At 48.5% G+C, this 130,658-nt stretch overlaps 4 protein-coding genes across 4 annotated transcripts in view; 1 reads left to right on the top strand and 3 right to left on the bottom strand.

Moving 5' to 3' along the window:
* Positions 1 to 19,860: 19,860 nt before the first annotated feature.
* On the bottom strand, positions 19,861 to 33,087 carry PUSL1 (pseudouridine synthase like 1). The gene is made up of 8 exons (XM_063317661.1): positions 32,980 to 33,087; positions 31,155 to 31,212; positions 28,152 to 28,339; positions 26,155 to 26,304; positions 24,770 to 24,943; positions 21,752 to 21,806; positions 20,182 to 20,440; positions 19,861 to 19,880 (listed from the first exon to the last, which is right to left on the bottom strand). Exons 1-8 carry the CDS (start codon positions 33,036 to 33,038, stop codon positions 19,861 to 19,863), a joined length of 963 nt encoding a protein of 320 aa, XP_063173731.1. The 5' UTR covers positions 33,039 to 33,087.
* Positions 33,088 to 36,807: 3,720 nt separating this feature from the next.
* ACAP3 (ArfGAP with coiled-coil, ankyrin repeat and PH domains 3) lies at positions 36,808 to 113,751 on the top strand. The gene is made up of 26 exons (XM_063317412.1): positions 36,808 to 36,972; positions 65,713 to 65,770; positions 68,001 to 68,120; positions 70,203 to 70,256; positions 77,189 to 77,247; positions 78,251 to 78,434; positions 80,077 to 80,121; positions 80,537 to 80,632; positions 81,579 to 81,653; positions 83,022 to 83,033; positions 91,632 to 91,744; positions 92,453 to 92,504; positions 93,067 to 93,167; positions 94,354 to 94,465; positions 94,739 to 94,947; positions 95,112 to 95,181; positions 95,754 to 95,848; positions 96,236 to 96,450; positions 97,271 to 97,369; positions 97,709 to 97,810; positions 98,830 to 98,922; positions 99,224 to 99,444; positions 99,881 to 99,990; positions 100,552 to 100,662; positions 100,967 to 101,028; positions 112,199 to 113,751. Exons 1-26 carry the CDS (start codon positions 36,926 to 36,928, stop codon positions 112,303 to 112,305), a joined length of 2,622 nt encoding a protein of 873 aa, XP_063173482.1. The 5' UTR covers positions 36,808 to 36,925; the 3' UTR covers positions 112,306 to 113,751.
* An 880-nt stretch (positions 113,752 to 114,631) lies between these two features.
* On the bottom strand, positions 114,632 to 118,851 carry LOC134507167 (phospholipase A2 homolog otoconin-22-like). Its single transcript, XM_063317660.1, has 4 exons — positions 118,812 to 118,851; positions 118,260 to 118,404; positions 115,433 to 115,539; positions 114,632 to 114,931 (listed from the first exon to the last, which is right to left on the bottom strand). Exons 1-4 carry the CDS (start codon positions 118,849 to 118,851, stop codon positions 114,786 to 114,788), a joined length of 438 nt encoding a protein of 145 aa, XP_063173730.1. The 3' UTR covers positions 114,632 to 114,785.
* A 10,700-nt stretch (positions 118,852 to 129,551) lies between these two features.
* SCNN1D (sodium channel epithelial 1 subunit delta) overlaps positions 129,552 to 130,658 on the bottom strand; it is a 12,590-nt gene continuing 11,483 nt past the window's right edge. Inside the window, exons 10-12 of the mRNA XM_063317659.1 lie at positions 130,409 to 130,467; positions 130,069 to 130,144; positions 129,552 to 129,965 (exon numbers count right to left, since the gene is read on the bottom strand). Of these exons, the coding sequence (XP_063173729.1) occupies positions 129,552 to 129,965; positions 130,069 to 130,144; positions 130,409 to 130,467 (549 nt within the window). The remainder of the gene's footprint in view (positions 129,966 to 130,068; positions 130,145 to 130,408; positions 130,468 to 130,658) is intronic.

Genomic DNA, 130,658 nt, shown 5'->3' with positions numbered 1-130,658 from the left:
GGGGAAGGGGGCCTGGCAGGAAGATTGGGGGGGCAAGCGGGCCAGCCGGTTGGAGGGGCCGGACGTAAAGCCAAGGGTCTCGCTTGGCAAGGGCTCTCCGACCGGCTGGCCTGCCTGCCCCCCCAATCTTGCCAGCGCCTGCCTTTCTCTGCCTCACCTTGGCCACCTCCACCATCTTTGGCCTCAAGGGGGGCCCAAGGGGGGGTAGGGAGAGGCTGGCCTTGGGTGGCCCCCAGGGGTCTGCCAGGGGCAGGAATGGCCCCTCCCATCTTCCCAGGGCCTTCCTCTTCCCCCCCCCCCATCTCCCCAGGAGGGCTGCTGGTGGTGGCAGCTGAGTCGGGGTGGGGAAGGGAAGGCGCTGGGAGGGGGCTAGAAGCAGGCTGGCGAGGCAGTCCCTGCCAAATTCCTGCTGCTCCTTTTCCCCAGGCCCCCTTATGCCAGGCTTGTGGGCAGGGGCATTGGCAAGGAAGGGAATGGGAGGTCCTGGCATTGAGGGCAGGGGGACGGGCAGGCCAGGCAGAGGTGCCTCCCTCGAAAACTTGGGTGGGGGCGCTCTGACCTGCCCGTCCCTCCGCTTCTCTCTGGCCCAGGATTTGTTTCCCAACCTTGGAGGCTTGAAGATGTGGGGACTTAGTTGGAGTCCACACACCTTAGAAGCTGCCACGGTTGAGCAACGCTGCTTGGATCTTCCTTTCCCTCCTTCGCCTTTGCCACCAGCGGTCTCCCTGCAAGCGTGGCTTCCCTGCTCCCTTTCCCCAGCCCCCTTGGTGCCAGGCTTGCGGGGAGACCCTTGGTGGCAAAGGCGAAGGAGGGAAAGGAAGATCCAAGCAGCGTTTCTCAACCTTGGCAACTTCTGAGGTACGTGTGGACCTCAACTCCTAGCTGAAGTCCACCCATCCTCAAGCTGCCAAGGTTGGGAAACCCTGGACCAAAGAGGGGTAGAGGGACGGGCAGGTCAGAGTGCCCCCACCCAAGTTTCCAAGGCAGGCACCTCTGCCTGGCCTGCCCGTCCCCCCACCCCTGGCTTCAATGCCAGGGCCTCCCATTCCCTTCTTCGCCGATGCCCCTGCCCACAAGCCTGGCATAAGGGGGGCTGGGGAAAGGGAGCAACAGTTGTTTGGCAAGGACCGCCTCGCCAGCCTGCCTCTGTCCCCCTCTCAGCGCCTTCCCTTCCCCACCCTGACTCAACCACCACCAGCAGCCCTCCTGGGAGATGGGGGGGAGGGAGGCCCTGGGGAGATGGGAGTGGCCACTCTAGCCCCTGGCAGACCTGTGGGGGGGTCCACCCAGGGCTGGCCTCTCCCAACCAGGGCTGCCCTTGAAGCCAAAGATGGTGGAGGTGGCCAAGGGGAGGGAGGGAGAGGCACAGGCAGGGGGGAAAGAAAAACTCACACAGCAAGAAACCTTTAATGTTTTTTATTGAAATTCAAGAGAACAAGCAGTACACCCCCCCTCCTCCCAGGGTTCCTCTCCCCTGACCCCCCCCCCCCTTGGGCCAGGCTTGAAGCCATGGGCCTTGGCAGGGGGAGGCCCAGGGAGGATGGGGGTGGGGGCAGGTGGGCTGCTGGGAGGTGCCACTTGGAAGGGCCAAGTGGAACCCCCCAGCAGCCCACTTGCCCCACCCCATCCTCCCTGGGCCTCCCCCAGCCCCCACCAAGGCCCTTGGCTTCAAGCCTGGCCTAGGTTGGGGGGAGGGGGTCCCCCCAAAAGACATTGGGAGTGGCCAAGGGAGGCCCAGGGAGGATGGGGACAGGGCAGAAGGGCCAGCTTCCAGCAGCCCACCTGCCCCCACCCCATCTTGCCTGGACCTTTCCCAGCCCCTGCCAAGGCCCTTGGCTTCAACCATGGGATGAAGGCAGGCTGGAGGGAGGCTCTGGCAAGACCAGGGCAGCGGCGGCGGCGGCTGCTGCTGGGGGCTTGGATGCCCCCAAGCCTCCCTCTGCCAGCCTCCCTTTATGCCAGGGTTGGCTCCTTGGCTGCCTTCCCACCAGCCCACCATGCACAGCACCTTCTCTGTGCATCCCTTGCTATAAGGAGTGGCGCACAACATGCACAGGGCTTGAAATGAAGCGCAAAGCGCCTGCAGGACTCAGCAGCCACACGAGGCCCCCATTTCAACCTCTGAGTTGCACCCCTAGTTATAAGCAAGGCAGGAACCTCAAAACCCGGGGATTCTTCCCCCCCCCCATTGCTTTCTGCACTGGGAAAAAATGGGGGTGGGTCTTCCATTACCCACAGTAAATCCAAGTGCAGCCCTAACAGCAGTTTCTCAGCCTTGGCAACCTGAAGGGGTGTGGAAGCAGAGTCTGCTCTTGAGGTTGCCAGGGTCGAGGCACACTTGGCCATGCTACATGCCCTTGGACCTAAGGTGCACCCACTTGTGATTCCCAGAATCCTGCAGCCCATCACTGGGAACTTACAATCCACGCTGGCCAGGGGCATCCAGGCTCCATGCCTCTGAGTTGGATGGACTTCCATTCCCAGAACTCTTAATGTGCAGGAGCGTTCTGGGAGCAGCCGCCCACATCTCCAGAGCGCACAGGGGCCTGATGCCTCCCAGAGGGATGGATTTCATTCCCCAGAATTCTCCAGCCCCATTGCTAGCAATTCCGGGGGCCCAGGTTCATTTGGAAGCTCCATGCTGACCTTAAGTTCCCAGAATACAGAAACGGGCTGGAGAATTGTTCACCCACTACCTAGATGGGCTGACTTCAGTCCCCAAAATTCTTAAAGGTGGACTAGAGAAATCTGGAAACGGGGGTTCTCCCATCCAGATACAGGCATTCAGGGTTCTGCTCCCTCCAGGGTGGCAGACTTCATTCCCAGAGCCCATGACACAATTCTAGGAGTGGAGGACCACCACCCAGTGAGCGTAGCGGGTGAACTTCAATTTCCGTAACTCACCATCAAGAATGCTGGGAACTGAAGTCCTCTGTTATGCACAGAATTTCATTGCCTTCAAATTGGACTTCTGCTCCCACAGCTTTTAATGTGCTGGAGTGTGCTGGAAATTGAGTGGCGGCCATCTGGTGGTCTCTGGGGGGGTGGGGGGCAACCTCAATTCCTGACTCTCAGCCCACCATTCCAAAGAATTCTGGGAGCTAAAACCCATCCCTCTGGAAGTAGCCTCTTCCAATGAGTGGACCACAGCTCCCAGAATTCTGGGAATTGAGTGGCAACTATCTAGTGCTCTGGGGGGGCTCAATTCCCATGATTCTCCACCTATTGCTCAGAATTCTGGGAACTGAAATCCATCCCTCTGGAGGTCACATCTTCCAATGGGTGGATTAGTTCCCAGGATTCTGAAATGTGCTGCTGATTTCTGGGAATTGAGTGGCAGCCACCTAGTGCCTTCTACATGGGAGAACTTCAATTCCCAGAATTTTCGAGAGAGATTAACTTGGAAAATTCTGAGCATTGAAGTCTGCCCATCTAAAAGCCACTTGGCTTAATGAAAGCAGAGTTCACATCCACCCACGTTTGGCACCTACCTGGGGTTGATAGGCATTTGTGACCTTCCAGGTCAGTGTTCCTCAACCGTGGTGACTTGGAAGACGTGTGGACAGTTCAACTCCCAGAATCCCCCAGGCAGCATGGGAGTTGAACTGTCTGCACGTCTTCCAGGTCACCACGGTTGGGAACGCTGCTCTAGGCTCTTCTGACACCTCAACTCTGTCCCAGCACCTGAAGCTTCCACTTGGGCCACCCGAGGCTCCCAGACAAGATAAACGGTCTTCGCCCAGGGCACAGGGGCCCACAATGGCTGTTGCACCCACCCGCCACTCCCCACAGCTTAAAGCTAGGGAAGCCACCATTTGGGATTCACGGGACCCAAAGGCTTCCGCCAAGGGCTCTCTGGGTTTCAGCCCCATTCCCACAAGCCACAAAACGTGGCTGTCCTAGCCAGGCTTAAGACCTAAGGACCTCTCGGGGATCTGCAATGCCCCCCTCCACCTGACTCGCAAACTGCAGAAACTCAGCCTGACACGTTTGGGACTAAATCAAGACCAAAACTGTTAAGGTTTGCAGGCTCCTCAACAGCTAGCTCTGATCTGCTGGGCGACCTCAAACCACAAGCCGGCGGGTCTCGGTTCCTGGTGGGCCCAGCGTAGTGCCAAGAGACGCGGCCGTGGATCACAACACGGTGAAAGCCGCAGGGGACAACGGTGCTCCCTCGGGATCCGGCCGTTTTGCCCGCTGCGGTTTCAGCGCACCGGGATCCACGCGTGAGAAATAAATCCACACGGCAGGCTGTTTTTACAAGCCATTTCCGCCAGCGAGACAGAACGAACCCGCACAAGTTTCCCCATCCCCTTCAAACAAGTCTTCCGCGCGTACAGAAATAAAAATGGACAACTGCAAGAATGGGGGGGGGGGAATTCAAAGCAAGCATCGCGTTGCCCTGGAGATGCAGTCCAACTGTTCTTGCTGCGGGCTCCAAAAAAATACAAAATATTTTTCATCTGAGGGGCTTGCAAGAAAACAGAGAAGTCCTTCAAAAAAAATAAAGCGTTTATGCAGTAACCGCAGTGGGAAATTGTCTTCATCTCTGAATCTTCAGTGCCAGGGGTGGGGCTGTAGTCCAGGAGGGGAAGAGGGAGCACTGCTGGCTGGGTTTTGTTCTGAGATTGTTTTAAAAAAACCCACAAATTCAAAGGCAGCAGCTCTTACAGCTACAGCAGTCTTTTTACTGCTCCCCTGCCCGATCCCAAATTTTATGGCGTGTCTCCCCAAGCGCATAAACGCCGCTCCAGGGCCAGCTTGAACAATGCAGCCCCCTCCTCGGCACCCCCACGGGGAACAGCTGTCCGATCATCCCCCCCAGCCCGTCCATCAGTCCCTGTCGGAGAAGGCCAAGCCTTCCACCACATCCTCTCCTCCTCGTGCCAGCTGTTGCAGCTCTGCCCGAGACAGTGGTTTTCGGCCCCGGCCTCCAGGCACGGCCCTTTCGCCCCCTGGGGAGGGAAGAGGAGGCATAAATCCCCTTATCGAGAAGAGGAAGGAACAGAAAAGGCAGCTGGGGGCTGTTTAATCACCAGCGCTAATTAATTGATCAGCACCTCCACATCTGCAGACAGGGAGAGGCTGCAGGACAGAAGAACATCTGGGTGGGGGACGGGGGAAGAAAGCCTGGGTGGTCTAAATCTTAATTTCCCATTTTCTTTTGGGCGACAACCCTGTAAGGGAGGCTTCCCAGAGACACACCCTAGAAATGAGGGGGCGAAGGACACCACCTCAACTGTTTGGAGGCAATTAAGAACAGGGATGGGCTGTTCCAACCTAGGATGAGACAGGACCATTTTCCCGACCCAACATGAACACAGCCATCTCCAGGCTGTGTAGGTAGTTTGGACACCCACCCACCCACCACCAGGGATGAGGGCCATGGGGGGACCCCACCCCGCAGGAGCTCCACCTGCTCTACCCCAGCCTGATTCCAGGCAGGAATGTTTCTCCCACCTTAGGAGCATGGAAATTCAGGGCTGCCCACCAACAAAACGAGGGTCTTGCCAGTGACATTTGCACCAGATTGCAGTCCCTCCAGGTTCAGGATTTTGCTCTAAAAAGCTCGTTTTTTAGGGCCAACCGGAAAACAAAGCAGGGAAAAGGGAAACCAGAACGGCCGCTCTGAACGAGGTGTTGAGTGAGGCTGCTGCAGCAGCCCCCCCACCCCGCTTCAACATTTTGGCAGCCCCAGAGAGAAATCATTTTGAGAGCTGGCACGCAAACACGCCAAAGGGTGCCAGCCGTTGTCTGCTCTGACCTCTGCTGCCGGTCTATTCTGGGCAACGGCACGGAGGCTGGCACGCCAAGCCTCTGCCATCTGCTACCGAGAATTGGGCACCGCGCCGGCTTCTCTTCGCTGCAGAGCCGGGGGACAAATGGTGGGGAAGGAGGGGTAGCTGGGCGGGTTCTGTTCCTGCCGCACAGCTAAAGAGCAGAATTTGAGCCCTTGAGAGTTGCTTTCTGCAAAGGCCAAACTCTGAATAAATGAGAAAGGCAGGACAAAGACAGGGTTACCCAAAGATATTCTCCTGGAGGGTTATTTTGGCTGGGGGGGTGAGGATATTCAGAGAGAGACCCCCTGCGCCTCTCCAACCGGCCTCGATCCTGCTTCAAGGTCTCCACTGACCCCTTCTGAGCCCCCGGGGGGCTTCGGCAGCTGGGTCCCTGCTCCAGGCCAGAGAGGTGGAGCTGGGGGATTCTCCAACCAAGCGCATGGCCTCCCCCTCCCAGGTCCCAGCCGTCCCTCCAAGGCAATTCGCCACCCAGATGGCGTCCAGGGACCTCTGCGTGGTTGGCAGAGTGTAAGCTGTGCTGGCAGAGAGCAGGAAAATGAAGTGTGGAGTTGCCACGCCCGGCCAGCTAAGACTGGAGGGGTGGGGGTTCTGGTTTGCTTTTCCTGATCCAGGGCAACAGCTCGAGAGAGAGGAGCGTGGCCCAAAGGTTTAAGGAAGGCATGGAGAAGTTGCTTCCAAGGGACAGCAGCTCCCTCTTCCCTGCAGCGGGGCAGGGGCTGAAAGCCACACGTGTCCAGCTGCGAGCACAGAAGAGATGCACAGGACGAATTCCCCAGCTGGGGTCCTCCAGCTGCTAGAGGAAGGAAGACACGAGCTGGGGAAGGTCTCAACCTGAGTGCAGAAAGAGCCTCCCCCTTCCCAGTCTTGCATCAACCCCAACCACGTTGGGCAAAACTATCAGCGGGCCGCGGGAGCTCCGCAGCGGATGGCCAGATCCCCCTTTGCCGCACGCGCAGAACTGCAAGGAAGGCCTCGGACGCTTTACCATCTGGATCGCTCGAGTTCTCCTCCTCCTCCTCCTCGCTGTCGACTTCGTACTCCCCTTCCTCTTCCTCGCTGCTGCTCACGGGAGCACCGTCTTCAGCCCCCTTCTTGCCTTTCGCTGCAGCCAGAAAACAGAACAGGGACGGGTGAGAAAGACGGGCCCCCGGTGCGTCCACGGAGAAGACCGCCCCAAATGTAAAACGGCCCTTCTGCAAGCGAGACATTTTAAAAAACCAGGCACGTGCACCACCCAAGGGGCTTGACGGAAGAAAACAAGCTTTTCCCCCCTGGACTTTTGATCAAGAGAAAAGGCACGCTGGTCCCTTGAACGTTAACAGCTCAAAACGAAGTGAGGGGTTACAGTACATTACAGCCCGAGGCGTGCTTACAAGGCAGTTTCCAGAGGAGAATTGGGGGTGGAATGGAAGGGGACGCCGCTCCCCGAACAGATTTTTATTTTGAGACCAGAAAAGGCAGGAAATTGTGGTGGTGATGGCAACACGTCTACACCCAGCGAGAAAGCTGGATCTGCAAGTAATAAAGCAGTAATTGCCGCGGACTGATCAATCAGACCTCCCCCCGCCCCACCACACTCCCCCCGACAAAGAATTAGCACCTCTCTGCTGCAGGGCCAGCGAGGTGGGCCGGGGAACAAGAACTGGGTTCAACTGGCTGGGGGATGCTGGGCGTTGAAGTCCACCCATCTCAAAGTTGCCAAGGTTGAGCAACACTGGCCTGGATGCTCGTTTTGCCCTATTTTTAAAAACTGGGGGGAAACAGCACCTTGGATCAAGTCCCACCTTTCCAAAGACGGGGAAAAATCAAACGCCAAGATGCAGGGGGCTATTTATTAAACTTTTCTGCTCTTCTTCCAAGCAATCCATCTCCCACCCGCCTTTTCAACATTAACCCCTCATTTTGATTTATTCATGGCAATTTCGAGCCCATTCTTTTTGCAGAAGTAAACTCAGTAAGAGGAGTTTTGAGGGGACGTGAGATGGCAAGTCGCTGGCTGCCATCTCTTTGCCTCCAAGGTAAATATATAAGGGGGTGCGGAGGGCAGCCGCCTTGCCAGCCAGTGATGCCAAGTCGGTCCACCCCCCATCCCTTCTGTCCACGCCTTCACCAATTCAGATGAAGGAATAAGCTCCTCGTTCCACTTCAAACCACAGGGAGAGGCTGGGGCCTTGCACCGCTTATTTAAAAATACGCTAAGACCTTTCAGAATTCCGTTTTTGAAACTGGGTCTCAAGGGACAGCAGGGATTGAGGAAGGCCTCAGGCATGTCCAGGGGAAGTGAAATTAAATGAAAACTCTCAGGGATGCATTTATGGGAGAAAAGCACTTGCATTTTAAGTCACTGTAACCTTGCATCCCCAGTTAGAACAGGGGGGGCAAACCACCCCCCAATAGCAATTCCAGGCCAACAGCTGCTTTTTATACCCCTCTGCAGACCCCTCCCCAGGCGCACAATGCAGAAACGCCAGTTACAAGCCCCCAGGGGAGATCTGGAGCTAATCCTCGGCTGATTGCACCATCTATCCTCCCCGGCTGCCCCCTTCCTTGCCCCACTGACATTTGGGGAGGGGGGCAGGAGTGGCTAATCGCTCCAGAAAAGGAACACGCCCAACCTGCCCAGCACCACCACCCCCTGCAAATCCACTGTGTGCACGCAAGATCAAGCTTGCTCATAACCGAGGGCCCCTCCTGCGCCAAGAAATCCACCCCATCAAGCTGCATTGGTGCCAGTCTGCTTCTGGGTCCAATTCAAGGTGTTGGTTATCACCTTTAAAGCCCTAAATGACATGGGGCCAGGCTACCTGAGGGACCGCCTCTTCCCTGTTACATCGACCCACCCAATCTGATCATGCAGAGAAAGCGTGCTGTGGACTCCGTTGGTAAGAATTCTTTCTGTCTGGCGGGGTTCAGGAGGTGGAACATCCTGCCCCCAGAGGTGAGGCTAGCCCCATCGCTCCTGGCCTTCCGGAGGAATCTGAAGACCAGGCTCTGCCACTGGGCTTGGGGAGGGGAGTCACCATGTTTGGGGATGGCTAGTGCCCTAGAGTGTTCATCGCATACAAAGACTGACTTAGATCATCTGCCATTTGGAGTCTATTTTTATTTATAATTATTGCTGACTTGTATTTGTATTTTTATATATTGTATTTTTATTGTTTTATTATTTTCCTGTAAACCACCCAGAGTCCCTCTGGTGGGAGGAGATGGGCGGTGACAAATTCGATAGATGAAGAACGGCTGTGAGCTGCTGCTAATTAACAGAAAATTAATTTCTGAGCTATTAACGGCTTATTTTCCACTCATCTGCGCACAGGCAAGGAAGCAAAGCGATAGCATAAATAGGGAATGTGCCGTGCCAAACAGGGAAGAGCTGTGCCACCAGGCTAAACACAATCTGGGTTATCGAGGGGCAAACACAGGCTCCAAAATTGGGGAGCCTATGACCTTTTCTTGCCCTAACCCCATATCGGGGTATTTTTCCTGCAGCCAAGAGGTTGCCCCACTTCCTTAGCAAAACACCCCCTCCCACACACACACCCCATCTGGAATTTTAAGTTTCAGGATGAATGTCACCTCTGGGATCCCACATCCCAAACCTCTGGCCCTCTGCACCAGCTCAGGCCCTTGTGCACCTAAGCCAACATTGTCTAATCTCCGTGCAAGATGTCTTTCTACTCCCCAGGACCCTGACCCTTTCTGCAGCTTTCTGAATGCAAGGGCAGGCAGCCTCCGACCACAGACTCATGAAGGGCTGCGACAGGCATTCTCCGTTAATTGCAACTTGGTACAGAAGGGAAGACTTCCAGATGGAACAGCGCCTTCTGTTCCCCCACCAAGGGAGCCTCATCTGCCCCAGAAGCGTCACACCCACCTAGAGAGCTTCCCTCCCAGGAAAACCCATCTTGGCTGGGTTGGCAGCTTCCTTCACCCCCAAAAGGGGTGGGGAGCCAACATCAGCGGCCCATCGAGGCGCATTCTACCAACCAAAAGAGCATTGGGAAAATTTCAAGGAAGAACAAACTCCATCTGCTTATCCTACAAGAAATGTCCAAATTCCCCTGGGAAGCTCACAAAAAGGGAAAAAGACATCCTTTTTGCTTGTTATCCACCCCGATATACCATCTCTGACTGTGGAGGTTCCACGGGACAACTGCTACTGACAGACCATCCGGACTGGTCCCTGGGGCTGCAGAGCTCCTCCCCTCCTCTAAAGAGGCCTTTGCTGATTAAATGTGCAAATTTTCCTTTATTACTTGGTTCAGCCTGCATATAATTTCCGTTAGGGGCCACAGCTGGAAAGCACCAAGCTGGAAGAAATGTGTCCTACTCTGTGTGAGAAGAATGGTCTGCTCTTACCCTCTGCTCATCTAGGAGCTTCAGTCAGCTCCCAAACTGAGATTCTAGGCACACAGTTTAATAGCCACCAGAAATAAATCTATATATCCATCCAAGTCACGGAAACTCACCTTTTCGCTGGTCTCAAATTACACCCTGGTTTCTTTTTGCTGTCAACCTTTGAAGGCAGCTTTCTACCCTCATCTTCCCCAGAATCTGGAGCATCTTCCACCGAATCCTCAGCCACGTCGGAATCAAATCCAGAGGTTAAAAACTCATCCACACTCAAGTCACCCAGTTTTTTGCACCTGAAAAGGCAAGGCAAACAGAAATAAAGGAGGTTTTTTAAAAACAAGACATCTTTTATTTTAACTGCTCTAATTTAGAAAGGCCAGAGTGTTATTACGATAGCCTAGTCTAGCTGCTTCCCCATCTAGCGAGTACAGGTAATTCTCATTTAGTGACCACAATTGGGACTGGCAATTTGGTTGTTAAGCAAAGCAGTCGCTACATGAAACCACAACTGTACTTATGATCTTAGTTCAGCTTTCCTTTGCTTTACAGACCTCCTGTACAGACCTTCATCAGTATTGTAACTGCAAACAGTCGCTAAATGAGGATTACCCATATGCTGGACCCTCATCTCCAACTTTGCTAGTGAAGTTAACACTATTTGCACTGCTGCTTTAAATCCTGTAAATGAGAAAATCTCAGAGGCAAACAGAACAAATCAGAGCTCCCCGAGGAGCTCCAAGTAAATTTCAGGGTTTAACATTCTTTTAATTCTTGATTTTTGAAGAAAAAGAGCAACAGTTTAAAAAATTATTAAAACCATCCAAAAGAAATGAGCAATAATTGCAGATGCCAAAGCATAGTATAAAAAGTAGCAATTAGTGGGGGGGAAGAAGAAGAGGAGGCTACTAGAAAGCCTTTACCTATATTTTTTTCTCTTTTTTCCCTTTTGTTTTGCCTTAATTTTTTTAATGACCCAATTTCCACTTCAACCTTTGCTGTAGCGTGAAGTTTATTTTATGCATGTGCATGTATTCCTTTCCTTTTTCTTTGCTTTTGCTTTGTTTGTCTTGCTAAATAAAAATAGCTTTTTACAAAGAAAAAATAGATCTTACAAGTCTGAAATAGTCAGGAAAGGAACTAAATAATGGGAAAGTGGGTGAGAAAAAAGGGAACCCAGACAGGGAGCAAAAGGGATCCCTCACTCCTTGGGGCCCCAAAATAAACAATACTAATATATATATATATATTTTACATAAAAAGTAGTTTTCTATGGCCATCCATCTCACAACAACAACTCTGGGAGGCTGATACAACAGAAAACTCCAAATATTATGCCAACACAACAAACACACTGTCACAATTTAAGGCTCTGTTAATAGTTTTGCTTTAATTGTATGCCATGCAGAGTCAGATCCATGAGATGGGCGGCTATATAAATCTGATAAATATAATAAATATAATATAAACATAAAAAAATATAACAGAGGGCAAAAACCCACCAACAAATCCTGTACTACTTCATAATTTCTAAGGAGTTATCCACAAGTCATAAACTATTTGCAGCAATGCATTAGGAGGGAGGCATTGTTACTGACACGCTTCTACGGCGTTTCCAATCCCATTTAACCGCCCGGAGTCCCAGCGGGGGCTAAATAAACAAACATAAATTAAACAAACCCATCAGGGTTTACTCCTCTCAAAGGCCTCTCCATTCACTTCAGAAGAAACTGCAAGGGACCCGCCCCCAATTAAGCCCCACCTGTGGGGTTCAGGTGGAAAACCTCCAGGTGTCGCTCGTTTCCCTGATTACTCCTCCCAAGAGAGTTTTGTTTTTCTGTAAGAATTTTAGTACGCTTGAGACAAAGATAAAAACTACAAAAAAGCAAAAAAATTCAAAAGAGGAACTAAAAAGCGTGAAACACAAGGAAAAAGTGGTAATATATACCTACCACTCTCAGAATTTTAAAAAGGCAACTCGACTCATTCCTCCGTCCGACACCCCCCACCCCCCGCCTAACCTTTCCAAAGAATATAATGGGGGTCGCTTAATTAATTAATTAATTAATTAATGGGCACTCTCTTCTGAGTCGCCTGGAAGATGGTTTGCGGGGCGCGTTGCGTGCAACGCCGACTGGGAAGAGGCAACGCCACGCGTCCCCGCGTTACGGGGCTCCCTGCCCGGCGCGCGCCGCCCGGCTTTGCGAGCGGCTGACCTGTCCGCGGCGGCGGCCATGCGGGCGGCGCTTCCCTCCGCAGCTGCAGCAACGTGGGAACGGGCACTTCCTCTCCCAGAATGCAACAGAGTAGCAAGGAGGGGGAGGCGCCCAGCCGAGCCGGCCGGGTTGGCTTTGAGGTTCACGGGCGGGAGCGGCAACCCGGCGCGGAGGCTGTGCGTCCCTGCAGGAGCCGGCGCCCGCGGGCGCCAGAGACGGGGAGCTGCGGGGGAGGGGGCCGCCCCAGGAGGCACCGTCTGCAACCGAGTTTGCACGTCCGAGTCTGCCTCCCTGCGGGGCCAAACCCCGTTTCGCCGCTCGTCTGAACGCACCAGGACTGCACGGCGCCCGCTTATCCCGGCAGGGCGGAGGGGCAGAGTCCTCCCCCGGGACGCCACGGCCTCCTCCCGCCCAGCGTCCGGATCCGGGGCGAAGCCGGCGGCGAATTGCGGAGCGGGCGGCGACTGGACACACAGCGGCCCGCCGGAGCGCCCCGGTCAGCTCGCCGTGTGAACGGGGGAGGGGGCGGAGCGGGGGAAAAGCCGACGCGATCTTTCTTAATATAACAACAACAACAACGGTGCTTAGAGGTGGCAGGTCTGAGGAGCGGTTTTCCTGTCCCTCCTTAAATCTCTGCAAATAGGGTTTGTATCCCCCCCCCCCCCAATACACAGCCTGGTTGCAGACACCGTGGGCCACTTCCAGATCTCTTGCGAGGGGTGGGGTGGGAGCTGTGAAGCGGGAGGTGGCGCTTTCTCGCTACCCCCCCTTCTTTATTTCTGATGGTCCCCTCTCACCCCTCCCCTCCGTCCATTCACCTCTGTGTTCGTTCCTGCCCTCTGAAAATGGGCAGGGGGGGAGAGAGAAACGGGGAGACCAAGAAATGTGATGCTTCGTAGATCGGCTTGAACGGGGGGGTGCCTTGAGGCCTCTTTGGGGCCGATACTCCGAAAGCAGAGAGAGGGACGGGATGGAACTGAACCGGTGGGGGGGGGGAGGAAAGTGCATCTAAATAAATAATGGCATCTGATGGGCTTGGGGTTTGACCTGAATTTTTACAGCTGCAGCCGCTGGCAGGAAGCGGAGTGGAGCGCAGATAGCCTTGGCGGATATCCTTTGGAGCTGGGCTTTTAAGGCGTCTCGGTGGCAGCTGAGCAGGAGGCAGGGTCACTCCTGGCCAGTTCATGCAGCAGCGCCTTTAGCTTTTCACAGTCGATTTCGGAAATCTGCCTCTTTTCTCCCCCCCCCCCCCCGCCACTTCCTACCTCTTGTCTTGCTGGGCTTAAGGCCCCTCCGCCCTGAATCCTTTGAACGCGGGAGAGGAACCAGACAGCAGAGCCCCCCAATATTGCAGCGCCATCCGGCGCTGATGTAAACGGGCGCTCTCACAACCCCAGGCAATTCCTGTTGCATCTCTGCAGGAGTTCAGGACCAGGGAGGGTTTCTGTGGTGCACCCGAAGGAGTTGCTGCTCCCTCATCCGAGAAGGGCATGTTCAGGGGTATCCTGGCTCTGAACTGGCTTTCAGTCCAACCTGCCTCTACCAGGCGGATCAGCGTGTGGCATTTCGAGTATCAAACACATCCTGGTCGAGCGGTCACGCCCAGGGCAAAGACGCTAAACGGAGCGCTTAATCTCTAGTGGTCCACCTTGGTTCTGAACCAGGGATTTGGACAACCGGGGACAATCTGTGGTGCCTTACGAGCTATAGTCTCGCATTTCTGGGCCGTTTCTGCTGGCAGATTCCCCACTTCTCCAAACAGGGTTGCCCTTGATGAACTTCAGCCACGCAGGGGGTTCAGGCAGAGGCTCCGTTCAGCACTTCAGACCTGGGAGCACCTTGGAGGTCATCCAGTCTACCCCCTCCCTCAATACTCCTAAACGATTTGATGGAGTAAGTGGCAGAAAGCACCCCAATAAAACAGGGGCCGCTGGAGAATTTCCAGGGCTGTAGCCAGCTATATTCAGAAGGGATGTTGATTCACCGATATTTATTCACCAATTTGCTTGGAATTTTCCCGTTTATTTTTGTGCAAATTAGTGGTTTATTCTGGCTTCATTTATGTTCCTTTTTCCCTGGAAGCTCACAGGGGCAAACATGGAGAATCTCTTGTTTTCACCCCAGCCCTGTCATGTTCCCAAAGTCACCCAGCTCAGCTACAGGGCTAGGGGGAGGCTCCAGCCAGAGTCTCCCCAGTCCAACACGGTTACCACTACAATATTGTGGTTTGATGGGAAGTAACTTACACCGAATTTAAATTAAGTTCATCTTAGGTTTTTGTCCAGGCCTTTCTAGGAATGGCCTCAGCAAGGCCACTTAAGGATCTTGGCCTGAAAAAAGTTGTACAACCCTGTTTTGGAGCAGTGGGAATAACAGAGAGAGAAAGGGGGGGAAAGTCTTTTCTTTACAGGGGTCTACAGTTCCAGTGTGTTTCTTCCAAGCTCCAAATGTGGTCGTATAACCAAGAACTAACCAGACAATTCCAGCTGTCTGAAGGAAGGGGAAAGAGGAGAGAGGGGTTTTTTTTCCAGCTACATTTTATACTGGCTTCACTGTCTTTCTAAAGTCTTGATGGCCTTTAGGGTAGCTGGGGACATTAAAAATCTGGAGAGGAAAAAAAGAAGTAAACTCAAGCAGGAATTTTATAGTCAACAATCCAGCTTAGCAACGGTGCAACAGGAGTCACAATTAAATCACCTTGGGGTGTGAGTTTGAGCGCTGTTTAAAACCATGGCCAAGCGGGCCTGTTCGCATGACGCAGAATATTGGGGAAAGGGCATCTGGTTTTGCTGCCAATTCCCCCCCCCCACACCCTTTGGGTCAGATTCTATCTTGCAAGCACGGGGAGACGCTGCCCCCCCTGCCCCCCCCAGGCCAGGCATGCAAATGCTGCATTGGGCTTTGATGCTGTGTCACAATCTCTGGATCAAGCGGGTGTGAGGTGGTTTTCTTAACCGTCCTTTGACACGTCGGGCAGAATCTTACAGCTGTTTTCGGAAGCTACCTGCACTGGCAGCAGATTAATCTTGGGCTTTGCGTCATGTTCTTTTTAACAACTTGGGCTATTTTTAGGTGAGCTGGAGGGCTACAAAAGCGAGAAAGCACAGGAGGAGGACCCGCTCCCTTCAAAAATGAGGTGGGAGCTTTCTCCCAGCGGGAGTTGTTGAAGAAACGCGGTGGAAAAGATCATGGCAAAACTTGGCTAATCTGAAATGGGGGGCTAGAAAGGGCAGCATATTCCCAGTGTGCCTCTGAGCATGTGTAGAGTCCATGCTCCCTCACCGGTGGCTGCAGGCTGAGCCAAGCATTTCAAGGACACGCCGGGGTGCCCCCTTTGTGGCAGTTGCCTCCTAAACTTTGATATAATTCTAAGTTTCCCATTCTTTTCTGTGCTTGGCGATATTTCAGAGGAGATGAAGGGGGCCTTAGGTGAGACAGGTCAGGTGAGGTGAGCAGGTGAGACAGTGGTATGTAAGTAGGTTAAAGAAATGGGTTCAGTACCTTGGAGAGCTCCCAAAGGCAGAGATGTTGATCTTCTGAACGAATGAATGAATCCACCCTTCTATTTCCCAGCTTAACCTTCATGGTTACATTCTGGCATAGTTGCGTCTGGCCAGGATGATCCTTGATGCCTTGAACTCCAATCAGAAGCACAGATAACTGGATGGTTACTGGGGCAATTTGGGCCTTCTTCCTAGAACAAAACACAGCAGAAAGACTCTGACAAAGGCTGGCCCGTAATCGGTCTTCTCCTAACCTAGAATTTGTGTGAATTGCTCCAGGGCGTGGGAAACCCATTTATTTAATTATATTCGATTTCTATAGCCGCCCATCTCAGCAAGTGACTCTGAGAGGCTTACAACAATAAAAACTATAAAATAATTAAACAATTACTATTACAACGGTTACAGTACAAAATAAATATACATGGCTGCCAAGTAAACAATGTAAGATGTTAATACAACCAAGGAACGGGATCATTACAACACTCAGGGCCCCAGGCCTGGGGACATAACCAGGTCTTCACAGCCTTACGAAAGGCCACCAGGTCGGGGACATCCTGATCTCTGTAGGGAGAATATTCCAGAGGGCAGGCGCTACGGCAGAGAAGGCACGCCTTCTAGTCCGTGCCAACCAACATCCCTTGGCTGACGGGACCCGCAGCTTACTCAAGCTACCAGATTGAATTGGACACCTCGCTTTTTTTCGCTGGCAGGGGTCCAGTGCCATATGCCTGCAAATGGGGAAACAGTGACTGTTTTCACCAATCCTAACATCCCCGTGGATATTTCTCTTGGGCTGCTGAAGAGATCGCTCGCCGTTGGTGGGTGTCGTGGGACTCAACACCCATTATCGTTTGGGGGGGGGAACAGACATTCACTGATGTCTTTGGCTGCATTTATGCTGTTTTTATATGACTCAGCTCTCCCTGCAACCTTTCTACTCTGGGGGCTTTGCCCTGGGCACCAGCCTTCCCCCAACGTAGTGCTTCCAAATGGTTTGGGCCAATGGGAGTTGTAATCCGACTGCCCTGGAGGCCACCAGCTTGGGGGCTTCTGTTCCTAACACATTCTCTGACTTCCGGCCCTCATCTGCCCAAAAGACCACCGCCCATTTATAAGGGGAGAGGATGCAGACAAAGCTGTATGGGTCTCACGTCAACACGGCAACTTAAAATCTTTGGGAGGGAGTGGGGAGGGGAAACTGTCCCCAAAGAGCCAGCTGGGGACAGAGTTTTGCCAGGAGGGTGTAAGCTGGGTGGGCCAGGCCAGTGATGGGTAGACAGAAGCCGAATAACAGGCAGTTTAACTGAAACTGGAGAAGCATGTCAGAGCTTTCATACTGGGGAGGCTGGATTAAGACCCCCTCCCGAGGGTGGATGTTGAGGAAGGAGGCCTGTGGCCTTGATGGAGTAACCCAGCGCTTTGGGATAAACAGGAAAAGAGATATTGGAGAGTGAGGTGCACGGAGGGAGCCCTGGAAATTAGGCTGGGCGAAGAAGCGGCACTGCCCGACAGCCACACCCCCTTCGGGCCTCCAAGGGGGCGAGGGACGTGACCTGGAGGGGGGACATCTGGGGACTGGGGGCTGGAAAGCAAGGGGGGCAGGTGGCCCACCTTTCCTTTTTCTGCCCTAGGCCCCTCACCGGCCCCAAAGAAGCCAAGGCTGTTGCATGGCACCCCGATCAACCCCCTTAGCCCGGCGTGGCTTTCCCAGCCACGACCCCCCTCCAGGAATCCAGGGAGCTCAGCAAGGGTGGAAACCATTTGGATTTTACCTTCCCTTTTCCCAGCGGAAGGGTTTTATGACAACCTGGCCTCTGAGAACACGAAGCCAGAAAAAGGAAGGCTTTCAAATAATGTTGCTTTCATTTTAAAGTTTATTTTGGCAGCCCAAAGTCTTCCTTTTGGGTAAATGCATCATTCCATAACTGGGAGGAACGCAGCGTAGCACCCCTCCCACCCCTGGTAAGATCTGCCAACACATTTGCTTTCCTACCTACAACCGTCGCCTGGCACAAAGGGGGCAAAATCTCAGCCACCCGCAAAGCGTTTGGCCTGACAAAGCGACCTGGGCTAGAGATCTGTGGCATGGAAACAGCGGCTGCCGACTCTTTCCTTCCTTTCTGTTGGGGGGAGAGAGATTTCCTGCCACGCAGCCTGCGCCCCTTGATGAAACGCGAAGGGCCCTCCTTTGCTTTTCAACAGAGCTTCCGCTTGGTTTCTTCTGAGCAAGCCCTAAAGGAATTGGGGCTGGGGGAGCACCAGCTGAGGTTCACCTGCCGGATCCACTTTCAGGACCCCCACAAAGAACACGAGACCGGGCTCCGCGTGTACAACCACCTCAAAAGGTAAGCACCCAGGGTAGAGTTTGAGCGGGGACAAGATTGGCAAGGGCCGGTGGTGATTCCAGACGATCCGCCTGACCTTGAGGACTAGAACGTTGCTTTGGCTGGAAAGAGCAAGCTCGCATTGAGGGGGACTTCCACCGAAACCTGCTTCAATATCCTGTCACTTTAAATGTCTTTAAAAGCACAAGATTTAATAAATGGGAGTTAATAAAGCAAGTGTCTTGGCGTTGTTTGGGAAGAGAACTGGTGACCCCCAGGGTCTGTAGGACCTCTATCCTGATCGTACCAGCCCCCCTCAAATAAGGCAGTGGGGAGGGAACCTAAAAGGTGGCCATGAGTCCCCGGAGGCATGAAAAGACAGCAAAATAATAATGGGGTACTTTTACCTCTGCAGGGCTGAAAAGATTCATTCTTTCGCACAACCAAAATTGTCAAGAAGCGTTTAATGGAAAAACTTGATTAAGTCTATAATACTCTGCTAAGATAGGCTATATTTTTATCATTTTGAAAGTGAGTCTGAAAAGTGCTTTGCAGACTCTAACCCACTGGGGTTGTGGCATAGGTAAAAAGCTGTCAAAGGTCCTGATTTGTAGTTTGATGGTGGTGGTGAGGGGAGCCAAGTCGATTACTAGGGGCTAGAAACTTAAATTCAGCTGAGAATGTCAAGATGGTGTTTTACAGGGTGAACTGACTAGATGAATTACCAGCAGAGCACTTAAAAGATGATGCACTTAGAGACTGCTTGCAAACAGGATGGAGAACACAGAAATGGCCAAAGAACTGGAAGATAATGTCACACTCCAGTATTGTAGAAATGTAGCACGCAAAAACGCTCACGCTGCTGAACAACGGCATTTATCTCGCATGCTGGTAAGAGAAGACTCAAGAATCGGCAATCCAGACTACAAGATCTCAAGTGCTGACGCTAGATGGGTAACAAGAGGAGTTAAAAAGGCATCCACTTTTGCTTTACTGAGGACACAAAAGTTTTTGACCATGAAGACCAGAACGAAGCATGAATATCCCTTAAAAGGGTGGTTGCTTTCAATAGGCCATCTCATCTGCTTATCAAAGAACGTCTGTGATGACCAGGGAGCAACTAAACGGTTCAAGGTTTGGAAAGGAACGTGTCCAGATTGTCACCTCCTTTATTTAACTAATATACAGAATACAACACTTGCAACGAAGTGTAATTGTTTCCCACTGTAAAAAGCAGGACCCTCAGGGAGGCCGCAGAAAGAACAACGGAGGCCTCTGACGTGTAGGAAGGAGAAAACTGTCAAGAAGACCTTGGCCCACAAGAAGCACAAATCATTCAGTCCTAGATGAAGCAAAGCCAGGCTGCTTCCTGGAAGCACTAAGAACAAAGCTGAAGCTTAGTTACTTTGGACACGATTGTCCATTTAAGCACCCCGGGATCTTGGTTAAAATCCAAATTCAAAGGCAGTTCAGAGCCCATTTCTTTCTTGCCCATCCCAAAAAGGAACAGTTTCTTGGCAGAGGTGCGATTGGCTCAAACTTCTGATTAAGCAAGTTTACTGACAAATGCCTGCAGAGCATAAGAAAATGAGATTTTTTTTTTTCCTCCTGAGCAATTACTCCAGCAATGTTTAGAAACCCCAGGCAGAAACTACAGTCCGCTTCAGTCTTCTGTCTCCAGATCTGCAAGACAGGAAGGGAAAAAGAAAAGAAACCAAGAATTGAGGCTACAGAACAGAGCAGCTAGAAGACTGAGCAGTGAATCGGTTCCAACCTCATCTCAGAGACAAGCTTAGACAAGTCGTTCCTGTCGGCCTCGGTTCCACTTCCTCCCCCACCCTAACCCTGGCAGAGCTGCTGTTGTGAGAACTGCAATGAAAGTGCATGCAAAAACGTGAAATTAAAAAAAGAAGTCAATTGTCAGTGCAGCGGCTGTTCAAGCCGGTTGTTGTATTCATGAGGACTAGAAACCTAGAAAACGTACACCCAAAGGCATTCTGGATAGCCTGCTCTCTGCTCCTGCATCCTTTAAACACCACACATTCAACCTGGTGCCCTCCTGAGGCAGCTGTCTGCTCACCGCTTTTGTAGTACTCCACGTGCTTCAGGAAGAGCCCGTCCGGGGGCGCAATGGTGTTCGGGGGGTAGGCCGTCAAGTCCCGGACCGCCAGGAGTTCTTTGATGTGATGCGGTTGTAGCCGGGACTGGCCCACAGCTACCAACGCCCCGACCATTCGCCGCACCTGGAACGAGAAGGAGAACCCACCGGTTTTCTAGGCTGTCTCAACCCACTCTTAGCAGGAACAAGATTTTTCTTAACTTTCAGCCCAAATCTGCACCGGATTCCAGCTTTCCTCCTCTTCAACGTGCTGGTCCTTCACCCCTTGGGAGAGTAATACTGTGTTTCTCTCCAGCTCAGCACCCCCAGGACCTTCCTTTTCCTCCCTTCCTGTTTGCAGCCCACAAGTAGGCTGGGAGTGCACAATGCCAGATCAAGCGACCGGTTTATGGGCCATGCTAAGCCGTGGTTTGCTTACTGGGGATTTGTGGCATAACCACCATTGTTTGGATCCCCGCCCTGCCTTAAGCTTAGCTTACGAAGCGCCACAATTTGGCCCCGAGCAAATTGAAGGTACTTTGGCTGAGGGCCAGCAAGTAGCAGTGGTGGGACGAGATGAAGCCTGTTTCAGCCATCCAGTCCCCACGAGGTGGAGAATCACTGGGCTAGGCAGAACAAATGAATCGCGCTGCAGATGATTCAGAGGCCGGGAGAGGCACACGCCTACGTCTGGGTAGCCACGAGGAGAGGAGGCGGCTTTCTCTTTTCAAAAATGAAAAGCAAAAAGGAGCAGGTGCTTTTGTTTCCCCCGCCGCCTTGCCACATGCCTGAAAATAGCACCGAGAGTGGCTGCCGCAGCGCTCTGGGGCTCGGCTGCCCCCAACTGCGGGTGGGCGGCAGGCAACGTGCCGTTTGCCTCCCTGCCTCAAAAACCTGCAGGAGGTGAGTTTCTGCGGCCGGCCGAAGTGACGTGAGGGGATGGGGTGGGCAGCCTCGCCTCCTTGCTAAAGGAAAGAGGCCCTTTTCCAAAACCCCAGGGCCCACCCCCGCTGGGTTGGAAGAAAGGTCACCGGGCCTGCTCACACCCCTCCTGCGGGGAAGGCCGAGGCCCAGCTGGGGAATTCTGGGAGTTGGAGTCCACACCTCCTCAGGAGACCAAGGTTGGGAAACATTGACCTAACCGGTGTGGCCAGCCATGCCTGGGGCCTACTGAGAGTCATCCACCCATATATTCACCATGAGTTAAGGCTCCTTTGACCGTTAAGGGAGAATTCAAGCTGCCATTCCGACATTTGCCACCAGAAGGCGCCGTTTACACTTCAAGTTCATTTTAAAAGGTCAAAATTAGAAGCTGCCTCTGAATCATAAAAAGGTAACTAGGTTGTGGACTGGATAAAAACAATTAAAGAACACAGCATGCGCAGGCCGGCAAGCAGCCTGCGTTGAATAAAACCGGAGTTCAAAATGTCTCGTTTCCAAAATTCTCTCTTCATACCTGTTTGTACAGGAAAGATCGGCTTACAAACTCTAGTTCCCAAAACTTCAAGTTGCTGGGGAAAAAAGAATGGGCAAAAAGGCAGCGTTAAAATCCACGCAGAGAGGAAGATCCTAATTCCTTTTCCGTCCTTCCCCGCAGTGCAATCAGCTATCTGCTCAGGGATTGATCTTCTGTGGGCAGAAGCTGGCTACCTCAATGCAACAGCAGAAAATAATGTGGAACTCAGCTCAAAGCCTCTGTGAAACTTGGAAGGAGAGGCTGGATCAGCATTTGGGAGATGCAAGATATCCCAAATCTTTATTTCTTTTCCCATCTATCTGTCAAGAAGGAATCCGGATTACCTCTCCAGGTCAATCTAAGGACTGGGACTTATAGGTCAAAACCGGGCAATCGGCAACCCGTTTCCTCTCCAGACAGGGCTGATGGGGAATTGTAGTTCTGCAACTTTCAAGAGCCACCGGTTTCCATGCGGAGCAAACCGTGTGAAATCGCCGTGCCGTAGTTCAGTCCTGGACCTGCTTCGCAAGCCTTTTACTAACGCAGGGGAGAGCGGCCTTTTGGCTGGAGAGCTTTCAGAAAGGTAGCTGCTACTTTCTGAAATAATCCTGATTTCTTTTTTTAGCCACGCTGATCTTTTATTTAAGCAACGGGCCAGAATGGGTGTTTCATAATGTAATTCAGGAACCTGCGGGGTTGTTCATCTCCTGCTGCAACTTAGCAACCCCCCGCCCCCCCGCAGCTCAGTCCTAACTGTCTCCCCGCTCTTCCAGCATGTCTCCCCCACAAAACAACTTGGTGGAAAATTATACTACTGACAACAAATGTGGAGGAATAGCAAGCTGTCAAGACGAAGCTCTATCACGAGGCCCTTCCATCGGGGTTATACAGAGTGGTATTTTTCACAGGCTCTAATCCGGGGCCCCAACACCAGCAATCTTGATAAAAAGTGCTCAGAGGAGCCCTTTTCAAACCAGCTGCAAGGCCTTCAGACGAACGGAGCGCTAAACCTCAGCTTGAGCCCTGCTGGCTGCAGCATCAGATGGGTGCCTGCAAAACGTTCCCACCCGAATGCACCAGCAGGACTGTCATGGGTTAAGCCACCAGTGCTAAAAAGATCCCCCCATGTACAGCAGCAGTCTATCTGGTTTGGTTGTCTTACAAGGCACACCTAGTGCAAAGCTGGCATAGCTTGGGGCCAAACATCAGAAGAAACGCTGGTTAGCTGACGAGCTCCCTGCTGACATGCTCCAGCATGCTAGATTTCCAACACAGAGGGAAGAGCAGCGTAGAACTCCCTCCCAGAACACTCTTCACCTCTCGGATTCAACAGTTATGACTCTCTTTGGGTCACACCGAAATGCCTCACTCAGCTAGCAGCTGGTCCTTCTCCCACAAGCTGGCAGGCTGAAGCAGCCTGAAGGGATGCCACAGGCCTGCCGTGGGCTTCGGACGTGAACTCAAATCCCTTCCTCCTTTTTCTCCATCTTGTTTTCAGGTTTTAAAACCCAGCCCTTGTTGTGGGCAAGATGGGGCCCAGTCTGCCAGGAAAGCCATCTGTTTAAAGTAAGACCCAACTTCTCACTCAAAAGTGTGTTGCAGTTGTATCGTTTCACGTTGCAGAAAGGAACTGCATCTGGCTCCTGCAGAGAGAAAGCTAGCAAGTCAGGAGAAGGCTCCACTCACCTTCTTCTTCCTGACAAGCTAGCTCGCGCTGTGCAGAGATCCAACCCCCTTTCATTTGTCTTTTCCAATTGCCTCGTGAGATCCCCAGTCTGCAGCTGCGTCCTTTAAAAAAGAGCCACGTGGCTTGGGTGGGGGAGAGGGCAGCCCTTGTAAAGCTCCAGGCTCCTGTTATAGGTCCGAAGCAGGGGCTGCATCACCTCTGCCCCTCTCCCTGGATGCAGCCTCTAACTTGCCCCCCCCGTTTTTATTTTTAATGGGACAGGAGAGAGAAAACAGCAAATACAAGAAGACCGACTCAGTCCGCATTCAAACACAATTAGATCAAACTGGGGAGGTTTGTGGCCCTGCCCACTCCTTACCTGCCCCTCCCACTACAAGCCCAGTCTGAAAAAAAGTCAGAAGACCCAGTTTTGGGCAACCATCCCAGTCTTTGCCTGTCTGAAGACGCGCTGTCTCCGTTGACGGACATGTTTCTAGTCCTCAGGTTTGCAATGAGGTTAGCAAATGCTTGGGCAGGTTTTTGGAGTGAAATTTCTTGAGCTTCAGCAAAATCAAAAAGCGTGGGACTTTCAGTACCATGGAGAGCTCTCGGACCCTCATTCTGCCTGTTGGTTTTTTCCCCCCAGTAGAGCCTCTTTCCATTTCATCCGGGGGATGGGGGGGAGCAGCACCAAAGTTAAATCCTTGAAAACTCCACTTTTTAGATGCAAATGGGTTAATGCCAAACAATCAAAGGAAGGTTTAATCCTTGGAGGCCCAGTAATCCAAGATTCTCCCTTTTGGTCCATTCTTAAGAATATGATATTGCCCCCCGACCAAGCTTTCTTGCTTCCTGACACCCCTCCAGATAACCCAACCTGTCACTCTTGGAGACTTGATGTTTCCAAACCGTCTCTTAAAAGTAAGCTTTTCACCACACACCCAAACCCTGGTTAACAAAAGCAACTGCTGCATTCACATGGCACATAATACCCAAAGAGAATACTTTACCACTCAGCGCGTGTTTGTCATGCCGAATCACATGCTTCCCAACCCAGTTTTCACCAGATTAGGTGCCAAGCCAACCGACGAGTAAAACTACAGCCGAGTTGTGCAGAAGGGAACCAAGAAGGAAACATTGCTACTTCCCTACCTAAATATTACAGCTCCTTCCTTGGCCCAGATCCAGGGCGGGGAAAAAAAAATTAATTCCTCTCTGCACCATCCCCAATTCACTGCTGGAACTCCTGCCTTTGACTAGCCACAAACAGGAAGAAATTATGGGGGGAAAGAGAGAGAAAGGTGCAGGATGAAGACTGACCGTTCGGGCTCGGAAGGCAGAGAGAGCCTCACCTGTCCTGGCTGTGCTCGGAGAGGAAGCCTCGGGCGGGCCTCACCTCCACCCAGTTCAGTGTCCTGATGGGGGTCCTCATGGGCGTCTCTGGGCTGGCTGAGCAGAAGGTGGAGAAGTCATGGGTGCCCAGCAGGAACGTGGCTGCTTCCTGCATGGCGGCCAGGTTCAGGTGACTAAACCAGAGGAAGAAGATCAACTGACTGATGGATCACGGGCCATCAAGTCGTTTTCGACTCCTAGAGACCACACAGATGGATTTTCTCCAAGACAATCCGTCCCTAACCTGTCCAGAGGAGGAAGCAGTGCTGCTAAAAAAAACTGCTTCAGATTGGTCTAATGCTCAGCGTATCTACACGGTCCTGCAAAGCAGGCCTAACGGTCCTCCCCCAATGTTAATTTCCTTTGGGAAACTCACCGGATTCCTGCTCTTGGGAACTGTGTGAAGGCTACGAAGAGGACCGAGGAGAAAAAGCTGACATTCCCAAGGACTGCAGGATACCGTCTCTGTCAATTTTATAATGGCGGGAAGGCCTTGCCCCTCTCCATATTTGGAAAAGCACTCTATAGGCAGGAGTTTTGACTGAAGAGCTGTTCAGAAATTCAGTCTATTTTCCACTTGTTTGTTTTTCTCTTTTACGCTGGCTGAAATGCGAGCACCTTCATTATGCAGCAGGAATAACCTAGTGCCTAGCTAAACTGGCCATCTTGAAAAAAGCTATGCAAAGTCAGATCCCGTTAGGATTCAGACAGGAGGCTACCAAGAAATCTTGGATGGGAGACCACTGAGAAAGCTGGCTCTATGGATGAAAATAGAAACTTGGAAGGAAGCAAGGGCAACATACTTCCAACTGCCAAGGAAATTACAGTCACGTTTATTAGGTCAGGTCCCGTGGACCATGGGACCCAATCCAGAAAAAAGGGCTAACTCAGTGACTGAATTAAGCAGCCAGGGCAGACCGTTGGCTCCATTGAGATGTCAGCCTGGCAAAGGCTCGGGGAGGATGAACACGCTCAGCCATCGAGGTCTGACGATTCAGAGCGAGACCCAAAGGCTTTTTCAAGCCACAGATGTAGCAACTCAAGGAGAGAAAGCAGATTGTAGACGTGTGTTCACGCATGTGTTAGCACATACTATTGCTACATAATTTATGGGTGACCTGGTTCCACTGCAGATACACGGATTGTTTTCTCAGAGCCAGCTCTGAATTACTACTTAAACCATGTTAGTCAAGATCTTGCAGGGCCAGCTGGAGAGCTGCATCCCCAATCTTGTGCTGGTGCTTCCCCGTACAACAGAAACGAGCGTTAAGGCCAAACGTGTGTGTGCAGGTGGGAGGGGAAACCAAGTGGCCAGACGCACAAGTGCAAGGTTCCACTGACTTACCCGTGCCGGTTTGCCCAGCAGAGATCCCGTTCAAAGACAGGCAGATCGGGATAGGCGGCGCAGCCTGTGGCTACCCGATACACGTACGTCCTGGCTCGGGCTGAGAAGCGGGCGTGGAAGTTGCTGGAAACCCGGCAAGCGCTCAGAACGCTTTCAGAAAGAAAAGGGGAAGAGGTGGTGATAGATTTGCTTGATTTCTCGGCAGTTCTTCCTTCAAGGTGGCTCATGGGGAGATCTCCCTTGGTTTTGTCCACCCAACCACAACCCTGTGAAGGGGGCTGGGCTGAGAGAGTGAGCGCTGGCCCAAAGCCACCCAGGGGGTTCCCAGGACTGAGGTGGACTAGAACCTGATTCTCCTCAGTCCTTATTCAGCTGGTAAAACTTCTCCTGAGGGATTCAGTTGTCGGTTTGAGCGGGTCCTCGTGGCTCTTGGTCCACCACAAGACCGACAAAGGGCCTTCTTTAGGACCTCTGAGCAGCAGGGCGGGTGGGGGAGATCGGCCTGACACTTCCTTGCGGTTATGCTTCCTAGCTGCTGTCCTAGGATCTGGGCAACACAAGCCCAAACCATCCCTGACACGCTACTCCCCAAAGGCCAGGGAAGGGGCCTGATGTCAGATCTCACCATCCCTTGTCTTGCGAAGGCTCACCGCTCTCAAGAAGACAGTGCCCCTGGCTCCACCATTTGGGGAACCAGAAGCTGGGAAATGTTAACATCTGTACTGATGCGTTGATTTAAAAAGAAAGAAATCCTGAATTTAAGGCAATTCCCCGAGACCACCATTTTAGGGTTGGAGGGGGGAACTGTCCGCCTCTATTACTATATTCTAAAATAGCCTTCCTAATTTAAAGGCAAATTATTTGAGGGAAAAATAATGAAGTCTTCTTTTGGGCATTATCAGGAAACACTTTTCCAGGCTGGGGCCAGGGGAGAAGGGAAGAAGACAGTAAGGGAGTAAGAGAATAAGGGTAAGAGCGCATCCGAGGGAAAACTCACTGTGTCGGCATCCAAATTGGGTCATGTCAAACACAACACAGATCAGGGAATAAAGCAGCTGAGGAGGGAATGACGAGAGGGGACGAATGACCCAAGCCCTTTCTATTCCCTTCACAAGGCAGGGGCTGAGCCGAGGGGAGGGAAGGGGGGGTCAATCCCACAACGGGAGGCGAGCTTTTCAAATTTCCAAATGGGCCTGTTGTTTCAAAATCTCCCACCAGAAAGCAGCAACGTCGGATGGGGCGGTGGAGGCAAAGGTTCTGTTTCACCGACGAGCCCAGTCGTCTGTGATTCAGAGTCCAGGGCGTTTTGGCAAGGCAGATGACCCCAGCGAGCGATCTGAATTTGGATGTCGAAGAGGGAACCAAGGAGAAGGAATGATGAGGGGTGTGTGGGGAGGATCAAAACCAGGTCCCTGCTGCTTGTCCAACTGACTCAAGAGCAACAGGTCTGTTGGTTCCCCTTGGCAAACACACCCGTCTCTCTGGGTCTCCGCAGATGGGAGGGCAGTGAAGACCGGAAGCTCAACTCAACAGCCGGCCAGCATTCCCCTAACCAACCGCCGGGCCCGGCTCCGGCCAGCCCAGTTTCTCTGGATGCAGCCACGACAGCCACGCTACGTGTCATCTGAGCTGCAGGGACTCCTGTTCTGCCCTTTCCTGCAAAGTGGAACCATTTCTCCCATCGCCGTGCGCATACGGGGGCGAGAGGATCCAGCTTATGTAGCATCTGAATGAGATGCAGCTTCCTGCTCCCCGTGATGCGCAGCCCACCAGGAGAGGAGGTGGGCAGGCTGGGATGGTGCCATGTTACAAGGATGCCATGACAACAGAGGGAGATTGCAATGGAAAGAGGCCTCGCTGCCTGTTCCACTCTGCCCTTACTTTCAGGGCCGCTTGGGTCTCTGGTTCAGTACCTGCTCAACCTCAGCTGCTCGGGGGAAGCACATCCTGGAACAGAAAGGGCAAAACCCACACCTCTGGGAACTTAAGGAACTCACCGGATGGGCTCCGATCTGAGATGCCTGTTGAGGACTTGAACAAGGACTTCTTCGGAGAAGGGGGGCCGCCCATCCTCCCTCTGGATGTCGAGGTGGGCGGTGTTGCAGAGGGCATGCACCCCGGCATCTGTGCGGCTGGAGGTGACAAATTTGACGGGCTCGGATGCCCTGAGGTTCTCCGCAGCCTTCTGGGGTGGGGGGAACAAGCAGACCCTCAGATACTGGGGGTTTAGACGTCTTTCGCTTTTAGAGCTTAAAAGGCTTGATGAGAAAACACGCAGGGACACCGGCACACACATCTTGGTTTATGGAGTCTGGTTGTCTGGAATCGTTTTTGACTCGCCTCAGGTGGCCAGGCGTAAAGAGGCAATTGCAAACCTTTACTGAATCTCCCTCCTCAAAGGACGTGGCAAGCTAGAGGGTCGCTGTGGAGTTCAGCTGGAAAACTTCCCGATGTTGGGGCGGGGATGGGGAGCGGGATCCTAGATAATCTTTAAGTTACAGATAACGTCCAAGAACACATTCCAAGCTGAGCAAGATTCTTTTACCTCCCCCTGCATTTGCCTCCCCCCCCCCTTTTTTTTTTTGTTTCTCCAAGAAGCTAAGCTGTCCTGGGCACCCGTCCCGCTGCCTTTGACTGCCTGGGAAGAAATTCTTGGCCCGAGCACAGACATTTGGGGGTCCAAGAAAAAGATTTTTTTTTCCTGAGGCAGAGGTCTCTTCTGGGCAGCTTTCATTGCAAAAAAAAAGGGGGGGAATAGAAAGCTGGGGGGAGTGAAAGGTCATAGCCAGGAAAATGGACCCCCCCAAAAAAAAACACATTTACAAGATGAAATCCTTAAAGCGTACAACTCAGCAGCGCCAGTTTGTTTGGGAGAGCACCAGATTTCTGAAACTGCCCTTGGGGAGAGCAGCAGGCCCAACTTTGCCGTTTTTCTCCTTTATTTCAGTAATAAAACCGCTCAGGTGGCTGTTACTTTCTCAACTGTCTACTAGCCCTTTATGGAGAGGATTCCTTGGGGATGAACAACAGCCGCGGCTGATCTCAAAACCCCCAGCAGGGTTGGGCCTGGTCCATGGCTGGGGTGGGAGATCACTGGGAAGGCCGGGCCCCTAAGCCAGAGGGAGAAGTCGAGAAACCCCAAACAGTCCAGAAGGGGGCAACGGTAAGCAGGACAGCATGGACGTGTTCCGGTAGGATGTGGTTCGGAGGGGGGCTGAACAGCTGGTGGGAGCCAGTCCCTCTTCAGTGGAAAGGGAAGAAATATTGAAGGTGGGTAGTTAGGGAGGCAACCCCGCAGGACTTTCTCGAGGAAAGGCTCTGCGCTTCCAAAGAGGCATTAGCTGAGTCAGGAAAATGGGGCCCTGCTATCTTAGGGTTTCAGGGATGGTAGCCCTGCCGTTGTACCTTGCTACATGGGCTTGTCTTTCTGGAAACAGAGGCAAGTGCCCTGCTGCAGATGTCGAGATGCCTGCATTCCTGCCTGCAGAAAGCTAGCATCTCAAGGAAAAGTCCCTGAGATTTCCCACCCACCCCTTTGATATGCTGGTTTTCTATGACTATGCTGACATGGAAGAGCACTGACTGTTTGAAATCCCTATACTTTTATTTATTTATATTTATTTATTCGATTTCTATTGGCCACATAATGAGAAGACAGGACACCCTGGAGAAGATGCTGATGCTAAGGAGAGTGGAAGGCAAAAGGAAGAGGGGCTGACCAAGGGCAAGGTGGATGGATGATATTCTAGAGGTGACGGACTCGTCCCTGGGGGAGCTGGGGGTGTTGACGACCGACAGGAAGCTCTGGCGTGGGCTGGTCCATGAAGTCACGAAGAGTCGGAAGCGACTAAACAAATAAACAACAAACAAGTGTTTCTCAACCTTAGCAACTTCAAGCTCAATGGACTTTGACTCCCAGCATCAGCATCAGGGCTGGAAACTGATTCCAGAGAAGGGGGGCTTGGCCAAAATGCCGGGAGATTCCAAGCATCCCTTGTGAGCATTGGGGGCTCTGGTCACATTGCTTTTATTCGCTTTAATGTGACATGAGCCCAAGTGAGCCAGCTTTATGGTTTGGAGTGCAATGCACTTATCCTAAGAAGAGAGGATGGCTTGTTGCCTAGCAACTGTGCATGCCTGAGGCCGCACTGCTCCGAATGAGCAAAAGGCTTTTAAGCTAATCGGTCTCCTTGCCTTGAAACTTTCTATTGCTTTGGCCCCCGCTTTTATTGTGCAAGTTAAGATGCCTCAAAGGAGGGGGATGGACGTGGCACCTTGCCGCAGAAAGGAGGCACGGGTGGATGCAACCCAGAGTCAGAGAAAATCTTGGAAGTAAAGGGCTCGATCTGGCTTCAAACTTCCAGGAAGTTTTAATTTGGAGGACTAAGGATTTGAGCGGGAGAAGATGCTGATGCTGGGGAGAGTGGAGGGCAAAAGGAAGAGGGGCCGACCAAGGGCAAGGTGGATGGATGACATTCTAGAGGGGACGGACTCGTCCCTGGGGGAGCTGGGGGTGTTGACGACCGACAGGAAGCTCTGGCGTGGGCCGGTCCCTGAAGTCCCGAAGAGTCTCAGAGACTCTGAGCAGCTTCCCAATTTGATTCCCTTTCTATACAAAAGGAATCAAATGTGGGCATATAGATTTCAGGTTAGATCATCATTGAGAAGCCTGCTTCCCTGGCATGCTGGCTTTCTATATGAAGACTCCCCCCCCCCCCTGCATGGGGAAACCAATCACCAAAACCAAAAAATTCAAACAGAGAAAAAGAATGATATGTCTATCACAGCTTTTCCTTGATATCCTCATTTGCCTTCTGCAGGAAACATATTTTTGTTTTGTCACCCTCATTATGAGATGGCTGTCGTAGCTCTGGATTTCCAGGAGTGAGCGGAGGGATGGCCCGGAGCACCCTCAGGGACCTCAGCCGCCATCTTTCACAAGGTCTCCCACAGGTTTCTCACAATCAATTTTTGTGCTGAAATCCTAACCCAGGCCTTACCTCCAGATGATTCTCCACACCAAGGGCTGGCACGCCGGGGGACAGGGCCTTCACACCACTGCAGGGGAAGCACAAAACAGTGAAGTTACTCTTTAACGACTAGGTCAAATCAACGTCTGTTTGAGCCAGCACTTTGGCTCCAACGTCCTCAAACCAGGTGCCTCGATGAGCAGTAACCCCAATCTTGGAAAGGGGTTGTTCATCACCCCATTCCTTTCAAAACTTCCCCGTTGACAGCAGCCTCTGATAGATTCCACCCATCAGCAGAGACATTCTATATGGCCTTCCTTGGTATCTAGAATTCCTCACTGATTTTTCCTGTGTACCTTTTTGGAAATCACATTGCCCCGTTTGCCCTAGCTGGCTGTCCCTCAACCACATAGCCAAGTTCCTTCATGGTCATCTCACACGCAGAGCGTCGGCACACCCAGAGGAACAAAGGCATGCCAAAACAGGGCTGGTGACTGGGGAGAGCTCTGAACCCCAGACTGCAGTGTTGTATGCCTTCCTACCTATCTCTGTGGTTGAGCAGATACATCCCCACAAAATCTACTTGTTCAGCTGCCTTAGCACTTCTGGCTGTTTCTACTATTCCAGCAGCACTTTCTGTTCCCCGGTTTCTAAGCACAATATAAACAAACATTATTATTATTCCCAATTCATGATCTGCTTTTAGTCCCTAAGTTAAAGCAAGCAAGAGTTCTGAAGGCAAGAACCAAGGGGTAGGTTAAAAAAGGAGTTTTGCTTAGGCATGAGTGGCACAGGCTTTTTGGCGAAATAATAAGAAAAAGGCCAGCAAGGTTAAAAAGCAAATGAAAATATTAAAGCGGAAGGTGCAGACACACATAAATCTGTATTAACAGCGGTCACCAGCATGCTAAATTCCTGTTCTTCCTGCCATCACTCAACCTGGCAGATTTCTCACTGCCTATGAACAGGGTTTTTCCAGTTCTGTTCTGGGGAACCCTGAGTATCTATCCCGGGCAACTGAATAGTGTGGAATTGCTTGAATCGTTCCCAGCCACCTTGGCAGATTGGCTTCCTCAGCCACTGCCACCACTCCATTTTGAACCTGAGGGGAATTCACTCCCCTGATCTGGTTTGCGCACCATCCTAAATGACAGTTTGCTAACCAAACCACAATTTTGCTGCAATTGCATGAGAATAATTAAGGCACCGCCTTTTGCAAACAGATGCCGTCGAGGTGCTTAGAAGCTTCTCCGTTCTGCTGTATGCCAACGGTGCAGCGAGGCGCACGTTTACAGAATTTTAAATTATCCTTTAAAGCGCATGCATTTCAATGCATCTTAGATGATTTGCACTTTTATGGGCAGTTTTGCCGTCCAAACAAGTCGCTCCCCCTGCTCTTGGGACATCTACTAGAGAGGGCGAATTTATTTCACCGTTTTTCCTGCCCACGCCCACATCTGAGCGGGTGAAACCTTTCCGCCGTTCGCCTTCCACAGTGGGCCAAATCAGAAGAACGTTAGACAGACCAGACGTAGGGTGTAAGCTTTACTCAGAATGCAGGAGGAGAGGAAAGTAATATTTACATGCATTTACATATGGCTCCTCGTTCGACTGATGCAAAATTCTGATTCTCAAAGGAACAGAGCAGAACGTAAGAGGAGCTGAGAATCCCACGCTTGGCACCCGGGCCAGGATTTAGGGCGCTGCTGGCGATCTCAATGAAAAACGTATTTATTGCATCTAATCCTTAGGTGACCCACGGACATAAACCGTCGCCTTCTTCGCCAAAGATCCTGCCGGAGAGACCTCTCGGCTCCAACTTCAAGGTCGTGTTTATACTCGCTGCGCGACTTACCTATATTTCGCCCCGAAGTACTGGAAGAATATTAAGTAGCGAGTTTTGGCAGGGTGCATGCCAGCTTCCCCCCCCCCCGCCACAGAGAGGCGGGAGTTGCCGGTTCAACTTGGCGGGCGCGGCTGGAAAGCCGCATCCACGGCGGTCCGTGCCCTTCGCCAGTCGCTGCCAATTACCCCGGCGCCGGTCTCACGGCCATATGGTCTTGTCCGCAAAAAGGAAGGGCCGGCCTCGCCTCCAACAGCGCCTTTTTCGCTCTAAAAAGGGATTATTGATGGAAGAAGGGAAGAAGACGCCCCGCTCGTTCTCACCCACGCCTGACCCAGGAGCGATAAAGGCCCCCTCCAGGGTGCGTCTACTACGTCGCCTCCCCTGCGCGAACACATTCGGTCGACCGTTTTAAAGCATGCCCCACGCGGGACGCTTCTCTTCGGCGTGATTATCCCCCTTCCCCTCTCTCCTGTCTCCCTGCGTCGGGAAGCGGCGAGCTGCCTCCCCCGACTGGGCGCCGTCTGCAGGCAGCTTGCCGGCCGCCTAACGCCGCTTCCAGCGAAAAGATAGGGCGCTTTCACGGGGCCCTGAGGGGCGGGGCGTCGCGCCTCGATTGCGAGCGTCGCCTCGACATGGAACGCCGGCCCGGGGCGGGCGGGGCGGAGAGTCCGCCGGAGCCTCCTGGAGGGAGCGGGGGAAAATTGCCAACCTCGAAGCGAAGCGGCCAATTTCCTTTGTGCAAACGGGCCCCGAGATCCGAGCGGGGGGGGGCCGGTCGGATCCCGGGGCCATCCTGGACTCAGGACCTCTGACCACGTGCAGAATTCTTTCCCTCCATTAGAAGCGTTCCGAAGCCGCCTTGTCTGGCGGGGGCGGGGGGAGTGTGGGTGCAAACGCAACGCTGCTGCTTATTCGTCCTCTATCGGTTCTTGAGGTAGACTCTCTTTGGAAATGGAAGTTTCACTAAAGAGTTACAGCAAGTAGCAGTCGAACGTCCATCCTTTGTGAAACAGTAGCAAAGTGATAAATATAAGGTTGGATTTGAAACAGATGCCTGTTTTCTGCATTACAGATGGAAAACCCCCTTTTGAGTGATGCCAGAGGGAGATCTATGCCTCGATCCGGAATGTATCACATTAGCCATGGTTAGTTCAGGGCTTGCTGTATTTTTTTCCTGCTAGCTACCCACCCTCCCATTCTGTGAACAGGCCAAGAATAAATGCCTTGCTGGGCCTGCCATTCTTTTTGCAGCTGGCGAGAACTCTGCTCTCAGACAGAAAAATGAAACAAATAAACAGCAGGCCTCAAGGCTTGGCAACTGTCAGCCATGAGCGCTTATGAAAAGACCACCCAATATGATACTGACCACAGAAGTCTGCCTCTGTGAAAATTCCAGCTTTTGCTTGAAAATAAACAAGCTTCTATCCATTTTGATTGCAAAGATACCTTCTGGGCACGCAAGGATGTTTTGCTGTATTCTCTGGGCTGTGTGACTTGAGTTCAGCTGTCCTAGAGGGTGCCAAGATGGGGAGACTGGTTGAAATTCCCATTCAGGCACGAAAGCTGCTGCTCGTTCAATTCCTCCTGCCTCCCTGGGTTATTGTACAGCTAAAACAGCTGCCCAGCATCTGGAAGAAAGGTCAGCGTAAAAACTTCTGCGCTTCAAATCAAGACCAGTAATAGAACTAGCGTGAGGGTGAGGTTAAAACTATATTTAAATTCATTTGCGTAATGAAGCACTCCAATTAATGCACATTTGTGTGTGTACATGTATATATTTCCTCTAGTGCAATTCATATATATATATGTATGTATGTATGAGTTCTAGTCCTGCCTTGGGCACGAAGCCAGCCAGGTGACCTTGGACCAGTCATACCCTCTCAGCCCCAGGAAGGAGGCAATGGCAAACCACTTCTGAAAAACTTGCCAAGGAAACTGCACAGACTTGTCCAGGCAGTTGCCAGGAAGTGGGCATGATTGAATGGATAATATATACACACACACACATACTCTGTATATTGTTGGGGTTTTTTGGCAAGTTTAACTTTGATTTTTACAAGGCCAGCAAAAACTTACATCTCACACAACTTCCCCCAAAGGTTGGGCTATGGTGACAAAAAGGTTGCCCAGTGTAACAACCAATTCTGTGTGTCACTTGGTGTTCAGAAAAAGGTTCCCACACTTTGGCTGAATGGGTGATGAAAAGTTAGGATTAAACACATACTGCTGTGGAGGCCTTTACCCTAGATTAATTTAACCTGATCTGGACCCAAACAGCCATTCAGAGGACAGAGTTAAGAGGTGTTGTGGCCTCAGTGTCTTATTCCCCACCCACCCCACTGCCCCTAAATTGTGAGGCCCCAAATGAGCAGGAGTTGGAGTCAAGGAAGCAGAAGTGTTGATCCCCGTTCTACAGCCAAGGCTCACCACACTACTGTGCTTCAAAGAGTGCCTATTTAGAGCCTGGGAAAACTGGTGAGTCACCCAGGTGAAGTTTGGGTGAATTTGTCAGGCAGATTCCCTATACATTTTCAGACACCCTTGCAATCATAAGGGCTAGAAACCTGGCTTGTTTGTAAATGTACACAGTCAAGGGGCTGTGTTCCATCATAAGGCACTGTCCCATGTTTTTTTCCCCCCCTGGATTGGCAAAGGAAAGGACAGAATGATCCAGGATCCTATTTAAGAGCAGATCTCCGAAATCATGGGGCTTAGACGGGACTGGCTGCCTAATGCTTTCTTCAAAGGCAGCCTCCACTCTTGTGATTTTTTTGTTTTACAGAGCTTTTCTGACCAGATTCCCGCCAGCTTTTCCATTGCAAGGCTGTTTCCAGCTGCAAATTGCAACCGAGCGAACGTGGGAAACAGCCGCCATCTCTATGGGAAACGCCTTGTTTTAAAAAGACAGGTCAAGCCATTGTAAAGGGATTTGCGAAGCAGGCTGGGGTTGGAACCAATACCTGGCCCCAAAAACTTTGGAGACGCAGCGCTTTGGCCGGGCTGAGTCCCAGGGCCTTCGCTGGGGTTACGCCAAAATAATCCATGGGAAGTGTTTTGAATCTGCAAAGCACATATAAGTGTCAAAGCTATGATCCTCCTTGATGTGTTTTAATTCCCCAGATGAGCTCTGGAGAAGAGAGGCAAAATTATTAATTTTGGCTGTCTAGTGCCCTGAACCAACTGTCTGTTGTGATTTATTTCCATGTTTATCCAAGGAGGGGGTCCCTTCTGTCCAATTTATCACACAACTCTCCGGAGAGGTAAGCTAGAAATTGGCTTGGACTTGGACCGAAAGAGCTTTGGGGTTGATCTGCTCAGTGTTAGTCTAAAGCTTAATTGAACCTCAGACTGTTAGTCTGTTTCACCTGTTGCACTAAGCCATGGCTTGCTTCAGTGTGGTTTACTGGAAACATGGCATCAAAAACCCTGGGCCTCTGTAAAGATGGTAGCTTACCCCGGGGGGGAGGGCTTAGTTGGGCAAAAGGGAGATCGGATCCCAGGGTGGTCCTCATTTCTTTGGGCCGGTCACCCTCGACCAGTTTAGGCTTGTGGGGAGGACCAGAACGCTCCTGGCTGCCATCTAGGGGCCGTGGGAATGTTTGCAGCCCGGATCAGCTCGCTCCGGCTTCGAGCGGAGGCTCACCCAGCGGGGAGGCGGGCGGGAAGGCGCTCTGGCCTCCCCGTGAGCTGCGCGGCGGCTTCCCCGGTGCGCGGCGCGGCTGGGCGTCGCTGCAGCGCGGCGGCGCCGGAGTTGGCCGACGCTCCCTGGGACGCTGACAGCTCGGCTCCGCAGCCTCCCCCCACCCGCTCTTCCAGGCGGCCAGCCGCGCGCCGAGGCGGGCGCGTGCGCGTTGCGCAGGGCGGCCCCGGACCGGCTCGCCGCAGCGTCTGGGCGCGCGGTCGGAGATGCGCCTCCCCGGCTGCTGAGCGGCGCGCGGTCCCCCCGGCGGCCAAGATGACGGTGGAATTCGAGGAGTGCATCAAGGATTCGCCCCGATTCCGGTAAGGGAGGCGCCCCCCCCCCGCCAAACCGGAGTCAGTCCGGAGGGCGCCCGGGCGGTGCGTTTTCCCTCCTCAGCCGCCTCCGGGCTGGGCTCCCGGGGTTCGCGGCGGAGGGACGGGGGGGGGGATCGACCCGGGGGCGTTGGCAGGATTTCGCGCGGGGAGGGAGGGAGACGCAGACGCCGGAGGGCGGACGGGGCTGCGGGTTGCACGCGCACCGCACACACACGCACACACGCACACGCACAGCGCGCTCGCCTATTGTTAAGATTCACCCCGCAACTCCGCCTTCGTCCGGGGCAACGTCGCGTTGGCAGCGCGAGGGGGCAAAATAAACGGGGGGTGGGTTTAAAGCACTCCCCGTTTTATTCCCTTTGGGTTCCCTAAACCTGCAAGATCAGCAGCTGGCTGCCGGGCGGGGGGAGGAGAGGAATAGAGGAAACAGCCATTAGGACCCCCCCTTCGCTACCTTCTCGGAGCAGAGAGGAAAGGGGGAGAGGGGCTGTGCAGCCAGTTAGCGCGCTCAAATCAGGGGCTGGTTTCCCTGGGGATAACGGCTCGGCTTTTTAACGCGCCTCATGAGATCTAGTAACCTGGGTGGCGTTTTGGAGGGGGGCTGGCCTGCTGGCGAGGAAGCTTGCTGCTCGCCCGGAGATGGTTTGGCCGCCGCCTGCTTGGGCTTTGCTGGGGAAGAGGAGATGCCTGTTTGTGCGTGCGTGCGTGCGCCTGGGCGTTTGGTCCCTCGCCCGGATGGACCGTGGCGGGCCTGGGGCCGCGTATCTGCAGCCTTCCTGGCCAGCTTCCTCGCCTGGCGTGAGAACCAACAGCGAAACAGGGAAATGGGTGGCGCAGAGGCATCCCTCGAAAGCCGACCTGGAAGCTGTCCAGCGGGGAGGGGAGCAGCTTGGAGCCCAACACTGCCGGGGTTCTGGTTTTTTCCCCTCTGCCCCGAGACTTGCGGTGATTTAGCAGTGGGAAGGAAAAGGCTGCTGCAATCTCCCCCCTCCCTTGGTCACATCAAGGTCGTCCGTGGCCATGCGCCTGTGCAAGATGGGTGGAGGCTGGGAGTTGTGATACAGGGATGACCCACCGCAAAGGATCTGGGAAGGGGGGGCTGGCTGGCTGGCTGCCATCGTGATGCACATGGGCTCAATGGACAGGCCAGGATGCGCTGGCTAAGCACAGGCTGGAAGGGCAGTGTTGCGCACGGAAGGGGGAGTGGGCCCTGTTCCTAAAACAAGGAGGGGGCAGAACGCAAAGGTGTGTGTCTAACGCTTGCTGGCAGATGTTTGAGCGTGCTAATGCGCGTGTGCCTGTGAGTATCAGCGCTGTATTTCTATCTATTATTTATTAGCTATTGATCGAAGCATGACGTCTGCTCCACTTTTCAGCCTGAAACGTTCCCGGAAAGGAATTAGAAGCCTTGGGCTTGCACTTGGAAAAGACGTGGCATAAGAGGATAAAAGGAGGGGGAGGGAAAAGGAAGTCCGTGGGCCAACCTCGCTGAGAAGAGAAGGAAAGGCCGTTGGGTCATAAGAGAACTGACCAGCGCTCTGTAATTTAGTGTCCCGTCCCCCCCCCCCTCATTAGTTTCCTCTAGGAAGCTGGAAAGCTGGGAAACAATCCCCTCTGTGGCATATTGTCTCTGAGCATGTGCTGATCTGAGAACCAGCCTGGGCTCATTTGATCGGTGGAGCAAGTCTGCAGAAAACCCCTTCGCATATTTTTGCTGAAGGCTACCATATCTGGGCTGCCACTGTCCAGGTGAGTTAGATGGCACCAGAAAGCTGGTCCCCCCCCCCCCCTTGCTGGCCTCTGGTGATCAGGTTTTTGCAGTCCTGATCTGATGCAAGGTGGTAAAAGAGGAAAAGTTTTTTGCTTCAGGCCCTGCCAACTGGATCGAATTTTCTTTTATCTTGGCAGTTGCTTCCTCTGCAATCTTCCAGATTTAAGATTAAATGTTAAGCAGTCTAAAAACATTTGCTTATTCAGAGTTTATATACCTCTCTGTTCCCTTTAGTACCTTAAAAAGGTACTGGATTAGGTAAGACTTGAATGCTCTAATTCCAGTGCATTGGCTTGCCCTTGATGCTGTCCATTGCCCCCAGTTCCCCCAGTGGTGACCGGCAGAATGTTTTTCACTAGTCCATCCTCTGCTTGTGCCATGTGCCCAAAGTATATGAGTTTCTAGATCAGTATCTTAAGAGGAGAGTCGGTCTTGATTTGGTCCAGGTCTGATTGTCGCTGTCCGTGGTACTCGGGGTAACCTCCTTTGGACCCAGAATTTGGCGGTGCCCCCCTTCTTTCTCTTGCCCTTTCTCTGTGCCTGGCTTTCACAGCCACACCTTACCATGTGATAATGTTTGACTCTTACAGCATTTACTGATGTCATTGAGTCCCACTTTTTAGGTAAGGTCACATGTATTTATTTGACATACTTCAATGTGGCGTGAGTTGTTCCATCCTCTGTGGATGGGCTTGGATGCCACAGCCTAGATAATACCACTACGCTTAACTTGTAGCATTTTTCCAGCAGGGCCTCTGAAAGGTGGCAGGCAGAATTCTTTCCTAGCCTTATCTGGAGATACCCAAACCTCCAGGGACTTTTTGCAAAATGAAATACTTTAAGCTCACATTTGCAGTATGGCGAAGGTTCCTGGGGGTGTGCAAATACGCGTTTCTTCCACGAGAGAATTGCTGGTTTCTCGGCTCTCGGTGTCTCCCCGAGACAGTGGTGTATTTGAGTGGCTTGGAGCCGCTGTTCTGCTTTTTTGGTCTGGAGCTGGAGGGTGAGGAGAAGAGGGGGCAAAAATTATTGGGGGGGGGGTTGCAGAGAAAAGCTGCATTATACTCTGAGGAATTTGGGATTTCTGAAAGAGAGAGTGCGCTACTATTTGCAGAATGCAGCACATCTGGTAGAATGCAACGAAACCAACTTTACACAACACACTGAGCGTGGTGTGGGTTTTCCTTTCTGGTTATTAGACGTAGCCGTGCATTGATCCTTTTCCTTTCCCCTTAATGTTCAGTTAATTGAATATTGGGTTGGGAGACGCACTTCACACGAACCCAGCAACAATAGTGGGCGATAGGCCTGGACTGGGAAGATTGCATTCTGCCAGGATTGTAGAGGCGTGTTGGTGCGCTGATGTAAGTTACAGAAATTGCTGGGCCTGATGCAACGTTCTGAGCGCTACGCGGGTGGAATCCCTTGTTCCCAGATGGCTTTCATGGAGCAGCGGGGCTGTGCGGCTGATTGCCTAAAGCCTGTTGGCCCTTGCCTGAAGCCCACCGTATTCTCCGCTGGGGAAAGGAAGTGCTTTGGCTGGGCTTTGGGCAGCAGACCTACCCAGAAACCAGAGACGCTGTTCTACCTTGACATCTGCACGTTTCTGAACTTTGCTGTGTGGTTTGCAAAACAAAGAGTCCCACGCATTAGAGAAAAGCGTGCACCACAAAATGAAAGACGAGGAGAAATCTTTGGTATGCAAAATAAGAGGGGTGCAAGGATGTGTGTATTTGGTGTCTTTGGTATGCAAAATAAGAGGGGTGCAAGGATGTGTGTATTTGAAGAGAGGCCCACGTGTAATGTCCTTTTGAATGGAAATGGGAGGCTGCAAATATACAGAGGGTGGTGAAAGAAGGGCCCAAATTTGGGCGTGGTCTTTCCATTTGAGTTGATCTTTTTTTTTCTCTTTGTGACCCCTGGCAATTTAACCTGGCAGATCGATGACGGTGCTTCAGTTCTGCTCCACAGGGAAGAGGGAGGTGGCCTGTAAACACATCCCTGGCCTTGTGCCAGAATGGTGACCTCACGGATCAGACAGCTCTTCCTCTGTGGCCGTGACCCTTTGTGGTGGGACGTCAGCGTGGAGGGTACAGGCCTGGTGTGTTTATTTAATGCATAAAGGTGGGGCTGAGCATCTTTGGGGCAGATGTTCTCTTGCTCTCTTTAAAACCCCATGGCATAAAGTGTTGGGGCTGCTTAGTAATTGGGTGGAAGATCAACAGGAAAGCTCAAGGCTTTGGGTGGCCAGGAAGTTGAGAAGACATCCCAGCAAAAGGCAGCAGGAAACTGTTGTTGTTGTTGTTAGTTGCCTTCGAGTCGTTTATGACTCATGGCGTCCCTATGTATAACAGAACAAAACTACTTACACAATATTGTCAAGAAAAGTAGAGGGATGTGCAGCCATAAAGTCACCAAGAGTTGAGCTTGGTCCAAAAGAGACTTAATATTTATTAATGTAATTGTTGCAAGCAAGGGAAGTCCGGCCAGATTCAAAACTGAAATCGTTTTTTTTTGGTTCAAGATCTGGACATCTTTCAACACGGGATTTCAGTTTTTGGATCAGATCAGGGCAAGATGTTAGATCATTGGTTCTTAAACTTTTCAAACTATGGAAGAGTGAACGGTTGTTTCCTTTGAAAAAATGTGAAATGCCTGTGGTTGTTTCTTTTTAAAAAAAAAAAACTGGGGGAGTAACCAGAATACTGAAAGAAAACATATTTTAATAATGGTCTGGTTTTTCCTAGCTTTAACACACTGATGATAAATCTCAACAGAATGAATGAGTTTGTGTGTGGCGGGGCATTTGCAAGACGAAATGCTCCATCATACACAAACTCAAATCACTGAGTTGTGATTGGTGCAGTTCATGTATCGTTTGGCCTGTTTTGATACTGATTTAAATATATTTTAAATGCGGGTTAAACCGCTGAGCTGCTGAGCTTGCCGATCGGAAGGTCGGCGGTTCGAATCCGCGTGGCGGGGTGAGCTCCCGTTGCTAGTCCCAGCTCCTGCCAACCTAGCAGTTCGAAAACATGCCAATGTGAGTCGATTAATAGGCACCGCTTCGGTAGGCAGGTAACGGTGTTCCGTTTAGTCACACCGGCCACATGACCACAGAGGAAGTGTCTACGGACAAACGCCGGCTCTTCGGCTTTGAAACGGAGATGAGCACCGCCCCCTAGAGTCGGACACGACTGGACTTACTGTCAAGGGAAACCTTTACCTTTACTAAATGTATTGTGTTTTGGATAGGTTTAGAAACTTAAAAGTTGGCTGTTTTTGTTAGCTGTTAGCTGTCCTCTGGAAAAATAGTATCCATTTGAAAATAGAACAACATAACAATGATTGCTTCCTGTGTGCCAAGTGTCTGAGAAAAGGTTCTGGGGATGCCCAACCTCCTTTTTGAATAAAAAAACAGCCTTTCGGGTGTTGCTCACTCACTTTCTCTCAGGTTTCTGGGCATGTTATTTGCGTTCCTTTTTGCCGATCTAGAAAGAGCCGTATCTGCAATGATGGAGTCTTATTTCCCTCTGCTTTGCCCACTTTGGAAATGTATTTGCAAATTTTTTGATCCTGTCCGATTTGGGCTCAACTGGGAAAGAAGACGATTTTTTAATTAGACGAAATCAAGGTTTCTCTTTAACTTTCTTGGGTTCCTGAGTGACCCTTCGCTTCCTAATACATCACTTTGAAAATAGGCCTTATTGGAGCTTTTATTTATATTATATTATATTATATTTTATATTATTTATTTGTTTGTTTTCTATCCCGCCTTAATTATTATTTTTATAAATAACTCAAGGCGGCAAACATACCTGATACTCCTTCCTCCTCCTATTTTCCTCAGAAAAACAACCCTGTGAGGTGAGCTGGGCTGAGAGAGAGGGACTGGCCCAAGGTCACCCCGCCGGCTTTCATGCCTAAGGCAGGACTAGAACTCACCGTCTCCTGGTTTCTAGCCCAGCCCCTTAACCACTAGACCAGCTTGAATGTTGCCCTTTTTTCCTCCGCTATTTATTCATCTTTTTGCTGGGTTGGAAATTTTGATTTGCGGATCTGACGCCATCTGACTGATTTGGGCTCGGAAAGGAGGGGGGATGGTTTCTTGCTGCAGAAAATCACAGGTTTTGGGGGGAAGTTTCTTTGCATCTTTTTTTAATGTTTGTTTTCTTTTCAAAATCAGGCCACACTTGAGTCAAACTGGATCTTGGTTGGATGGTTTTATCCAGAGCTATTTTCTCATGGCCAAACAGGCCATCTTCCATGATCATAGTCCCCACTGAGGGTCCTACCTCCTGCTTCTTCTCAAAAGTCCTGCTTTGGTTAGTCTTTAAGTGACTTGAGACTGTTTCTCCCCCTCAGAAGTTCAAGACTCAGGAAAAACGCCCATTGACAAATGAGGCCACTTATCATAGGCTTTTGGATGAAAGGGTGGGAGGGTGGGCCAAAGATGATGAATATCAGAGTGGGTCCCCAACGTGATGCCCTCCAGACAGGAAGGTTCGCCCAGTCCCCATTGTCATTGACCGCGGCTGGGATTTGTGGGAGGTAGAGCGTCCGATTGCTCTGCAAAGTATCTGGCTGGGGAAGGCCGGTGGGTCAAAGATAAACAAGTCAAAGTCCAGTAATGGCACATTTACAATTCAAGGCTTCCGTGCAGCATTTGAGTCTCGTTTCTCTGCAAATTGGTTTTTAAAATTTGTATTGAAATGCAAACAGCCGCTGACTTGGCTAGCAAAGGGAAGGAGGCCCAAATCCTATAAGGATGGGGCATATGATCAATATGCCATGAGTGTAAAGTAAGTTGAACATCTGTGGGGTTGGTTTGTTGGTGAATGTGGTTGCATGGCTACCTGGAGTGGAGACCTAGGTAACAACAGAGGAGTGAATGAGCATCTCTGAGGATTTGTCCCTGGGGATGATGGGGGTTGTAGTCCAGCCCATCTGGGGGAACTAGGCTGGGAGAAGCTGACTTGAAATGTTATTTTTTGGGAGGGGCATAAAATTTAATTCTGAGGGTTAATCCCAAGAAAAAAGAAAGAAGGAGAAGAACTGACATAGATCAACGTTGATCCTACCCAAGTTCTCGGCCTCGTCAGTGCAACGTGGACCTTGTAGAGGCAAGTCTGATTTCAGGAAAACAGACCTAATTACCTTGAAAGACCTGTTTGGAGTGCATTTTTTTTCCCTTCCTCATTCTGGTTCCGCTTGGTGCATTCACCCAATCGGCACTCGGGCAATCATTGTGTCGCCTGGCTAAGGAGTCCTGGCCCTGACGTCAGCCGCTGGGTGGCTTGGCTAACTCGCTGTCACCCATGACTGACTCCCCATCGCACTAAGCCACAGTTTGCTTAACTGTGGTTTGTTAAGAAGCCCACAGTGCGCCAGTCAACTGCCTCCTGCAACCTATTTAAAAAAGACACCCGGCATGTTATGTTTTGCGACTGGGATGCGCTGGGAATGACTTAGCAATTTCAGTTTTTCCAAGTACGTGTTTCCCGGGATGGCTTATGCGTCCGCCTTTAAAACAAGGAGGAAAAAAGTTGTAACTTCAAATAAAATTGAATCCCTCCCTCTCTTACAGGATTAGCTTGAAGGTGTCTTGTGAAAATCCTGGCTTCCAGAGTTATATTTTGCAGCAAATGCCCAACAAGGTCTTGTCTGGAACTATAGCTAGTTACGGGTTTTGTTGTGTTGTTTGTGTGGGCTGTTGTTTTGTTTGGGTCCCCTTTCTATAATTTGCTTCTTTCTACAAGGGTTTAATTTCCTTGACAAAGTGGTTTTTCCTACGGTATCTGCTGACCCATCTTGAATTTACCTTTAAAAAAAACTCTCTTAGTTTACTCTATATTATCTTGGTTGAGATGGACAACTTAGTGTCTTTCTTTGACTTTCACAGGGCATGCTGGGGCTTATGTAACTGTGGTCTAAGACAAGGCAGAGGGTAAAAGATTCCTGTCGCATGGCCTGAAAGCATTCCAGCTAGGAGTGAAGCTGAAATTCAGTACCTGGGTGTCCTCGGGATGAGGGGGGGGGGCGGCTTAGAAATCAATTCTTTCTCCCCAGCAAACCGTGGTAGATGCATGTAAGATTCAGTAACTTCATCTGCAAAGATCGCTAACAGCAACCTTAGGAGTAGAGTTCTCAGTGGCTTTTTAATTTTCAGTTGTGGAGCCAGGAAGCTGGGGACCCTCGATTTCCCAGGCTCCCCAGAATGATGGGTTTAAAGCCACGAAACTCATACCTTGTTAAGTCTGTGGGAGGGGGTGCTACTCCAGTCCTGGCATGAGAAGAGGGCAGTGAACTGGGCCCCTCCGATTGGCTTGCGTGCCTAAACCTCCCTTGCCACGCAGAAAGGAGCTGTGGCCGGCGGGCCCCAGGAGCCCCCTTCTATCGTGCTCGCTCTGTGGAAGTTCAGCCTCGTTGCTGGTGTTTCCCAGAAGCATTGTGATAATCCAGAGAGAACCCACATGCATCAGATGGCCCTTCTACCCAGGGTGGCCAAGAATAGCTGCCTCTGAGAAAAGGGGACAGGCTGGGGGCTTCTGTTTAGGGGTGCAGTACAACAGGGATTTAGAAAACATTGAAGGCCAGGAAGAGAGAGGCCGTGGATCTGCCAAAGCGAGCTCACGGCATCAATCCCTGCTTCTTTAGCTAGGCTGGGAAGCTCTTGCTGATCTATCTAAACAATACCGTGCTAGGCAGAAGTTACCATCTTCCTCTGTTCCTCCTTAAATCAGTTCCTTATTCAGAGTCATGAGGACTAGAACCTTAACTTTAATTTTAGAGACGTTTGTAGGGAAAACGTTTCCTTAATAGCATACCCAGAGACCCCGCCTTTATCTGTGTTGCATCAAGCTTTTAAGTACTAGTCTCCACGCTGCAAAAGGTTTTTCTGGAATTTAACCGAGTTGAGCCAGGCTCAAAAGCTAATCCCTTTCCCTCAAAACCGATTGGACGGATTTAATTCTTGGGAAGATAAACACAAAATGTGTGTGTGTGTGCGTGCGCGCGCAGGCACTGGCCAGATTTGTTCCCCTGCTTTGGATCCCATTTACAAGCCAGTCTGTTGAAAGAAAAGGATTCAGTGAGCGCAGAGGAACGAAGATGGGCAAACAACGGATTAAGGCGGGATGTCCAAATTCAAGGGTGGCGGGTTCAGGCGGAAACCATCGCTCAGCTGTTAAATAAGCACCCAGTTAGCCTAGTCTAAACAGATTTATGTAACTTGGGCTTGTAAGATAATGTCCCCAAAGAGACAGAAACAGTTTCTGTAAGGAAGGATGCTGCGTGAGCAGATTTGGTGCTAACAAATAACTGAAAAGCAAAACTGGGGGCGTAGGAACAAGAGGGCTGCTCACTGTACTTTGCAAATTGATTTAACCATTCAAACGGTAGAGGTGGAAGGGGTCCCAGAGGTCACCTAGCCTGACCCCTGTGACAGTAGGGCTGAGTTCGGCTTAGCTGCAGACCTCAGAAAAGAAGCTTGGTTAGTGTCGAACTTGGTCAAGTTTTCTCTGTGTGTCTGTACTGGTATTGCGCAAAGGCAGCCTAGGATTCTGGCTACTGTGTGAATGCAGAAAATGGGTTGATTCCCTGAGCAGGGTTGTTCTCCTGAAGCAGTCCATAACTACGCATCTCTGCACAGATGGATGCTCAAACCCGCCTCTCTCCAGGACAGCGATCAGATTTCTGCCCTGTTTGTCTTTAAAAATATATTTTCTAGAGATCTCCCAACAGCTGGGCTCGTACATTACTGTAGCCATCACCCATGGTTTGCAGAGCCAAGAGTGAACCGGGTACACAGTGCACATTTAGCCACGGTTTATTTTAGCCACGTTCAGTTGACTGCCTCGTGCATTCTAAGCTGTGGCTTGTTTACCAGCCTATTTTAGGGAATAATCTGCAGCCGGCTGTGTTCACACAACGAGGCTGACCAATCGATCCTGTCTGGATGTATATTGTGATGTGTGAACTAAACTGTTTGGATTGTTTTCCTTAACCAGTAGTGGCTCTTCAGGCCTACGGTGGGAGGCCTTTCCCCTGTTAAAATTTTGACTTTCGGAGTCGGATGGGGCTTTGGACGTCCCTTAGATAGATAGCCTTGGTGGGGCTGGTTGATGTCCCATCTGCAATCGCCTTTTGCTTTGGTCCCAGGCTGTTCTTTCCTCCCTTGCAAGCCGTATGTTGCTCACCCAAAGGGATGCATACAGTAAACAGGTCTCCCGTAAAGTACCCTGTTGGTTCCCGGGGCATCACCCAGTGCTCTGTATTTCAGGAGCCATCCGTGGAAACATCTCTGGCCAAAGCGGATACAGCACCTGCTTTGTTCTCCCTGGGAATCTCTTGCGCTGGCAGGAAGCGGGGGCCTTGCCCCTCCGTTTCGGCCGTATCCTGAGGGTGCATGAAATGGCCTTTTGTGAGAGGTTTGCTGGCTCCTGATCTCTGCTGTTCCGACCGGGCTGGCTGAATGCTAAGGCCACGGGGAAGCTGCGCTGACGGCTGGTGGGGATATATCAGCGGATTGGTCTGGGAAATGTTTCACCTGGGTATTGAGCGTGACAATCAGGCCAGGCGACACGGCCTTCCTGCTGGATAGAACCCCCAGGTTCAAAGGCAGTCTATCTCCGAGCATCAGTTGCTGGGGGCAAAGAGTAGGCAGGGCGGGTTTCTTAATCATCTGATCAGGGGCGCACATCAAGAGAGTCTTTTGAAATAGTGAGCCTTGGCCTGTCTTCTCAGATAGGCTCATTTCACCCTCCCGCTTCTTGTTATATGTTGCTTTGCACTCCTCTGCTCTTTTCCAAAAGACATCAACTCAAATAGGGCATGGCTGTTTTTGAAGAATGGTTGTGTGGTTGGAAATGTACGAGTGGATTGTCGTCTCCCGATCAACCTGTTCTTGTAAGGGGTTAGCAACCTGTGGCTCCCTTAGAATACAGACAGGTGCCATGCAGATGTGAAGGTGTTTGGAGCTGCCTATTTTTACTTAATTGGTCTCCTTTTGGTGACCTTTCCATTGGACTCTGACTGAGGAAACATTCCCAAATATCCTGCAAGGCTCTGGAGGGAAAAAAAGAGCCACAGCTGTAGCCTGAGGAGGGAGGGGCTGGAGTGCCCGCAGAAGGAGGCCTGCCCGGCCAGAAGAGGTTTGGGGTGCAGAAGATAGAAAAGCATTTAAGAGGGCTGGAAGGAGATCTTGTTAGATTTCCTATAAGGCCCTTCCTCCATTTTCCTTGTTGTCAAAGAAGTTATAGCTCAGAAGGGGGGTCCCGAATTTCCGTTCATCCTGATTTACCGCTTGTGACTTTTGAAACCAAAGCACGTGCATTTATAGAGATCCGTACATTCAGTCGTACTTACGCAGAACCCATGTCTCCATAGAATGCACTTACATCTCTTTGCATTATTCAGTCTGGCACACCTTGGAGCTGGCCCTACCCTGTAACAGAGAACTGGGAGCAAATGGCAATGCTGGGGAGGGGGGGTGTCTTAGCAGACAGCACACCCACCCTGAGAGAGCAGCCGCTGAGCGGGGAGCTGGGGTTGTGCTAAGTTGTGATGACCCCTCCACATACCACAGCATACATAAAAGCTCCCCTTGTTTCGAATGGCCTGGGAAGCCTTGGGGCTGATGTGCCTGGCAGAGGATCCCCCATTCACTTGTATTTCGCGTTGCACTGGTGGATCTCATTTTTATTTCTTTCCTCCTTTATATTTGGCTTTTAACCCACCCACCGGCCCCAAATTCCTTTTTGGCCCGCTGATCAGCCCGAGGACTTTTATCATCCGGCTGGGCTGGGGAACTTGTGCCCTGGGCTGCACACCAGATAATGGGAGCTGAGCATTTCAAAGGCAGAAGAAGAGTATGGCTGTTCAGATGCCTCCCCCAAAGCCATCATTTCCACAAAATCTTTGACAGCCCTCTAGTTTTCATGTGACTCCCCATCCATCCATACAACAACCAATTCTTTCTGTTTCGCCTGCCTGCCTCTCCTCCTTCTGTGTGTGTGTGTGTCTGTGTGCATTCCCCCCCCCCCCATATTGAACTATAATTTGTAAGTGCCTTGCAGAAAGAGACATTCTTCCTTCTCACTTTAAAAAACACAATCAGCCTTCAGGCTGATGTGCTTGTAAGTAATGCATCGTTCCTTTGGCTAGAGTGTATGTTTTTGGACTGTTCAGGTTTCCAGTCCCTAAGTTTTGGGTTGTTTGAAATCTAGTTCTAATTAGGAAGGATTTTTTGTTTGTTTGTCCCTCCTACTGCAGTTATATGGGCTCTGGGGTGGCAGTTTTACTCTAACCTCCCCCCCCCCCAATCTTTACCTTCACTAAGTGGTAGCGCTTGACCAGCTTTGGCTGATCTTGGAAACCTAAACTGGTTAGTGCATGGAAGGGAGACCATCAGTAAATCTCTGCAAAACTAGGATGTTGAAAACATTCCAGAAGAAGACAGGAACACTTCCAGGAAAACTGCACCTGAAGTTAAGGTCGACTTGAAGGGGACTTGATTTTTTTATGGGGACCGAAGAAGCAGGTCCGGAGAGTCATGGCCAAGGCTGGTTTTAGGGAGAGACTTTGAAGAGATGAGCAATGGGTGAAAGCAACAGAGGCATTTGTTAGGGACAATAAGGAAGAAAAGGAAACAGCTGGGAATGCTGGGGTTGGAGGGAAGAACTTGGAGCAGTAACAGAGGCAAGAAGAGATAGGAGGGACCAAACCCTTGAAGCTGAACCCATGGAGTTTCAGAAGAGAACTGCCCACACGGGACAGAGCCTCCCTCGAGTCCTGATGACAGGTCCCTGCAGTTTTCTTGGCAACAGGCTGAAAGGGGTTTGTCTTCTGCGGTGTTTTGTTTTTAATATCCCAGTTTGGCCGATCACCCTAGGATTTCCTAGTGGCATCCCGTTCAAGCGCTAACCAGGCCCGACGCCATCAGATTCCTTTAGACGCAGGGCACTGACCCATTTGCGGCCTGCTGGAATTCAAAGAGTTGGTCTTACGAGCGCTTAAAGAAGACCCCCGGGGTGAGGATCCTGTTGCAAGGAAGCGATTTTGGCACAGATCACGAGGGGGCTGGCTTTCCAGATCCTTTCAGTTAAATAAATAAGCAAGGGGCCACCTTGGAGTAGGTCCTGCCTCTTGGAGATATCTCATTGGGGCAGCATGTAGGATCTTCAGATGTCGATGCAAACATTTGGGCGGGTATAAATTGGGCAACAACATTCTTAGGAAAACGCATGGAAAGTTGAGATAACCATCTCCCAGAGAAAAAAACTGTCCACCTTGACCGCTTTTTGGCGTGTGCCGCCAACTCCTCAGCAAGAGAGTGCCAACAACCCATCCTAATGGGTAGGCCACCAGTTGGGCCGAAGATGCTTTGAGGTGGTCCTGCTCGCGGAAGGACCATTTGGTCTTTAAGGGAATAGGAAGGGATGAAAAACCACGAGGGGACTGAGCAATCACAGGACAGAACCAGGCTGCCACCCTGGGAGCTGTAAACATACAGGTTGCTTCCGGCAAAAAGGAAACCAAAGACGCGGGTGAGAAATGCTTCAGGCAAGATAATTGGTGATTTCTATTCCAGGATCATCTCGTGATGAATGTCAGAGTAATAATTATTATTACGGTGTTTTTATCCACACGCCGGCATGGGAATGAGCCTCAGCAAAAACAAAAAACCCTGAAAACCCATCATTACCATCTTGATGCCTCTGTGGGAAACAGGGCGCTGGGCTAGATAGGAGTTGGGGGGGAGGGACAGTTCTTGATCTGAGACCCAAGTCCTTGTCACCTGTAGTCTGCTTGCAGCTGGAGCCAGCCGCAGTTTGCCTGTTTGTTGCTGATCGTTGTGAACCTGGGTGCTTCCTTGTGGGTTTTAGTGTGTAACCGGCTTTGGGCGATGAGAGATGGATGCTCCGTTAGCCAAGCACGAGGGATTGGTAAACCAGCCATACATCTGTAGTGCTTGCGTGCAACTGAATCCTTAAGCCATCAACTTCCAGAGGCTGCACTGTTTTTCATGTCCCTGTTTGTTCAGAGCTGATGCACAGTTAGCGGGGAACAAGTTCCCCAGAATGAAAAGTCTTGGCTTGATTGCTTTCCTCTTCCCCTGAATTGTTTTTTTTTGCAAGCAGGATTAACTCTGAAAACCTTGTTGTCATCTCCCTCACTTTCTAGAGCAGTGTCTCTCAGCCTGGGCCACTTGAAGATGTCTGGACTTGCACTCCCAGAATTCCCGGCTGGCTGGGGAATTCTGGGAGGAGAAGCCCAGACATCTTCAAGTGGCCAAGGCTGAGAGACACTGTCCTAGAGCGAAGTAAGTCTATACATTACCCTTGCCTTTGCCAGATAGGTCTGGGGAAAACTCAGACGAGACCACATCTCTGGAAAGATTTCCCAAGCCTTTCCTCCTGGCTTGGGCTGGATCAAACCAAAGGCAGCCTCCAGCTGAAGCAGGTTGCTTTAAATTTGGCAGCATCTTCTCTACACTGAAAAAGGCCCTCCTTGGCTGGATATTCTTCCCCCAGGAGGCAAGTGAAGAAAATGGCTTCAGCGGAAGAGATCCATTGAGCTGAAAGTCTCCATGCGTCAGTTGGATTCAGAGGTGCAGTTCCTGCTGTCTGGCCCTGCGGTTCAGGCCCAACGCACGTTTTCTCAACTTCGACTGATCTTGGCATGCCTTAAAAGGCCCAAGTCCTATCAAGGCTGGCTTGAAATCTGCCTCCAGACTCGAGGCTTTGTATCTGAAGCCAGGAAACAGGCAGCTGAGCAGCGAATGACAGCTTTGAATGGTGAGAATAATGGCCAAGCCACTATATGGTTTATGTCCTCTCCTAGGAAGGGCCTTCAGTTGTGTTTTTCCCAGTTTCCAGGGGAAAAAATGGCAAGTGATTCCAGGGAGAAAACCAGCAGCTCAGTTCTGGCCGGGTCAAGGTTAATTTTCCCTACAGAAAAGAGGCAGATAGACAGACAGATATGGATGTGATGGTGACATGCATTTAGCAGTGAAAGGCGTCTCAACTTCAAGATGGAGATCCTTGGTTTCAAAACTGGTCCAGAAGGGACGCCATGCTCACCATGTACTGGTGAAGAAGAGGAGAACACCAGTGTCATCATTCCAGGAGTAGGCCAGGCTGGCAGAGCATCTGGAGAACATCTCCCAAAATGTCTACCTCCCAAAGATACCCATTCACCAGAAGGCAACCTGAGGAGATGCAGTCCTTCCACCTCCCAGCTGTCCCAATTTACTTGTCTTTTTACGGGGCAGGTGAGCACATTTCCAAACAAAGCCCTTAGCTGCAGCTCTTTGGTCCTCCTCCTCCTCCATATATTTTTTGGGGGTAAGGAAACAGCCATTCTTGGAATGAACGCTGGAGGTTGGCACCTTGCCCCCCTTTTAGTTCTTCCAGTTAAAGTAACCTTGAAAAATAAAAATCAAATCCGTTGGATCAGGAAGCTACTGAGTGGCAAAGGTGTCCGCAGGAACTTTGGTGACCCCAGAAACCACCTTGTTAAAATAACAACTTCGTTATGGCACCAAGTACCGCCTATCCATTGGACCACAGCTCTCATCCCGCTGGTCCTGCTGGCTAGAAACGCTGGGTATTGTAGTCCAGCAGCTCTGGAAGGTGCGTGATTTAGGGAAGGCTGTGAAAAGCCATTATGTATTGGGAGAGATGCTTTGCTCTTTCTTTTAAGGCTTGGTTAACCCCCTTCTCTCTTTTTTCTTTCCCCTTCCACTTGGTTTTCAGGTGCATTTTTTTCCAGTGTTATTTACTCCAGTCCTGGCTTGGCTTGGCTTGGTTTGAGGTTGTTTTCTTCCTCCTCCTAAGTTGACTGTGAGGGTGGATTCCCCACCCCCCTTTGGTTAGAAGTTTTAAAATAAAAATCCAGGGGTGGGGAGGGGTGGCTCCAGAGCGATGTGCATCGACAGAGGAAGAGCGATGCTTCTCCAGCGCCGCCATCCCTCTTCGGGGGAGAGAGGTGGGCTGCATGGCTTGACCCACATCTCAGACTGGGCCGCCCCCTGGCCCTTTGTTGCCCTTCTCTTCAGCTCTACTCCTTTCAGTGACCTTCCCTTGAATTTCCCAGGGTATAAATCTGATGAAATTACAGGAGGTGGAAAAAGGGAGGTTGAGGCGGGGAAGGTCTCCATGCTGATCTGGGGGGTGGGGGGGCGGTGGCTGGCCGGCTGCCCTCTTGGGAGCGAACCCTGAGCCCTGTTTTGGCAAACGGCTTTCACTCTCTTTAACCAGATAGTGACGGGATGGCCTTTGGGAAAGGTTTCTCAGCCTCCTTTGCAGGAATTTTCATAGTTCTCTTTTTTAAAAAAGCCAAGGACTTGCAAAGCCAGACTTTCACAAAAGGGACAGGACCTACAACAGAGCATTGACATGCACAGGGACTTGGTAGGGTGCCAGCCAGCCTGCCTGCCCCTTTGCAGGAGACCCCATTCCATGCCCCCCCCAAAGGGCTTTCCATTCACTCCATCTTAACAGTCAGTATCTGATGTCTCTACTGACGTTTTTAGGACTGTAAACCAATAATAATTCTACTTCTTCAAGCCTAGGGGTTTTAGTTTGCAGTAGCTGGCACTAACTGAGAATCAGGCAGCCTTTGTGATCTTGTTCACATTGTTGGAAAGAATGTTTGCTTTTTAAAAGAAAGCTTTGTTTGACCTTTGTTTTCATTGCAGTTTGCTGGTATCTATTTCTTAAAAAATTATCCACGTGGCTTTGCGGGCCTGGTAAGCAGGAGACCAATTTATAAATGTTTAAGCCCGGCTGCTTTCTCTCTCCCACTTACGTGACGACACAGCCCCCAGACCTTGCAATCTTTTTCTCCTTTTCTTCCTTTTGTTTATAATAAAGTGAATATTTCTGTGTACTTGCAAGCGAAGCGAAGTTAGACCTAGTTAGGGCTCAGATGGGAGGATTCCGGGAAATATCAGTGCTAGATGGAAAATGGTAAAAAGTGGCCAGCCACTTCCATAACGTAGAGAAAATAATTGCAAACGTCAGCTCACGTAGACACCAGGAGTCATACTGAGCTTGAATGGCTACATAAAATTAGTGTTTAAATTAAGAGGCTTAACTCAAGAGCTGAATTCAGTGCCCAAAGGGGAACGTCACCGCAAAGGGCTTTGGGGGGCTGCACCCCCGATGGAAAGTGTGAAGCCTTCCCTGGTCCCCTGTGCTGGGGGTGCTGAAAGTTTACAGCTTAAACGGAAACGGGCCCCTGGCTTGGGCTTAATTTAGGGCAGCCTCCTGTTTGCGTTTGTGGTTTCTGCTAATGAACCCGGGAAGGGCTGAGGAAGCTGGGGAGAGCGAAGGAGGGAGAGAGAGAGGGTGAGAAATTGGACAGAGAGGCTGACCTCAGGCTATTTCCCTGCCTGGGGAGAAAAAGGCTTGTTTTTTCTGGCGGGAGTGGGAGGCCGGAGCAGACGGCAACCCATCGCGATTCCGCATGACCAAGGCTGCAAGCTGGCAGAAGGTGTGGGGCACTCGGATGGGGTAGCTTTTTATCAGGGTATATATTTTGTCCTCCTTTTTGTTTAAACAGCCACCAGAAGCAGTTCTGGGCAACAGGGAGTCACTGAGGCTGCGTGTTAAGCCGTCAAGCACGCCTCTGCCTATTTGGGGGTGACTTGCCTGCATAAACAGAGCTGGCGGCTCCTTTGGCCCGCAGAGGTGGATTAAATCCTGGTTTGTTCCAACCTGGTTTGTTGAACATGCCACAGTGGGCCTCAAAACTGCAATATTTGTCAGAAGAGCAGCTGGTCTTGCCAGGAAAAAAACACTAACAGCTTCAGCATAAGATAAGTAAATGGTAGCTCCTCTTCCTGTGATTTTGCATTATGGTTTTTTCAAGCTTGCACAGCTGCCTGAGCTAATCCAAGGCCGCACAGTTGTTTCATAGCTGATCAGGATTTGAACCCAGAACCAGCCCAGCACTGATGACACTCTGCTGTGCCTCGTTTGGAGCGGTCCCTGTGGTCAGACTGCTGTGAAATCTGGAGCTGTAAATCTCGGATAGGATGCCACAGGCAAGGAAATCTCGTATAGAAAGGAGGATTGTTGGGTGCCCATTGCAGAGTACACAGCTGTTAGTGTTAAAACGTTGACAATTCAGTTCCTGTAGCAGAAGCTGGAGGGAGAGAGAGACAGAATATTGTCTGGCGAATCTTTAAAAAAAAGAAAGGAAGGAAAGGAAAAACCCTCCAGTGTTCCTCTGAAACAAAGCGATGAGCCACTCGGGTCCAGCAAGTTTGGAAAAATGAAAATAAACAGAGAGGAAGGATGAGGAGCTGCCCACTGCAAAATGCTTGCTCTGTTGAGGACGGATGATGGAGTTATGTGTAGTCAATTGTTGTGGGGTTGATGAAGTAAGGCCAGGGAACAGTCTCTGGAGTGAGTGTGCTGTGATTTGTGAGGATAGCGCTGGTCCCTGCCAAGGGAAGGCCACCTGCGACCTCTGGCTGGGAACCGCCGGCTCGGGAAGGGTTAAGGTGCTTCCGCCTCAGCCTCTCTGGGTTTCAAGCCCATGCCAGCTGCTGGCATGGTTTATGAATGAGGCTGGGCGCCACTTTTGCCAAAGAGCAGGGAGAAGGAAGTTGGCATGGAAGTGTCTCCATGCAGCTGTCAAAATCAATGGCGGGGGCTCTTTCTCCCTCTCCCCCCCCCCAGCTTGCTGCAGAAGTAAAAGAGGGATGAGGGACCTCTGCCAGAGGGAGCTGGCAAGGAACCCCGGTCACTGGAGCAAATGCCAGCTGCAAATAGCCCCAGATGAGAAAGGGAGTGGGGGGAAACATTACTTCTAGCTCAAGGGAGAGTCTCAGGCTTGCGTTCTCTTACAACAGCTCTCTGCAGCCGGTGGGCTCCAGGGAGGTTGGGCTACTGCAGGATCGCCAGCTGGCGTAGCCTGGCGGGGGGAGATGAATCTGGTCCTCCAACACGTACGTGGCACTGGATTGGGGCAGGTTGTCGAGGTTTTGTGAAGTTTTGTGTGCACGGGTGTGTGATCCCAGCCAGTCAGGGATGCTAGCCGATCCCAGCCAACTAGGAATCACGGGGCAGCACCGCCAAGCGCAGGGAGATCTAAGCAGACTGAATAATACGTATGACCAGGGGCCCTCTGCCTCCGTAAGGCTGTTTAGCACAGGGTCTAAAACGGTTTCTCAACCTCGGCAACTTGAAGATGGGTGGACTGCAACTCCCAGAATTCCTCAGCCAGCCATGGGAGTTGGTCCACCCATCTTCAAGTTGCCGAGGTTGAGAAACCCTGGTCTAGAAGACAGCCCCACAACTGTGTGGATGAGGGAAGTTACGAAGAAGGTCACTGCTCCAAAGTGTCTCATTTCTCTTGGCTTGGAAAAACTTCCCCCGTGTGACGTTTCCCGCAGAACGTCCTTTGGCTCCCCATAGGCCTTGGCATAATCTAATGAAGGGGGGATTCTGGAAAGGAAAGGAGATTTCCAGAGCGCAGCTGACTCTGTGTAAACAACTGCCCTGTTTCAAGGGAGGTGGACGGGGGATATTTTAAGAATCGCTTTGGCTGTGATGCTCCACGGGGTGATTTAGTGACAGGCCTTCTAGGGTATGATGGGCATCTAAATTGGAAGGGCACCCTGCAAGTTAATTGATTTAAAAAAATGAAAAAGAGACCGTTCTTCACTTCTCCTCTTTGGGTTCAGAACATCCCCCCACTCTCTCAGATACTAGGATGTTAAACCCACGATAAAGAGGCAGGCGCGCATGGAGCCCACACAAGACACTCCATTGAGGGTTTTGGTGGATTGCAAGATAATTGAGGGTGAGAAAATGTTAGCATGTGTTAATCTTGGTGTGCTTGTTTGTGTGTTGGGGAATGGTGCAAATCTGGCTGGTGCGGTGAGTTTGCCATCCAGTGTATGAGACCAGCCCAGAAAAGAGGTTAATCCAGTAATCAGGTTCATGTGAATGCAGTCAGTGGTTGAACCTATCAGCTATTAGCCTTGATTGCAACGAAGGATGTTTCTAAAGGTGCTTTTATACCTCTGTCTGTGCGTATGCATGGGTGCACATACACCCTTTCTCTACTGAGAAAAGAGAACTTGTCAAAGCTACCTCATCTTTTGGTGATTGTTTCAATACCGCAGTACATCCCCAAAGCTGTCTGTTTGTTCATAATATTGCAAGCAAGTTTGCACTCTGTTGGTGTTTTTTAAAAAAAATAAGAACAATCAGGATTCTCAGAAAAAGAGGATATGTCCATAAAGGCAGAGGCAATCCTTTGGACATTCAGTTTAAATATTTGTCTTAGCTTGGAATGTTTCAACCCCTGGATTTTTTTTTTTCCCTTCTCCCTAAGCCAGCTGTAATTGGGGTGGTGGTGGTGGAATAGAGTTCCCCATCTTAATTTCCTCATGTGCCAAACTGTGTCTGATCTTGGGGAGGTTCTGCTTACACGCATGGAGGGAGAGAGGGTTGTGGATTTGTGTATCTTGGCTTGAGAAAGAGAGCCACAATTAATTCTTGGTTGATCTGTTTTGTCTGCTTCGTCCTGACTTTTGTTCCCACCAGCCTGCAGGAAATTGAGTAATTCTGTTCCTCTCCGAGGTGGCTGACGGGAAATAATCCTGGGTTCGTAATAATCAGGGAGCACATGATTGCCCCATAATCAGGGAACGATTAGCTGTTTTGGGATGCGGATCTTTGGCCATTGCTGAGGACACCATGGGTGCTGCTGAGCATAGAATGTTTTTTCCCTTCATAAACAGGAGCTTGATTGGGTTATCATGGCGTAAAGGGCCTTTGCCATTGGCTTTCCCTCTTTAATGCCTCTGCCCCAAGGATATGCAGGGCTGGAAAAAGTGAGGTAAAACCTTCTGAAATGGGTAGTACGAGTGAGGCGTGCCACAAAATGTCGCAGAATGAAGTGCCCTGGTTCGCTTTGCCTGCCAGCCAGTCAGCCCTGGCCCTTTCTCACTGCACTCCATTCCAGCTTCCTTGGGCATTGCCATTTTTTCCCTCCCTTTCGCAGCCCGTCAGCTTTGCTTGGCCACTGAAGTTGCTCTGCTCTCTTTCTAGAGGGGATTCTCCCCTGCTGGAAGAGTTTTGTCCTTCAAAACCCATTGATTCGAAAGAAAGAGTCTCCAGGATGGAGGTGCAAGGGAGGAAGCGTATTGTGATGTGTGTGAGAAAATGTTCTCCTTCAAGATTGCACTCTGAGGAGAGCAGATCGGCAAAAGCTCAAGAGCCCTGGTAGAAGGTCTGAGAAATAGGGTTCACATGGGTTTTGCTGGCCTGGGCCACCTGAATGGTAAAGCCAACAGCACTAATAAAAAATTAAACAAAATGGTAATGATCCTCCAGTTTACCTAGAACGGTGTTTCTCAACCTTGGCAGCTTTAAGATGTCTGGACTTCAACTCCCAGAATTCCCCAGCCAGCATGCTGGCTGGGGAATTCTGGGAGTTGAAGTCCAGACATCTTAAAGCTGCCAAGGTTGAGAAACACTGGCAAAGGTGTTCAAATGGTTCAGGCAAACAATGATGCGTTCTCTTTGCACCCCTGCCCAATACCCCTTAGCCAAATTTTGCAGGTTTAGGTGACTTCTTTAATCTGAAACCTTGCTATCCTGCTTCTGCACGGTGTAATAGAATATATTCCAACTGCACTGAATGAAGTTTATTTCCAACTAATTCCTAATATTATGTTGCCTTTTGTGTGTTGCACTTACACACCCTAAAGTTTTGCATTTCCAAGTTGGGATAAGAGATGGCACAGCAAAAGGGTGCCTTTTTCAAATTCTTCTAAATGCAAGATTCCAGTTTCAACCACCAGCACAAACCCCACCGGTTTGGGTTCTTCCCCTCCCCCTTAGATGATTTGCAATTTTGACGGCCAGTTTTTTTACTAAAAATACACCCCTTGCTGCTGCTGGCTGCCTCAAAATCCCAACGCAACAGGCTGGGTGCCACATTTGACAGGCCACATGAAATCTAGCGCCTCTTTGAGCGATCGGAGCGGATGCCAGCTGCGGTGGCCGTCCCTGGATCCCCTGAGCATGGAGACAGTTGCCATGGAGAAGGGTTGCCATGGCGCCGTTTTCTCACAAGGGGAGAGAGAAAGAGAGAGGGATGTAAAGTAATGTTTTAAAGGTGGGGAAGACAATCTTGCAAGTGTGGGAGGTCTATTGAAGAAGGATGCTTGGGGGACCCTTGAATTTGCGTTGGCTTTCTTGAGTATCTGGGTGTGTCGATTTATCGCTGATGGACTACAGCAGTACCCTTGCCAGATCAGACCCAAATGCCGGAGTTCTGGTCTCCAGAGATAGCTTCTGTGATGCTGCTTCAAAGGCACAAATATGCTAACATGAGGGTCGATCCGTGTTCCTTGCACTCATTTGTCAGAAGGACTTATAATTTTAACTTTCTCACCAGTGGTGGGCTGTCAAGCGATGCAAAGCGCTAACTAGCTAAAGTTCAAAGCAGAATAAGTCCTGGAAAGACAAGTCTGCTTGAACATGAGCAGAAGCCGAGAGTGGAATCTGTTGGGTTTGGTGGTAAGTTTGCTGAGCCAACCCTTGGAGAATTTGGAGGGAGGATGATACACAGAAGAGAAATGTGATGATTTTATCCTATTAATCACTCTGAGGTTCTGGATTGCCTTCTGATGAGCAAGCCTGTCTGGGGAATCCGGATCCGGATCTGTAATTTAGTATAGACGTCGTTCTAGGTTGAAAATCTCTTAGAGCCTTCCCACCCATCTTCTCTTGCAGTCCTTGCCTTCCAGTGATCCATTTAAAGCACCTCCAAATGTAGCTTTGTGGCCCTTCAGATCAGCTCAGTGATCCCACAGCTCTCTCCCTGCCTGGCAGCAGAGATGATGATTTATTCTCGGCTTGGCTGGGGTTACCATCAAAAGTCCTCTGACTCCAACCAGTGGAGGTTTTCCAGAAATGAGATTTTTCTCCATTGACACGTTCTCAAGCCTGGGAGCTTGTAAGGTCTGGTCATAGTGCCATGACGACAAGGTATTATCATTTCATCGCTCAGCATCCAGCCAGGTTAGGAAAACGCTAGGGTGGCTGGTCCCTGTTATAATGAGGGTGTCAGTCAGGTGCTGGTTGGGAGCTGAGTTACGTTTGTGGTGGAACTCGGTTTTAAAACTGTTAAGGTGATCACATTGTAATGCTTTGAAGCATCCATAAGTGGGGAGGTATCATATTAGCTATTTTGCTTGATTTAATGTTTATGAAATGTACTTTTAGATGAAGCTTAGTTTTTGCCTTGTGCCCACTGACTTCGTACCTGCTGCACGTGGATCTCAGGCTGAGTGGGAGGGTCAGCCTGGAAAACAACTGTGCCCCGCTAACGAGGGCTGGGATAATGTTGTGCTTTGACCTTTTGTGAGCTGGTGGCGGGTGGGGGTGCCTTTCGAGCCACAAAATGCTACGCTTTCTTCCTTTAGCACAACGGGCTATGGAAAATTCTGCAATGCTTGCAGAATAAATTATGCAAAAGAGAAGTGCATTTAGGAAGTTGTAGAGATGACTGGTAGGATTTTTTGGCTGGCTTTGTTTGGGGCTTGGTATTCACAATGCAACCCTGATTATTTTATAGACAGAGATGTGACTGCCCCCTCCCTTCTGCGTCTGGTGATTCTTCCTTGTTGGGCAGGTGTGGGGGGAGGAGAGACATACCCCCTGTGATCCAACCAACTCTCTGTCGAGAAGGGTTGTGTTAGACATGGTTACAACTCATTACCGGTCTGTTGGCAAGATGCCACAACAGCAGAGCTCATAAAGCAACTCACCCAGCGTTAATGTGCTTGTCGCGTGCCATCCTGTGGGTGGGTGGGCAGGGAACAACGCGGCCCTTGGCAGGCCAAGAAGAAATTCACGGCCACACCCTCCTGCTTTTCCAGGCCCAAACCGTCTGGATCTTGGGATCGGTGGAATTCCGTTTTTCTTAGTTTTTCATCCGGCCGTGATGGGTTGCCGTGCTTCTGCTCTGCAAAACCACTGAAGCGTGGAGAGAGCTTTAGAGCTGGATCCGACCATCTTGGGTGAAGGCCGTGCAGGGAAGAGATTGGTGGACCAAAATCAGTCCTTCAAATTCCCAATAATTTGTTTCTTTACTTAATGTCCTTCAAAACCTAGATTCCTCTTGGGTATCTTGAGATACGTCAAACTTCCAAGGAGAAATAAGTGCAGGAACATATCGTGCAATGCCAGTATTAGAATTCTAGCATTGTCTTTGTGGTCTTCTCCTCCCCCAAAGAGCATTCCTTCCCTCTTACCTTCCTTCCTTCCTATTACAAGCATCCAGGCCTCTCTCTTCAGCACTTGCAGCCGAGATAAATCTTCGCGGAAGCATCATAGCCAAGCAGGCAGGGAGAAGATGTCCATGCAAAGCCCACGTGACTTCCAGGCCAGGAGAATAAAAATAGCGAGGAGGAATCAGCCCAGGAGAAACATGCTCGTGATTGTATTTCGGAAAGGCTAGGCCATGCCAACAAAATGGGTGGTGGGGTGGTGGGGGGGAGAAGGGTGCTGAAAAAGAAGCAGGCAGCTGGGGAATATCTCTTTTCTTTGGAGCCGGCTTCAAGAAGGATGGATCAAATGTGGCCCAGACTTGTGGCTCTTCAAATATGACTCCCTCGTGCTTAAAAGAGAAAGGCAGATGAACCCAAGTGCATGCAGGTTAAAATGCTTTTCCAGGATGGTTGATGTGCCATTTGAGCTGGACACTGTCCAGGTACCTAACTCCAGATGAGCGAAGGCTGGGCTATCTGCGTACGCTCAGAAGCTTACGACAACTAAGTATGTACTGTGAGGCTCCAGGATCAAAAATGTCCAGCCGATGGAAGTCTTCACTTCCCCTTGTAAGTTAGCATGTATTTCTGCTTGCGTTGTGGGAAGCAGAGCTTAGGGGCCAGCTGTCCTCCCTGGGACCACAGGGCTCCTTGCTCTGTTTTGGTTTCCCCAGTCCGCTATTGTTGAACGAAACCAGATCTCTCCTCTGCCTGATGTAATCCAGAACGGTGATTAACGGCTTGAAGCATTTCCTCCGTTTTTACAGTTTTTGAGATGCTTATTTGTTGAAGTTGGGCTTATATGTCTGAAAGCCAAGTTGTCTGGGTGTGAGGGTCTTTTTTTGCTTAGAGGGGAATTCTGGCACACTGTCGTGGCTCAAGCGAAGGCCTGCTGCCAACTGGGCCGCAGAAGTTGAGCGGTGACGCCTTGCGCCGTCAAGGAGAGACAGAATGTCTGACGTAGGAATAACAGGCATCCGTCTTGAAAGTGCTGCAGTGTGCCAAAGGCAATCTGGGTTTGAAGAGAACCCAAACTGGCTTCTGCTAGGCCTCAGAGAAGCCAGTCTTGGCCTACTGAGTTAGAAGACACAGCCTTCAGATGCCTGAGATGGGTCCTGGATGCATGGCAGACATCTTAGGAAGTGACCAGGAGTCTTTGTCAGAAATCAACATGAAGAGAATTGCCAACTTTTGGTTTGTGGGGTCCAGTGGCAGAGAAGACGGTGCCATAAAGCACTGTGGAAGCTTCCCCAGCTGTCAACTTCCTGGTGTGTTCAGGTGCTACTCACATAACTCAGGTGGCATGGCTGTTTTGACCTCAGTTGCCTCCTCCCCCAAATCCACTAAGACAGCAGTTTCTCTGCCTCGCGGTAGGGCTGGTCCCAATTCCTGGATTCCGGAATGCTCATTTCACATGCTATTCTTTACTGATAACATGGTTAGACAATGTTCTCAAAAGGGATGGCAACTGGTTTCTTCAAAACCTGTTCCTCTGGGCACCTGCTCACCAACCCTTGAGTTCCTGTTTGCTGTTATACTTGGCTTAAACTCTCTTGGAGGTATACTTTTTTGTTTTAAATGCAGAAGGCATCTTTTAAGCATGCCAAAGCTTGTGAGGGATAGGGAAGAGGTCACGCAAACTCAGGTGTCTCTGTCTTACTGCTGATGTTGTGACCATGAAGTGTGTGCCATTATTCTCTCTGACTCACCTTCATGAGAGCTTCCAGACGGAGTTCTCCTGCCCCTGGGCAGTTGGCTTGTCTATAGATTGTAGAGTTCGGTGCACCAATTCAGGACTGAATTCTTCTAAAGACCAGGGCCTTTCTGTTTGCTTCTGCCCGTTTCTCCCTTGCTGCGGGAAACCAGACAAATCTTTTACGAACCAGGATCCAATGCTGGAAACGTTTTAGCTGTATCAGATGGAAAATGCATTCTTCTGTACAAGGTATAATAAATCCTTTGGGGCCAATTGGGGGGTGGGGTGTTACCTTTTGAGGAATCTCTCTGTTCTGTTCTGCGTGTGTGTTGTATGACAGGGAGAGAGAGATGGGGTCACTTCTTCTAAAACTGAACTCAGATGGAGAATGCCAACAGAAATGGTACCCAGACAGGACAGATAGACCCAGAATGCTCCTCAAGATGGAACAATTGCCTAATCCAATGAGAGGCTTATGTTCCTAGCTTCCAGCTAAATCTCTCTCTCCTCTGACTGGGTTCAGAAAACAGCCTTGTTACAGATCATTATCTACAGAGTTTCACCTTCCAAGCATGAGAACATCAAACAGCTGAGAGTCCCTGAATCCTAGTTTACTCCTGTCCAACCATCTTCGGTGGGATGGATGAAAGTTCTGGACCCACCACAGATGAGCCAGGAGATAAGGAGAGGTGGCCATATATCTTACTACCACAGGAGGTTGTCTTCTGCTCTGACGCATTCTCTATTTGAACCACGCAGCCAAAGAGATTCCTTAGCTTGCCTGTGAAATTTTCAGGTACAGCTGGGGAAACTCCAGCTTGAAAAATGGATGAATGATTTGGCTTGGTATAAAGCTTCTCCTGGTGTCCCTGAATTATAGAGTTCTAAGAGAGCAAGCAGGGGTCTTGAAGAGACCCATCCACAGAGGTGGCCCACCTACTCACTGTCCTCCTTATTCTATTACAACACATAGTTTTTTTTAATTTAAATTCCTTTGGGGGAGAATAAATGAAGACAAACAAGTTTGGTACAGACCAGGGACTTCTTTTGTTCTCCACTTGGTTGGCTGATATATATGTTTGAGGGACAGAGAAGGAGCTACCCCTTCGGCAGCGGAACAATGCGCCCAGTGAAGCAAGGTTGAGTTTGCTGGGAAGAACGGATGCCAAGAAGGGAGAATAATCACGGAGTGGAAACAAGGGGGTGGTGGTGGTGTTGGAATACTTGAAGAGAGCAAGCCAAGACATTTCACAGGCTCTTCCCCCACATCTCTTCTGCATCACAAACCACAAATCTAGAAGCTGCTAACCCCTGGGATCTGGCCAGGCTGTTTGGTGGGTGGGTGGACAAGTTGGCCATATGGTTTACTACACTTCCAGGAGACAGTTCAAAGGAACCATTGTCCGGTTCTACCACCAGAATGAGCTCCAGAAGAAACATTTTTCTCCTTTTTTGGCTTCCAGAGTCAAATCGATTCTAAGCCACAGGTCTTGGTTGAATAATATTTTCCTCTGGAGTGCCTGGCTGTATGTGTATACTTGTGGGGGGTGGCCTGCTGACCTGCACTGGAAATAATCCTGGACTATCTTCCTTTAAAGCAAGACCTTCCAAATAGAGGAAAAACAGACCTCAGCAACATGTTGTAAAAGTTCTTCCTTTGAGCCTTGGCGAAAGCTGAAAGTTGGCTCTACTGTTAGACAATGTGACACAATCACTTTGGACAAAAAGTGGGAGGGCATGTGGAAAAGGAACTGGTTGGTTGGTTTCCTTCCTTCCTAGAGATTCTTCCAGGGAAAACAAAACTTGGTTCTTTCTGAGCTCTGTGTTGGGGGGAAAAACAGGATATGCTATTTGGGACCCCCTGTAAGTAGGTTGCTAATTGCGTTGGTGATAGAGGCAGTCCCAACATTTCAACTCCTAATTTATTCACACCTGGTATGTGGAACGTGGATGATAACACAGTGTTATGGACCAGTCCAAAGCCCACAGATGGTGGCATGGGGGTAGGCCTCTAACCAGCAAGAGATGGTATGTGTAGACAGAGGAGTCTGCCCCCATAGGGCAGTCTGGATCAGTTTATTGATCCATGCAAAGTCTATTGCTTTGCATGGGAACCCAACTAATTCTTGTCATTGCCGTCCTTGGGATCCATATGAAAGACACTGGCACTCTCAACAGCCTACTGCAAAGAACTGTCCTCTTCTAATCCGTCATCATGGACCTTGGTTGTCTTTAATCCAAGCATAGTTTAGAGGAAGTAAAACTGAGGTTGGCTGAGTAGAAGGGAAATGTAGTATATTTGGAAGATGGGGAAGAGCTGCTCAGAAAGAGGTTTGCTGTGGTGATCATGAAAAGGCGGCAAGTTGGGTCAAGTGGGCAGTGGTTGGTTGGAATTCTGAATGGCTGTTCTCTGAGACTAGCTAAGTATTGACTCTCAAACTCCCAGAGATATGCCAGGTTGCGCTGCTTGTGGAAGTCCTGCAGACTGAGCATGGGGCTGGGTGCGTAACCTGTCTCTGCCGCAAATTGTGCATATTTACGTTTCCTCCATTGGATACATGGAAACAGAGGCTGAAGCAGCAGTGGGCAGAGATGTGGAGTTTGCACCCTGCTTTCTGCAGCTGGCATCAGAGAGTTGGGCTAGGTGACCTCTAAACGCCTCCCCGTAGGCCTGACTTAGAAAATGATGACCCCCAGGGTCGATTTGGAAATGGTTCAGAAGTTGGACAGGCAGAAGCAATGAGATGAAGACGAAGTTGCTGATTTAACCATAGCTGAAAATGATTCTCCATGTGTTAATGTTAACATTGACCTCAACCCAAAGAGCACTCCTGCTTCTCTGCACCAATCCTGCCCTTCTGCTGCTATAGTGTTGCTTTCTTCTACCCCCGGTAAGGCGACGCTCCTGTGTGGGACTGCAAGCTGGGGTTTCAGTCTCCCTCTTTCTTTTTGCAGGGCGACCATAGATGAGGTTGAAACAGATGTTGTGGAAATAGAAGTCAAACTTGACAAGGTAAGAAGGGAAAGCGTCTCAGGAACCCACGAGCCCGGGCCAGCAGGAACAACCAGGGGTTGGAATCATGGTCAATTTGGAAGCCAGGAGGTTGAGAATCAGGCGGCAGGCCTTTTTAATTAATTGATTGATTGATTAATAATAATAGGTGGGTGTGGCCAATCAGGAAACACTTAAATGCAGATTGTGTAAGCGGTAGCTGGTGCATGGGGTTCTTCCATGTAGTGACCTCTGCCAGGCCTCAGCTCCTCTGTGTTTGGTTGTGGGAGATGGATGTCTCACAATTAGCATGAGGGTCTAATTGCATTTCAGGGCTCTCCCCCCTCCCTCAAGAGCTCCTGTTGCAAATAATGTACGGCTCGCTTGGCTTTCGGTGAAAACAAAACCGCATTGCAGAAACTGCCACGTTGCAAGAACGGGCTTGCCTCGCTTTCCAGAGGCTCGCTCAGGAGCCTCCCTGCTGCCCATCTGGCCGCCAGATGTGACCGGGAGCTGCATCTGTTTGCTTTTGTTCCCTGGAATCAGATGCAACAGTGCAAAGAAGGTTGCCAGCAACCTAGGCTTGCCTTGGCAGTTGTTGGGAACAGAGAGAGCAGGGGTCTGTGTTCAGATTTTATTTCTTGTCTGGCTTTTGCAGGCCCTAATATCAAGCTTTTTTGAGCATTCCAAGCACTGGGTCCTTTCACGGGTGGGATTCCAGATTTGTCTTTCCCCAAAACACAGGAGAGAACCGAATATAACTTCTGGTATAATCTGCCACTTCCCTTGTGCTCTGGGGGAGGTGTTCGCAGTCACTAGAGGTTTAGAGCTCAACTTCCTTTAGCCCCACCAGTGTTGTGGTTCAAACATCTGGAGTGCACTGAATTTCCCGGCCATGGTCTGCACTGGGTGGGCGATGAAGAAGTTCACTTCCCATTCAACCGTCCGCTTACCAAATTTGCTCTTTCTGAACTGACGTGGGAACCGGAGGGTGATGGATTGGATCCCAAACCAAAAAATGGCATAGCAACACCAGGTGGTTGGGAGACAGGCATGCAGGAAACACACACACACACACACACACACACACAGAAGAAAATGATGTGGAAATGTGACATGAAATGAAGAGGTAAGGAAGAAAGAACAAGGGAGGGTCCGGTTAATAGATTCTCACAACCACAGGTGTGAAGATACCGATACCGACTTGTGGGCTTGTTTGTTCTGTTATCAAGGTGCTTATGAGGGCCAGGGCCATTTCTAACCCACACTTCCCCTTTTTCACAGTTTATCTCCAAGCTGGACCTCTCTTCAGACCACAGCTTTCCCAGACATGGTACTTTCCGGGTGGGTTGCACTTCTCCCATCATCCTCAGCCACATGGCCTTCGTGCAGGTTGAGAATTAGGGGAATGGAACTCAGCATCTCTGGAGGGTTCCAGGTTGGGAAAAGTTGGAACAGAGGGAGGCCTGCAGATTGTTGTCTGTAAGTTAGGTAAACAACCTCTCTCTCTATCCTGATGGACAGTGACTGGTCTCCAGACCTTAACCAAGGTCTTTCTTGTCACTCAGTCCTTTTAGCAGTATGCTAAACGGGCTGAAGCAAGGGGCTGAAAAGATCCCCTTCTGATCTTTGCCCCCTGGGAAACTCTTCATTCCTCTAAAGAGCCTGAACAAGGCCTTTTTCCAAGGAGGCTAGAACAAAACTGGGAATCAACTCCAACATTTTGTTTCAGTTCCCAGCTGTCACAATGCTGTTTGGGTCGAGGACACTGACACTAACCAATTGGCACCAGCAAATGCAGGCTTACATCCAGATGTTCTAGTCTGTGAGAGGGAAGACCCCAAATCAGCTCTTTTTCTGTCTTGTTTCCAAATGGAAGTGGTTAGTTCCCAGATAGAAGAGGAAGGTGGTGAGAAGATATTTATCTGTAATTAACTGGGGAAGAAGTGAGGAAAAGTAAGTGTGTGTGTGTGCGTGCGCGATATACAGTAATATGAAGAAGTCACCTCTGGTTTAAAATCTCTGGTACCTATATAGATGCCCAGTAAGAAATATCTGTATTTCAATGGGTAAGTCTAATCTTAGATCAGCAGATGGCTGGCTAGTTAGCTAGCTAGATATCTCCTAAATAAGGCTAGTTAAAGGACAGAACCAGGAGCAGACTTTGCTGTGAAAGGCCTTTGAATTCAGTTCAGTTCTGAGGTCAAACAAATAGCTTCTTATGCTTACACACCCCTTCTTTCCTTCTCAGCTGGTAAAGCTATGCAGCAATATGGTAGAGGCCGGGAAAGCGTACATCATCACCAACAAGCAGTTTGTTGGGGGAGTCCGAGACCTCTCCCAGCAGTGCAAGAAGGATGAAATGATCTCGGTAAGTGGGATGCGGGGTGGGGTTGCCCCCAAAACGAGGACTTGGAAATTTCGAGCACGCACAAAATGCTGATCGAGCTCAGCGTCGCTAAGTTCAGACTTGCCGCCGCAGATTTGATGATGGGTTGCATTTCTCACAAGACTAGTACAGACGATTACTCTACAACAGTGTTTTTCAAACTTGGCAATTTTAAGATGTGTGGACTGGCTGGGGAATTCTGGGAGCTGACGTCCACACAACGTAAAATTGCCAAGTTTGAAAAACAGTGCTCTACAATTTCTGTCCCCCAGTTCCCACTGAGACTATGGTTTTTCTATCTCATTCAGAGGCAGCTTTCGAATTTGGCAAAACTGTGCTTAGGCGTGACAGGGCATCTGATTTTTATCAAGCACGCACACACAAACATACTACATGTTTTGTTTTTTGTCTTTTTCAAGGGACTTTGGCCAAAATTATTCACAAGACTACCCAGATCCCGTGGCGTTTTGATTTCATGCTTCTCGTATGAAATCACAGGAGTTAAAAGACTTGAAATCTCCTAAGATTTGCTGATCTTGCAAGATTTGGGTTTTTGTTCTGTTTTGTTTTAAATGGGGAACAGAGGGACAGAAAAAGAGGCACAAGACGACAAGCGGAAGATGGATCTTGAGACAGCCATAGAATGAAGATATTTTCCTGATGGCGTTTCAACTGTCTGAAAGAGGGTGGAATAATTTTATTATCTTCTACTCCAGAGCAGAGAACCAATGCCACTAGGTTCAAATTACAAAACAAGAAGAGAGTTTGATTAGAAATTTGTAGAAATTCCTCAGGTTTTTGAGTTCTTTGGTGGTAGGACAGATTGCTTAGAAGCAGAGGTAACAGTTTTATTGCCGGAGGGTTCAACAGTTTGGCTTTTGAGGCCACTTTCAACACTATGACTGCATCTGCTTACTGAATTTACCCATTTTCTGTGTTTGCACAGTGCAGGAAAGGAAACAGATGGGTTTTCACAATGTGCTAAGTTACTAAAGACTAACCCAGGTTAGCAGTAACCAAAGTTAGGGTGTTGGGTGAATGCACCTGCTGGGTTAAATGTGTCATGTCAAAGCAGCATGTGATTTTACCTCTGAGGAACAGGTTTAAAGTTTGGATCATATGTGGAATTACTTGAACGCTTCCCCACTGGCCGAGATGAAAATACCATTGCAACTTAATATGCATCTTGAAATTTATGTTTCCAATGAATGTTACGAATTTTCTAAATAAAGGCACCAAATCAGACCTGAAATTGCAAAAAAAAAAAAAAAGTGTTGGGAGGAGAACCCCACAAAAATTCTAATTTCTGACATTTTGGGTGCAAAGAATAAATAGAAATGAAACATTTGGCTTTTGTAACTCCCAATTAACCCCCCCACACACACACACACAGACACAGACACAGATTCCTCATGTAGCTAAAAGTATCTGAGGCATTGGGTGTCTTAAGGAATTCTGTTGTTTCCTAAAAAGCCAGAATGCAAAGCTGCGGTGGCTCTGAACTAGGTCATTGAGCATCCGTTATTTGGGAGAGGGGAGGCAGACACGGGGAGGGGGTGGACTGAACGGGGGCAACAGCCGTCGCTGTAGGACAGCAGTCCCAAAGATGCTCATTTTCATTTGGTTTGGAAAATACGGCACCCCTTGCTCTGTATGGTACAAGTATTCCAGCGGAGTTGGCTCTACCATTTGGTAGGGTGTCAGATAGCAGATGTAGGCGGTCATACGTCTGACAGCTTTAAAATCGGACTAAGCGTTGAACCAGATTCATTGGTTTTTGTGCAGGGAGTGAATGGTTGAGGATCATTGGCTCAGTCCTGTCCTCCTTTGCTTGATGCTGTGAAAAACCTTCCCCCCAGAAAAGAGCTTATGCAAGACGTGCTTTTTTCATACACCAGTTAGAAGAACGGAAACGGGGCGAGCTGATGCGTGCTTTTGCCCTCGGTTACGGTCAGTCGGTCCTCCCAAGAGATGTAGGATGCTCCGCTGCAAATAACTGTTCTTTCTTGGTCAGACATCTGATGCGTGCAACTAAACCCCATTGTACTTCTTTTCGTTTCTCAGGAATGTTTGGACAAATTTGGAGACAGCTTGCAGGAAATGGTCAACTACCATATGGTGAGTTGCGTCCTTTCCCAAGTTCTTTTTGTGCATGCAAGTTCAACGGACGTTCTTGAAGTCACCAAAACACACCTGAATGAGGAGTTCCAGAATGTAAGAGGAGATTGATGGAGACCATCGTCTGTCTAGCCAGCAGAAGTCGGCGAGATAATTTGGGAAGGTGGTGTGCAATAAGAGATCCCGTCGATCTTCTTCATCTCCAACACCTGGCAACAGGTGTTGTCTCTAGCTGAATTTTTCACAGTGAGCATCATGTGGGAAACTGGATCTCATACATTCTAAAAACCATTTTGAGTCTTGGACGTCATTAGCTTGTGGGGCAGTGAGTTCAGTGTTTAGATATACATTTTTGCACAGCTTTTTTTTAAGGGACCCCTCACCCCCCATAAAACTGATACGGTCAGAAGACGGGCTGATTTTTTTTAGCTGTAGCCTGTACAGAACCCTTTTCAAATCTTTGAAATCTGTGAACCCACATTCTAGGCATAGTGAGAAAAGAATGAGGGAAGGGGGGTGTATCTTTGGGGGGGATCTCCAAAATCTGGTGCTGTAAGGACTATTCAGTGGAAAAATGGAAAGAAATCCTCCCCCCCAAATGATGATAATGATACTCTGCTGTTTCTATGTACCCCAGTCAGTTCTATATACTTTATAGCCACAATTCTTTTTCTACCTCTTATCATGCCCAGATGAAAAGGAAAATAAAAGGTGGAACACTTAGGATATTTTTTTCCTCTTCCATTTGTTTCCCAGGTTTTAATTAGTAAATTAATTTAGAAGGCGAACCTTTCACAGCCTACTGAAATATTCTCATATTATGTTCCCATATCATATTCCCTTCTTTGAAGGTTTGCCTGCATTTTCCCGAAACTTTTTCAGACTCTTACCTTTCTTTCTTTCTTTCTTTCTTTCTTTCTTTCTTTCTTTCTTTCTTTCTTTCTTTCTTTCTTTCTTTCTTTCTTTCTTTCTTTCTCACATTTCGTCACCGCCCATCTCCCCCAAAAGAGGGACTCTCGATATCCCTCTCTGATTGAATTATTATGTGTTGTGAAGTCAGGGATGACCCTTAGTGACCACATAGATAGGTTTTCTCCCAAAGAATTTGGTCCTTCCACCTAACTGAGTCCACCCACTTTCTCTGTCCTTCTCTAAAAATTAGATATTTCTATTTAAAAAGTTAGCAGCTCTGTGACACCAGGAGGCCCCTCCCTCTTGATGTAATGGGACATCATCCCCTGATTGCCTGATATATCTCTTTTTAAGATCTTAGGAAAGGGAGGGAATCACATCTTCTCTGGAAACGCAGCCCCCAGACAAAGTCACATGTGTGTGTTGCATTTTGAGCTTCAAAGTACTTTTGTGTAACTCACCCATCAGCTGATCAGGGCAGGGCTTGTTGATGGTCCCATAGAAGCTGCTGACTTAGTTTCCAGCCGGCCAAAACTCTCGTTTGCAGCCGAACTCCAGACAGAGGGTGTGGACGACTCAGAAGGATTGCAGTGGTCTTGGGAGGGAAAAAGGAAAAGATTTTGCTCCCAGGGGTGGTAGGTCTGAGCGGGGAAGAGCGTTGCATTTCTCATCCTTGTTTCGATGGATGGAAATCAGTCCCCGGAGACTGTCTGGGGCAGGCAAAGGCTAGTGGAGGGGGTGGGGGCGTAAAATCTGTGCCTGAGAGAGAAGGGCTAAGAGGCTTTCTTCTCAATTGGACTCCAGAGGTGAAGGAAAAGCAAAGCAATCAGGGCTTTAATTTCTGCAGGCCTGTTTCGCAGTCATTGCCTGCTTCCTCTGCAACGGGGAAAATAAACTTGAACATTCTTCCCCAAGGAGTTCTGAACATCTGTCGTTGGCAACAGTGGATATTCAGAGGCAGGATGTGGTGGCGGAGGTAGGGAATCAGCACCCGCAGTGTGTTTGTGGGCGCATGGGGGAATGCAAGGAGAGCCGGGCTTTTACTTTTCCTTTGCTCCGACCCTCCGTGGTGGCTGCCCAAGGCTGCTGCCTCCTCCTGCCACAGGCTAAAGCCAGCCTTGCAAAAGGATGACAGAGCGGAGGTCAGGGGTCCCTCTTCGGGGACCCTGGTTCCGCAGATTCTCTTGTCAGGCTCCTTGTAACCGTCCGCGTCGAACGTGGACTTTGCTGCCTGCCGGCTCGTGAGGGTCAAAGCCTCTTTCCCTGTCGCTTTGCGTCCTTGAAATTTGAGCCTGCCCACTGCCGGGAAAGAATATGGTTGCCTTCTGCACAGTTCTTCACCGCCCCGTTGCTGGTTCTTAAGAACAGAGTGAGTCCAGGAGGGGCTGATGCGCTTAAGAGGGCTGTAGGTTGACTCAGTCTGGAAGTGCTCCATTTGAAGAGCATGGTTGTGCTTCTCTTGTTCCTGGGCTTGCGGGGGGTGTGCCCCTCCCGTGCGCAGAGATGGAGTTCTCTGGCTCCTGGCACGTGTTGGGATGAGGAATGGGCTGGAAGGGAGAGAAAAGAAAGAGAGGCCTTAGCAAGTGCGGCCTGATAATGTTGGGCCTTTTGCTGGCATTGCGAAGATGCGAAGTCCCTTGTCTGTGCAACCCCTGCTCAGTGGCCCCCCCGCCCCCACTTTTCCCTATAAACCTTCACTGCAGAAGAATGAAGAATAACAGAGACTCATGTGGACAAGCAACTCAGGGGTGATACAAGAGTCCCCGCAGGTGGGAATGGCGGGAATTGCTGGCCCCAGTACTGAAGGAATCCTTGCGTGTAGAAAATTAGCATGCCAGGAAGAAGAGCTGCAGCTGACATGCTGGTTTTCTGCCTGTGGGGTATGTGTTTCAATGCACTTCCATCTTTGTTTGAGGAACAGTAAGACACGCATCCTGCTTCCTTAAAAAAAATTGGCTGTTCTCAAACTATTGTGCCACGAGAAACCATCAGCCACAGAGGGGAGGCTATCCGCCATGTCTCTGGATGTTTCCCCTTCGACTACCTCTAACGTGACTCCACAGGGAGGAGGGGGGATGATTGGTTTTAGATGCAGCGGAGGCCTCCCTTTCGTGAAGCGAGGGAGCCCATTGTGCCTCTGTGTGAATTACTGCTCTCGGCCCACTTCTGTTTCAACGAGCAGGCATGAGAGAGCACCCAGCTGGGAAAGCTGGATTAGTCTGGTCAGTCCTTTGTGAACTAGGACCTACAGCATGACTGGTTTAACTCTGGCTTGATGAGAAGGATATGAGGCACATCTCTTCTGGCATTGCTGCTGAGAAAATCTTCTGCTAAACACAGACTGGTCATTTTTAGCTTCACAGACTGTTACAACTTAGATGGCGAAGCAACGCTATGTAAGGCATCATCTCGGAAGCTAACCTAGAGAGCCGGTTTGGTCTAGTGGTGAAGGTGCTGGGCTAGAAACCAGGAGTCCGTGAGTTCTAGTTCCGCCTTGCGGGTGGGTGGCCTTGGGACAGTCACCTTCTCTCAGCCCAACTCGGTGCAATGTAGGCTAGCCGCCTTGTGGTGCACCCCGGGCAATGTGACTTGTCACGGCTAAACAGTCTACACATCTGGCTGCTGGACCTCACAAGGATTTCCCAGCAAGAAAAAGCAGCATGAACACCAAACTGCTATGCCATGCGATTAAAAAAATAATAATATCGGAAGCTGATTTATACTTCTGAAAACTCAAATCAGTAACCAGGGTGGGGTGGGGAACATGCTCAGAGAAGAATGTAAAAAACCTGGAATATTACTTCTACAAAATAAAGAGGTTGTTTTTTTTTTTAATGGAATGACAGGCTTTCTAGTTAATTGGTTCCATTTTCACCCCCACTGGAAAAATGTTGTGTGATGCCACCCTGAAATTTTGGCACCCCCAAGGCTGGCTTAGGCTGACTCTATGGTTGGGCTGGCCTTGGAGCCAACAGCTTAATCCTAGGGGAGCATCCTCCGTCCAAAGTGACCTCCGCTGAGTGACTCACATTCTGGAATCTCGGTGACTTCTTTGGAGCTGGGAGCTGGGTGGGCAGAAGAGAGACTTTCTGGAAACTTATTTTACACAGTCTGCTCCAAGCCTAGTTCGGAAGCCAAGAAAATGACTTGAGAAGAAGTTAAAATCATCCTTTTCTTTTTTTTTTTTAAGGTGAAGCCAAGCTCTTTTAAAAATATATTATTTAATTCTTTTTTGAAAAAAATCAAATGTTGCACCCCCTCTGCAAATTATCTCTATAGGGTCTTGGCTGCTGGTCAGTTCAGTATCGGAGCTTGAAAGCTGATCTTTCAAATCGTTGTTTCTGTGATTTTTCTTCAGGGCCAACACTGTTGAAAGATACGCTCCCTCCATGTGTCTTCACCCCCCAAAACTTTGGGAAGGTGGGTTACTAACGTTGAAGGATATAGAAGACCTGGGCTGGACCATTCCAAAGATCAGGGAATTTTATCTGTGGTCTGGATGGGAAATAGGATGAAAAATCCCAGAATTTTTCGCAAACCGCTTCCGCACACTGCCCCAAAACTTTCCGGTTGTGTCCCAGAACCGAGTTCAACCAAAGGACATCTTTACCCAGTTTGTTATTTTAAAGCATTGAAATTGGATACCATCATTCCATCATGTGATGGAGAGTTCCACAGGTTAACTATCTGTTTTGCGAAGGAAGTCCTTTCCCTGGGCCCTCCTGACTATTTAGTATTAACTAGGAAAACGTTCTCCTTTTTTTTCATTTATTCCACGCCTGGTTGGACACTTTTACATCTTTTCCAGGTCCCCTTTTTCTTGAATTGTGTTTTAATTAGATTAAATCAGATCTTGTTCCAGGCTGGACCGTTGACCCCCCAAAAAGGTGCGCCCGCGATTTAGAGTCATCCCCTTGATTGAGAAGGATGCCAAGGTGGACTTATACTGAAGAAAGGGATTCTGAGTAAGAAAAAGGGATTGAGCAGGGCTGGAAACGAGTGTGTGGCGCCAACTCCTTGGAGGTTTTTGCCCAGCGCCAACCCCCCATTTTGCGACCTGAAACGGATGGCGCTTGCTGAAATCAAGGTGCATAACATGCAGATTCAACAACTTCCTGTCCTTTTGTGACGTCTCCAATCTGCCGCCACCTCCTGTCTGTGAGCTGGTCTTGTGGTCTCCACGAATCCCGATGGGAGCTTCAGATCTAGACGCTACGGGAGTAGATTGGACTCTGGGCCTAGAATCCATCCTTTCTCTCTGCAGGCATGTAGATTCTCAGTTTGCTTAATCTCAATCTGAGTCTCAGAATGAAGCCTTCTGGTGAGCCCCCAGCAAACACTGGCTGGGGTATGGTACCTTGCCAGAAGCTTTCACCCCAGAGGTGAAAACGGGCTTTTCTGCTCAACGGTCGGTGGCACTCTCTTGCCATCGCATTGCGCATCCTGGTGCCGTGGGAAACTTTGGGCACGCGCTTTGTGTCTGATTTTTCATCCCCAGGGCAAAAATGGCAAAGTGCAGAGAAGGCAAAAGCTGGGTGGTCTTCTATGCTTTATGTTTGCATCTGTTTGCATTTAAAACCCACCCAGAACCATTTTCAAGCCAGGAACCAGCTCTGGTATGTCCTTTTGGCAATTCCCCTTGGAAGGTTTCGGTGATGGGCTATTACTAGGGTACCCCTTTGCCAGCAGGGGATGATGGGTGCTTCAGGCCAACATACCTGGAGGATGTCTGATTGCAAAAGGCTGTTTTAAGGCTACTGGCAGTGTCTTCAACATCATAGGAAAACTTTACTTGGGTAAACAAACATTTTTGTTATTTCAAGTGTGTAGGATGTGAATGCCAGTGCTTTGGGCACAGAAGAGGGAAGTGTGCGCGCCCCGGGGGGGATGCTAGAGTTTGCAGAGGCATGAAGGATTTGTGGGGGAGAGCACATTTCTCCTCCTTGCCTGAAAAACCCCACAGTCACAACTTCATGTGGGTACTGGCTCTATGGCCAAGCTAGCCTCAAAAAAGTAGGACTTGGTTAGTTCTTGGATGGGAGGCCATTGTGAAGTCCCAAAGCTGCCAGAGAAACAGCTTGGAACAAGGCAGCAGGATACCACTTCTGTCCTATTGCCATAAAAGTGACAGGAGCCAGGAACCTAATGCAGGGACTGGGGGTTGGTTGGAATTTGGAACTGGAGAACTACTGCCACCTTCTTATAAAAGAAAGGATTTTTTTAAAGTAACATTATAATTATATAAGAAGCAGGAGAGGATGGGATGGGATAGTCTTTGAAGTTGTCTATTAAGATGTTGAGAAACAGTTTAATGGTCAAACAGCAAAAGAAATAAAAATGTATTAATAATAATGCATAGTCATAACTGATCTCAATAAATTAGAAACGGCTGCTAGATTTTCATACTGGGGCCAGCAAAAATGTTGGCACGTTGAATGAGGGCGCCCTCTGTAGGAACAAGTGGGGATTTTTTTCCCCCCTTCAGTTTCTGGATTGATTTTTGTTTCTACTGCTACTTTCTTTTTATGGTACTTTAATTGCTGTTGTAGGTTTATTAGCTGGTTTGGCTGCCTTCCAGACAGAATGGCAGCCTATACTTTTTATAAGTAGACATATAAATAAAATAGCACTTATGCAGCGGAGCAGGGTGTCGTAAGCTTTGGGCTGGGCAAAAGGGAACAGTTTGCTTGGTTAACATATAGGCATTCTCTTCTGGAAGACAGATTGATGGCTGCTAGATTTGCAACTTCCAGGGTTAGCAGTAGTCTACCTCTAAGTAATGTTGTGGGGAAAAACCAATGGGGGACTGCTATTGATTGTCCTACTTGTGGGCTCCTCCGAGACATATGGCTGAGTGCTGTGGACTAGATCCAGCAGTCTCGTCTTTTGTTTTTAGCTAATGACTTAGGTTAACAGTCCTGCATTTAAAAATCACTCCTGGAACAACCCAGACTTATATGGTTTTTTATGGCCTTATGTGCATTTCCGCCCCCTCTGCTTGCTCTTTCCTCTGTCTTTAGATCCTTTTCGACCAAGCTCAGAGGTCTGTCCGGCAACAGTTGAACAACTTTGTGAAGGAGTGAGTATCTAGCTTTCCTTGTCAGGGCTCTGAATTCATGGCAAATAATTACAAGACCTTTAGCTGATAATGTAGGGGTCATGGTGTGCTGAATATATGTTTGGGTACTTGGGCTGGGGTTGAATGCCTGTCCCCTTTCCGCAAATCTCTTTTGTTCTGCCCAATTCAACTTTGCTTTGTTTTGCTCATGTGCCCACTGGCCCTCTGTTGCCCTCACTTGCCTCTGATAATTTAAGCAGATGGGACTGTTGTGATCCATTCCCTATATAGTACAACACAAGTCCTGGAAGAGCGTTCAGATCTTCCCCATCAACATGGTGAGGCTGGGGAAGCGCCTAGAACACAACTTTCCAGGTCCTACTCATAGCAGTAAACATTTTCCATAGAGTTTTCATTTCCCTGAACTGCATCGTTAATTTTTCAACTGGGAAATGATGCTACCTGTCAACTGCACTGGTTCCCAAATACAATTTCCTTGCAGTCCCTTCGTATTCCCTCTGTACTTTGGGACAATCCCTCTGTACTTTTCCACGAAAACGAAAAGGTTAGAAAAATCAGACCAAATGGGGTAGACTTTTCTTTTTAAAAAGAATCCTTAGGTTATAGGGTAGTTACAATTCCAATATTTTGCTTTTCTGTTTGACCGCAGTGGTCAGTCCAGAAGGGTGTTTAATGTAGGACTGGATTCTGCCTTGGGCAGGGGATTGTACTAGATCAGTGTTTTTCAAACTTGGTAACTTTAAGCTGTGTGGACTTCACCTCCCAAAACTCCCTAGCCAGCCAGTATATGCCCCGCAGTATTTTTTTTCCCCCGCTTGGCTTAGAAAATGTCTAGAATTTTTGAAAGTTCAAAGCATCTTGCTCTTCCTCTGGTAATTACAGCCCTGTTAGATGGGCCAGTAATAAGCAGACTTTTGTGATGACAGTGTAGAGCAGCCTGGCCGTTTTTGGTGGTTGCTGAAGTCAAGAAAGCTAATGCCCGCCACCCTGTCTTGCCTTGCAGGGATGTCCGGAAATTCAAGGAGACCAAAAAACAGTTTGATAAAGTCCGAGAAGACATGGAGATCGCCTTGGTCAAGAACGCCCAAGCCCCGCGGCACAAGCCGCACGAAGTAGAAGAGGCCACGGGCACACTGACGATCACCAGGAAATGTTTCCGGCACTTAGCCCTGGATTACGTCTTGCAGGTAAGCTTTGTGGAGCGATCCTGGACTCAGGCAGAAATTGTGGAGCCGTTTCGTTAAAGACGGACCCTTTCGGTTTTCCTTGACTTCTCATTCCGTGTGCCCACGCTTGGCCTGCTTCTGCATTGGCTTGAGTACTGCTTTTTCCAAAACTCGAAAAAGGTCGGAGACTCCAGTCCAAAGGGTGATTGACAGGAAATAGGAAATATATCCTGATCCACGTTTTGCTACGAGTTGGGCTGAACTGGGCTTAATATTACTGATTTACTTCCCCACCCTGCTTCCTGTTATGTGGATCTGGATATGTTATCGTACCTGAAGCTATTTCTGGATTGAGTTTTCTTTTCCTCGCTTTCCCACTGCTCCCCCACCCCACCCCACCCCACCCCACCCCAAATTCCAAGCTAATATTGATCCAAGCTGCTTCGCTGGCCTTCCTCCCCCACTCCCCCCTTGTAAAATGGAGCCATCTGCCAACACCTTCTGTCTCATCCTGGGACAGCATATGGAGTCATATCCTGTGGATTTCTAGGAATGAGCAGAAGCGGGCTCTGGGGGAAAGCGCTGGGAAGTTCTCGCTCGTGCTATGCTCTGCTGGTGGCCAAAAGAGGGGTTTTAGAAATGGAAGCATTCCTTTTAAGCCCAGTTGAATCCACAGTCCATTTTAGCTTGCGACAACAAGGGAGTCAGTAGCCTGCTGGAAAGGGTTCCGTTACAATTGCCATCGTTCCGGGTATCAGCCATGTTGGCAGTGGCTGAGGGAAGTTGTACTTCAGCAGCGTGGTTCCCTTTCCCATTTTAATGGTGGCCAGAGTGGAATCAAACCATAAAAATCATGTCCTGTTCTTCTTTGTCTCTGGTACTTGTTAAAACTGCCCTTTAACCAGGAGACTCTACTATTTGCTCTCATGTTTAAGAGATATTGATAGACCTGTCCATCCGTTGTGAGTTGCTTACGTTGAGGGTCACCAGTAGGTGACCTGAGGCCTTCTACATCTTCTGGATTACAGCTGCCACCGATTGGCTTTGCTCACTGCTGAAGTGCAAAACATCTTGAGAACACTAAGTTTTAGATTCCTGGTCTCTCTGGTCCACTATCTTTTTTCCTCAGTTATGGAATTCTCGAGCTGGAAGGGATCTCAGAGATCATCTGGTCCTTCTCTTGCTTTGTGCAGGATCCATGACAGCATCTCTGACAGAGGGCTACCCAGTTTTTGCCTGAAGAGCTCCCACAAAGGAGAACTTGCATATCTCTGGACAAATACTTTGCTATGAATTAGGCTGAATTGGGCTTAATATTACTGACTTTCCCACTCTGCTTCCTCTTACGTGGATCTGGATTAAATTTGTTTAATTAAAAAAAACACATGCAAATCAGGGTGCAGTTGTCCTTTGATTTTGGAATTCCCGCAGATTTCGCAAAACAGTACTCAGCTCAAAGCAAAAACTCAACTTACATAGGAAAAAAAAATCTATATTAGGTTAAAGGACTTAGTATACGAAAGGAGTATACTCCAACCAGCTTTTTTTTTTTTTTACAGATTGGTATTAGAATCGTAGCTAGAATGATCCGGCTAGTTTACAGTATTTCAGATTTATTGGCACCGCATGAAATTTAGCTTTACCTATTTTTGTTTGATTATAGATCAACGTTCTCCAGGCCAAGAAGAAATTTGAAATTCTGGATGCCGTAAGAATTTTATTAAGATCACCCTTCTTGATTCCCCACCCCACAACTAACCTACAAGAGAAGATAAAGAGTAGTATTGATCACTGGGGATGCCATAAACCAGGTTAAATTTCTCCCACACGTTCTGGAGGGAATGCTTTGTGTTGACTTTTCTTAGAAGAGGTCTTCTCCAGGTCCAGGTCCTGGAGGGAGATCTTCTTTCTGCATCGTTCTGAGAGAGAGATCTCCCTTTCCCTCTCCTGCAGAGAAGGGAATGCCTCTTTTAGTCCATCTCGGAAGAGGCATCTTCATTTCGGTCACATACACAGAAGGACCCAGATACAGGTTTTACGCTCTGTACCACCGGCCCCAAACTGCCACACGTCACATAGGAAGATGTTGTGGGTCATGTGTGAACTTTGCGTTTTCCTTCCAGATGCTCTCCTTTATGCATGCCCAATACACATTTTTCCAGCAAGGTGACAGCCTTCTCCATGAATTGGATCCTTATATGAAGAAACTGGCTACTGAGGTAAGGAAGCAATTGAGTCTTCTGGGGAGCGGTGGGGTGGAATAGTAGAAAACCAGGGAAAGGAGATGCAGAGAAATAAAAGGTTGCCAAAGCTGGGAGAAAGGTGAAGGAAACAAAGACCAAAAGAAAGGGAGTTGTGGAAGGAAAGAACACTGGGGACTCTCTGAATGCCTTGTCCATGAAGTCTCGTGGCTTTGTCCAGTGGTTGTTTTGCTTGAGGCCTTCAGCTCTGGAGGCTTCCAGCCTCAGTCTCTTGAGACTGACTGGTGTTCCTCACCTGAGCTCAAGAGGAGAATGCCCCCCGCCCCTGAAATCTTGAGTAGGATTGCCTGGCCTCACATGCTCATCTTCAGCTGGTAGCTCTCCCTTGGCACCTGCCGGTATGATTTCCAGATTGCTGTTGTGGTCTTTGGGGTCGCCCAAAGAGGATGGCTAAGGGCAGCTAAGCTAGTTGGCGTGCACCTATGTGGCTCCTGACATAGTTTAATTAAATGGAAGCATCTTTCAGTAAAGTTAGAAAAAAAATCCAGTCAGCCATCAATACTGGGTTAAGTTGGTTGGAGTTTTTCTTCAAATCGTCCCTTTGTTCTGAATCATGAGAACTAGAACCTTGCTTTCTGACAGATGGACGGTTTGTGATGCAGATGTGCCTAAAACAAAGTAGGCAGCCTGTGGCCCTTGGGCTACTTTCAAAAGACCACCCCAGATAGTGGCTTGAACTCTGTTCTTTTCTTACAACCTGCTGCATGGGGGGAGAGGGAGAATGGGTACACTTTTGGCCTGGCCCCACCCACTTGGCTTTTAGCCCTGCCCACCAAGTGGTCCCCAACCTAGCTCATGTGGCCCTTGATGAAAACATAGTTCTGTTTGGCTTAGAGAGAAAAACACAGAGCAGGAAATAACCCTGTGGCTTCTGTCCTACATTTCCTCTCGTTCACCTTTGAAGCTGGACCAGTTGGTGATCGACTCGGCTGTGGAGAAGAGGGAAATGGAGCATAAACACGCCCTTATTCAGCAACGGGTGAGTCTGAATCCTGAAGTCACACAAGCAGAGTAGCAGCATCCTGCTTTCAAGAATAATCAGCCTCAAGGAAATTCACCCAAGCATGACATAAAAATTCTGTCGCTCCTCTCTTCTCAGACCCAGGCATCTGGTTAGATAAATTGGATCCTTCTTACATGTGAAAAGGTGTTTGTCTTCTCTACTGGATGAGAGGTTCTCTCTAGATTACAATCCCATTTCAAAGAAGGGCTGGCGTCAAGCTTCTGTTAACTGCACCAGGGAAAAATCAACTTTCTTTGTTGTCTCGACTTATAAGAATTGCCCAGTTTAGGTCAAACTCTATATCATCCATTGATCCTCCTGCCCATAAAAAATTAAAAATGTAGGCAAGTATACCATATAATTAAGTTAAGCATAAGACTAATTCTAAAGCTTTTTTTTTTAAATCAAAACTTGATTCAGCAGGAAGTTTTCACGCAAAACACACCCCGTTAACAAAAATGTCGCTGCTGTATACTTCCAGGGTGGTACTCTCCAGTGACTTGAGAATCAATCCCACTGGATTCTGTGGGTCGTACAATTCCTTTAGCTTGGAGGGGAAATGAGTGAGTTTCCAACAGATTGCCACCAAGTGTGGAGAAGCAGAAGTTTCTCTTACCTTCATCTTGCACGTCTGCCTAGTGGGCTTCTCGTCTTCTCCTCCTGGCCCACCCTGCTTTGTCAGCCAGGAGATGAGCGAGGGCTGGAGTCCTGTGGTTTCCCTCTGTCTTGGCCCGCAAGGTTGAGCCTGCCCTAGGGCCGCATCAGTTGATGGCGCTGGATTCAGTTTCATGGATCTTCAGGAGAAGAGGACAGGAAGAATCGGGGGAATGAATCTCTGTCATTTGCCCGTCCCTTTTCTCATTGCTGCAGGACGTTTTTCTCAAACCCAGACAACGTACCTCTCCAAACATCGTGGCTAACTGAACATCTTGCATGCTTATTTAAGCCTGAGCTGGAGCACAGGAAATGCCCACTGAATCCTCCTTCCTGTCTCCAGTATTAATGTGCTATTACTAGGGAGGGATGGTGGATGCAGAGGTGGGAAGAGAGGAGACCACTGGCTAATCTGTGGTTGCAGAATTGAAATCCCACCATGCAAAATGGCACTGGTGGAGAAAGGCATTTGGCAAAACAATTACTTTTTCTTTGTGCGTTTTATGTAGAGAGAGAGGCTGTGTTATTACCATCTATTACTTCTTCCTTTCCTCATCTGTGGCCTTTCTCATGGCCTAAATGTTCTACCTTGCACCCTTAAGGTTTTTACAGATGTGCAGATTCCAGTAACACTGTTTATTTTCTTTCCTTTTTCTTCGCTCCTCTTCAATGTCCGGCACACCCATCCAGACTCTTTTACAGGTGAGTACCGGGTTAAGCGTTCCCTGTTTGTTTGGCTTATAGAGCCTATTTCAGATTATCAAAATGCCTCTTGCCATTTGTTCTGGTCTGTCTTCAGTCAGAAGCTGGTCGGGGTTAGAGTCCATTGCTCTTTGGTCTGGTTGGCGAAGGCTTTCAAAAGTGTATGCAGGATCCATTCTCTTAAGCTCCCTTGTTGCTGTATCCATTCTCTGCACAATACCACTTCTGCGTCAACAGCCTTTCACAGCTTGGACTTAACTTTGTCCTCTGAACTGCTTTGTGTCACTCTCTTATTATTTATTTATTTAAATTGATTGGCCGCCCAACTCCAGTGGACTCTTGGGCAGAGCATCTGCTGATCTGGCTCACAGTCAGATTTTGTAATGGCTAAAGATGCAAATTTAGAGGAGGGAGGAGGCCCCGCGAGATTCAGGGACAGGTCTGCCATTCCTATCTCACTTGTGCGACCGGCATTCCGAAGCTAGAAAAACTGGGGCAGATACTTTTATATTTTATATTAAGGCTTCTTTGCGTGACACGTGATGCACCTGAGCATTAAGAGCCGAGCCAAATAGAAAACGTAGTGGTGAGGGTTTGCAGTGGGCTAGTCCCAGTGTAAAAGAGAATTCACGAGGGCATTTTTTCCCCCCAAGTTCTTATATACCTATACAGGGCAAGGAATGAGAAATGGGTTTTTGGCAGAAAGAGGGCATATTGCCTTTGAATGAGGCTGCAATTTGCCAGAAGGAAACTTCTGGAGAGACCTGCCCCTAATGGTGCTCACCTTAATGGTGGAAGCTCACTGGATGACTTTGGACCGGTTCAAACAACCCCCTTAATCAGATCATTTGAAGACAGTGCAGTAGCCTATGCGTCATCTTCACCTGGAGAAGCAGTAGTAGTCCTGTAGTTGTTGTTGGTTAGCATTGTGTGGTCTGTTTATGGTTGAGTGAATTTTGTGAGCTGAGGAAAGGGATAAATTTAGTAAGCAGGTTCGGCTGGTTGAGCGAGCACAACCGGCATCTCTCAGCCTAACCTGCCTTACAGGTGGTGGGGAAACGACACTAGGCAACCTGCCTTGAGTTCTGAGGAAGGGCAGGATGTGATGTAGAAATAAGTGATTGTCATGAGATAAAGTGGTAACTTCCAGGTCAGGTTAAAATTAGGAAGAAACATGAGAGCATGAGAATTGGAAGTATTTGTGATGCTTTATGGTTGTCTAGCAGGTAGCATTTTGGTGCACACTGCCTCTGGATGTGGAGGCTCTATTTAGCTGCTACTGCAGCTAATACAACAATTCATGGGATCCAGCAAAGCTGTTAATATATCCTCATAAAGGTGCAGATATGGTAAGCCGTTACAAAATCCTAGCACTAACTAGAACGGTGTTGCTCAAGCTTGGCCGCTTTAAGCTGTGTGGACTTCCACTCCCAGAATTCCCCAGCCAGCCATGCTGGCTGGGGAATTCTGGGAGTGGAAGTCCACACTGTCATGAGTGAGGATGGCCAGCAGGGGGCTCCCATCCAGGCTGTCAAGCGCATGCGTAGCACTGAGGAATTAGGTGGCCATTCAAAGAGACACAGATCGGGCCCGCCTTAGCCTTTGGGGTTTATATGTCTGGGTTTTCCCACGCTTCTTCAGTTTGTTAGGATTTTCTGTTATGTAGCAGTAATAAAACACTAGAGACCTGTTCCTTGTCTCAGCGTGGTTCCTGGCTGTTAGGACACACACAGCTTAAAGCGGCCAAGGTTGAGAAACACTGGACTGGAAGGAGATTCTGCGCCGCCCCCAAGCGATGGCAAATTGCTTCAGGAGAGGTGCAGTTTGATGCAAGCAGGACCCGCCCCCCCAGGATTTCAGGGGGGGTTGGAGACCTGCCCGGCATGTGAAAGCATGAGAGAAAAGGAAGGCGAGGACACGGGACTGGGCCTGTCACATTGATTTAAAAGAGAAGGCTTGGAAAAAAAAATCAATAAAGCTGGCCAGCCATATGGCCCTGTTGCACAGCGTCCAGCTAGGCAGGGCAGAGTTTAGGGTGGACCAGAGAGAGAGGACCCATCACTGCAGGGGGCATCCCTCCGAGGAGTTGTGGGGGGGGGGCTAGGGAGCAACCTTGGTAGGACGTAGTCAAGGTCTTAGGAGTCCCTCGCATCTCTGGCAAGGTCAAAGTTCGCTGGGGGCGAGGTGGGATGAGGTTTGTTTATTTTCGCCGTTCAGGCTCTGCCCTCTGCCTTTGCTGCTCTCCCCACTTCCATCCCGAGGCAACAGCTGTATGATAATGAGCTCATGCGCTGAGCCGACTGATTGTGAAAGGAAAGCCGTGGGCCCTCAAGGGGAGGATCGAGAGGGGGCGGGCAGGTGGTCCGCAAGCCAGCTCCACGCTCGGGCTCGCTCTCCCGGCGTCTCTTGATCTGACAGGACCCGGCGGGCCGGTCTTCAAGCAAGGGGGGAAGAAAAGCAGAATAAGTGAGATTTTCAGCACGCAGCATGTGTGTGTTGAGAGTGGGTGGGTCGAAGGAGGCAGAAGGAAACACCCTGTGCGGCTAGTAATGCCGCGTAGAATTACCCGTCTGGAGCGCGGCTGCTGGTACGCTCGGCGAGGCCAGCCAAACGGCACGCCAGGGGCATCATGAAGATTTTCGGAAGGCTGGAGTATCTTCTGGTAAGGGGAGGGGGGGGTCTTTTTCCATCAGGCCACTGAAGCAGGGTGCGGCGTCTCTTGGGGGCGCAAGGAGGAGCCTTGGAAAGGATCGGGTGTCCTCAGCTTGAGGTGCAGAAACTGAGCAGACTGCATGGCTTGACCTGCGTTCAGAACGACAGGAGGGGGCATTAGTGCCATGGACTCCGTCGGGGCTTCCCCCCGCCTTTGCGAATCAACACCATGGTTTGCGGGCTCGGAAAGCACACTGTTTGCGCAGAGCAAGCGAGAAAGCCGAAGGGCTTCCCAAGGTCCGTCTGGTTCAGGGCTGCCTGTATGGGCCGAGGGCATCATCGGGGGCTGTCCTTTGCCAGTGCTTGCTTCCCGGCTCATGAAAGCTGGGCGGGCTCCTTTTCACAAGTCTTGCAACCTTCGACGTGGGGACGCTCGGACCCTTGAGCTGGCGCGGGCAACGGCGGCACGGTCCCGCAAAGCAAAGGTCTCTTCTGAGAGCCAGCCTTGCCAGCTTTGCTTGCTGGGGCCCTGGGCCTCCCAAATGCCTCCCGTTTCCCCGCGTTGGGTTTTAGATGGCTTGCCTCTAATCATGGCAGGGGAAATCCAGAGGAGAAACAAAAGGATGGTGCATTACGTCACTGTCGCTGCCTCTTACGATAGCGTGGCCGAACAGCAAAGATGGGGGAAAGTGGGTGAGGGTGGGCTTTGGCTCATATCGGCTTGATCACATAAAGGGTGCCAGAGATGAATTAATTTTAAGAACAAAACTGAAGCACTAATTCCTCTTCTTCCAGGCCATGGCTGGTGGCGGTGGGGAGCAAACTAGGAGCAGACTCCAAGCCCCTCCTTTGCAGCCCTCGCGCCGAAAACTAGTGCATCAGGTTCTGAGCAAGGCAGGAGCCTTTTCTCTGAGAAGCTAGATTTCTAGGTGCAAGGGTTTCCCCCCCAGTATTGGAGGCGGGGGAAAATGCATGGCCACAACTGAAACCTGTAGTACTTTTTCTCTGAAAACTCTTGCCTTTTGGCACTTGTGTGAGCAGGCTCTGCAAGAGAACGCTAAACATAAAGGTATGGCATACAAGGAAAAAGAATATGGAGAGAAGAGGAAAGAAGGAAGCTCAGTCACAGCTCTTAAAAGTTACACAGCTGATTATTTCACCCGGGTGATATAGTCATCAAGATTTTTTCTCTCTCTCTGACAGTATTTCTCCGTTGCCAGAAATCTGTGCTTCTGTCTGGTTTTATTTTCTCCATCGTCTTTGGCCAGTACAGATTCTGTATTTCAGGGTGAAATTGGAATAAAGATGCGAAACAGGCAGGGTGGGGAGGAAATGGTGAAAAAAAGGTAATGTGTTTCCCTGTTATTGCTTACGGGGGGGGGGGAACAGTTCCTTGATTTCCCCCCCCCCCCATTCCTCTCTCTTTAGATTTTGCATCATTTCCATCCTATGATCACTCTCTTAGAATTTGCTATCTCTTTGTGTTGGCATTTGATGTTTCCATAGAAACAGTTGTCCGATGTCATTTGAAAAAAACGCTCTCTCTGCAAGACTGTTATATAAATTCAAATCAAACAGGAAAGGGAAGGCACTGGAAACGGCTGAGGATGGGGGGTGGGATGTTCATAGCCTGTGATTTATTGACATAGTAGGAAAAAGGACACACAAGAGGAGCTTTTAACAGAATTCTTGAGTGTGCATTTTATGGCCCAGTGCTCTGCACCTATTGTGGTTGATCTGTACCATCTGCAATTTTGGCTTGCATTTCCATTTCTGGAACCGCCGGTCCCTGTCTTCCTGTCTGATCAAGCTCATTTTTTTAGCTCCCCAAGATAGAGTTTTGCATTCCTTGCTTTCCTGAATAATAAACAGTTTGTGGGTGTGCAGGAAAAACACAGCCTTTCTTGCAAGGAGGGGTAAGCCACAGGCTTCAACTTTAGCCTTTGTTAGGTCTCTTGGTTGCCAGTGGGTGAAGTTTAGGCAGCAAATTTTCAGTCTATTCCACATGGTTCCTTTGTCCATCTAGTTCAGTGGTGCTGCTGATACTAATTTATTACTTGTATGTTGCATAAAGAGCCAGTTTGGTGTACTGGTTAAGCCATCAGGCTAGAAACCAGGAGACCATGAGTTCTAGTCCTGCCTTAGGCATGAAGCTGGCTGGGTGACCTTGGGCCAGTCACTCCCTCTCAGCCCTAGGACGGAGGGACTGGCCAACCACTTCTGAAAAACCTTGCCAAGAAAACTGCAGGGACTTGTCCAGGCAGTCTCCAAGAATCGGACACAAGTGAATGGATTTAAAAAAGGGGGGGGGGTTATCGAAGGTAGATCCTGGTGCTCTAGAAGATTGCTTTGATGCACAGCACTTTTGCTAATCAAGATGGGGAAACAGAGGAAGTAGCCAATGTATCAGCTTCAATGATAACAACAGGGTCGAATCAAACCAGTCACTTTAGACCAATTTGGACACTTTGCAGGGATGGGCAGATGTGTTTTTAAACTCTGAATCGAATTGGGTTTGATTTGCAGTTTGGTTCGAATTAGAGTTAGAGAAGGGATCTGCCCATGGCCTAAACTTCACAAAAGCAGCTGGCTGCTCTTGATGGCTTTTTAACTAAAGCATAAACTTTCAGAAAAGCTCAGTTGAGCTATACCACCCTACCTGTAACTTGTGCGCATGGCAGTAGCCACCGACTGGCTCCGGCGTTCTAGGCTCATGATCAGGCTCCTGGGCTGTGCAAAAACGGGCTGAGGTGGCTCTCTTGCCGCCACTCTGTATCTGCGTCATCAAGGTGGAATGACGTGTGGCATATCTAAATGTCCGCAGCATTTACAAGGCTTATTTACAAGGCTTTAATTCTGCTTTAGTGTAGTTGATCCTAAGAGGTAAGAGCCATGAAGTGCAGAAAGAAACATTACTTCAATTAATTATAAAGGTAACTGCCTAACCTGTCCTAGATGCTGCATCTTCTGGGTAGTTGCTAATGCCAGTTGGTTGATCTGGGCATCAGTGTAGGTCCACCAGAGTCATCTTTAACAAGATTTATTAAGCCTTGTCCGCAGCATTTCTTTCCTTATTTTTTTTTGGTGCCTTTATTAAAGGGAAAAAAAAAGAATGACATAATGGAGTGATCTTTCTATTCTATAAAAACACTAACACAGAATATTAATTGAAATCAGGAATTATAAATAGACCCCATATAATGTAAGATTCCAATTGGAAAAAAAGGAAGGAGGGAAGCAAGCAAGCAAGCAAGCCAACCTTGGAAAATTGGGCCAAGACCACTTTTATCAGTGCACTGTTGCAGATTTATCTATCTATCTATCTATCTATCTATCTATCTATCTATCTATCTATCTATCTATCTATCTATCTATCTAATTTGTCCCCGCCCATCTCCTCCCATCTGGGGACTCTGGGCGGTTTACAACAATCGATTAAAAATACACAGTATAAAAATGCAATAATAAATAATATAAATAAAGGTAAAAATAACTCTAACTCTAGGGTTAGCGTTAGGGTTAGATTTATCCTTCCAATATTAGATAATTTTTAGATACAACCCATCTCCTCCCACGAAACTTATATCATCGTTGATGGCTTGATAAATTCCAAATATTGGGGATATTGCAAAGAAGAAAACAAGTGTCATTGACCAGCTGTGATCGCTCAAGTTGATAATCCTGCAGTTTGGATCCAGAATGTGTTAATAGTAGGGGAAACTCAAACCAAACTATGTTCTGATCTTTGAATCCATTAAACCATCTCTGAGGTACCCATTATGCGTGAAAGAAAAGTGTCTTTCATCCTCTCTGCCTTTTAAGATCAAAAGAGATGACTTTCACATTTAAAACAGCCGCAGCCCCTAGTTGACAAAAGGAGCGCATTCTTGCTTATTCTTCCAAAGTTCTGCCATTTTCATCTCCTTCCTCTTTTTATAAAGTCTCCTTCTTGCTCTAGGATCCTCAGTTAATTCCCCTAGGATCTTTAACAAACGTAGTAGGTCAGAGGCTGGGCTTAATTTTTTTTTTTTTAACAAAACATTCAAATCACAAATGCTCAACTTGAATAAACTGCTGAAAAATGCTCTCTGGCAAATGGAAACTCGGCTTTAAATGGTCCATTTAAAAAAAAAAAATGGCCGCAACAGAGCAAAGCCGTCATTTCCCTTGGGTATCTTAAGCTGAACGTCAGGGCTGGAAACTGATTCCAGAGAAGGGGGGCTTGGCCAAAATGCCGGGAGATTCCAAGCATCCCTTGTGAGCATTGGGGGCTCTGGTCACATTGCTTTTATTCGCTTTAATGTGACATGAGCCCAAGTGAGCCAGCTTTATGGTTTGGAGTGCAATGCACTTATCCTAAGAAGAGAGGATGGCTTGTTGCCTAGCAACTGTGCATGCCTGAGGCCGCACTGCTCCGAATGAGCAAAAGGCTTTTAAGCTAATCGGTCTCCTTGCCTTGAAACTTTCTATTGCTTTGGCCCCCGCTTTTATTGTGCAAGTTAAGATGCCTCAAAGGAGGGGGATGGACGTGGCACCTTGCCGCAGAAAGGAGGCACGGGTGGATGCAACCCAGAGTCAGAGAAAATCTTGGAAGTAAAGGGCTCGATCTGGCTTCAAACTTCCAGGAAGTTTTAATTTGGAGGACTAAGGATTTGAGCGGGAGAAGATGCTGATGCTGGGGAGAGTGGAGGGCAAAAGGAAGAGGGGCTGACCAAGGGCAAGGTGGATGGATGACGTTCGAGAGGTGACAGACTCGTCCCTGGGGGAGCTGGGGGTGCTGACGACCGACAGGAAGCTCTGGCATGGGCCGGTCCATGAAGTCACGAAGAGTCGGAAGCGACTGAATGAATAAACAACAAGAAGGATTTGAGGCAGAAGGCTGCCAACATCCCAGACTGTGGTTCCCAGAATGAAAGGGGAAATTGTATACTAAATCAGAGGATCTATGTTTAACAGTATACACTGTTAAGCAGGGTTCGCATATTGCTCTAAGCCATGGTTTCTAGAATAAATCACATTCGGCTGGGTATCCATACCAGGCATGACCATACGTTGCGGTTTTCAAATCCTGGTGGCTGGATTCACTCCACACATGGGACCTAAACGTGTATTTTTAGAACTTGTCGTTTCAGTTGCTCTCAACTTATTATAGATGGTCTGCTTTTTCAGGAACTGTTTTGAGGATGGAACGTAGGATAGACATCTTGCGTGTAAAATAAAAATAGTTAAACCAAACAAACCACACTGTGGCTTAAAAAGAGCTATGAAGCCCTCTGCTGGCGTTCTGATTCGCACATCTGGATGACTTGCGGCTTGCTTGTCTATGATTTATTGAAATAAACCCAGACTGAGTAAGAGCAAAACTCTTTTTTTTTAACGGGAAGGGGCGTACAAGCCTTTTGTGAAAATGCATTTTGATAGTGGGGGAGTCATACCGAGCATTTTTGCAAAGCGAGCACGGCTGGGATTTTCCTGTGGTTTTTTTTTTCTTCTTTTCCTCCTGGCTTTTGGCTTTTTCCCTCCACCACTGTTCTTTCAATTGTGTTAGACTTATTGTAGGACTGCTGCTACTGTTTTGAGAGTCTTTCCCATCTGGCCATTGGCTCTCGGCAACTGTGGCGGGAAGGAGCCAAAAGAAAGGAGACTGGAGGACCACAAGAAACCCCAGGATCATGGCATCCAATTTCTCACTAAGCCAAAGCCAAACGAATTCTGTGACGGCTTAGCATGATGGATGAACGTGGCCAAAGGGTTGTCGCCTGCTATATTAATTGTCTGGGTCAACTTTCATCCAGATTATGGCCACGATCCTACTTATGTGCCCAAACCAAGACCACCTTCTTTAGCATAGAGATATTTAGGATTGCTTTGTTGTATCAGCCAAGCAAAGCCGTTCCAGCATGGGCTCATCTCTTTTCCCTTCCACCCTGTACTTTGGACCTTCAGGACTTCTCTTACGATGAATCCAAAGTGGAATTCAATGTTGACGCTCCCAACGGAGTGGTGATGGAAGGGTACCTCTTCAAGAGAGCGAGCAATGCATTCAAGACCTGGAACCGGTAAGCCGTTGTGGAGATGCCCTGGAATGGCTGCATCTTGGGCGGTTGGGATGCTTAGAACCAGGGGTGGGAGAACCAAGGTCAAATCCCCTCGTAATGGGCTAGCCCATTTCACTTCCCTGCCCTGCCCAGACCAATATTTAAGCTGATCCAACTCAAGGTGTTAAATCCCCCTTCTCCACCCACGTTCCCTTCAGATGGTTGCTGGGAGTTCTGGGAATTGCCATCTCATCACTTGTACAGGTGTCAGCCTTCCCAGGTAGACCAGGCAGGAGACACGACTAGATGAGCTAATTCTACTTTATTGTAAGGCTACAGTGACAGAATCTGGCAAGTCTGAAAGTCCATCTCTGCCCCCTCGCCTTTACAGCCCAAGAAACTAGGGGAGGTCCCTTCTGAGACGCTTCCCACACCCCATTCCTCTGTGGGCTCAGCTGCCTCTTATCTGACGATTGTCTAGTCTGTGGCTCTTCCTCCTGGCCATTCCCACATACCACTACATCAGGGCACTAGGCTGTGGAAGACCATGCTAAACTGGCCACGTGACAACTATTTGTCTCATCCAGTACTGTGCGGCAGCTGCACCTAAAAGCTCTTAAGTCTCCATCTATTCTGAAAGAAGAGGGGTGGCTGCCCATCCTCTTTCAAGCTGTTTTTACTCTCCTTCGTTCATTTCTCCTCCTTCCTGCTATTTGTTTCTTTTTGCAGGAGGTGGTTCTCCATACAGAACAGCCAGCTGGTGTACCAGAAGAAGCTAAAGGTTAGTTAAGTCCCCTGCTTCCAATGACGTGGTCAACTTAGCTGATTGGTACACTGATTGACAAGACTTAAACACTCTACTGAATGGAGGAGGGGGGTCGACAGGGGCAGATCTGTGACTGCAACAGCCTGCTGAGGCAGCCTTAGCTGTTGAACTGCGACCTGCAGATGGTCATCCCTGGATTACTTGGGAATGGGTCTTTCCCTTCCCTCTTTCCCCTGGCATTTGAGAAACACCAACTGTAATATGTGTTAGGCACTCATCGGATCATGATCTCTCCTGTTTGAATGGTTTCTTTTTTTTTTTAAGTTTAGACCTGTGGGATAGAGGGGGTGTTTTTTTTAATCACTGAAATACTCTTTATATAATTTGATGATGATGGCGATGGTTTGCTTGTGATGTTTGGAGGGCCACACCTGGAGATACTTTTTTGTCCAAGCAAGGGATGATACATACATTCATGCTATGAATGAAATGAAAAAATGGGTAACTAAGCAGGGTCACCATGAGATAATCAAATCACGGGAATTCTCACACAGATGTTTTGTTCTTCCACTTCCAGGATGTACTCACAGTGGTGGTGGAAGACCTCCGACTTTGCACGGTCAAGCCTTGCGAGGACATAGAACGGAGGTTTTGTTTCGAAGTTGTCTCTCCCACCAAGTAAGTTACGTGTTTCTTAAAAGAAGAGGGGGGGGGGGGAAACCACGTGTCATTTGTTTCTTCATGTCAACGTCTCTCTTGAAAAGAGGCTGAGGAAGGAGAAGGGAAGGGGAGATGGAGAATGAACAAGGAAGTTACAGGCAGCACGTTCACTGAGCCACGTGGGCAGGTTGTCTTTGAAGGCTGAGCTACCCAGCTCTACCACTAGATGGAAGGTGAAGCAGCCATTTCAGACATCTGGGGGATGAGAGAAAAAAAGAATTTCTCCTTCCATCCTTCCATCCTTCCATCCTTCCATCCTTCCATCCATCCATCCATCCTTCCATCCTTCCATCCTTCCATCCATCCATCCTTCCATCCTTCCATCCATCCATCCATCCATCCATCCTTCCATCCTTCCATCCATCCATCCTTCCATCCTTCCATCCTTCCATCCATCCTTCCATCCTTCCATCCTTCCATCCATCCATCCATCCATCCATCCTTCCATCCTTCCATCCATCCATCCTTCCATCCTTCCATCCATCCATCCTTCCATCCTTCCATCCATCCATCCTTCCATCCTTCCATCCATCCATCCTTCCATCCTTCCATCCTTCCATCCTTCCATCCATCCATCCTTCCATCCTTCCATCCTTCCATCCATCCATCCATCCATCCATCCATCCATCCATCCATCCATCCGCTTTTTCTGCTTCACAACAGTTTCTCCATCCAAACAAGAAACCAGGTCTCTTGCTTAAACAAAGCCCTGATGTTCCTCTTCCTACACTGATTCTGGTTTAGTTCCTACGCGAGAACCCATACAACTGGCAGTTGGGTGGAAGGGTGCCTTTAGAGTCCAGTGGCTTCTCCCTTACTCTGTCTGGCTCGGTTTAACCACGACTTGTTGACCGAGCCATCGTTGGATACATTCACGCTTCGCTACAAATCCCAGGTTTGGAAGGCAAGATGTGGGAATTAACCATCAAGAACTGCTGAGTTTAGCAAAATGAAATCGCTTGCCTCCAACGCTGAGAAGCACTTGCAGCTGTTACTCCAAGCAGACATAATCGACAAATAATAAGCAAAGGGGACATTAATCTCTACTAGTGTAAGAAAAGGTCGGGAACAGGAGGACCTCACTGGACCAGACCCTGATTCTGTTTCTCCTGGTAAGGAACTCTTCCCCGTTTTCCCTCTGCAGGAGCTGTATGTTACAAGCCGATTCAGAGAAACTGCGCCAGGCATGGATCCAGGCTGTCCAAGCGAGCATAGCCTCCGCTTATCGGGAAAGCCCTGATAGCTGCTACATTGAAGTGAGTAGAGCGGTCAGCCAGAAGGATGTTAGGACACAGCCCCTCATGAGCATAAGGAACATACTCATAAATTGATCACAGAAACTAGAAAATGGATATAGGGCATCCTTTTTTTTTTCACAGCCATGGGAGGCATTTGTATCAAATCAGCTTCCAGATTTTCCTTTAAAGGGATCCAAAAATATTTTTCGGCTGTATTCAGAGAAAACAGAGGCACTCGACAAGCCACGGTTTTGCTTGACGTTTCGCTCGTTGGCTTTTCTCTTGCTCCAGAAATTGGACCGGACCGCCTCCCCTTCGACTAGCAGTATAGATTCTGCCACCGATTCCCGGGACCGAAGCGGGAAAGGGGAAACCATCCTGCAGAGGGTGCAGAGCATCTCGGGCAATGACCAGTGTTGTGACTGTGGGCAGGCTGATCCCCGGTGGGCGAGCATCAACTTGGGCATCTTACTATGCATTGAATGTTCAGGGATACACAGGTATTTCAGGCGGGCCTCCTTGGGTGCTGAGAATATCAGAGTACCTCCAGCTTCTCAACTGGGAGAGTTATCTCAGGACAAGTTCCCCCAGTGAAAAGTCAGTTGTGCTTTGGCTTGGCTTGGCAGCAGTGGAAGCTGACCAGTTCTCTCCCCTTGCCCTACAGGAGCTTGGGAGTTCACTGCTCCAAAGTGCGGTCACTCACGCTGGATTCTTGGGAGCCGGAATTATTGAAGGTAAAGGCCAAATCCCCAATACCCCAAAGGGATGTAGTCAGAAGAGGAAAAAATAGGGTCCAAATCACATCTTGAGTAGGACAACGATGCGCAGGATCTCGTGAGGAGGAAAATGCTCGAGTAGGCAGAGATTCATGTTCCCTACACGCCATGTTGCATTCACTCCAAAAGAGCCAGACTCTAAACCAGTGTTTTTCAAACCTGGCAACTCTAAGATGGGTGGACTTCAACTCCCAGAATTCCCCAGCCAGCCTAAAGTTGCCAAGTTTGAAAAAAGCTGCTCTAAACCGTGCGATTTTGGGGAGGAGAAAAACATAGCTTAAGAACTAGTACTGCATTTGGGAGAGTGTTGGATGTGGACTGGGGACAGCCAGGAAGAGCAGCAATCCTGAGACCTGGAACTAAAGAAGGTGCCAGGTGGGCCTCTCTAGGGAGGACATTCCAGAATGAGGGCATCACCACTGAGAAGGCCCACGGTACGATTTGAAGCAGGGTGTTGCGTGTAAATGGGGAGGCCAAAAGAGCAGCTTTTCTTCACACGCTTTCCTGTTTTTTCCCGTGCTTTCCGAAAGCTGATGTGTGAGCTGGGCAATGCCACCATGAATCAGATCTATGAGGCGCAGTGTCAGGAAATGGGGCTTAAAAAGCCAACTGCTGGCAGCTCAAGGTAAAGCTTCTTCAACTATCTCCCCCTGCCCGCCCACCCCCAGTGTTTTAGACCCTCCATGGCTGTGAGATGGGTGGCCATATACATTTAATCAATCAATCAATTAGCAGAGGAACTCTGTTCCCAGCTTCCAACCAAATCAGTATTTTAAGTGATTCGGTAACTCAGTTCATTGTGAGGATCAGCAGACCATTCTTCCTTCCTTGCTCGGACAACCCACATAACCTGGTTTAATGGGTTAATTGTCTTCCTGGGTTTGTGCGGTCTATCGGACCGTAAATCGACCGTGCACGGTGCACGAAGGTTTTAATATTAACTAAGTTTAGCATGTTGGTGTGCAAACCCAGCCTTTGAACCGGATGGGCTCGAGAAATGGTTTCCTCTCAGGCAGGACAAAGAAGCATGGATCAAAGTCAAATACGTGGAGAAGAAGTTTCTGAAGAAGCTGCCTTCCGGGGAACCGCTGGCCGAGAGCGAACAGAAGCCCCGCCGCTGGAGCGTGAAGAAGTGCCAGAGGCAAAACAGTTCTACGAAAGCGCCCACCAGCCGCAGGAAGTATCGGCACGAAGCAGGAAATGCGTCCCCAGCCGCCCACTCTTCAGGTCGGGTATCGACATGGGGGTGCCAAGTTGGCAGCTGTTTTGCGTGGCGGAGAGTTTGAGGGTTTGTTGACACTGGTGGGGTTTTCCTGAGAGTACCAGAGAGGAAGAAAATGTGGAATGCTGTTGTTTATTTCTTCCTGGAATATGTGGAGCCCCGAATAATACAAAGCTGTATGTTTAGTCCTGTGGCAGTTTCAGCATATTTAATTTTGTAAGACTTCCTGGGACACGCGTGGATGTTTTTAAGTACTGTACCTTGGTCGTCCTGTCTTCAGTCCTTCCAAACTTATAGCTACCCACAGTGAAGATTAGAAATTCGCTCTTCCATTTTTATTGGCAAGTAACGACCATGGGGCAACCTTTGGTGGCTGTATGGGCACAGCTATGCAGTTTTCTCGGCCATGGTGCAGAAGCAGCTTGCCACTGTTTTCTTGAAGAGGATTGTGTGTGTGTGTGAGTGTGTGTGTGTGTGTGTGTGTGCATGCCTGTGCGTGTGTGATTTTAATTTCCTAGTCTTGCCTCAAGCTCTGGGATTCCCTAGAGGTCTCTCATCTGAGAACTAACCAGGGTTGAAATTAGCCGAAGTCACTCCATTGCAGCCACCTGAAACACAAGCTGAAGTGGTTTGCACGTCATACCCTGATATAACGTGGTTTGGATTTGGCTTGCTGTGCTCTGAAGTTTGCCAATAACAGGTCGTCATTAGGGGCCGCCCCAGCATTGTGATTTGTCCAACAAACCATGGTTAAAAATCCTGGCTTTGCATTTGTTGGCCTGTCTGCATTAGAAAAAAAAGTAGTGACGTTTAGTTTTCAAACAGCTGCCACCTTGGAAAGGAAGTTCCGGCGAGATTCCCTCTTCTGTCCTGATGAACTGGATTCCCTCTTCTCGTACTTCGATACAGGAGCAGGACCACGCGGTAAGTATGGTAGACTCATCCATAATCCCTCACACAGCTGTAGCTCAGTGCTCAGCCCTAAGAGGAAAAAGCAGCAAAAGAGGAAACATTGATGATGATGTTTCTGGATCTTCTTAAGTTCAGTGGCGGGTTTCCCCTCCCTTCTCCCCTGTTTGTTCCAGACTTAAGCAGTTGGTTAACTTCCTTTCTCCCACTCTCCAAACCCCCTTTTCTCCCTTTATGAAGAACAAAACCCGTTTTCCAGTGATGCGTTTTTTAAAAAGAGCGTAGATTGCAATGCTCACCTGTGAAAACGGGCTCTGGCTGCCCAGCGTCATGCCCTGTCCTACTTCCTCCCAGGTGGGAACCAGGTGTCAGTCCAACAGCCTGTGGGAGCCAGCCCATGGAACGAGACCAGCAATGGCCCTGGGGGGAGCGGTTCACCATTTCTCCTGGATGGAGGTAAGACAGTGGAATATCACTTGGGTTGCTTGCTGTCTGGCTTTGCCACCAGCTGAGCTAATAGGACCTCCACGGACAACTGACATCTTGGTGTGTGCATCTGGCAGTCTCACAGCAGCAAGCTCTGGGGCCCCGTGGCCCTTCTTCCCAGAAGTACCTGGCTTCGATCGTGGAAACAGGCTCAGGAGCATCCGGCTTTGGCTGAGAGCTTTCACAGCCTGGTCTTTGAAATGTGCCAGATGCCTGGATGTCTGAAGAAGTGAGTGGGACCAGGGCAGAAATTAAGTTTGATTAAAGTTAAATGGAACTGTAATTATAATCAGGTTGAAAGCCAGGGGTATTTCTCTCCTAATTGTTCACTCTCCCTGACTTTTCTTGGCTTGCTCATCTGCCTCCTACCCAGAGAGCTGAGACTTGCCCTGTGGGATAAAACATAGTTTCTTTGGCAGATCTCTGTCTCTGTCTCTCTCTCATTCTCAACTCATTGGTCCCCCATCCCTATTATTAAGGAAGTCCCTTGAGGGGAGGGGATGTCAGGAAATGACACTGGCCCATCGCGCACTGCAGGCACCTCACTGATTTAAAAAGGCAAACTCAGCACTGGTCTGTGCTGTGTCCCTGGTTGCATCTCTTTTCTCCCTGGCTTTTCCCAGTTCCCTCTCTCTGCTAAGGGCCGTTGTTTCAGGATGTTCACCTTCCTGGTTCCTTTTCACGGAGCTACCAGGCCCCCAAGTTTTAACACAATTTAGAAATCCTTCCACAAACAAAATCACACCAACGGCAAGGGGTTTCAAATGAGATGTGGGCCTGGGGGAATTAGGAAAGGATCGGGGGGAAAGGAAAATGTTTCAGGAAAGCAGTAGAGATGGGTTGGACCAATATGGGGACCTGGCAGACTAGAACTTCCCTACTTGATGAGCAACCAGAAGAGAAGAGGAGATTGAAGATGAACCAACCAACATAGGAAAGGACCAGTAGATTATATTAAAATTTACTTGGTTCCTCCTTTGACCCCATAGGTCTAAGCAGTGACAGCGGACTGGGCGGCAGCACTGACGGGAGCTCGGATGTCTTGGTGTTTGGCTCGGTGGTTGATAGTGTCACAGAAGAAGGTGAGGTCTGCAGCAAGGGAGGCGGAGGGAGGCAGGCGGCAGGAAAGTCCCCCTCGGCCCGGTGCAGAACTCAGCCATAGAATTCGCTGCCATACCCTACGGTAGTGGCCACCAAGTGGCTTCAATAGCCTGTGGAGATCAGAGAAGAGGAATAAGAAGATCAGTGGCTATTGGCCACTGTGGCTAGCTAATACCCCAAGGAGCAAAGACATCTTATCTTGCTGGGAGACACCAGCTTTTGCGTCAATGCTTCTGGAGGTCTCTGCGCCTGAGTCTCACTCTGTTCTCTTTCCCCCTGCAGAGTGTGAAGTATCGGAAGAATCCAGCGGGGAAGTCGAAATTGAGCAAGAGGCCTCTGATCTGGAAGACCTGAGGGAGCTACATCCTGGTTTGCTAGTTTATAAGGCTTCCCGGGCCAGGAACCTGCCAGTGATGGCGGAGGCCCTGGCCCACGGTGCCAACGTCAACTGGGTGAACGACGAGGATGAGAACAAAACCCCACTGATCCAAGCTGTCATGGGGGTAAGCAGTGTCTACGTGTTGCCCTGCCAACTTTGAGATTGCTCCATCAGGGCAAAGCAGGACTGATGTGCCTATGTGCCATATGGGGCCTTCATCAGTGCCACCTAGATTTCACAGCTTCCTGCTGGTTTTAGGCCAGAAGCTCTACTCACATGGAGAAGAACCCCATGAATCTTCCAAAATTTGGAGGGGGGGGGAATGGAGTCTTTCCTCAAAGTTATGAAGGGACAGCCCCCAGCCACCAAAAAACGGCTCGCTTCACCAGCGTGCTCTAGCAAGAGTGTGTAACCGATAGATACTTGTCGGCAGGTTAGAAAAGTGTATGTGTGCATTTCTAGCTGAGTCCTTGTCCAGGCTGTTGCACGGCAATGCTCGACTGTAACGTAAGAGAAACCCAAGACTCCAAAACTAACTTTTCTTTTTTTGCCTCCTGCAGGGCTCCCTAATAGCCTGTGAATTTTTGCTCCAGAACGGAGCAGACGTTAACCAAAGAGATATCCGAGGGCGGGCACCTTTGCATCATGCCACGTATTTGGGCCACACTGGGTATGTCACTTGCTGTGCCTTCAGCTACAAAGAGGAGGTGGTTTTGATTCAGAATTCTGGGATGTGGGGAGGCCAACCACCGTCTGCAGAAGTTAGCCTTTCCTCTGTGCACCTGCAGCATCATGTCGCGGAGCCATCATTGCTCTTTGCTCTCTCCGCAAGGTCTGGGCAGTGTCTGAGCGGGCAGATCAAAAGCTAGAGATGGCAGCATCCTAGCTAGCTGGTTTTCAAGGCACTGGCGAGAGACCCAGGCACATGTCACCAATATGACCTGGGCAAATGGCGAGGTTGAGAACAAAGCTATTGTCCTGGGTTAGCTGGAGGCAACTACTGATGTATCTGACCCAGATGGTAGTGCGCATCATTTGCAGGCAGGAAGTCTGAACGGAGGAAACTATCCAGTGTAAGTTGGTTTCCTATAAAAGTCTAGTGTGATACATTGATTGCTTTTTAACTTTGCGCGGTCCAGCTCTTCAAATTGTCCTTCTCTACCGTATGACATTCTTAGCTGACCTAATTTTTCTCTCCGACTTCTCTCTCTTCTCTTTAAACATCTGGCAGCCAGGTCTGCTTATTCCTAAAGAGAGGAGCCAACCAGCACGCAGTTGACGAGGACGGGCAGGACCCCCTCAGCATCGCAGTCCAGGCCGCTAATGCGGACATCGTGACCTTGTAAGTGGGTCCTTACCGCATCAGAGATGAACCGCGTGTTGGGGCTGGACGTTGCTGGTTCCGACCTGGAAGCTCAACACCCAGGTCTAGGAACGGACGTGGCCGGTTGAGCGTGTATGAAAACTTTATGGCCAAAAAAGGGAACCAAGGCTTAGCTCTGATAGACCACTGTGCTGCTTCCTTAGTGCTGAAGGTAGCAGGGCTTAACTCCAGCTGCCCGTGCTATCCATGTTTGAGCCGAGCCATGTTTTGTGGAGGAACTCCCTTGGCTAACTAAAACTTCCCTCCGGGTCTCGTCCTGCAGGTTGCGTCTGGCTCGGATGAACGAAGAGATGCGTGAAGCCGAGGGCCCCTTTGGGCATCCAGGTCAATATACCAACAATAGCCCTACAGAGCTTCAGTACCGAAAATGTATACAGGAATTCATCAGCCTTAACATAGATGAGTGTTAGTGAGAACTTCGGGAACCCTGCCGCCACCTCCACGTTTGGGTCAAAATTTAAGGAAGCTGAACTGAGCCCAAGAAAAACAAAACAAAAAGGAAACAAACTCTAGACATGTGTTTTGGGATAGGGGAATTTGCTGGCCGAAGGTTTCCATTCGGAAAACTGAGAGTGGATGGGCTGAGAACTGCACAGCGAGAGGAGGAGAGCGAGAGAGGACCCTTAAAGTCAACTGAGATGAGATTTTTGCATTTGGTTCAGGAGTGGGTGCATCTGAGCTTAAATCTGCCCTTCAGTTTTCCCCAGAAAGCAATTGACCGGCCAAATGTCCTCTCCCGGCCTAAAAGCACGATTTGGGGTAGAAATGTTTTTAGGAGGAGGGAGGAAGGAATTGAACATACATTTGGAAAGTGATCCCAAATTGAACATGATGGAGGCCTGTTCTTAATCTCTCTCTCTCTCCCTGCATCTGTTTCTCTGTCTTTGTCTTGTGCACATTCTTTGCAATGCTGATGGCCGTCAGCTTGCGGCAGGAACTCCAGATCAAGTTGAGGGAAAACAGACACACAAGACACAAGCATGCACACACACACACACACACACACAATAGCACGTGGTTGGGAAAGAGATAGCCCCATTCGAGTGTGGAGCGGGCAGGGGTGAAGTTCAGCTGGGCCACCAGCTTGGTGTGTCCTCAGCAGGTGCTGCAGTTCGTGGATCGAGAGGCATGGGACAGGAGCTCCCTCCCCTGCTCTCAGGTTCCCGCAAGCCAAGCGCTTCCTCTGATGACGACTGATTTATTGTGGGAAATTAACCAGGAGGTTAGCTTAGCTGGTTAAAGCCATAACTCAGCCCCTTCCAAGATGAGGACGCAATCCTTGTAGGGTGAAGACAGATGTTAACTCAGGCTAGGCTGGTGTGGAAGAACACCTGGCACATGCAGTACATGCTTGCCTTTGCGCTGAGAGGGACAGAGTTCTGCATTATTTTCAGGAAATGTTGGCCAAGGGTGGTGCCAGTTGCTGAGCACCAGTGAAGTCCATCACCCAGATGTTCAAATATTCCATCACAGGACGTTCCTACCCCTTCTGGAAAATTCAGAATGGGTGTTTGAGCTGAGACAGCTTCTGAAACACTTGATCTGGGCCTTTCTGAGATACCTCTTGGTCCAGTCCTCAGAGCTCTTCTGTAATTGTGCGTAAAAACTTCCTTGATGAAGGGCAGAGAGAGGAATAAACAAATCAGGGAGAGCTGAAGGGTAACCTGGCCTCCCAAATGATTTTGGACTAGTTCTCCTGGAGGCAGCCGATCTGTTTCCAATTACTATCTTGTAACAAAACGCACCTCCATACTAAAAAATAAAAACCCCTGCACGTAGAAAATTAGCATGTGGGGGACTTCTCTTTCTTCCTCATATGCTGGTTTTCCCTGCACTTGAATTTCCTTCCTGTATTGGAGGAAAATGTTGCCATTATTACTGCCACGTCAAAGAAGCAGCCTGCCTAAATGGATACGGAGGAGGGAATACAGACTTCTATCTCAGCACTTGGTTTTTATAAGCTGTACTTCCATCCTACAACCAGGGGACAAATGTGGCCACATATCCTTGGAAGAATACCTCTGTCTTCGTTCTTCAACTCTTGCGCCTATCTTCACCCTTGACTTACCAAAGTGGTGAGGCTTGGAAGAATGCACTCATCGCCGGCGATGGGTTGTTGTTTTTCCCCCCCCTTTTCTTTCTTTCCTTCCCCTTTTTTAAAAAGAAAACACAGCCACAGCCAGGGAGCAGTGTAATGCCTCTCTCTTCTTACTTCTTGAGCTAGATTTAGCTAGATAGCTAGAGCAAATTGGGGTGGGAGGGTGGTTTATATCCCTCAGTAACTGTGAATTCCCTGATCAAATCTCTTGGGAACTGGGGAAATTTCAGAAATAGTCTTTTTTGCATGCGCACTCTTACAAAGGCTGTGATTCCCCTTCTCACCAGTGCATGATTGCAGAGGGCTCACAGAATCCTGGGATTCAGGATATTGGGGGTGGGTGGGCACTATTTATTTTATTATGCTTTTTTTGTAGAACAGGAAACAGTTATTCTCGGAACCCACTTTGGGGTTTTTAGATGGTCTCGATCAGAAGACGGATTTTACTTTAGAGTTAGAAAGTACGCAGTTTCTCTCAAGGGTCATATGTAAAGTCCAAAGCATCCGCTAGTCCAGTGACATTTTGGGGAAAGAGGAGGGACGGAAAAAGAGATGTTTCTTTCTCAGAGTAACGGAAAAAAGACTGCAACTATCTCGGCAGTGCCTCCTTTCTTTCAGGCAGAGGGGAGAGATGTCTTTCAACGGGCAAGGCAGTTCTGTTCTCCATCTCATTCTGTTACATCAAATCATTGTCTTCTTTTCAATCTTGTGCTAAGCCGTAGAGAGAGGTTTGTCTGATTTCTGCAATCTGGGGGTTCGGTGATTATGGTTTGCGAACCACGATCTATGACTTACAGTCTTGCACCAGCTGTGGCTTTTGCAGCAGACTGGGGTTAAGTAAGCCATGGCTTTGAATAAGGTGTGAGTCCAGGCACATTCTCGTAATTCTTCCTTCAGATGTCCAGTTGAATCTGGTGGTGGTGGTGGTGGTGGTGGCAGAGGCAGGGAGATGGGAAAAGGCTGGCACATTGGGGGAATGGGATATCCTTTTCCTGAGCTGCTTCTAGGGCACCGAAGGGCACTGTTCTTGTTCCTCATCCCTAGGAGCAATGCTTCGTAATAGCATAGGGTCATCACTCCTGGGCAGTTCTGGTAGGAAAGGGACAGTTAGAAAGCCGTATGGAAGTGAGTAAGGAATTTGCCCCTCTTGTTTCACAGTTGGCAAATTGGGATGTGCCAGAACGTTGAGCGGATTCAAACGTGAGACCTGTAAGGTTTGGGAATTAGATCCCTGGAAGTTGAAGCAGAGCATCTGCTGTATACGAGATGTCATTTTCTTTTGACTGGAATCCAACTTCTGGTATTGGCTCAGCCAACCCCGTGGCTTCACGTTGCCTGTCAACGCATTTTTCTCAATTGCTTCTGTGCCTTCCACCTGCAGCCACCATCTCTTGGCCGGCTCAGGAGCACCTGAGCATCCAGGTCTCCTCCTGCCCCAAATTTCTTGCAGCGTTTGATCTTGATTATCACATTTTGTGCAATGGCCATGCCGTCTTTCACATGACTTTATCTGATCAATCTCAACCTGGAGTACGTAAGGCTTCAGCCTGGCTCTCTTCCTACTGTGAGGTCACCTGTGGGTGGTTGACATGATACATTGAAAAAGATGTGTGTTCTTTTTCTCATCTCCTCTCAGTTCCATTACACCCTTCAGTATCGACTTGACCTGGGCTTCCAATTCACATTTTACATTCTTCCTCCAGATAACAAGTGTAAAGTGTAGAGTGGCTGGCACATTGGTATAGCCATACATACATGGTGCCCAGCTTATGCCTTCTTCTTAATGTATAACATACCCTTGGTATATTTTTGTAAATGCAGGAAGCCAGCATTTTCAGATGATGTTTGCATCCCATTTTTCTGCTCAGGAAATCAGGGAAGCAGTGGGAGATGGTCTTGTTTTAACATCATCACAGCCGTCCTGCAAGGTCCGGTTAGGCTGAGCTTGTGAACGGTTGGCCTCCAGTACGCAAGAAGGTTCATGGCTAAGGCAGCGCTTAAATCATAGCAAACTCTTATGATTGTGCTTTTTCCACTGGTTCTTTTGACCATCATCAGTTTGATAAGAAAATAGAAACACACTCAACAAACATATATTAATTCAGTCTTCCATTCAGGTGTCTTCATGTTTTTTGTTGGTTTTGATACTTTGCTTCTGAATTCTTGATTTCTCCCATCTCCTGCCACTCATTCCTTCTCCCGGTTCTTATTATTCCATGTTTCCAAGTCATCTTTGAGAGTATTTAGAGATCTCCTTGTCTTCTGGTCTTTCACAGGCTTAGATTCTGCCCTAGCCAAGCTGAATACTTAGAACCAAGAGGAAATATCCAGATACTTTCTTTACTCCATCCAACCATCCTGCCATGAAGTAACCCTTATATGTAATTTTTGAAGAGTTACGTTTCTCACTTGCTGGATTAGGCTGTTTCAGGGCCTTTGGAGGTCCAAAATAGAGAGTCATAGGGTGCTTAGACCCACCTTTAGAAACAAAAATGGTGAAAGGACCATCAGTTTGACAACTTGGGCTTTGGGGATGGTGAGATGGCGTGCGGAATACGCAGTGTAGGCCAATCAGAAATCCCTGCATCTTGAAAGTGCTATTAGCAGGAAATAGAAGTCCTTGCAAATTAAGATGGCCAGACCAGCAAGCAACACTAAATTAATCCAGTTGTTGAGATACCTTCTTTCCAAGAGGAAGGGGGACTTTTCCATTTCTCAACTACTGTGGTGTCCTCTGCTCAGGAAATATGAAGGAAGACAAGGGATTTTTAACCAGAGGGACCGTTCTGAGTGAGGAGCAACAGTTTTCCGTATGCCTCCAAGCAAATGTGATAATGCCTCAGGATTAACAGATATTGCATGGTGGTATTAAAGGAAAGAAAGGGACCACAAGTGGGAAATGACTAAATAAGGGGTCCTTGGTATTTTTTGCCTAGCCTGGCCAACCAACCAACCGGCAACTTGTTGCCCATCTGTTACAAGGAAGCACATTCCTACTAACACTGTTTTTATTTTTCCCGATAATTTCATCTTGTACCTGTCCCAAACCAATTCTTCCAATCTTGCTGCGATCCCTGTTTGAAACTTCTACCCTACACAATGGCCCTTCTCGGCCAACCTCGTCCGATTGCAGTTCCCAGGGTTCTGTACAGGAGGCAGGTGCTGGGGGCAGCAGCCGTGACGTTTCACCAAGCCCAGTTCTGGTCTAACACAATGCCTCTGGCAGACTCCCTTCAGGTGTGATTGTGCCCATGTTCAGGAAATTGTGGACCCGGAAACGACTTATTTGGGGAAATGTCCACAGCATGTGACACTCTGGGGTGACTGGCCTGTTTGTCATTCTCACAGAAGTCTCCTTGACTCATGGCTTCTCTGTCTCGGGGCAGAATGTGTTTCTGCAGTTAGAGGTGTTTGCAGAAAGGCAAAAGGGAAGAAAGGGCATGAGCGAAACGGAGAGACCCATTACGAATGGCCTCTTCTGGATTCTCAGTTATATTCTAAACTGAAGTCAGGAATTGATCTCTGCTCTTCTGACATGGTGATTTATGTATTTAAGATGTACCTTCTCTAGATGCAATGTATAAAATTGACTTTGTGCACTTTTTCCTATTTAACAGTATTGGGTTCTCCTTTTTTAAAAATGAATTTTTAACGTTCTTTTTATTATGAGTTATGTGCTGTCTTTTTAAAATGGGTGACATGGTTAAATATTTAATTTATTACTAAAGATGCCCGGGTGGACCATTGCAAGTATTTTTATTTATTTCCCCCCCCCACCCCCCACCCCACATTCAGTATAGTTCTGGTGTATTTAATGTCAGGAATTTTTTTTTTCCTTTTGTACAGTTGCTAGGGAGTGTATCTTTTACCAAAAGAAATAATAATCAAACTCATTTCATTCCTTCTCTACATATATATTTTTTTTCCTGAAACTTCCCTTTGGTTTTGGTATGATGCCTTGGAGTACCAGGGGTGAAATGCATCACTACAGTTTCCAAAATCTGCTGGGTTGCCTCCCAATTAAGGTAGTTCATCCTGTGAAACTAGTAGGATTTGAGCCGTGCCTAAATGTGCACTTGCGCATAGCTCAAGTGGCTCGTGGTTGTGCATGTCCACTGTGACAGGTGGGTGTGATGTAAATTGGAGGCAAAATTAGAGCCGTGCCGGGGAAACAACAAGAAAACAATGCTGAAATTTTAAAAAGCTGTGAATATGCCGAGTGCTGTTTCCATAGGAATTTGGGATACCCAGGAATGCTTTGTCCATAAAGCTGCATTCACACATGCCATAGTCCTAGGTCTGCGCAAATCTTATGACACCCGACTCAACATCAGTCCAGTTTAGAAAGCGGACCTTAGTCAGACGATGGGACTGATTCAGAAACAGGTTTCTCTGTGGGCACCAAAATGTCCAAAGGGCTTTGGCTCCGCTGTTCATCTGGGGAAGTTGATGGGATTAAATATCTTTATCTGTCCCTGGGTCAGATTTTTGCCCAGCCCTCTTCACAGTGTCACTGCCTGCAGTATGCAGTTCCACCACAGAGGGGCAAGAGTTGACCATTTTTAACCTGGGAGCTTTTAAAGGAATGAAAGGGCCCAGAACCAAGCTTGCCTGCTCCGGGTTTGTGCTCCTGGCTCCCAACGTCCAGAGTGATGCAAGCCAGGGAAAGGATTTCCCTACCTGGGGAAATGTAACCTTACGCTCACTTATTTTAGGTAGTGATTCATTAGATGGAGATCCTGCCTTTCTTCGAGTCGCTCAAGGGAGCAGAGGCAGCTCCCCAGTTTTTCCTACAGCAATTCTTCTGGGGTAGGCTGGACCGAGAGAGAGCGACAGGCCCCAAAGCAGCCCAAGGTGCTTCCATGGCTGAGGCCGAATGTGAAGCAGGGTCTTCCTGGTCCTTCTCCAATGCCTTAACCGGTACGCTAGTTGGGAGTAAGTCCTGTGGAGCTCCATCAGATTCAGTCTGATTTAGAGAGACACGGGGTTGTGCTCATCCTTTCTGCAGGAACCAGAACGACACACGGAAAACGACACATGGATGTTTTCTGCAATGCTGGCCACCTTCACCTCACCTTAAACGTATTTATTTTTATACTAGAAAAGGATAACGTTTTTATATTATAAAGTTAGAACGCCATTATTGAGTTCAGGCCCTTTCCGGTCCAGGGTCCTACACTTCCTATCTCAACAGCACTGAATGAAATAAAAGAGGCCGGGGGGTGTTGCTGGAGGTTTTTTTCCTGAGCCAGGAGCTATATATTCAGCAAAATCACTTGTTGACCCTCCCTGTCTTAGGGGCGATTGTGGTAACAAACACTCTAGCTCAGGAGAAGAACAATAGTTCAGCTTAGCCCAGTGGAGAGGGATTGGGGGGGGGGACATTTAAATGCACCATCTCCCCCCACCCTGTAAGTAGCCACCTGTTTCAGCTGGATGCGCAGAAACCTCTGAAAGCCACCAGAAGTGGTGCTCTAGTTTTTAAGCTCCAGAAATGGTGGGTTGAGAAACTGTAAATACATTCCTGCATATTAATCCCTCTTCTGTCACTTAGACTTGCTTTCAGGACAGTCTTTGTACCACTTGTTCCTTTCTTTATTTTTTATTCTCCTCCTCCTCCTCCTCCTTGGGGAAAAAAAATGACCTCTTCCTATCTTCCTCACTTTTTGCCCTACTTGGTCTGTCTGCTGAGTGCTACTTTTGAACTTGAATTCTCTGTATGCTGTTTACCTTTGTATGGTTTTAACAACCAGGAAAGAAAACTTTGGCACCTGCAGAGAAAAGCCAGGGGGGCGGTGGGGGGGAGAAAATCTGATGCTCTGATGTCTTACTTCCTTCCTCTTCTTCCTTCTATCGTCTCTTGAAACACTGTTAATAAAAATCTAGAGTAAACGCTTTTATCTCCTCTTCTTTTTGCATCTTGTTATTTATTGTGACCTCTCACTTCTTCCCCCCCCCCCGCACCCCCATATTAACGCTCAAGCTTTGGGACCAAAAGAAAAGACTTGCGTCAGCCGTGTTGCAGATTGTCATTAGTGATGAAGCTGGGAGAGGTTGGGATCCTAATGGAATTGTTAAAGCACCCCACTAAAATTAATTAAGCTATTGCATCTACCTTTTCCCCAACAATAATTAACCAGTGGCTTCATTTGAATGAAGAGGTCTGCCTAATTTGCAACTGGAGACACGCTTAACTGGGAGTGACCCCCAGTGAACATGAGGGGACTTATTTCTGAATATTGGATAGCATCGTTTAATGCAACCAGATGCTTCTGGGCGGATCACAAGCAGAGATGTTAAGGCTGCTGTTTCCCAAAGTGGCTTCCATAAAGATGGATGGTCTTGACTCTTTCTGAATTTGTCCCATCCCCTATAAGGCTAGCCTGGGAAGTCAAGAAAACACCCCAGGAAGCAGCAACGGCAAAACAGTTCAGGGCTGCTAAGAAAACTGCACAGAGGGCCTTTCTGTTCTGTGAAAAAGGAATTATTTAGCCGGGGATTGGCTACAATAACATTCTAAAACCAGCGGGGGATTCAGATGACATTCTTGGGAAATGGTCTTAAATCTCCTGGAGCTGTTTACTTTCCAAAACCAAGCACGGTGGCACCTTGCCACACTGCTGCATGACCAACAGCACATCTCACCTGCCCCAGTTCCACCACAGATAGCTTTGTCTGCTTTTCGAAAGGGACAGTAAGTCAAAAGGTTGGACTGTTGGCGTAAATGTGCACCCTGCAATCTGAGAAGTACATACCGGCTTTACCCTCCAGGGGATCAGCTGTGGGTATGATGGGGGCGAAATTTCAAAGTATGGACAGGGGGAAAAGGGGGGGGGGGAAATACCGCTTTAGTTTCTCCTGCCCTTTCATCATGCCGGCATGGGCTCTCGGCTTCCCGAGAGGTAAGACGGTTCAGGCAAAACCTCACTCGCGAGTGAGCTGCAGATAGCGATCAGGATGAGACAAAACCAGCTTTGAATTGAAAGCTCAGCGCTAGGATGAGCTGGGAAGTGGGAGTCAAAATGGAAGCTGAGAGTTGGAACAGATGGCTATTGTCCAGGCAAACAGACTTCCAATCGCCGTTTTTCTGCCCAGGACAGTCAAAGGGGTGGTTCGGGTGGGGGGAAGTTCTGAGCTGCTTTGCTATCCAAGGAAATGGTCCCCAGATATGGCGCAAGGACTGCAGCTGAGAGCCGTGGCAGGTTTAGGAGCTGTGGGCGAGGGTGGAGGCGACCAGCTGCAGATGTTCTTGGCCTCCAAAGCAAGCCTGCTGCAAGCACTCTCCTGCTCAGGCGTCTACCTGAGTTCCAAGTGGAAATGTCTTCTCTTTAGGCTTCTCCAAAGAGTCTGGCGGCTAGCCAGAGCCGGCCATCAGCAGCCACTTACCAAGGCCCATGAGCGCCTCTTGAGGAAATGTTTTCAACCAAACAAAGATCCCACTTCAGCGCCTGGCCCTTAGTAATGTTAAGATCAAGAAAACAGACTTGGCCTGTCGGCTTTTGCTCAGCCTAGGAAGCAGGGTTCCCCAGAGGGAAATTGCTTCAGTACGACTCCTTGGTGATAAGGATCTCTGCGGAAAATATCTCTGCCTACGTGACCAGCAGCAAAGGGAATCGTGTGCCAAGACACCGCATATCCTTCAGCTTAGGTGCAAACCTAAGCGCATACTATTAGCGCTTGAGAATAACAGAACGAGTGTCTCATTCACTCTTGTGGGGTAAAGATTAAGTTGAAAAGGTTGGTGGTGATTCCCAGAGCCAGGATTGAGGAGGAGGAGGAGGAGGAGGAGGAGGAGGAGGAGGAGGAGGAGGAGGAGGATGATTTTCAACTATCCAAAGCTTCCTGCTGATCACTGGGTGGAGATAAATGAAAGGAGATGAACGCAGCTTTCTCTGCACCCTGCCTAGTTCTAACATTCAGTATAAGGATCTCTCTTCTTCATTATCTATTTCTTCCAATCCAATTTTCTTGATGCGTAAACGACAACGGACACGTGCTATTTCCTTGATGGTTCTAGCTGCTCTTCACCTCTTAAAAATTTTCAGAAGCATCAAGTCTGTGACATCTGCTTCTCTTCCACCCTCTCTCTCTCATACCGCCAAACGGGGCATTGCAGGCCGGCTCAAATCTGGCCATTTCCAACAGCATGCTTCTGTGCTCCAGGCTATATACCCAGAACAGGTAGTGATGTGTAACCCATTAGCTTGTCCTCTTACAGTGTTTGTTGAAATGGATGCCGATATAAAGAAAGATGGAGAGTTAACGCCTCTTTGGAAGCAGAGTCTAGCTAAGTTCACTATGCAAGCAGAGATGTGGAGGGTGGAAATTTTTTGATGCTTTCCAGTTTTTCAAAGATCCTTCTGAGATTTGGGAGTTCATTTGATCTCGTTTCCAACCTGAAAGCAGTTTCTTAAGATTGCCGCTTGCTTTCCATTTCCAAATTTTATAGAAAATTCTGGCTGTAGTCATCTGGACAGTTGTAACAAGCTGTTTTGTATGGAACATTTTGCTAACGTGAGTAACAGATGGCCTGAAAGAACCTGTCTACACAAATATAGCCGTATCAGCTTCTTTTCCCGTTCGCAGTGTTTGAACACTGTGGACATAGGCCTCACTGGTAAACACCTGAACTGGGAGATTTCAAAGGGGGAAAAAACTGCAACAGAATGCACCCCTCAGTTCGGGAATGAATGCCTGAAATTCCCTTTTGGTCCAAATTCAGGAGGAAATGGGAGCCAAGAAGAGATGTTGGCATCCCTGGGGAACTTCCCTGGACAGCTGCTTCAGGAAGGGATTTCAGGCTCTGCGTGCTTCTAACTTTGGGTCTTGCCTTTAGGATAATTTGCACACACATATTATTATCATGTTGAGCAAAACGTGCTTTTCTGCTGCCTGTAACGTCTACCTTTTCCACCCAGAATGGTTGGGTTCCATTGACACCCTGAAACAGAAACGAGTGTGCCATGCAAGAGACTTTTTTTTTTTCTTTTTCTTTTCTGCACAAAGGTTACCTGTGTGGTTTGTGTGACGGGCCAATCCAGGAAATTAAAACTGCTGATTGTGTTTTATCCTAGGTTTTATCCTTTTATCCTAGGTATCCTAGGTATCCTAGGTATCCTTTGTCATGCAAACTCAGCCAGAGGGATTTACAACCCACTGCCTACAGCTTAGCTTGTTGCACGAACCCAGTCCACGTGGTTTCTGTGCCCAACCGTGGCTTAATGGGATGTGTGAACATGGTCAGCATTCTCAGGCATTCTACCCCTGCTCTCCCAAGCAACTGAGCTTAACTGAGATTATGCATTTCCTAGGAGGAAAACAAAAGTGCAAGAAATCCCACCTTCTCCTTAAACTGATGCGACCAATGCAAGTGTTGTGTTTTTCTCTCTCCCACAGGAGATGCCACGTACCTTGACATTTTCCGAGACTTTTCTCACATGGCCTCCAACAACCCAGAAAAACTCAACAGACGTAGCCTTCACTTCCACCCTTCTTACCGATAGCTTTCACCTCCAGTGTCTACTTCCCTTCCAATGGTAATGGGCTCGTTTCAACCTCAAAACAGTAACCAAGATGAGGGGGCCTCTATGGGACAGAGAAGAAGAAAGTTGGTAAAGAACTGGGTCCTTCCGAGATGCGGAGGCTCTACCCATCTTCCCAAACTGGTACCAATTTCTACACACCCCTCCAAAGGAGTTTTCCACATCCCCAGGCTTTCTGAATAACATGATACTGACTTGCAAATACACCTGCCAAAATTATTAGCTGCAGGAAAGGATCAACAAAAAAAAGAGAGGCTGAGTTTTTTCTACAGTTTTCCTCCTTGCTAGCCAGGGAATCTCTTCACTAGCCGCTGGTGGCTGGTAGCCAGTTGCAAGCATATGGCAAAAACTCTATGATGGCTGCAGGCCACGGTCCGATTGGAAAGGGTTATTCCCACCTATTGCTAGTCTTGGCTCATCAAGGGTTCTAAACCATGGTTTAGCTGCAGCTTATTAAATATAATACAGTTTGCTGGGACACACTCCCCGGCCAGCTGCATTATGGTTTAGCATGAAGCACGATCTAGACAATTGCTTGCCCTTGTGGTATTTTCCCCCGTTTCCGTTGGGAGTTTTATTTTACAGGTAAACCTAGGAACTGGCCAGGTGATGAATGGAGAGGTTGTGGCAGGAAGAAATGTGTTGGTGGACATGGAACTCAAAAGCTGGGTCTTCCTGCTTCACAGCTCACATTCCTTGCTGACGTGTTGCAGTGACTCTCGGTAGATGAGAGTCCCAGCGATGCTGCCTGCCGATTAAATAACTGCAGGTGTCTTTCTTTTTAAGAACTGGAAATTGAAATAGAAGGCAGCATCTTCCAGAAACTAACTTGCTTGCTGATGGCCTTGGCAAAATGGAATCTCTTTTGATGAAATTTGAATTTCAGTCACGGGGATTTGAATTTTCAGCTGTACTCCACAACACTTGACACGGCATCACTCTGGGATATTGTGGGAAATTGAGGCGGCTGGCCGGCTCCGTTTGCCATAATCCAGTAAATGTACCGCAGCCAACCTGTTCCTTGCTAATATATTTTATAGTATTTCTGATGTTCTCTTCTTCCTCCCCCTCTTTTTTTAGACAGCAAGAACTGATGGCAACTATTTTTTTTAAAGAAAACTCATATTGTTTCATGGTTTTGTTATTTTGTGTGTGTGTGTCTGTGTTTTTAAAACAAAGTTATAGGGGAAGAATTTGTACTGGTACAACAGGCCCCTTCTTGAAAGTGCTTAATTTTTGAGTGTGTATAGAAGTCTTTGTTTATATGCTGAAAATGTAATATATCTCCAAGCAAAATGTAGGTATTTTTAAAATCTTGTGGTGGGAGAGTGGGAGGAATGAACAGCAATGCCTTATTTACAAGAGCATAAATAAACTTGGGAGAGATATTTCTTCCAGTAAACCAACTATACTTTCCTTGTCACTTTTCTGGTTTGGACCTCTTTTAAGCTGGTGAGAAATTATGTCATGCTGTATTTTATAGGATAAGATTTATTGGGAACAGGTTGATGGCTTGGAAGCCAGCTGGTAATTTTTTATTTTATTTTTTGCTTTGGTAAGCAAGAACAAGTACTTTGTGTCCTAAGGTTAAGAAGCCAAAATGTTTTCCTTTCAAATGTTTATACTGCTTTCTTAGTCATGCTATTAAATTACATGTTGGGAATGGATTAACTGCAGACTTCTAAGGATTCAGAGCAAATACACCTTGATGCTTTAAAGTTGTCCGTGCGTAGAAACGCACGCTGCAACAGATATATGTGTAGCTTTTTTTCTTGCATCCGTCTCTTCATCATTTCTAAACCTCCAAATAGGGGTTTCTACCCGTGAGCTAAAGAGATATGATGTGGTGTGTGTTTGTGTGTGTGTGTTATTATATTAGATCATATTACTTTTCTGTACTTTCCACTATTTCACACGTGACAATATGGATTTTCGGCAGACCTGATCCTTGACTGTTGGTTTGGTTTTTGAATCCTTTTACTTATGAGAAAACGGAGGCATTGAATGCCAACCGGGCTATTTACACACTGTCAGTTTTGGTTGGGCTCAGTTTCTTATTTTCCCAACCCCACGTCGGGTTCAGTCTGCTTTTGCACCAGTGCCAAATCAACAAAATCTGCCTGAAGATGCATACGCCTCTTTTTTATGCCCAGTTCTAACAGACGCGTGTTTTCTAGGGTGTATGTGATTTTCCATCCAAAGGTAATGCACCAGGTGCTTTCACGCCAAACTAAATTGTGCGCTGAAGAACAAGAGGGTCGATTGATGATATATTTATTTTGCCCTACTTTAGCGCATATTTCATTAGCTTTTCTTATTTCTTACGAAGAGAGCTTCGGTCTCCCCAGGCGTTTCCATTTTGCAGACAAATGACTGAAAAAAGCAGAATCCCTACGGAGACAGAGACAGCCATTGATTCTACCTCTTGAAAGAAGTGTGCTTCAACAAAATGGCCGCTGAGCCCTGCAGTTGGCCACTGGATGATTTCTGAATTGAGGATTGTAGGTGAAAAGATGTTTCTGGAAGCAACTGGCAGCTTTCTGGTCACACTCACAGACCATCTTCTCACAGCGATCCCTTGATTTGACTGCAGGGAGGGAAGACCATGGCTAAGTCCACGCGTGATGGTAAATTAAAGGTAGCTCAGCCTGATTTTGGTAGGCTAGAATAGAACTGCCGACACAGCTTATCGGATTTTTTCCCTCTTTTGCCTCAAAGAAAGGGGGGACATGAAATCTCGGGGGACATCTCCCCTTGCAGCCCACAGAGGTCACTTCCTGCTTTCAGAGTTTAACCCAAATGAAAAGATTAACTCCAAATGCACTGGCTTGTGTTTTGTTTTTACAAGCCATCATGGCCTGGGTCATAGAGGCCATTGTTGCCACGCTAAGCCATAAATTAAGGCTTACAAGCATGGACGGCTGAGTTCCCACGTTGCACAGAGCTAAATCCAAGCAATCAAGTGGCTCAGCTATGGTGCAGCCTGCTTGGCTGGACCTTCTCCCTCCCAGATTGACCCCATGAGAGGATTCTTTATGCGGACCACGACTTCTGTCCACTTCTCCCATTCGGCATCTCCTTAACTCACCGCATTTGATTTTATCTCTCTGGGCGTAGAACCTGTAGGTGTGGGCTCTGGGGTTGCAGCCATACATCTCCGCCTTGTTGAAGCAACAGTCATGGCTGTGGCAACACCTTTGGGTAGAAAACGAAAATGCACGTGTGTATTCTTCCCCAAATGAAAACATATGGCTCATTCAGGAGTGGCGCAGCCATCCAGCACCTTCACGTAGCAATTACATAACGTCTCCAGTTTTGTCTTCTTGGTATGCAGTTCCGATACTCTAGTCTGCAACCATTTCGGCCAAAGACCCTCCCATCCAAAGGGGGTGAGGCTAGAATAAACATAACATACTACTGAAGTGAAGTGAGAGAAGGGTTAGTACAATTCACTCCCCACGCGTTCAGTTGCATTTCCTCCTGCTATGCACTGCCAGAAAAGTATGCAGAATGTTGTCAGCCCTTCCAGGTAGGCCAGACAGGAAATATGACCTGTTGAGCTAATTCTACTTTATTGTAAGGCTACATTGGCAGAATCGTGCAAGTCCGAAAGGACAAATCTCCCGCCGTCTCCTTTACAGCCCGAGAAACCAGGGAGGGTCCCTCCTGAGCCTCTTTCTCCACCCATTATGCAGCCGAGGGCTTTGCCCTCCCTTATCTGACCCTTCCCTAGGTGTCAGCCTTCCCAGGTAGACCAAACATGAACCGATGAGCTAATTCTACTTTATTGTAAGGCTACATTGGCAGAATCTTGCAAGTCCGAAAGGACAAATCTCCCGCCGTCTCCTTTACAGCCCGAGAAACCAGGGAGGGTCCCTCCTGAGCCTCTTTCTCCACCCATTATGCAGCTGAGGGCTTTGCCCTCCCTTATCTGACCCTTCCCTAGGTGTCAGCCTTCCCAGGTAGACCAAACATGAACAGATGAGCTAATTCTACTTTATTGTAAGGCTACATTGGCAGAATCTTGCAAGTCCGAAAGGACAAATCTCCCGCCGTCTCCTTTACAGCCCGAGAAACCAGGGAGGGTCCCTCCTGAGCCTCTTTCTCCACCCATTATGCAGCTGAGGGCTTTGCCCTCCCTTATCTGACCCTTCCCTAGGTGTCAGCCTTCCCAGGTAGACCAAACATGAACAGATGAGCTAATTCTACTTTATTGTAAGGCTACATTGGCAGAATCTTGCAAGTCCGAAAGGACAAATCTCCCGCCGTCTCCTTTACAGCCCGAGAAACCAGGGAGGGTCCCTCCTGAGCCTCTTTCTCCACCCATTATGCAGCTGAGGGCTTTGCCCTCCCTTATCTGACCCTTCCCTAGGTGTCAGCCTTCCCAGGTAGACCAAACATGAACAGATGAGCTAATTCTACTTTATTGTAAGGCTACATTGGCAGAATCTTGCAAGTCCGAAAGGACAAATCTCCCGCCGTCTCTTTTACAGCCCGAGAAACCAGGGAGGGTCCCTCCTGAGCCTCTTTCTCCGCCCGTTATCCAGTTGTGGGCTAAGCTGTCTCTTATCTGACCCTTCCCCAGGCAGCGTCTCTTCTCCACGGTCACCCGCACATTCTATCATACACTATCATGGAACAAATTTCTTGAGAATCTCTGTTGTTGTTATAGGTTAAATAAGAAAAGAAAAATAGCAGTGGCTATAAAACGTGCCACAAGCTCCCCACCCCGCCCCACCCCCACAAGTTACGGCCACCATTTTTGCCCGCAGCGTCTTACAGCAGAAGAATTTCCAGGAGTGGAGATGAGGAGATTGAAGGGATTAGCAGCAGATGTACCAACCGCCTTGCACTTTAAGGTCGGCTCCTATATATTTCAAAGCAGCTGAAGGTAGACTGGAATGGCACACAGGTGCTTTGTAGAGGGGCTGCTGCAGGATGAAAGGAGGCCTGCCTGTATCTGCCAACCAACGACTGACTGTTTTTGCAGGGCAGCTAGCTCATTTTGGCAAGCGAGCTGCCTGCAAAGCTGCGCCTGTTCCATGAAGGAAACGGCTGAAATCAGTAGATCATTCCTACATTGGATCTGGATACATAATTCAGCCAAAGGCTTCTTCCTAATCTGCTGGCAGTTTTTAGTAAGCAAGTTAGACACATACTCACTCTAAGGCTGGATAAATTCTAAAATGGGTGTGTGTGTGTGTACCTTTTTTGGCACAACGTAATCACGTATTCTGTCAGGAAAAGAAACTAGCAGATGCACGCACAAAAGAATGTCAAGTTCGTTTAGCTTTAACCTTGGTGACTTTATTTTTTGGGGTGGGTCTGCCTGCAGTGTGAACCTGGTTAGTTGTTTCGTTGGTTCATTTGTTACGTTTTTATCCCGCTGCAATTTGAAGACTGGGAATAAGAAGAGGAACAGATGGTACAAGTCACGAACTTAGCTGGATGGCTACCTGAAAGAACTACATTTTTTAACGCCCGTCTGAAGGGCGTCAGGGAGGGGGCTGGTCTGATCTCTCTCAGGAGGTATTCCAAAGCCACTGAAAAGCAGCGCTTCTTGGCATCGGCTCCCTTCACATATGCTGCCATGCTTTGTGCAGGGCTAGAAAATGGGCTAATTAATAGTCAAGTTAAATGTGCGTGTGAACGCAGCTCCTGAAAACAGGCGGCGTTCAAGAAAAATATGGGTGTTACTCTAGACAAGCCCACCCCTGCTCTGATTACGCCCACTTCCCTGTTTCTCCCACTGCGGTGCAGTTTTGGATCGCTCCACATGTTCTACACACAGGCCTTGACCGGCACACACCTATTTTTGCACCTATCCTTTTCGGCATGAAATCTTGATGCCCCCTGGATTCTAGGCACAGGTCGATACACTCGCCACTTTGATGAGAAATGCAGGTGCCCCTCACCTATCAATGGCATCTACAGGAAAGCCTTGAGTCCCTGCTCCGCAGTGGCACCCGTAGTTGGTGAAGTTAGCCAGGCTGTAGGTGATCGTGCTGAGCTGAATCATCTCGTTGAACTGAGAGGCTGTGCTGGTCACAAGAGCCGATCCTGAAAAAGGAATTGTTCATTTCAAGGAAGCGCGAAGGGCTTGGAGGGAGTCCGAAGGCCATATAGTCACTTCTCTGCCTTCATAGTTAAAGTGTATTCATTCTCCCTTCCCAGCATGATGGCTTGAAGCAATGCCCTCCCTCCAAACTGGCTTAACAATGGAGCCAACTCGGAGTGAAGGCCACTGTCCTTCCATTCTTTGAAGCTTTTTGGGAAGCAAATGGTGCCTCCTGTCAAATGAGGATACAGTTGCAGTCACCAAATGAAACACAACGTGGGAAAATCACAGCTCTCAGAATTCCATTAAATAATAATAAAATAAAATAAAATAAAATAAAATAAAATAAAATAAAATAAAAGACATTCTAAAAAGAACACACAACTCCACTCTCAGAAGAAGAACTTACCGCAAGCCAAAACCAGCATGGAGAAGACAACATGCTTCATCTCTGTAGTAGATCAGCGTGCAACAAATCTTGTTCAACTGCTGGAAGTCTGGTTTTGTGCAATTTTTCTGGAACCATCTCCCTTTATAAGCAGATCTCGATCAAATCCTTGGATCAAATGACCTCTCCCCCAGCCATTGTTCATAATAATTATGACCAAAGCAAAACAAAACAAAGCTGTGGACCATAATTATCAAGCAGGTCTGAAATCACCGGGGTATTTTTGTTGGGTACAACCCAGGGATGTGGGCAGAGCCTTTGTCCAAGCATGTTTGTTTTTTTTTGCCACTGACCACTACTTTTTATTTATTTAAAACCATGAGGAAAACCACCACTGGAGACAAGGACTACCTTGGTTTGGTGTGAGGCAAATCTGCTTGATATCATGCCTGTATAGTGCATGCAGAGGTCCATTTGACATTAATTTATATTTCTCCTTTTCTTTCCCCTTTGTAAACAATGTGCCTGAAAATGTACATGTGAATATGTGCTACTTTTAAGTATTTTTCCTTCAAAATCATAATTCTAAATCTGTGGTCTTACAAAAAATGCATTTTCGAGATGCCTTTTATTTATTTATTTATTTATTAAATTTATATCACCGCCCATCTCCCCCAATGGGGGACTCTGGGTGGTTTACAATAAATAGAATTAAAACATAGCCAGATAAAAATTACATTAAAATATACATAAAAACAAACGTAAAATCCAAGTGGAGATGGAACACAATCACTAAGGGGTGCTATGGCGCCAGCCATCCCCAGGTGGAGCTATCACTCTCCCCCTCCCAAGCAAGGCGGCAGAACCAGGTCTTCAGTTTCTTCCGGAAGTCCGAGGGCGAGGAAACCCGTCTCAGCTCCGGGGGCAAGATGTTCCAAAGGGCGGGTGCCACTGCAAAGAAGGCCCGCCTCCTGGACCCCGCCAGATGGAATTCTCTTGCAGACGGGGTCTGTAGCATGCCCTCCCTGCCTGACCGGGTGGGACGGGTCGATGTTATGGGGATGAGACGGTCCCTCAGGTACCCTGGTCCCATGCCATGTAGGGCTTTAAAGACCTTGAATTGGACCTGGAAGCAAACTGGCACCCAATGCAGCTCGCGTAACAGTGGTGTCACTGTTGAATTTTTAATGTTGAAAACACTGAAAGATCTAGGAAGGCCATGGCAGAACCATTTCCATCAAGACTTTATTCCAAGAATCACAGTTCCGGCTGATTGAACTGGCAAATACCAAGTGAATTAACCGGGACTCTTGTTAGTTATTCACTTAAGAATGCCAATAGTTCAGCTTTCCTTTTTGTCAGTGAGGTGCTCTTGGTTTTTAAATCATACACATAGAGTTGACATGTGGAAGAGGGCGGATGAAAAGGCTGTCGTCATCTTCAGGATGCTGATGCTTCCATGACAGACAGGAAGGCTGTCCCTTTCCTCCTATCAGAGGTGGGGAAATGGTTCGACCTGATAGCCACATTGACTCTGATCAAGCACAGTGAGGGTTTCATATAACCACAAGTCATTTGCACACATCCTCCATTTACACATCCATGGCTCACATGGAGAGCCAATGAGACAGTCATTCCCTCTCCGTAGCTGAGGCCCATTTTTCTAGGCCCTTTGTGACAGGCATCTGCAATCTGACACATAGAAGTGGTTCAGATAATGACTGAATGCATGGGAAAACGACAAGGATAGAATAAGATAGGTGGTCCAGATGGGAAAGCCCACTGTGGGCTATATCGGGCCTGTGCATCAGAGGTTCCTGATACCTGCTCTAAAGTAGACACAGAGGAGATTTAATCTTGGACCCTTTGAATGCCACCTTTTACATTAACTGAGCTATGATTGTCCCTGTCCATTACTAATTCTCCCTTTCTCTCTCACTGAATTCTTGCTCCTTCTATAACTGATCTCTTGTCATCAACTGCTACATGGCTTTTTTAGCAGAAGACCTTGAGACTGAACCTGGCCTCCTCCTGCATGCACAGCAAAGGTCTACAAGTTAGCTCCTGAGTTCAAAAGAAAAGAGACAACGGGATGGAGGGAACAAAAAATAAAGTACAAAATATTATTATTATCTTTAAGAAAAAAGGATAGTCCTTCCATTTCTCTATACTTAATTACATGTTTATTATGTTGGAAGAAACAGGAAGGTTGATCATAGCGTTCCTTCTTTTTTTCTATTCCTGTCCATGATGATCACTAGCTCAAGGGTAAACACTGATGGAGAATGAGGTGATCTTACGTGTGTTTATCAGCTGAGCTCATGGGCCGTTTCTAGTCTTGAGGAACAGAAAACCACGTAAAGGCGGCCGTTTTGCAACCAGAAGGAAAAGTTTAGTCAGGGGAGGAAATTTGGATCACACGGTGGAGGAGACCCAGAGGTGAAATGGGCATTTAACATTTTGTCAGTCTAGTTAAGGCACAATAACATGAGAAACAATCATCTTGCCTTTTGACATGGGCTGATGTTCTGGAGATGGGGCAATAGTTCTCAAAATGTTCTGCCTGTTGTCTAATTTGGTTCAATCCACAGGGGTGGGTGGTACAGCAAAGTAAGGTGACCTTTTGACCTGTTATGGGTTTTTTTGGGGGGAGGGACTCCCTATAATTGAAAGCTGTTGGATTTGATGGCATCCTCTGTTTGAAAAGGTGATGCAGATGCTCTTTGGCATCCTGTACTGCAGCTCCTTGACCTCCAAGGTGGGGTCCGAAACTACTGATGTTCCTGGACAACTCCATGTGACATTTTAGCAGCCCAGCAAGTAGGTCATGATCAAGTCATCCCATTGGAAAACCAGGAAAAAGATAATATATCTTGACCTGAAGTAGGGAGGTTGAGCATCACAGAGCAGCCAACGGCTCCTCCCAACAATCCTCATGGAAATGGCATGACTCACGATGCGGAGCATCATTACCCCATTTTTCTTTCTTTCGCATATGCATACGTAAACACACGCAGAAAATTAAGAAGAAAAAAGTATATATAAAAACACACACCCAGACTTTTCAATGACTTTGTGAGATGACCCTTCCCTTCCAGGGAAGTTAATAATTTGTTTTAGAAAAAAGACAACGCCCTTTGGAATAAGATGTCCTGGATCAGGAATGCAAGACGTGTGACCAGTAACAAAATATCCTTGCTCCTGCTGGGAGTCCTAGCCAGATAGCTGTGCCCTTCTCCAGGACACTACGTTCCACTCTCGTCTTCAATTTGCTTTGCTTTTCTACAGGGTATCCGTTCCATTGTCAGGACCATGTTTCTCAACGTTCATTTATTCAGAACTGATTCCTCTTCCAGGAATGCCCGCGTATGTTTTAAGTCATCCACGCTAAACTCAGTTAAAGACTTGAAACCAAACCTATTCCTATTTCTGTGTGGTCTTTGCTCTGAGGAATTCATTGAAGACAGAGGAAGGGGCAGAAAATCCCTTACACAATGCTCAGCTGTGCCGCCCCCCCACCCCATCCCCACCCCCCGTACCTCATGAGATTTCGGCAAGCTCTCAAGCCAGATTGCCAAAGTCTGCTGAGTAAGGTTCCCGCTGAGACAAGAACGAACACAACAATGTAGAAACGATCGTATTCCAGAAATGGGTAGCCACCTAGGACCGCTGACCGCTCTTGAATGAGTGAGCATTGCAGTGCAGAATTTATACCTGGCCACCTCTCAAACACTTCACACTGTTTTATGACGGCGCCATCTCAGAACAGGAGAATTAGACGTCCTTTCATTTCTAGCCCTCATGCTGTCTGCTGGTGACAGGCGCTTGCTTACATTCTCTGCGTTACTGTCCTTCCATTCAGATAAGTCCATCAAGCTAGGCAGGAATAACAGAAGAGAATATATGTAGCTTGGGGTTGACTTGTGGAGTCCTTAGTGCTCTCTGAGTTTGGTTGTCTGCTGGCAGACATTTCGTTCCCTGACCAGGTAACATCATCAGTGCTCAGGAATATTCCCGCTGTTAACAGAGTCCTGACATCGCGTGAGACTGACAAAGTCTGGCTCTCTTGATTTTTTACTTCTATTTTTCTTTTCTTCCTCTTGCCTGCTGAACAAGGCGGTGAGATTGAAAGTGAGCGTTATGAGATTAGATGGGATTCTAGCCCCCGAGTCTTATTTCCCCGGCTCTCAAAAGACGGGGAAATTAGATTACTCCTTCTGAAGTTGCAGCCATGCCTGGGAGCCCAACTACAGTAAGATGGTTGTAATAGGTTAAGGCGTTTGAGCAAAAGAACAGATTTGCAACCTGGAACATTTCCCATTGCTTCACCTGTTTCTCATCTTGGCCAATACTTTGTTTTAACCTATGCCATGTATTCCTTTTCAACCCTGTTGACCTGTGACTTCCCTTACAAATCCAGTTTCAGTTCTGTAACCCCATCTCAATTCCGGGGAATGCAATCAGCCTACACTACACATAAGCTTCTGCTGAAACGGAGTTCTGTAACATTGGAAGCCTATGTATCTCTTTGTTGACTTTGCTTGAAACTGACTTGTCTCTCTGGACGGTTTTGGTTCTGGAACAGGGAGCAGAAAATTATAGCATTGGGTAATAAATGGCTATGCACGACTTTCATAAGCCTACGCAGACAAAAACAAAACAAAAGTCTGTGTTGGGTATACCAAAAAGGAAAAGGGGAAAAAAAAGAACATTAAGGCCTCACCTAAGATGCTTGCAGAGCCAAATCTCTTGATTCTTGCACGTGAGAGACATTCAAATTATTCTTCCAGAGCACAGCGACAAACTCTTGGTTTGCCCCCAGACAAAGCTGGCTGAATTTAGATACTGTTGGAATCAAAGAAATAAACTGGTCACAGGTGGTTTAACTGAATTAAGTGCCACTGAGTTTACTGGGGATCTAACTTAATGGATGGGTGCACCAGACAAACACAACTCTAAATTCAGATTGATTCCTATATTCATACAGCATGTGATGCTCAAACAAATAAAGGATATTATGGGTTATTGTAACGGTTCATACAGTAGCTGAGTTTCCACAACACATTGGATTGAAACTACCCCACCCCAACACGTTAGACAGGCCCAGCCTATATGAATCTAACAACCATGTGGCAGTGGTAAGGGGCTGAGCGTGGGCGACCTCATTTCAGCCATGGAGCTTTTGTTACCGAGGAATTGCTACACCTGCTGTCTTTAGCTTCTTAGAGGAATGGAGTAAATAAATGGAGTAAACAGCGGCCACCCAGATAATTCTAGGAAATTTTCGGGCAAGAAGCAAAGGCAACATGTCCCCCTAAACATCTTTTGTCTCTAACTTTTTGCTACTAGGTATTTTGTGTAATTTGAACCTCCCCATGAATTTCATAGGGTTTAGGGCTGAGCAAGAAATACTCCAGCTGCTTCAATTCTTAGTACCGTTTCTGTTGTTGTTGTTTATATGCCACCCGATTCCCAATGACTCTGGGCAGTTTATGCATCATGAGAGGCTGTCAAGCCTTCTGCTACAACCAGTCAGACTGCAGTTCAACGAATGCTTTCATTTTGCCTAGGCAAGCCTGATCAGGGATTTTTAAAAATGACACACACCCATACCCCTCTAAGTTGTTTGCAACCTCCAGAGAGTTCCAGCCCACAGTTTGAGGACCTGTGGATTATGGTGTTACAGAGCAATCATACTCTTTAGGTGGAATGCTCCAAAGCTGAGCATGTGGGTGAAGCCAGAACTTGACTCAGAGGCTGATGGTGAGGGGGGCGGGGTGAGTCAGAATTTCCTTGCTGAGCTTGGAGGCCTGTCTCTGACTCGAGAGGAAAAAGCTGAATGATCAGAGACTGTAGGTTTGTGTCCACTCTTTATTTAGCCCAATATTGTTCGTTCTTCACGTTTTCGTGCTGGGGAACCATTGCCTACCGTCTTTCCACTCATCCATTAAGTCTGTTCTCTGCCATTGATTTCTGGACCTTTCCCCTGTGTAGCTGGGACCAGTGGCAATTCCTCCACTGACCCACAGGATGTGGCTGGAATGCTGACCTATCTTGGACTGACCCTTTCATCAAGTGCAACAACTTGATGAACTCTGTTTTGTTTTCTTTCCTGCTAGGATGGGACTTTAACTGTAGAAGGAAGAGGAGCTGGAATTCCATCACTCAGCAACAGTGCTTACAACTACTCTGTAAGGTAGGCTGATACCAGATTTGTGGGGGAGAGGTCAAATTCCCTGAAGCAACAGGTGGGGCAAGGACAAGCATTCCATCTGATTTTACTACCTGTAGACTAAAATTTAACTGTAATTCACTTTAGTAAAGGTGATGAATCTCAAATCATGTATTTCAAAGTTGTCCCATCCTGGCGCATAAAAGATTACAAGTTTGGATCAGTGGGAAGTTGTTAAGCAGACCTTGGGATGCTGAAGGGCCTTTGCGCTTCTATGGATCTGTGCAAACATTTATTTCCTTACTAGCATCATGGGCGCGGAATGTGGGCTTGTGCCAGCTTCTCTCTTTCCATCACATCTTCATTGGCAGCTCTGTTGACTGGGGGAACAAAACATCTGCAGCGGGGAAGCCCTTGTCTCAAGTACTTTCCTGACCTAAGGAAGAAGGAGAGATTTTGTCACCTGGTTTCTAGTCTCTCTTTGGATTGTTTAAGATTTTTGTCCTTTTTATACAATTTTCCCTTTCAGTTTTTTAAAATGCAACTTCCTTTATGAATGCTTTCTTTAAATGGGATTTAATCCTAATATCCATTTTTAAAATGCACCTTTTGCAAATCTGCATGGTTCTGTATTCCCAGCTCTAAGCTTGTTTGTCCAAACTTTTCTTGCTGAGAAGTGCAATGAATACCATGTTTTGTTTTGTTTTTTAATATAGTCTGTGCCGCAATAAAATTCACTTTAGTGTATCGGGCCACTTCGAGGCCAAAGAAATCCATGTTGGATTTCTTTTACATTCTCCGGTGTGAATCATCTTTGCAATTTTTTTCTCTCTGCACTTGCAAGTTGCCAAGCATATCCACTCACAGATTGGTGCATGACATGATTTGGGGAAAAAACCCTGCCCTGCCCTGCCGGTTTGCCTTGAAGAATACTTCTTCACCTCTTTGTCTTCACTCAGACCAATCCTTACTTGTGGGGCTGAATGAGCTGTCAGTCAATTGTCAGGACTGGTGCCATTGTTTGGAACTAAAGCACTACCAACTAGAATGAACAACAGAAAGCTCAACCAAGATTAAGAGGCTTGGCTGCAGTCTGCCATGCTCATTTGGAAAGATGGTAGCAGATGGTTGCAAAGGAGTTGTCCACTTTTGCCAAACAAAGTCGATAACGCCCAAGCTAGCTTAGCTAACCTTGTCGTCCATCAGAGGGTGTGACAACAAAGCCAGGAAGTTTAGAGAGATGTGCAGACGAACCCTTCTTCAGGACAAAAATGCACACCTGGCTTTATTTATTTATCATATTTAAATGCCGCCCATCTCACAGAAACACGACTCTAGGCAGCGCGAAATAAAACCATGAAAAAACAGTAATTACAAAAGCACTCTAGAATTAAAGCATGAATATTACACACACACACATACACACACACACACAACCTAAAGGGCTAAGGAGAGCATTAGATGTTACACACAATGTAGCCACCCCGTTAAATCCCCATTTCCGTGAGACCCCCAAGCCTGTTGACATAACCAGGTTTTAAGGCACTTCTGGAAGGACATCAAGGATGGGGCCAGTTTCACCTCAGGGGAGATTATGTTCCGCAGGGCAGGTGCCACAGCAGAAAAGCCCTGGCTCCTGGGTCTAGACGTAGTTCCGTAGCAGATGGGACCCAGAGCATACCTCTTCTGCCAGGCCTGATGGGATGGGCAGAAGTCATTGAGAAGAGGCGGTCCCTCAAGTAACCCGGCCCCGTGCCATGAAGGGCTCTAAAGGTCAAAACCAGCACCTTGAATTGGACCCGGAAGCGAACGGGCATTGAATGCGGCTTGCAGGTGTAACATGTGCCACTCGAGGGGCACACATAACTGACTGCACTGCTGCATTTTGTACCAGCTGAAGCTTCCAGGTTCTTTTCAAGGGCAGCCCCACGTAGGGCGCATTCCAGCATTATATTATTATTACATTACATTAGTCCACCCGGGAGGTGACCAGGTCATGAGTGATTAGATATAAATATAAATATATATAGAGAGAAAGAGGGGTGATTTAACTGGCTCTCCCATTTTCCAGATCTGCTCCTGTAGCTCAGATTCTTTCAGATAATGCTGCTGGAGATGAAGGGCTCTATCATTCAGCTCTGTTGTAGTCCTTTCCCATATTTTAAAAAGGCAGGAAACAAGGGTCAGCCCCCTGGGATTATATCTAAACCACGCTCCCGCTTTATTCCAGTGATTGGGGGGGAAGTGTACTGTCCCCTCTGTTTCTGGAGATTTTCCACCAATTTCTCTCGGGCAAACACCAAGGAAAACACAGAAGTCGCTATGAAAACAGATCTGTACACATGTGTGTATATATGTGGGTGGATGAATGGTATTGGATGGGTATTGAAGAACTATAAAATAATCAGGACAAATTCCTGCCTGCCTTTTCAACTTTGCAAAATCAGGAGGTGAAGGAGAACAAGCAAACAGCAGACCAGGGAAATAAATTATTAAATTACATCTGGAAACCAAAAACGCTTCAGGTTTTTTTTTTTAATCCTCCCACTCATAAATACACACATCCCAAATAACTTACAGTCAGTTATTCATGTTTACAATTACATTCAGATCTCCGTATCAGAACGGCGGTTAGAAAAACAAAATCAAAACGAAACGGTGGAAAGAGAGAACAGAGACGAGGACAGGTTTCCTACTGAAATGATAATGCTACCTGGGCTGATTCGGAGACGTCTGCTCGTCGCTTGCTGGCAAAGCGTGAGAGGTAGCGATGCTTAGCAGGGGGAGGGCCTCCACGTTGGAAGAGGACATTGGGATGCACTAGGTGCTTGGCTTGATCTAGGACAAGTTGCCTTATGCCCCTTGCTGTCTCTGCAAAAGGTGTGTCCAGTTTCAGTTGCCATTAGCCACTGCCAAGGAGGCCAGCTATGCTACCTTGCAGATTGGCTTGTTCTACGCCTCTTGCACCCAGTTTTCTCTCCCCCCGTTCCCATCCATAGTCATTCCTTGTTCTCTGGCTCCTTTGTAGGTATCCCCACCTCAATTTTTTTGTCTTCTTATTCTTGGAGATTCCCCAAGCCTCCTGGAGACTCCCTCTTGTCCGTGGGTGGTGCCATTTTGGCTGTGTTCAGAATCAGAACGTGGAGAGCGTTAATTTCACAGAATGTCTCCACATACGTGTCCGTTGTGTAAAGGCGCAAGCAATTCAGTTGCTCTGTCTAGCTACAGGTGATGAACAGGACTGGCAGAATGGACTCCCCCCAGTATAAGGTGCTTTTTAACCCCCAGCAGTGGAGTTGATTCTCAAAGAACTTAGCAGCATATACCCAGCTCTCTCTTTTCTGTCTAAGGGAAAATCTTCCTTAATTCCAGGTTCCAAAACAGCCATGCCAAAGCTCTCCCTGCTAGAGCAACGAGATTTTGAAAACATTCTACCACCTTAGTTTGCTTGCAGAAATTCTTATTTTCCTCTAGTCTGATCTAAAAATAATAATGCTGGTGTTAGCCGTAACTGGCAAAAGTTACAACTGAAAAGTGTCCCAGGGAGGAAATAACATCCAGCCATTCTGAAGCCTTGTTATTGCCAGAAAATCACAGAAATGAAGTTGCATGCAGCTATTTTTCTTCCTTGCCTGAGGTTAAGACTATATTCGGTCTCAGAAAAAGACTAGACTAGCTTTTGACACCTGCATCGTGATAACTATTGTTTTGTACTTTTGCCTATTGACTTAGGAAATGCTGAACTTCACATTTTAAAAGAGGAACTAGACATCAGAAACACCCTGCCGTAGATTTTATGGGTCAGCTCGGATGCAAAAGTACTTTTGCTCAAATGAAGAGCGTGGTTGAGTGTTATCGCATCCTCTCACGATCCCAGAGGGGCTGTTAATGCAGACAGTACAGAACATTTCCTTGTAAATGTCTGCTTACAGGCCTCTTTTAAAAAGTGTGAGTGGTTTAACATTTAACCTGGGTACATCGGTGAAATGTCGATGGTCCGATTTATTCTGTCCAAGGGTGCCCAGCTGAATCTGGTTTTCTCAGGAGAGCCTCAGGTCAAAGCTAAGACAGATTTTTTTATAGGGAACTGGACCATCGCCAGGCCGTCTCCCACTGCCCCCGCTCACCAGAGTAGACTTCTCAAGACAACAGAGGGCGTGATTTTCAGAAGAGGCCACAGATCAGCTCAAAATAAAACTGATTATCCATAGGACAAATACTGCGACAAAAGTAACAGAATGGAGAAACATTTTCAAGTCAATCCAGGAATGCAGAGTCAACTGCCCTTAGATTGGACCGAGGCCATGGGAAACGAAGTGGGTGGGGTTTGGACCTCCATGACCTAGCTCACTGTGGAAGTCCTGTCTGTTCACTTACTGGCATCATCTGATCTGCCACAGGGCCGTCTGAAAAACCTGAAAGGGGAAAATCACAAGCTCCACCTCCTGTTGAATGCCCAGCCCCATGAGTCCTATCCTCCTGGCTTTGGCGTTTCCAAGTCTGGGGTCCGCAACGTCCTTCATAGGCTCCATTTCCTCTGCAGAGGAGCTGCCCTTTTAAAATGGCTTTGCGAATCTCTTCCCGTGCCACTAGCTCTTGGAATCTCGGTATGTCACTTGGTCTTCTTGGTGCCTGAATCCATGGAGCACCACATGTGGATACAGCTCGGGCACCTGATACTTGCTGTATTTTGAATATGGAGGGAGTCCCTCGTCGTGGACAAAACATGCATTCCCATAGCTGGCATGAGATCTCTCTGCACCTCCGTCCGCGGCCAAGCCTTCTTCGATACAGCGGTATTTCTCCAAAGTCAAGCTCACACTTGGGATCCTAGGAGGACACGACACCTTGTGCGTTCTCTTTGCTGTAAGCCGCCGGTAGAAGAAGATGAGGGATAAGATTATGACATCCACGAGGAATTCAAACATCTCAACCACTGAGAGCACAGACGACCCAAACCAGAGGCTCCACTGGCTTCCCATGTTGGACATCACCAGGGTCACCTAGACCCAAATAAAATATTAACGGTACAGTTAGTTGCCTCAAATATTTCTCTCTTCCTGGCATAGAGTACATACATAAAAGGAGAGGAATCCCCCAACTTACATTATATTCCAGAGATTCATCCCAAGAGTAGTAATCTAACTGCTCATAGAAAATATTCACCTTGGCAATATCATTTCTGAAATGGAGGAAAGCAGATGTAGTCAAACCAAGCTTCTCTAGTACACATTTTGTCCTTGGCTCTGTGTTTTGTAAAAAAAATAATAATAATCAGGCAGAAGGGGAGCCCTGTCAAAAACAGCTGGAAAAAATTCTTTCGTCCCTGGAGAATATTTACCAAACTCTCTTGTCCCTCCTGTAAAAAAGCAAACAAGCCACATGCTGTCCGCAAATCCAGTGGAGGATTTCTGCATCCGAAGAATAAGAAAAACCTGTAACTAACCTGTTGTTTGTGGTGGTGTTGTATCTGCTGTCTGCTTGCAATGCTCGGCGAATCCAGTTCTGAAATTAAAATGCAGGAACTGAAATTAAAATGTGAAAGGGTGCATAGGGAAGCAAAAACTGCCCACTCGCAGGGGACAACCGGTAGGGAGTTTAGGAAATAAGTCTGACTAATCTCTGTAACTGTGATGTGGGAAAGGTCAGAGGTGATTTTTGAAAGTCATACTCGAAGGAAGAGCATGCAATACTTC

This window comes from Candoia aspera, chromosome 18, assembly GCF_035149785.1.
Source record: "Candoia aspera isolate rCanAsp1 chromosome 18, rCanAsp1.hap2, whole genome shotgun sequence".
Classification (NCBI taxonomy): domain Eukaryota; kingdom Metazoa; phylum Chordata; class Lepidosauria; order Squamata; family Boidae; genus Candoia; species Candoia aspera.
Note: the sequence above shows the minus strand (reverse complement) of the source record. Positions and strands in the feature narration are given on the sequence as shown.

What these genes read in the sequence shown, in the direction of transcription:
- PUSL1 (XM_063317661.1), bottom strand. Translation starts at nt 33,038, where the DNA reads ATGCACCCTGCCAAAACTCGCTACTTAATATTCTTCCAGTACTTCGGG. An exon ending in TACTTCGGGGCGAAATATAG is followed by an intron (nt 31,213 to 32,979) that starts GTAAGTCGCGCA and finishes CTTCCCCTGCAG; the next exon opens with TGGTGTGAAGGCCCTGTCCC. An exon ending in GATCTTTCCTGTACAAACAG is followed by an intron (nt 20,441 to 21,751) that starts GTATGAAGAGAG and finishes TTCTCGTTCCAG; the next exon opens with GTGCGGCGAATGGTCGGGGC.
- ACAP3 (XM_063317412.1), top strand. Translation starts at nt 36,926, where the DNA reads ATGACGGTGGAATTCGAGGAGTGCATCAAGGATTCGCCCCGATTCCG. An exon ending in TTGAACAACTTTGTGAAGGA is followed by an intron (nt 77,248 to 78,250) that starts GTGAGTATCTAG and finishes CTTGCCTTGCAG; the next exon opens with GGATGTCCGGAAATTCAAGG. An exon ending in GGGCCCCTTTGGGCATCCAG is followed by an intron (nt 101,029 to 112,198) that starts GTCAATATACCA and finishes TCTCTCCCACAG; the next exon opens with GAGATGCCACGTACCTTGAC.
- LOC134507167 (XM_063317660.1), bottom strand. Translation starts at nt 118,851, where the DNA reads ATGAAGCATGTTGTCTTCTCCATGCTGGTTTTGGCTTGCG. An exon ending in CATGCTGGTTTTGGCTTGCG is followed by an intron (nt 118,405 to 118,811) that starts GTAAGTTCTTCT and finishes TTCCTTTTTCAG; the next exon opens with GATCGGCTCTTGTGACCAGC. An exon ending in GAGAGATAAAATCAAATGCG is followed by an intron (nt 114,932 to 115,432) that starts GTGAGTTAAGGA and finishes CCCTCCCTGCAG; the next exon opens with TCAAATCAAGGGATCGCTGT.